General features: G+C 37.2%; 3 protein-coding genes across 8 annotated transcripts; 1 reads left to right on the top strand and 2 right to left on the bottom strand.

The window, feature by feature from the left end:
- Nucleotides 1–17084: 17084 nt before the first annotated feature.
- Nucleotides 17085–29894, bottom strand: CDO1 (cysteine dioxygenase type 1). The gene is made up of 5 exons (XM_019727833.2): nucleotides 29273–29894; nucleotides 26321–26398; nucleotides 24032–24186; nucleotides 18749–18918; nucleotides 17085–17830 (listed from the first exon to the last, which is right to left on the bottom strand). Exons 1-5 carry the CDS (start codon nucleotides 29440–29442, stop codon nucleotides 17801–17803), a joined length of 603 nt encoding a protein of 200 aa, XP_019583392.1. The 5' UTR covers nucleotides 29443–29894; the 3' UTR covers nucleotides 17085–17800.
- A 2969-nt stretch (nucleotides 29895–32863) lies between these two features.
- ATG12 (autophagy related 12) lies at nucleotides 32864–44410 on the bottom strand. The gene is made up of 4 exons (XM_019727836.2): nucleotides 43968–44410; nucleotides 40410–40546; nucleotides 34686–34748; nucleotides 32864–34014 (listed from the first exon to the last, which is right to left on the bottom strand). Exons 1-4 carry the CDS (start codon nucleotides 44128–44130, stop codon nucleotides 33955–33957), a joined length of 423 nt encoding a protein of 140 aa, XP_019583395.1. The 5' UTR covers nucleotides 44131–44410; the 3' UTR covers nucleotides 32864–33954.
- A 66-nt stretch (nucleotides 44411–44476) lies between these two features.
- AP3S1 (adaptor related protein complex 3 subunit sigma 1) lies at nucleotides 44477–109119 on the top strand. 6 transcript variants are annotated; one of them, XR_002137042.2, is made up of 8 exons: nucleotides 44477–44681; nucleotides 60370–60461; nucleotides 63480–63591; nucleotides 83629–83700; nucleotides 99353–99460; nucleotides 102763–102803; nucleotides 107199–107246; nucleotides 108487–108549. XR_002137042.2 is itself a non-coding variant. In XM_074328587.1 (7 exons), the coding sequence occupies exons 1-7, from the start codon at nucleotides 44613–44615 to the stop codon at nucleotides 108613–108615; spliced, it is 630 nt and encodes a 209-aa protein (XP_074184688.1). In that variant the 5' UTR covers nucleotides 44477–44612; the 3' UTR covers nucleotides 108616–109119. The 6 variants fall into 6 exon arrangements, 5 of the variants coding, with proteins under 5 accessions (XP_074184688.1, XP_019583394.1, XP_019583393.1 ...); XM_074328587.1 differs by lacking the exon at nucleotides 102763–102803 and having other exon boundaries at nucleotides 108487–109119; XM_019727835.2 differs by lacking the exon at nucleotides 107199–107246 and having other exon boundaries at nucleotides 108487–109119.
- The last annotated feature ends 7233 nt before the right edge of the window (nucleotides 109120–116352 follow it).

The raw sequence follows: 116352 nt of genomic DNA, 5'->3' as shown, positions 1-116352 counted from the left end.
AAGGAAAGTAATAGCATTCTAAAGCTCTCGTTTATAAAGTGAGGAAACAAAACCATAGTGAGGGTGAGTACACAGACAATAGTACCCCTTAGTATTTTGCTTTTATATAACAGTAGGAAAATACCCTTTTTTATGAAACATAGGAGAAATTAGAAAATAACCTCCAATGAAATGGAAAATTAAATAAGAACTTCTAAAATAAGGGCCATTAGCCAGGGGAATTTGGAAAGAGTCTCAGTTTTATGCCCAAGGGCTCAGTTTGCTGGTTCTCAGCATCTGAACAGCTCAGCCTGAAACTAGGATACGTATCTGCCTCCTGCTCAAGTGTGAGAGAAACCTCCTGGAGACTGAGAACAGCAGCAAGCATGGAACACAAACTTTGGAGTCAGACAGAACTTGGTCCCACTCAGAAGTCTGCCACTTTGCAACTTGCTCTGAGCCTTTGATATCTTTATTGTAAAACGAGGATAAAAAACACCCTCACAAAGTTGTTGTTAAATAATATGTGACTGTGCAAAGCCATGCCTGGCATAAGTAGCTGTGCTACCATAGTGAATTTCACTTTTTTAGTGTTCTTATTATTTGGGGGATTACCCCAGCCTGGGCTCAGCTGGTTAGCCAGGGGCTGCTCTTTCAACTCTCTGACTTCTGTTTAAGCTCTTCTCTATGCGACTTTGCTCAGTAACTGCAAAACCACTCTCTTATGCAGAGACCCAGAACTTTCCTCTCTGTGGACCTCTGTTTACTTGAATCTGTAAAATATCTTTAGATGAATTTGTTCATCAGTTTCTTTACATTTGGTGAACTGAGGATAGGATAAAGGAAGAAAAAAGTGACCATTTTATGACTATTCTGAAAAAATACATACAAATTATAGAGTAGATGAGTTCTGTTTCCAACCATTTTGGATTTTAGTTTAAAAAATTGAATTTGGGGCTGACCTTTCCAGACGAAAAGTGAAACCTTTAAATTAAAAGAAAATTATTTTTTCTCAGTTAAGGACATTACAAATTCCTGCTGGTATTTGGTATGGATAAAGAAAGAATGCATCAGACTCAAAAGTAGATTAATTGCATTCATCTTAAAATATTGTAGGTGAATAAAAAAAACTTGATATGCTTGCAAACAAGAGCTAACTTAACATATGCAGACAAGTTTATATCTTGGAGAAAATAAAGCATAGCAAAATAAGTAGAACTAGATTTTCATGCACCATTCAAACCACCTTTAATGATTTGCATGGAAGATTTTTTTCTGAAAGAAACAAATGTCACAATTCTTTCCATCATGTGCCTGAGAATCGGAGTCTGTTATATTTACATCATAACAATCTATTTACCCAGGTAAATTAAGTGAATCTGCTCATATGAAGAATCAAAAAAAAAAAAGTCAAATTCATAGAAACAGAGAGCAAGATGGTAGTTGCAAGGGGTTGGAGTATGGGGGGAAATAGAGAGAGGCTGACAAGCCGAACAGGCTACTTAGGGGCTGCCTATAATGTTATATTTCCTAATGGCCAGGAAATGATTAGAGCGGCTGTGGGGACAAGTCAGAGCAGGGTTAGGTAAGTGCTTGTGGCTACCAGGCTGTGTTTTGTAGAGACGGTATTCGATGCGATGCAGAGGACAGAGATTTCCCAGCAGATGATAACGCTTGCAAACTTAGGCAGGTTCCATGTGTATATTCCAATATATCCAGAGATAGGAGGTATTTCTTTGTACTGCACTTTCCTTATTTATTATATACAAGAATGGAAAGAATGCCTCCCGATTCATTTAATGGAAGTCATTTATCCTTTCAGTGCCTCAGTCCCTCTGGCCAAAGGAAGAACTTTGTTTGCGCCTGCCAAGTTGCAGGTTCCTCACCCTTTCTTGTTAGCCAATGACCATGGCTGAACATGGCCACCACTGCCCAACCTGGGATGTCTCCCTTGGTTGCTGCTCAGTCCAAGGGCCTGCTTGCTGAGGTAATAGCCCGTCATCCTTGAACAGAGAGAAAGAACTCAGGGGTTATTTTATCTTGTCTTGAGATGATCTGATGACTCTCTGAGTGGAACTGTACCTTTTAAAATGTTCTGGACGTTCTCTGCACAGTCTGTTGTTTCTGGCAGATAGTTTATCAGGGATGTTGCTGTGAGGGGCTAAATGGAGGGGAATTAGTAACTCTGGTGGAAACTGAACAGAGGTGAACAGGGCCTTGTCCTTCTCTGATAATTAGGCTTAAATGACTCTTGAGTAGATCCTTGTGTGTGTGACTCTTGACATATTGTCACACACTCATGTCACCCACTCACATCTCTGGCTCTTAATACGACATGCTTCCCAGAGGTGAAACCTTTCCCCCAGCTGAATAAAACTGGCCACTACAGACTGGGCATGGGAAGGGGCAGAAAACTTCACAAAGAAGGAGTCTGTGCCAGGGATTCCATCTAGAATTTCTGGAATCAGACACTAGAGATCAAAGGGACTCTTTAAAGACCTCTTAAAATCCTGTGGATGAAACAAACAAACAAAAATCAACACGAGGTCTCTCCCCTGCCCAAACAAAACTATTAAAGGAATTCCAACATATAAAGTAAAATTTCAAAGCCAAGCTGGATTGGTTCCTGGAGGAGTTTGGGAGGTCTTAATCCCAGATTACTTAGTCTATCCTTCACCCCTCATGAAATTTTTGAGTCTGAGGACATCCAGGAATCTTAGGGGTCTATGGAATTCAGTACAAAAAAAATCATTTAATTGGACGATGAGGAAAGCAAGGTCCCCAAAAGTTAGAAGCCCCGTACCACAGAACAAGCTAGTAACAAAGCAAGGTCAGAAGCCAGGACTCTTGGTTGAGTGTTCGATCTGTTCCTCCTATGCCGATCTGTGTTTGGCATAGGATGGAAAACAAAGTCAAAGGTGAAAGAGACTAAAATTCAGAAGAGTTACTAAGAAATAGTTTAGGCATATGTTTTATAGCAGAAGGTTTCAGTAATAATAATAAGAGTGCTGTTTCTTCAACTATGTACTGTAGACCTCCTGCATCAGAATGCCTTGGGTTTCTGGGGAAAGTTATTAAAAGTGTAGATTTCTCGTCCTTATTCCAGACCTGAAGAATTGGATTCTCCAGGGGTGGGTCCAGGAGACTACACTTTTAAACAAGTTTCCCAGCTGATTCTTGACTATTACATAATCCATCCTTCCCACAGCGGCCTTCACACCAAGGTGGGAGCGTAGCACATAACGGACAACTATATACCACCTCTTGTAGCAGCTGCTACTTGGTTTCTGACTTGTAAAAGTATCTATGGTAATTTTGAAGAGAGGCACAGTGGCCCCCAATTTCAAAGGTAATTTCCTGTTTTCACAGTTGCTTCAGCTGGACAAGCTTCCATAACTGTTTCTGCTCTTTCTTTGACAGTGTCCTCCAAGAAACAGCTATCTAACCTTCAGGTGGGTAGGCCTTTCTTAGTAAAGAAAGGTCAGTAGTATAAGAGGGCATTTTCCTGCTCCTGCTGACACTGCTTCTTACTTCTGTGCCCCAGCTCACTTCCAGAGCTCACCCTCTTTTCCTTTTTTGAAGGTGGAGTTTTGGAGAAGTAGTCGTAATGAGTCAGTGTAGTGCAGAAGAACCAAAATGACATTCCGGTCTGCGGCCTCAGGGTGAAAGGTGATGTTTTTCTCTTTCAAATTTACATTTAAATCACATATGGAAACAGTCCTAAGAGACCACTATAAGCAACCAAGACCACTCTAACCAACACCCTGCTATTGTTCCATGAATACACCAAATTCTCCTCAGTGGGCTTTGGGAGCGAGGACAGGAAGAGGGGAGAAAGAAGGAAATAGGGCAGCAGCTCTTGTCATCAAGGTTGAGGAGAGCACATATAAGACAAAACAAACAAACAAACTAAAAAAACAAAAACAAACAAACAAAAAAACCATCTCAAAGTCTCATAGAATGACATTAGGAAATGCACTAAGGTTCAGAATCTAGAACAGTATAGAATCATTCAGAATCATGACCACAATGCTGGAATTATTAGAAGAATTAGGAGACTCCATTATTATGTCATCTGATTTCTAGTTCTTGCTTCATGAATCTTCTACCATTTTACCTAAGGATGTATACTGTTGAAAAAAATAGTAAAATAGAATCTCTAATTTTTTATTTAAGATTAATTTTCATGTCTCAGGTCTGCCTTTGAGCAAACATTAAACTACATATCTGCCTGAGTTGGTGCTAACTCATTTTGTGAGATGACCAGCGTTAACTTTTCATAGCATCATTTCCCCAAGTGTGATATACATCCACTAATATACGGGAAATTATTTTAAATTATACAATTTTTAATAGTTGAGTACTTATTTCAATGTATACTGAAAATATAGATATAATTAGCAAATCAAACTCTTATTTCATGGGAATTTTTGCTTGGGACAAGGCTAAAGTAGAAAAAAATTAAAGTAATATAATGAACAATTCATAATATGGTGAGAGGTATGACATTCATGTTTCTGTGTGGAAGTTGCTTAGCTTCACTGATACCATTGGTGTCTTTCCCCACCTGTTCTTCTGCCTGGAGGAGGAGGGAGTGATCTGGAAAAGAAGTAGGGCACTTAGCCCCTTCCTCATTTTAGAGACTGTTCCCTGCCTTGCAGCAAGGGTCTTTCTCCTGAGGAAAGGTGCGTGATGCAAAGGGGGTTGAGGAGGAGGGCTGAAGTCATCTAACTGGGCCAGTGAGATATTACTGAGGCATGAGATATTATCAAACCCGCTAGGCCATGGTTCAGAAGCCATATTTACCCATCAACATTATCAGTAACAAAGTTGATATTTTCAACTTTATATGTCTGTCTCCTAACAATGTCTCTCAATTTGTTCCAAGCTCAGGCTCCTCTGAAACTCTCACAGTATGTGCAGCTATGAAAGAAATCTCAGAAATAGGAGAGTGTAACTTCTGTGAAGACAGTAAACATGGATTCAGTTGATATCTGTATCTACAATCTCCCAGCATGTTCCAGTTATTATGACTAGGTAATAAATTACCCCAAAATGTAATGGTGTAAAGAAAACATTTGTTAAGTTCATGATAATGAGAGTCATGAATTCAAACAGGGCACAGAGGGGATGGTTTTTCTTTGCTCTGTGATATCTGGAATTATCTGAAGGCTCATTCACTCACATGGCTGGCAGTTTATGCTGGCTGTTGGCTGGGGGGGGGGCTCAATTTCTGCTCCCATGGGCTTCTCCATGTGGTCTCTCTGCTTAGGCTGGTTTGGACTTCCTTGAAGCGTGGTGGCTGGGTTCCAAGAGTGAAGAGTAAGCATGCTGATTAGGGAGAGAGATAAAGAGGTTGAGAGCGGGCAGAAAATGGTAGTCTAGCCTTGGAAATCACAAAGCATTATCTCTGCCACATTCTACTAATTGAGAATATTACAAACCCACCCAGGTTTTGGGAGGGAAAATAGGCATAGGTTCTGGAAGAGCACGTGGGTCCAGAAATACTGCTCTAGCCATTTTGGAAAATATAATCTGCCACACAGAATTGCAGGGTATAAAAGAAATGGTTTCCCTCTTAACCAATTTGCATAATTACCACTGTAAGAATATGCTACAATTAAGTGACTACTTAATGATATTGTGGTTCTATATAACCATTCCTGTCAGTCTACTCTGGAGTGTTAATGAACTCTGAAGGTCTGTCCTTCAGTATGAAAATGAGGAAGGGGTGAGGGGTGGGCACCAAGGTCGAAACTAGAATAAAGAAAGAATAAGGCATTTAGGACACCACTGTTGTGAGAATATGATAGCATGTGACCCATGGGGACAGACTGGAGAGTAGAAAAAAGGAATTCAGATGGTATGTCAGTGCACTGCAGTAAAATTGTTGTAGAATCTAGATCTGCACATTGAAAAACTTCATATTATCTATACTGTTTTTTTAATAATGTATTTTTGCCAATATTTTATTATGAAAAATTACAAATACATAGCCTAAAATAATTCAGCCCATTTTTAATAAATTAGAATTCAACATTTGTTTATAGAACTTTTTTGAGGTAAAATTTAAAATTCATTTATTTTAGTATGCGTTAACATTTTTAGTGTTGAGATAACACCATGCTCAAAAGATTTGGGGAGTTTAGCTTTATCCTTGCTTTGGCCAAAATATTGAAGAGGGCGCGGCATTCTCTGGGGCCAGGCTGGATGGTTGCAGCCAGAATTGGAGTGGAAGAGTGTTTTGAAAAAGTGGGACTTGGGGTACAGAATGAGAGCTATGTGGCCTGGTGGCCTGCCGTCTCACTTGGAGATGCTTCCCAAGTAGTAAGTCCAAATAACTTCTCACCAGCCTGCAACTGTAACCTAAGATACCATATTTCTATTAAATATCCTCATGATGAAGCTTCCAGACCACACCAGTATGATTTTGACCTTGCAAAGCAACTCCTAGGTATTTTTAAGAACATGCAGGAGGCTGTTTCATGTGGGTGCAACAAGTCCCCTTGGCTCTTCCTTCCTGCTTAGCCTAATGCCACTGCCAATGGTTCCTGGAGATTACTGATCCTTGGGCCCATCACTGCATCCCCAAACCTGGTCTCAGGGAGAGGATCCCACCGCCACTTTGCAGGTCCAACCCAAACCTTCCCTTGATCTCTCACAGCCCCCCAGAGACTAAGCTGAGATTAACAAAGTATCACTGAAGGTTTGGGCACAATGAAATGGACTATATATAGTACAGAGTCTCATAGTATGGCTAGATGTAGCTTCTCTGAGACCCCAAACTCAGACCCGTTCTGAGGTCCCTTAAAAGGCTGCCTCTTGCCTCCTCAACTTGGAGGAAGCAGCCCTGCCCCCTTTCAAAAATGATCAGACTTGCTGCATATTTTACAGCTTTCTGCTGAGGCAGAAGAAGGAATTTTCACCCCCCTTTAATCTGTGGCTCATCTAGTCTTTCGCTCAGCCAGAATCTGTCTCTTCCCAGAATGGCTGAGAAGAAACAGACCCTCCCCATTCAGGGAAAGTCTGCCCCACACCCTCCCTTCCTATCTCTGGAGGTGATCTGGCCCTCTGGCTCCAGCAGAACACTTACAAAGAAAACAGTCCAACTGTTCCTACCTTGCCAAAGTTGGGCACATTCTGTCTTGAACAACACTGAGAGAGGGACTCCTGCAGAGTCACTCCAAGCCAGGCGATCTCCTTTACACCATTTCTTCTGCAGGGGGAGGTAACTGTGAGGCTGTCTTGCCTCACCTCTAGGTCTCTGCAACTAGCTTGACCATACACATTGTCTCTACAGAGAAAAGATCCATTTATTCCAAAGTAACAACGAAGTCTGCAGAGACATAAGTCCAATTCATATGATCACCCAGAGCATTTAGGTTATTTATCTCAACGATCGTTATTGAGATAAATGATAGCATCCCAGTTTCCCCAAAAGCAAAGGGTTAGGGCCCCTTGATTCCTTGAGTGTTACTGATGTTAATAAAAGACTGTCTGAAAATATTTTCCATGAACAAAGAGTCTTTCACGTAAGTGAATTCCCAAAGTACTTGCAGTTTTTAAATCATATTATTTTCCCAATTTTTAAATGTCACTGAAGTTTCTAAAAACACCAAGTCATCCCATAACACTTATTCATGTCCGACCTAATGAAGATTTAAAGGCTTCTATGGTTCACACATGTTTATAGGAGGCATTTAACTACTGTATTTGTTATTGATGATGTACATTTTGAATCTCTGATAAGTGTCTGTTGCTTGTCAGGGACCAAGAATGACTATTTTATAAGCTGCCATAATGCAGAAGTGCACATTTTCAGAAGGAGGCAAGACAAAGCGCATCTCTCAGCTCATAGCCTGTAGGTGGTCACCTGATCCCTGGATGACATCACCTCTGTTCTTACACTATTTGTGCTCTTCTACTCATGACTTGGACCTTTTCTGCATTATAAATCCAGGTGTTCCTAGCAGACCCTGGCCCTGGGGCCAGTGGAGTACAAGTCTATGAATCTGAACTAAGCTTGGAAAGCCCTTTTGATTCAGCATTCAGTTCCCAGCAGCCAGGATCTTATCCTACATTAGAAGATATGTTATTTTATTTTTCTGTGAACCAAAGTAATCCCAACTCTTAGCCAATATCTTATAAGGCTGACAGGAAACTCAATTTTGGTTTTTATTGGAGCGAGTTCCGACCCCCTATCAGGATTACACAAGAATTCAAGAAGCTTATGTGATGCTGAGAATGTAAATGCCTCTATACTTCAGTTCACCTTGTTATCACAGATAGGCTTATTGCTTAAATCCTCATGGTCCTTGGAAAAATCCTGCTTTGTGCTAAGGCTGGAGGTACTAGTTCTCAGAGTCCAACCTTTGTAGGTGTACCATAAATCAACTCTTCAAAATACTTCCAGGGAATGGGGCACAGGTCCTACTAAAAGAAATCACGTCCTTTTCCATTAGCTACCATCCACAAAGGCTTCTAGGAGCCTGCCTCTACACCCTACCTGCCCCTTGAACACCCACCGTAATCTCTTCCATCAGTTTAAGCTTTTGAATAAAAAAGTGGGGGAGAAGAGAGGCTGTCCTGAAGCCACTTCTTTAGTCCCTGAAATGAGGGAGGGAAATACAATTAAAAAAAACAAAACTCAATGGCCAGTATTCTTTCTGATTTCTCTAAAGTAGCAAAACAAGACAAAATTAGTATTCTTTAAAAAAAAATTGTTTTGCAATAAGAATTAGCTATGGCCTGCTGAATGGACGCCATCTCTGGGGCTGCTCAGTGACTGAGGTATGTTATCTGGTATTCCTGTAACCTAGAGCGAATGTGGCAAGTGCTCCAAGAAAGTTAAAATGAAATTCTATGGAAGCCCAAAGATAAAGAGATTCCCTCCGATTGGGGAAATTTCTCAAAGAATTGATGTTTGAGCTGGGCCTGAGAGAGGAGTTGCTATTATCCTCAGAAATCAGGTACAGGGCAGATTGTATTTTAGGCAGGAGACAGAAGAACAAAGCCAGTGAAGTAGGAGAGTGTTATTTGGCCAAAGCACAGGGAATTCTAAGATCTGAATGGAAAATCTGGCTCAGTTGGGGAGGAGAAGGGAGAAATTAGAGTGGATGGTGGGGGTGGGCAGCAGACATCAGTATGGTCATAGCAGGAGCTGGCGTGTGGTCCTAACAGACTTAACACAGTCATCTGGATTTAGGAATGAACATTAGGAAAAGGATTTGAGTAACTCACAATGGCAATGCAGACTCCAACTCCTCAGCCTTATTTTATACAGAGTGGGGAGTGTTGATGGGCTAGGGTTGCTGCTAGGACAACAGGTCTACCAGCTCCTAGTGAACCCTGAAGGGAAATACCTTACTCCAACCTCTTTGTCGTGCGGGGCGTCTGGCGAGGTCTCTGCCCCCGTTCCCCACAAGAGAACGCAGGATATGGTGAGGCCAAAAAGGAACACCCACGGAGCCATAAGTAGGGGAGTCATATCACCATATTCTCTCTGGCGGAATCTGCCTCTCTGCAATCCGCTCTTGCTAGCTCAGCCACCATCTCCTTGCTAGCCCCCATTTTCTGCTAGCGTAGCCACAGCAGTTATATTAGTGGCCAATGGCTCACTGGTTACAGCTGACGGCCAACTAGCCACAGCTGATGCCCATCCAATCACAGTTGATGGCCATTTACTACTTGAGCCAGCATCTTTCTATGTGAGGCTGAGAGCCTGGAAACTGCTTTCTGGGGTTCTGTCCCCACACTCTTAGTGACTGATCTCTTTAGAATATGATGGGTATTTGACACCTTTTATTTTCAACCTTAGAATTTAGCTAGAGTCTGGGACAATGCGAAAAGCCCACTTGCCTCCTATTACACAGAGCTGTAAGTCTGGTGGAAGAATTTTGATGTGGGTTAGGACTGATAGAGGATATTTAGATACTAGTGGTTTCCTTGGGGCATCCCCATGAGTCTGTCTGTAAAGTCCTCTGTTTGGGGAGTGATGGGGTATTTTATAAATTTCACCAGCAAGAGAAAGAATAACAACTACTCTTGAATTGTTTGAATTAGTGTCATCAGGAGTAAAAAGGTGATGGTGATTTAGTTGCTATGATCTTTGATCATTTCTTCATCCATAATTCAACAATTATCTATTGAGCTCCTATGTAGTAGAAGAAATCTGTTGATTTTGTCTGCCTAGCATCTAGTCTTCCCTTTCCCCTTTCTTCTCCTAAGAGAATCCTGATTTTCTTTGATGATCCTACTCCCCACACCTATTTATTTGATTTGGGGAACTGGTTCTACCCGACTCCAGAGGTAAACACACGATTCAAGTCAGCGCCGAGGTCATACCTTGCTGGTCACCATGCATGTGATACCATCAGAACCCGTACAGCTAAATTCCTTAACTGCTGTGGAAAGACTGCCAAAATTAAAACTGAGGTTGTAAGCTGGGAGATACTGGGAATCTTCTTACTACCACACACATAGACTTTAGAGTCAAGAAAGGTGGAGAGCAAGATAGAGTCCTAAAAGGTGTTTGAACCCCTCGATCCACCCTTGCCTGAGTATCCCCTGAACTTTGCAGTTACATGAGCTTGTTTTGTTCAAGTCAGTTTGGGTGACATGTTGTCACTTGCAAATGAGTGAGTCCTAACCAAAACATACTGGTCTGGTGCCATGGGGTAGAACTTGTAAACATCGTCTCAAAGTTTGTAACTTGTGCCCTGTCAATGAAGTAGGAATAAAAGCCTAGTTCCAACCTCTGCTATGACAGAATAATTAATTGGATCCACGCAGGAAAAATAAAATTCTTCATTCTCCCATCCAGCCTGAGTACCTCATGAGTTTTTTGTTTGTTTTTTTAACTATGAAGTCAGGAACCAGTTGACAGATTTCAGACAGGAAAGCCAGAGAGTCACCATGGCGTTGGTCACGTTGTTGACTTTCTGTCTCTGCTTAATAGTTTTTCTCTTTTGCCAAAGGTACAATGTGTCCTGAGCAGAACCAACATCTATTTTGGTTTTTCCATTACCTACTTGTGTGTCTTTGGGTAAAATAGTTCATCTCCACGTGCCTAAGTGTCCTCATCTCTGAAATGAGGCAAGGAGTGATAGTATCTCTCTTACCTTAAAGGATTTCTCTGAAGTGACAATAACATATATCTACATATGCAAAAAATGATTAAAAAATTTAGAAGTCCAATAAAAATTAAAGGATAGAAATGTATATTTAAATAGTCCAGGCAAATCTTGTCTTTACCATATTTTGCTGTGTATAATACACTCCCGTATATAATGCGTACCCACGTTTTTGGCCCAAACTTAGAGGGGGGAAAAAATCTTTCGTCTTAATTTTTTTAATTCAAATTTGTATTTGTTTATATGTAGGAACTTGTTTTTTTTTTGTATTATAAAGGAATTTTAGCATTTATTTTTTAACATATTATAGTAGAAAAAATTTTATGTAAGAAATAATTACAAAACAGAAGAACAGATACAAGGTATGAGAAATTTTATGTACAGGTAACAAACTTACAATAATTACACATCATAGAAGGCCAAGAACTCTTTGTCCTTGCAAGTTTGTGGTAAGTTCAACAAAACCCATTATCGTATTCCAGGGTATTATTTTCCATACGATATTGTTATTGGTTTCTAGAGTTACACTTTTAACTCATAAGCATAAATAAAAGAATTAACAATATTTATATAGATATGGAATTAGTACTACCCATGTATAATGCTCATCCTTATTTTTCCCTCAGACATTTGGGCAAAAAAATGCTCATTATACATGGCAAAATATGGTATTTTGAATTGGTTGAATGGCCTTAGCTACGATGGTACACTGGCAGGTGTGTAACAAGACTCTCTGGGGAAGAGATCTACCCTGATTTGTAGCACTGACAGATTTCCACAGTGTACATACTCCCAACCACAGACAATTTTAACCTACCAATCAGCTTGCAGAATTCCCGTGGGGCTGTATGAACCTGCACGAGTACAACATTGCTCAGGTATGTTGGTTACCCTTAACCTCACCTGCCTCAGTTTCTTCATTTATCCAAAGACTTGTTTGGCTAAGTACTCACTCAAGTACGTTTCATCTTTATGATTCCATGATATCATTATTTTATATTTATCAGTTAGACGAATCCAACATAAACTCATTATGATCATACAGCTTTCGCTGAAAGGTGTATTGCAGTGATCTGTTCTGGTAATGACACTGTTTATTCTTGCTGTGACATGCCTAGGAGGGCTTTTGGCATCGAAGGCTAATCCATCTTCAGTCGCATTAGATCACTCTGTAGTTCCGTATTTCTACTCCTTACGTGCAAGGAATTTTTCTGGTTGTACTTTTAGGTAAACATTATACATATCGCTATAGTATATGGATATCGAGATGCAAATATTTTAAGCAGAGATGACCATGTCCTTGAGCTTGTGTTAGGAAGTCTCACAGTCTGCTGACAGGTTTAAATCAGTGCTAAAACCCATAGCCAGCAGATGTCAGTGTCTCAGTTTCTTTATGTCTCTTTGTGAATTACTTACAAACAAAATGCCCCTCATTAAGCAACCCGTGAGGCATGTTTTCAAATAGAACCTAGGGTTATCACATCTTCTCCAACCACTCAAAAAGCCTAGTGATAAAAACAAACAAAAATAAACGTCAGAAATGAAGCAACTCTCCTAGGCAGAATTCTAAACTGACTATGACCAGATCATTAGTTTTCTCATAAACATGTGGGCTTTCTTGTTTGTAATAAGTCATCTCTCAGAATGTCAGGCTTCCAGTGAACAAACGTGACAAATGCACAGACTGAAATGGCTGCATTGAAGAGCAATGATGTCAGGTGACAGATTCTAAACAGAAGGGATACTCTTCAGCCAGGGCCGCTTGCCATGACCTTTTCCTGTTATCTCACTTCCTGGGGCTCAGTTATCTTAGTTGTTTTGTAATAAAGAAACAATCAACTGATGTTTGTGAAATGACATTATATACATGGTTATTCATTACAGAATTGTTTGCAGTTGTAAAAGGTTGGAAATTGCATCAAAGTCTATCAATAGAGGACTGGTAAACTAAACTATGGTACATTCACACAGCAGAATACCACGTAGCCAGCAGTACAAAAGCATGAGGAATGGTTTGTATTCTGATATGGAAAGGTCTCCTTATAAATGTACAACATGTGCCTAACTAAATGGACTTTAGGGTGCTATCCTGTGCATAAACCATGGAAAAAAATTAATGAGGAAACACAAGAGACTGGTAATATAGGTTACCTCTAGAGAGGGAAACTGAGAGCCTGGGGAGAGGGATGAAAAGGAAACTTTTCACTGCATGCCTTTCATAGTGTTTGCATTTGCTACGGCAGTATGTCTTACCAACACACACAGACACAGACACAGACACACACACACACACACACACACACACACACACACACACTGGCGCATTTTTCCCCACATATGCTTTTTTTAGAAATAACTTTTTATGATGGGAAAATATGCATAAATAATATTTATCATTTTAACCATTCATAAACATACAATTCAGTGGCATCAAATGTATTCATACTGCTGTGGACCCATCACCACTATCTACGCCCAAATAATTTTCATCATCCCTCCAAGAAACTGTACCCATTAAACAATAACTCTCCTTCCCCACTCCGCTCAGCCCCTGGTAACCTTTGTTCTACTTTCTGTCTTTATGAATTGACCTATTCTAGGTACCTCATATAAGTGGAATCGGACAATGTTTATCCTTCTGTGTCTGGCTTATTTCACTATCCCACATATACTTTTTCAAGAAAGCATCTACCAACTGGATAAAGCTGTGAAACTTTTTTTTATCCTTTTGTGATGTCTTTGCAAAGAAAGAAAACAGATCTTGTGAAATGTGTGGATATGCCTTGGACAAAGTATCATCAGCCTCTGGTGTTTCCTAGAAACCCTGTTGTGATTTTTCAAAGGTTAACTTGTCACCGAGTTTGCTAATATCCTCCTATCACAGAAAATAACTACCACTTCCCACACTTCTGGACTCACATATGACAGGGTTCTTTAACTGGGGCCCCTAATGGTCTTCAGTGGGTCCAGGAATCTTTTCTGAAATTGTATGCATATTTGTTGTGTGCTGGCCTTTCTGGAGAGAAATTCTTTAGCATTCAGAGATTTTCAAAGTGGTCTGTGAATCAGAAAATAAATAAATAAATAAATAAATAAATAAAAAAGGCTAAGCACCATTGATTGCTAAATGGGGGTAATTAATGCTGTCCCTGTCCATGAAAGCCCTTCATTCATTAACTAGTTTGTCTAAGTATATGATTTAGTGAGCCCACATCAAAAGATAAGCCTCTGACATGGGCCTTACGAAAGAAGAATGTGGCTTAAAAAAATAATCCTTACAATTTCCATTCTTAATAAAAATAACACGGCACCCCTGATTTGGTGGCACATAGAAGACAGCACAGCATCAAGGGTTTGTTAATACAATTCTTATGTAAGGAGATTGAGGGTTTTTCCATTCATTTCATAAATATTTATCGAATACCTCCTGTGAGCCAAGGATGGTCTACGTGCTCAGGATACGGCAGTAAATGCAACACCGTCTCTACCCCATGGGGCTTGCATCCTATTAGTAGGATGTAAATGATAAAGGAGTGGAAAAAATAACGACACTTTTCAGATAACCGTAAGTGCGTCAGTGAAATTGGATGGAGAACGCCTGGAGATTTTACTTTTAGATAGGGTGGCTGGGGAATTCCTTTCTTAGGAGATGGCATTTGAGCTGACATCTGAAGGGCAAAAGGAGCCAGCCATGGAAAGAGCTTGGACAAAAGCATTCCAGGCAGAGGGAAGAGCAACTGCAGAAGCTCGAGCTGTAGGGAAGGGAGGGATGGAGGACTAAGGTGGGGTGTGGGCCCACCACCAGACCCACCTCTCACTGTCTCCTCATGCAAAGGGCGCGTTCCTCCCGTCTGTACTCAGGTCCTTACCGGCTTCTTCTTTTACATCCCATTCACCTTTAGCAACCAGCAAGATTCCAGCCCTCATGTTCTTTCTCCCTCCTACATAAAAGGCCTTTGAGCCCTTGATGGCTTCACTGCCCTGCCATTCGGGCATCCACCTCATCAACCCAAGTGAGCGCTGAGCTCCTGGAGAAGCATGGCTGCTTCTCCGTGAACTCTGTCGTGGGCGGTAGAGATCAGAGGCGGTCACAGAGGTCAGGGTGGGCAGGACGGCCCGGACAACCAGAGCGTCCCTTTAGGTTGGGCCTCACATGCACAGGGATCCTCAAATTCAAATTTGGCCGTTATTTGTCACACGTAGGGTATTACCCCATCCGTTGTGTTACAATTTATTTATCAAACATATAAATATACCATAACTTTGTTGTTTAAAAAGAGGAAACACAAAAATTGGAAGTGGCCCAGGTTTCTCTTACCCTGAAAGGCTTGACTATAAAGAGAATGGGTTTTAAAGGAAGGTTGCTTGGAATCAAATCCTGGCTCTAATTTCCTGGCTGGTTAACTTTTGGTAAGTTTCTAAACTATGCTTAACAGGTTTCCCTATGGGAAAGAATTGTGTCCCAGGATGGCTAACACCACCTTACCATACCTAATTTAAAGAATTTGGAACTTGAGTTGATGAGATTTAGATAAGATTTTTGGAAGTTCAGTTGGCATTGTGATGGAATGAGACTTTGGGGATCTTGGGATGGGGTGAAGCTACTTTACACGTGGGATAGACATGGCTCATTGGGAGCAAGAGGGCAAACTGTGGTAGGCAGGACCCCACGGAGATCCACATCCTGTCCCAGGACCTGTGAATATGTTAGCTTACATGGCTAAAGAGACTTCACAGATATAAATAAGGGTACAACCTAGAGATGGAGATGTTATCTAGTCACTTGAGTCCTTCAAAGTCCAAGAGAAGGAGAGTAGGTCAGTGCTAAGATATAAAAGGACTAAGCCAGCCACTGTTCGCCTTGAAGATGGAGGAAGGAGATACCAAGCCACAAAATGCTGGCCATCTCTAGAAGAAACAAACCAGTAAAATAGATCCTACCCAGAACTTACAGAAAGAAATGCAGCCCTGCTGACCTCTTGATTTTAGTGCTGTGAAACTGTTTGATTTCTGACCTATGGAGCCAAAGGAAAATAAAATTTGTGTTGCTTTAAGCCACTAAGTTTGGGATAATGTGTTACAGCAGCAGAAAACCAACACAGTGCCTAATTCATTAGGAATTATACTAACAAAATTAAGTTACTACACATAAACAACTTACAACAATACCTCGTACATAGTAAGCACTCAATAAATGCTAACATCCTTCTCAAAGATGAGAGGAAGCAAAGATATACATAATTCTGAGACGGTATAAATGCAGCCAGACCTATGTAGAAATGTCTTCAAAGAACTTTACTTTGTAATTAAGTTCCTAAGAAATTGCCTGAAGTAGGGACAGCAAACTCAAGGGATACAGGCAAGTTGGAGGCTGCCACAGATTGGAAGCATCCCTCATCTAAGGGACAGACCCTAGCCTAGATAACTAATGTCAATGAAAATGCAATGCAGGTGCAGTGTTGCTAGGTACTTCAAATTTTTAAGAAGCAGAAATCTGCACTTTATTTTCCCATGAAATCTCGTTTTTAAATGTTGGGAAATAATTCACATTAAAACACAAACAGGCATACCTCGGAGATATTGCAGGTTCAGTTCCAGACTACCACGATAAAGCTAGCTGTAATCTTTTTGCTGGTGGAAACTCTTGCCTTCAATTTGTAAAAATCGCAACATCTGTGAAGTGCAATAAGGCGAAGCACAATAAAACGAGGTCTGCCTGTTCAGACCCACACAAAATTTTCAGGCAAAATTGGTTATGTCTACATTCAGCCACACAGGTTAGTATCTCCAGGCAGTTAGTGAACACAAGTAATGCCACAAAGGGTACGTGGCTTTTGAATGCACTTTTTGGCCCTCTCATATTCTTACATCATAAAAATCATACTTTGCTGTGCTTTTGGTAGTCTACTGAAATCTAAGAAACTATGAATTTTATAAAATTCTTATCAGCTTAAACAGAAAGACAACTTCAAATTGTGTTCAAATCCAGTTTTATTAAAATTATTTGGGAATTTGGGTAGCATCACAAAGTTTTTGACTATGACCACTGGACACACTAGACATGAGTTTATGTTTTTGGTTTGTTGTGGGTTTGGGTACATGTACTTTTCTAAATCATCTGTCCTTCATTTCGTTACCAAATGTCAAGGTACCTTACATTTCTCTATTTATAAGATCCTATTAATAGAACAGGAATTTGTAACATAAGACTGAAAAAAAACAAAATTCATAGGTTCAAAAAAATTCCCTTCAAACATTAAGAACATACAAAGTATACTAAAGACATCTACATTTAGTAATCCAAGTAACAAGGCAGGCATTTGATGGCTGTGGTGTCTTGTTTTTATTTATTGCTAATTACAGTTCAGAGACCAAAGTGTTTCCAAAAGCTATAAAAACCTTCACTGACATTTCCAGGATGGTTCAATGGATTTAGAGGATAAAACCAGGAGAGCACTTGGTTTGGCCTTTATAATCACAAGCCTTTTTCTTTTCTTTAGTGGGATTTTTCTTCTGCAGTAGCTCAGGGCACTATTTGCTTACTTCATGCCTTATAATTACCATCTGGCTTACAGGAGATCTAAGTATTGGCTTTGTAAAGTGTACTGTTGAACAGCAAATGGTGGGAGGCCTTCCCGTCCAAGGCAAAACTTTCAGCAGACCTTAAAGTAAAAGCTCCTTGATTCTCCTTAGTTGTTCTCCAGTGATCCTGAAGTTGTCTGTAAGAAAGAAAAAAAAAGAAAGCTGTATAAGCATCTTCACACCAGACATTTCAGCTTGTTCTACTTAAGCAGTCCTGCTTTCTTATCAGACTATGAAAACTCAGCTATGGCAATGGAGCCCTGTTGTTTTGTTCCTGCGATAAGAGTCGCTCTTGGGGATCAAAATGCAGAAAACAAAGCGGGGCAAACACTTGAGAAAATTCTGCCCTCGCTTTTCGCTCCAAGGCTGTACTTTCATAAGACTCATGAGAGTTGTTTACAGTCTTAACAGTTCCCTAAATGGCCAATTTATTTCACGAGAGGTAGGAGATTGCTATTCCATATGACTGCTGGTTTCCTTATTATTTTTTAGGTGGAAGCACTTGTTCCTCTAGAGGGAACATGTTATTAGATAGTCTGTTCTCATTTGTGGTCTGAATAGCATCTCTACTCAAAGAAAAAGCAACTTGGCAATCAAAATAGGCAAGTTTCTTTATTTGTACCATCAGAATAGGGCCTGAAACTTTTCAAAGATTAACTATGTAAGTTATTTGTGTGTTGTCCCAGCAAATTAGACGTAAGAATATTAAGTCACAGCAGAAGTTATATGAAATAATACAGGTTTCAGTTTATTATTCCAATAAATGAAAACATTTTCTTTAGGAATGAGCATTCATTTTGAACTTGCTCAATAAATAATTCTTTGCATCTAATTTAAGGCATTTTTAAAAATAAATGGAAAATATAGTCTTCAAAATTAAAGAAAAGAATTAGGATATAATGGGGCTTTCTCCTAAGTTAAGGTTCATCTAAACTTCAATTAAAGAATACTTAAAACAAAATATTCAAATAATATATAAAACAAAAAAGCGATGCATAGTGTAACGTTGCCAACCCACAAAGTAGTTAAACCTAAGAGAAAGAAATTATACTTACAAATGGAGTCCTGATTCCAAATTTGCTATGGAATGTCATGGTGACTTTGTTTTTATGTCCTGTTCTTTGATCAAAGGCATGGCATGAATCAAAAGGTGGACTGTACAAATGAAGGCTCACGGCAGGTTCCGTATGGCTAACATTCTCTACCCGATGTAAGCCAATGGAATCTAAACAATATCCAAAAAGAATAGATGAAGGATTTTAGATGATAGCTGTAGGTAAAAATTTTGTCACTCACCTAAGATTGTAAATAAACTGGATACATACGGAATTAATAGAACTTGGTTAGAATTGAACTTCCGGTTAAAGATAATGAGACACATGTACTTTGTTCTTTCCTGAAAACCCCCTACAGCTGCAGTAAAATAAAAAAGATCCACAAAGGTAATAGGAAAAAACATAAAAACTTAAAAGGCTGAAAGTACAATTGACTCTTGAAACGCAACATTAGAGGCACCAACTCCCACCCCCTGCAGTCAGAAGTCTGCGTGTAACTTTTGACTCCCCCAAAACTTAAGTTGTCCCTTAGTATCCATGGGGGAAATTGGTTCCAGGACCTCCCTGTGGATACAAAAATCCACAGATGCTCAAGTCCCCTGTATAAAATGGCGTACACATCAATGCATACAGTTGGCACTTGGCATCTGCGGACTCAGATGGAAAACTGTACAGGTACTTATTGAAAAAAAATGTGTAAGTGGACCTGCACAGTTCAAACCCGTTGTTCAAGGGTTAACTGTAGATGGATAGCTTTGCAGAAGAGAGAAAGCTAAATCCTCAGCTATGCAGGAGGATAGCCAAGAAATAACCTGATTTATATCTTGAAACTCCGAAACGGCTCAGGAATTGGCGGCATGGGCATTTCTGGAAATGAGGATGAAGGCAGGGCTAACAATATAAGAAATGGTTGAAAGCCTATTTAAATAGTCTCAAATCCCTTCCACCACTTCTCCCTCTCCTTCCCTCTGGTTCTAGCCTGAGAGCTACTCTAGAGGACAAGTATAGTAGATGAACTCAGGACAGGTGAAAAACAGGTGACTGAAGTCAATTTACATATTGAATGGAAAGATCTCCTTTCTTCACCACCTAGTTGTCAGAATGATGCCAGACAAGGAATTTTTTCTCCAGCAGGAGTTGGAAAGCACCTTCTCAGGAAATCTGGTTATGCAAGAACAAATCCCTAAAGATATTGCCATTGGTTCTTCTTCAAGGAAAAAGCTCTGCCAGACTATCCCAGAGTGAAGTCCAGTGTTCAGAGCTACTAATTCACTTTTTCTGTCTCTGGTTTTTAAATATTAGCACGCAGCCAAGGCCACCAGAAATTTGAGCAAGACCTCTATTACGAAACACAGGCCAGAGCAACCTGAAAAAAAGCAACTAGAAACAGAAACTATTTAAGAGAAGACTTAAAAAAACCACATACAAAAAACACCTTATCATTAAGATCCTCAGAGATAAAACATTATAAAAAGGACCAGAGAATAATAAAAAGAGCTTTAAGAAACAAAAAGTGATAGCAGAAACAAAAACCCGAGTAGAAGGTTGGAACCAAAACTGAGCAAAACTCAAAGAACAAAGACAGAAAATAGAAAGATAAAAGAAATCAGAGGAATAGTTCAGGACGTTTAATATCTGAGCAGTGAGAATTTGAGAAACAGCAAAAAAAAAAAAGTCAAAGAAATTAACTTGAGAATATTTTCTTAATGTAAGGACATGAATTTCCAGATTGAAAGAACCCAGTAAGAACCCAGCACAATGAATGAGTCATGAAACAAGGTACATCACTATAATAGTGGGGACAGAGAAAAGATATCAGAAAGAGATCTCCAAAGTTTCTAGAACGAAAAAACAGGTTTCACAGAGAGATTCAAGAATCAGAATTGCACCAGGCTTTCGAGAAGAAGACTGGAAACCAAAAGACAAGGATTACCTTCATAGTTCTGAGGGAAGATGGCTGCTGTTATCATTCGTGTTACAAGGGTTGAATAGAGATTTTTAAATATAAGACGTCTCAAAAAATTTCTTCCCACGAATCCTTTTTCACAGAGCCACTGGAGGGTATGCTCCACCAAAACAAGGGCATGGACCAAGAATGAGGCAGACATGAGATCAGGAAACAAGGGGATCAGCAAAGAAGACAGCAAAGGGAAAGCTTGGATAATGTGAGGGGACCCCAGCATGACAGCTGAGCCCTGGCCTGGAGATGACCTAATTCACACTGAAGCAGGTCCACAGGCCCTGGAGATGTCTTCAAGAAGATTAAAATAAGAAATGACAAGATACACAATTGCAAAAAAATATGCTGGGAAGAAATTTATAGTTAGGAGAGAGTTTGAGAATTAATCAAGGAAAGAATTCAGTGAAATTAGTGTAGAAATATAGGCACCTAATTTGGCTTTATGCTTCATGATCTAGGTCCATGAGCTTGCATGGTAAAGAAGAGCTAAGCTTAGAAGCAGAAGACTTAGGTTCTACTCCCAGCTGGACTATCTAGCTGGATTACCTTTAAATAGTTCACAACTTCTAGAATCTTCAGTTTTCCTCACTTCTAAAAACACGTAGGTCCTAACTCTCAGATCTAGAAACTCCTTGATTCCGAGGCTTACTGCTTTCATAATATACTGGCTTAAACACAATTTTGAACAAAAGTTCAACATTCTTAAGAACTGACTGCGCTAATACAAGTCAATTATTTGTTTCTCCAGTTGCAAGTACATATACCACTCAATGCACGCTGGACAATTCTGCAAGACTCTGCAAAAACTAGTCAGCTATCCTTTAGAGAAGCACATGAAGCTCATATCTGACCCCAGTTGTTAATCCCAGCATTATTATTATTTTTGGTCTTTGCCTCCTTTCCTTTATCCCCATGGTATACCCTCTGTCACTGTAATGTAGAACTTGGTGATACTTACGGATGCCAGTTTGGTCCTGGCTATGTCTATCTTTTGCCTATTACAACAGGTAATTTGGTCTCCTTGCCCCAATTCTCCCTGTTCTCCACCCTATGGTGTATACTGGTACCAAAACTGATCAAAATACTCGCAGATAATATTCTGCTGACCAAAGCAAGCTGTTACTTTAGGCTGGTCTTGGAGGGCCAGGCCCTGACATCACTTTACTCTTCCTCTACTCCTGTCTAAACCCATTCTTCTTTGTTCCCTTTATTTTATTTTTATTATTTGCAACAATTGTGCCTTCACTCATGTTTTCCCCTGTATTTGAAACATCCTTCCCATTGATCACTATCTGCAGTCCTACGCCTACATCTGTAAAAATCAAAGGCTGTAAATTTGTGACTTTTGATCATATGGATAATTAGTCTATAGAAATATTTAGCTATCCCACCCAGTATTTTACCGATTGGCAAAATTTCCCACAAAAATTGGAATTTCCCACTTCTATGGAAAAAGAAATCAGAATGATCTTGCTGGAGCTGGTTGCCCATTGGTGCCCCCTGGCTTGCACACGTCAGTTTCTACAGCCTATTCCCAGCCTGCATGGCTCATTTACCTTATCTGCTTGGCTCCAATAGTCTTTTGTATTGAAGACTCTTGAAAAAAGTACCTATTCTTTAAGACCTAATCTAGTTTCATAAAGACTCTGACTAGCTGAAAGTAATTACTCTGAATGGCTTTTCGCTTTATTCTGAGTTATATGGGCAACAAACTTGTTCTTGAAAGTTTGGTATGCCTCATTCATACACACACACACACACACACACACACCTGACACAAAAGATATCAGAAAGAGATCTCCAAAGTTTCTAGAACGAAAAAATAGGTTTCACAGAGAGATTCAAGAATGAGAATTGCAGCAGGCTTTCGAGAAGAAGCCTGGAAACCAAAAGACAAGGATTACCTTCATAGTTCTGAGGGAAGATGGCTGCTGTTATCATATAGTAACTCTCAAATAAGAGTTTCCTGCTACATAAGAAATACCTTGTGTTATGTGAATGGAGGGAAAAAACGTCCTACACAGTAGCCCCTCCTTATCTGCAGTTTTAGTTACCTGCAGCCAACCAAAGTCTAAAAATAGTAAATGAAAAGTTTCAGAAATAATTCATATGTTTTAAATTTTGCGCTGTTCTGAGTAGCATAAAATCTCCTGCTGCATCCCGCCCAGACGTGAATCATCCCTTGTCCAGCCTGCTGTATCGGCTACCTGCCCGTTAGTCACTTAGTAGTTATCTCAGTTATTAAGATCAGTTATCAGATATTTTGAGACAGAAAGAGGAGACCACATTTACATAGCTTTTCTTACTGTGCTTAATTTATAAATTAAACTTTATCATAGGTATTTTTATGTATAAGAAAAAGCAGTACATATAGGGTTCAGTACTACCTGCGGTTTCAGGCATCCACTGGGGTCTTGGAATGTACCTCCCGCAGATAAGGGTGGACTACTGTACAATCTGACCTTTCTAAGTGGCTTGCATTCTTAAACTAATTAACATATTTAGGCCAAGTATCAAGGCTAGTACTGGTCTTTAAAGAAAGAACCTACTTTGCCAGAAAAATCTCGGTACTATTTTATTTTATGTAAGTGGGATAGCATCCCAATTAAGAGTGTGGCCTTTGGAGTCAAATTGCTTGAGTTCAACGCCTGACTGCTACTTACATGTTGAGTGACTTGGACAAGTTATTTAATCTTCCTATGTGTTGTAATATCATCTATAAATGGGAATAACATCTCATATAAGTTTTAATGAGCTTTTGGGAAGGTTACTACCTGCTTTAAGAATACAAATGTTAATCGCTGCCTCGCCTAAAAAGCACTTGGCTCTCCCATATCACATTTCGGGGAAAGACTGAATTCTTGGTAAGAGATCTACAAACCACTGCTAAATAATGTGCTTTGTAAAGTTTCCCTTGAGAATATTCTTTTAAGTATGTTGTATGCATTTTAGAAAACCAGGGACTAGTTAGCATTCTTAACCACTTCCAGAACTTTTCTTTACATTTTCTATCACAGACTAATATTTCCAACGTGGCCTTACTCCTTTATTAAAAGATTCTACATATGTAAATTCATTATTTGATTCTAACTGTCCTAAGATTTGGCAGGTAAATGACTTTTTGGTGTGCACTAATTTACATGCATGTGTTTCTAATAGTGATTCCAATTCAGATGCAAAACTTTAAAAAAGATCATTTCCCAAGTATTTGAAATCATGACTCCACAATCCAAGTTATACTGCACATATATAAGTAACCCATATTTCAGATGGGAGTCCCAAGTTTTTCCCACTTGCCCTTAGAGAAAGATATTGGCTGTTACCATTGATGTAGGCACACTGGTTTTCCCCCAAGGTTCTTTCTGACTTCTTGGTCATCTCATTGGACTTTTTGTCAGGCCAGGCAAATAATGTCTCCTTTAGATTTCCTTGCAGCATCTTCAAAAAGCAGTGGGAGTTGGTGTGATCATGGATACTGCTATATATACACAAAACAACAATTGAACTCAGTAGATGGTCCAGTACCCAGACCTGCAGTAACAGTCAGCCCAGAGCTCACAGCTGCACACTGTCCAGTAGGACAGCTCCCAGGACAAAATCCATTTCAGCTGGATTTTCAAATGTCATCAATTTGTAATTCAACATTGTTCAGGGCAAGATAATAAAATGTTTTCCACATCAATGCGCAGAAAGGGTACAGTTTTCATGAATAACCTCTACTAAAGAACAGTTAATTTTTAGAAATCTTGTTTTAATACTACTTTGATAAAAGAAACACAAAATCAGCAGACTTTTATCTTCTACAAACTATAGCTTTTAATAACTCAGCTAAGCTGGGCTAAAGCTTGATTATAAAACTACACTGGAGAAATTACAGAAAAGACAAAAATAATCATCTATAATAATTGCATCACACTTTGAAGATCACTTAACATTTAATATTTTTTTCTCAGGCCTTTTTTCTCCTTCCTTTGGGGGACAAAAGGTATGTGTGTGCATTACCACCCTAAAATTATAGACCTAAAGTTTAGGTATATAATTTTATACCTAAAATTATACCACCCTAAAATTATAACATAATGTATACATAATGTTAATGCTTTGCAGATTTAGAGTATGCTACTTGTAATTAGTATGTCCCAATATTGCTGGGAGATAGAAAGTAAATTGGATTTGGGGAAAGAATTTATTCATACAATGTTAGAGTACATAGTATTTAAGTGTAGGTAGGATTAGTTGTAAAGTTGATTAAAGTATATGAACTTATATACATTTTTGGTATTTACTTCATACGTTGAATTCTATTAACCCATATTTGTACCATAAGAACTTTTTCCTAAATCCAGAGCCTAGTCCTACTCTTGACATATAATTGGCTTTAAAAAAATACTGAGAAAGTAAGTGAAAACAACTTCACCCCATATGAGTACATAAATGTACCGTATTTTGCTGTGTATAATGTGCACTTTTTTGCCCAAATTTGGGAGAGAAAAATAAGGATGCGTATTGTACATGGGTAGTACTAATTCCATATCTATATGAATGTTTTTTATTATTTTACTTATGCTTATGAATTAAAAGTGTAACTCTAGAAACCAGTAACAACATCTGTATGCAAAATAATACCCTGGAATACGATCATTGATTTTGTTAAATGCATGAGGAAATTGCAACAACAAAGAGTTCTTGGCCTTCTATGAAGGGTAAATATTGTAAATTTGTTACCAGTACATAAAATTTCTTGTTACCTTGTATCTATTCTTGTGCTTTATAATTGTTTGTTACACAAAATTTCTTATACTGTAATATATTAAAAAATGCTAAAATTCCTTTATAATACAAAAAACAAGTACCTAAATGTAAACAAATAAAAATTTGAATTAAAAAACTAAAAAGATTTTTTCCCTGAAAGTTTGGGCCAGAAACATGGGTGTGCATTATACATGGAAGTGTATTATACACAGCAAAATACAGTACTCTATAGACCAAACTTTCCAAGACTTGTAAATTCACGTTTCCTTTCTCCCATCAAAAATGAGTCTGGATTATTGGTTTCACCATTCTCAAGACTGAGAAGGATTGGCTGAAAGAGATAACAATACTCAATTGGTAATAACGCTAGCAAATATTTAAACTAAGGACAATTTAAAAAGCAAGTTTCAAAGAATTGACATTAGTTTAACTTGCCTTACCCTCTACATAAAAAAAGTAAGCAATTCATTTTAAAAACGAAAAACATTTTTTGAATTTGTGACTTGCTTTTCTAGCTCCAAATCTGGACACTTGGTCTTTGGTCCCCCAATTGTTTACACACTTTAAAACAAAGGCCAAGTTTTAGTACAATTCCATAAAAGTTTGGAGAGAGATAAACTGGTTACTACCTCTTTTTATTTATTATTCATTTTGGGGGCTGGTTTTGATGTGCATGGTATATGACTAAACCCCTCATGCTAATTCCCATGAGATTTTTTTTTTTTTGAGATTAGTGGATATTATGAATAATTACAAAATGATACTTGTTAGTGCTCTCACGACTTGTGGCCAGCCTGGCTCTGTACATCTCATAGGCTGAAATACTCTCATAAATATCTGTGAATGAATAGTTGTCTTACCTGCCATGTCCTTCACCCCAACATAGAATCATTAGATTAAATTTTCCGTTTCCTTGATCCACAAGATTTCGGGTGTACCTAAAAAGAATGTATTCAGAAGTTTGAATTTGGTTGATGAAACAAGCACTGGGAAAAATAAGTGTGTCACAAAGTACCATTCATTTACAGATGTTACTATTTTTGCCTCTAAGTAACTTTCTTATGAGAAATCCAGCACAAATGAAAAATATTTTTTCACAGTTCATTTTGGACTTTTTTTTTTGTATTCTGCATCACCACATTTACAGCTTCTCAGTTTTAATTAATGGCATGGAAAAGTTAACAGGAAAAAAAGCAAATTCCTCGATTCTCCGTTGACTGCCTCAAACTGATAAAAAAGAATCCAAGTTTCTCTCAGAAGGTATTTGCAAAGTGTATTAGTGCTCTAGGCAAGAATGAGCTATTGTTTTGCTTTGTCTCTCCTCCCTCCTCCCCTAGCTCAACCAGAACTTGAGAAACAAGGTTTTATTAAATGGCTGTTACAGAATTCTCCTTAGTTTTCCGATAGCCTAGACACAAACCACATTCAAAAGTACCGCTAATGAAAAGTCCTCCACAAATAGGGTGGGGGTTGACCTAAGTACCAGAACATAGGAAGTAACTGAATCTTTTACAATGATGAGAAAACAGTAATTAGTCAAAGTAAATCCTGAACCAAAACAACCACACCATCAGAGAAAAAAAAAAAAAAACTTTAAATTTTCTGTTGGTCCAAGAGGTACTACTGACATCATCTAATTAGAAAGTTTGATAATTATGACATTCATTTAGAACATCACTTTTAAGGAAAGCAATCTTTACCCAATTTTTAGGATACTGTTTGTTCACATGCCCCTTCCCTTCCCTCTCCTCCCCCAGGCTGCAGGCCAGGTGTTGCCTAAGCAGGTTCATTGATGGAGTTGATTAGTAAAAGCTTTTTAGATGTCAATCATCCTCACTTAGTAGCCCCTTATGACTTAGCAAGGAGCCGTGCTCACTGCCTCTAATTCCTAGTAAATGCCTTTAATTCCCAGTAAATTCGGTTCCTGTACCAGGATCCTACTTCTCCCTCCACCATCCCTCTTGCTTCTCTGGAGCTTCTTCCAGAGAATTCACTGTTTGGCCCACACTGGAACATTTTCTGTCTTGGTTCTTCTGCACTGGCCTTCCCAAGGTCAGCGATCAGAATCTTTCACAGTGCTAGGACACCTATTATATACAAATCAAATTGATTTCTGCTCTCTTCTCCCTCCCTCTTTCCTCCCCCAACTGCCCACCCAGCACTGCATCTATTATCTTAATTAGCTGCACCTCACATACTTGTGGAATAGATCAATCCAAGTGGTAGCATTTCAAATGGTTCAGAGCTTGTCAATCAAGATGAATTCAAGGCCTCTGAAAACGCTCTCGTTCTAAAGATTAAGAGCCCTTACAGCTTATTCCAGTTAATTAATTTCACTTGGTCAATAGTATATCTAGGCAGAAGAAAACTATTATGCACCATATGTCTGCAAGAAGTTTGGTAGTGGTTTTGAATGTGGGCTCTGGAACAATGCTAATTTGCATACTGGAGCCACTACGTGACAGAAGCATGACCTTGTGCAGGTAATCCAACCTTTTTATTGCCTGCCATTCATTCCTCATCTGTAACACGGGGATAAGAATGATGGTACCTATGTCATAGGGTTATGGTGAGGTCATGAGTGACTGGGACAGTATCTGACTCATAACAATCCCTCAGTTATCTGGAACTGATGGCACAATTAAAAACTAGACGCTGGTAGCTTTATTAGCGGCCACAGAAGGACCTCACCATGAACTGAGTTCATAGGAGACGAGAGAATATCCTAGAGCTACTTGCAAGTGAAAAATGGGACCCTAAGTAGGCTTCACTTTATTTCAAATCGTAAGCAGCAGCCCTTGCCAACAACTTTACCAAACACGCCAGGTATGTTTAGTGAAGTGATCAACAAAAACTGCTCCCACGGAAAACTTAAATCTTTCGTTGTTCGTCTCTTTCAACTACCTTCAACCCTACTAACCTGAGACTGAGGCTCTAGCTTTTCCCTTCGGGAGATGAACCCGTCACCCTTCACGGTGATTCAATTTTACTTCTGGCCCCAGCGGATTGGTAGATTCATTTTTACTTAATCAGCAAGCTGGGGCTGCAAAGGACCCGGCCTCCCAGGGCATCTCACTCCAGCGTAGCTGGGAAACAGCGCTCGTCAATTCACATTGCAGATCCTCAGAACTAAGGATAAGAAGTAATACTGCTTAGGGCAGAAAGATAGGCATTCGTTTAATCTGCGAGCCTGACAGTGGGTTGAAATAAAACCTCAGTCTGAGAAGTTAAATTGGTTTGGGAGAGGGGGCACCACAGATTGAAAAAGAGCAACTGACAACCTCAAGATACAAAAAATGCCTGTTGGCAGGTGCCCGGTCGTAGGCGACCCAGGGCGAAGTGATGGAGAATTGGCGTCTGGGAACTGTGTCCTGTATCGTTACCCCTTTCTCCAGACGGCTGACGTAGTTCTCTCTGGGGAACACCCTCCGTTAGTCCAGCCAGCCGGTTCCCTAGGGCGGCAGGCGGCTAGAGCCTGAGGGCATTGATCCCGAGGCCGGGAGCAGGAGGAGTGGCGGTTTGGAAGCGGAGGTGGAGGCGTGAGAATAGAAAACTAGCTGCGCCGTGGCCTCCCCTCGGGACAGCGAGCCCCGCAGCCCACGGAGGCGGCGCAGCACCGGCGCGCGGCAAAGACCCTTGGGCGCTGGGAGCGTGGGCGCGGCGGGCGCTGCGCCGCCCGAGCTCTCCCGGAGCAAGCCCCCTCCCCCACCCCACCCCTCACGCCCGCTCCTCCGCGGACTCGGCGAGTCGGCGCCCTGGGCTTTGAGGCCCGCGCCGGGGGTCCTCGGCGGGCACCGCTGCAGCGCGCTCACCTGTACTGGTCGTATTTGGCGTACACGGCCCACTCGTCGGGGTCGCTCTCGTAGGCTTCCATGACGGCCTGCACCTCCTCCACATTGACCTCCTCGCCGGCGAAGAGCTGGTGCAGGATGCGGATCAGATCGGCCAGGGTCCGGGGCTTTAGCACCTCGGTCTGCTCCATCCCTCGCGGAGGTGGCGGCGCGCCCTTCTCACTGCTGGGCTTCGGAGGGGTGCTGGGCAAGCCGAGGAACCGAGGACGAGGGACCCTAGCTGCCAGCTAGACACACAAAACCCCCAAACGCTCGAAGACCACAGCTGAAAGAATCCCTGGCCAAGATATAAAGAGACCCCCCCCAACCCCCCAGGGCAGCGTGGCGGGCCTGGGCTTGCAGAAGACGCGCAGAGAACACAAATCAGGACCAAATCTGCTGGGTTTAGCCTCGCGGGCCCTTTTTAAGCTCTTAGAGTCAGCGGGAATGTACCAATGGCCCTCGGAGGGTGGGGAAAAGCGGGTGCGACCTGAAGAAGGTGGTGGAGGAGGCGAGAGCATGCGGGCAAGGCCCACGCACTTGGCGCCAACCCTCTGAGCACTCCAGCGCACGCAGGAGCCCTTCCCTCCCGAGTCCTGGTACTCGGAGTGGGCTTCGCGCAACCTGTCCCCCACCTTAACAGGACGCATTTTGGCAGCCCATCCCAACCTCTCTCGCCGCGCCCCCCGCCGTCGCTCCCGTTGGCTCCTTTGGACCGCAGGGGCTCGCGACGCAGGGACGCAGACCGCAGCGGTCGGGAGAAGACAGCTGGGGTTGGATGATGAGGAAGAAAGGGGACCCTGCCTCTCAAACAGAGCTGAGGAATTGTGAAGAGCTTGGGAGATTGCGGACGGATTCCTCTCCCAAGATGGAGAGTTACTGTTTTTGTCTATAGAAACTGTAGATAATGCGCTCCAGGCTAGGTGAACATAAGCGTCTTCCTTTAAAAAAACCTTGAATGTACTGTACTGAAAGTACATTTTGACAAAGGAGACTCAGATCTCAAGCAAGACTAGTGAAACGATGGAAAGCTGTGTCCCTCTTTGATTTTAAAATCAAACACTTCCTAAAAAGATATTCAGTGCAAAGACCTGATGTTTCAATTTATGGTGAAAAAAAATACTGACTTTATGTCTCCCAATGCAGAAATTTAAAGGGTTCTAATTAGGCTATTTAAATCCTTCAATTCTAGGCATGTGCTTGAAGGAGCCTACTGTTAACACACGTAAAGAAACACATTTCTATGTTGTGCATAGTACTTAGCACGCTTGGAGAACAATGCAAATTAAGTATGAATGAAAAGTAAGAAAAAATGTGAGGTACAGAAGAAATGCAAGTATAGATTCCTTCCTCTTCATAAATGGACCCAGGGAATAATTTGGATTAAGGTTACTAAAGGTCTAGATTTCAGGAAGACTGCTTTTTCTAGACTGCTTCAATATATACCGGAGGTGCCAAAAAAGTATACACGACTTGTATTCATCTTTTGTTATTGGTATGTATTACAATTTTAATATTTTCCTTTCTTAAAATGTGCAACACATTTTTTTGGCACCCTCTGTATTTCTGTGTATAATGTATTTACATTTACTTGTGCCACGTGAAGTCTTTCAAACATCCCTGGTTAAACCGAAGTATTCTAACAACGCTATTAGGAAGTAAAAATGACAGCTCAGTCATCATTGTTCATAAAAGGCTTTGGGTAGAAAAGCAGGCCAGAAGCCAACCTTTTGTGTTGTGTTGCAAGGAGAGGCTCTATTAGAATACCTAGATCTAAAGAGGTTGTAGTTCTGCATTGCCCAGGGTGATGGTTTACACACTTTTAAGACATTGATATCCAGGGTCTTCACCTCACCCGTGCTGAACCTCCGGGCTGCGGGGTGATTGGGTGCAAGGCAGATCCTGCTTTTGCTTTGATGTGGGATGGTATCATCATATAGGCATTGTAACATCTCACATTACAAGAGAACATATATTTTGAGACAACACTCATGTAACTTTTATTACAGTAGTTATAACTTTTTTGTTTTATTAAATCTTACTGTACCTAATTTACATATTCAACATTATCATAGGTACGCATGTACAGGAAAAAACAGTATCTATAGGGTTCAGTACTATCCAGTTTCAGGGATGCACTGGGGGGAGGTCTTAGAACATATCTCCCATGGATATGTGGTCTGTAGCTGATTTCCCTGGCACCCAGTATATTATAGTCCTTGGAAAATGAAGCAGAAGCTGCATGCAAAACGATTTTCATTTTCATAGCCCCTGAAAACTGCAGACTTTCCCAATTTGGATTACACACAACTAAACTGGCTGGCTAATGCTCTATAACTGAAAGCATAGTCTGTACTTCTCTTTCAATTTTCTAGTCTGACATTTAGGTGATATTTAAGATCCCTTCAGGGTTAAAACTTAAAGAAAATCAGATTCCAGGAAGTATTCAATCTTAGTTTGATTACAGATAAACATTCTTAGCTTACCTTATACCCTAAATATGGGGAACTGATTATGAAGTCCTTGGCTTGGATACCTTCAAAGATGGAAGCACAATATTCTAATCATCATATGTACGCCGTATGTTGTGGGTCATTTTTGCACAGTAAGATAAAGCATCACACTACTGACATTGATTTTCTCATAAACATGGAAAACAAAATATAACCTGAGGGTTCAGGCCCCGCCCCCCCATCCCAAGTTCAATTACAATTAACACAGTTTAAACCAGACATCTGCAAAAATGTTTGTGAATTGTATTTTAGGTTTTAGTCACCCAATAACTCATGGGATCCAGGCGTACAAGTAAATGTTGCGGCAAAATTAGCATAAAATAACTAATTCTTTGGGTAAGGTTTAAGAAATAATACTGTAAATATGGTCTGAAAGAGTATAAAGCCCTATATATTCTTCAAAGTTATTAGGGAAAAAAAACAAGTAAGGTATACATATTTAGCTAACCTTTGGTTTAATAAAGTAGTAAGTTCTTTAGCTCAAAATAGAACAATTAAATTGATGTCACAAATTTGAACTCATTGAGGTAGTAAATATTCTATCAACTGAAACCTGAACAGCAAATATAAGTTAAACACATTTTTGCTATTTGTTAAATATATATACAAATAAATATATTCACATCCTTCAGTAAACTACAAATGGACAAAGCTAGAGAACAGATCTTTTCCATATCCAACCTATTTGACTTGAAAATACACTTCCCAGTTTTCAACACAGATACAAATTTCTTACCTAGTTTACAAGATAAATTTGCACAATTCAATCTGTATTATTCCAGGGCTAACTACTAGCTGTATTAATTTATTCATAGGAACACTGATATAAGAGGACGTAAGAGTTCATTCTTGGACAGAAAATGAGAACTGAAAAGAGATTTCATTACCGTAAACTGAATTGTTCCTTAGCATCCCCCTGTGCTAATGTATGGCAGATCATTAACCACATAGTACATTCTGGGATTTAAGGGACATAAGTATAGTTCAAAGTCCTTTGACAAAGTCATACCATTCCCATCACCTTTGGAAAAAAACATAGAATTCTTGTACACACCTTAGATCCTGTTTGGACATTCCACTCAATTTATTGGAATGCTTTCTTTTAAATGCTACATTACAAATATAATACAGAATGAAGAAAAAAGTTAAATCTCACTTCAAGCAATTACCAGTATATTAGCATTAGTAAAAACGTACTTTTAGTCATGGCATGAAATACATATAAAATCTAAGGCTATTTTTCAATTATTCTGTAAGCATTTTCAAGTTGAAAAATGCATTACAAAGAACTGAAAGATGTTGCTACGTTTACTCAAGGGCTTTTGACTTTGTAAAAATAAGAGACAGAGTTACCACCACAACTATAACCACTGGGACTCAAGAATCATCAAATGACAGGACTGAAAAGAGCTGTATGACTCATTTGTTCAAAATTTGTAAAATTCCTTCTACTTCCTAATAAAATAATTAAAACTAAACTATGCATATTCTAAAGCAGTCTTCCAGTGTATCAACACACATGCTCTCTTGGCTAGACGTTTGCTAGAATGAGCAGGAACAGCGTTTTTCCTCCATTATCATCCAGCCAAGATGTAAAACTAAACTCCTTCTTTCTGCCAGCTGGGCTGCCCTCTACTGGACGATATAAGGTATAAAGAGAGCAGGTCAATGAAACTTTGTTTCATAACATACCGTAGTAGGTGACAATGAAAATGAGAAAAGGCATATTCCATTAACTCAAACAAATTGAACTTCCCGGAAATAAGCACAAAGAATCCTTTAGTAAACTACACTGACTTTTACAGTGGGAAAAAAATCAGCAGAGTGCTAATTCTACAAGTAAACAGTTTCAGTCATTTAGAGAATTGGTAATAAAGCTTTGTACAGTCTTAGTCTCTATCTGGAGCAAGCTGTAGTAATAGATATGCTGTAATGTCAATCTTTCATGATGATTTCTGTATTAATGCAAATCGATTTTTTTGTGAGTCCATCTCTTTATAGATTTTTTTAAATGCATAAACATGGGTCATAGTAGATAATACGCTGAGTAGATCATATCCACAAGTCTCTTGCCACAAGTATCAAAACTTTTCAGAGCTGTTTCCTTTGTGAAGATTTATTTATAGTTAGCAAGATCTTTTTCTCTGTAGTTCATCCCCATGCCTGAGATTTGCAGTAATGCAGGACCAGTTTACCATCACTGCCAAAACACTACAAAAAGAAAAAGGCAATACATTTGTTATTCTTAGATAAAACTAAGAAAAAAAGTTACATGCATCATAAATATCCTCATACAAGTACATGTAAGTTATCTATAAAGCTATTTCTTTCAAGAGATCAAGTTGCTATCAGACATGTATCAGCAATCATAAATGTTTAATAAATCCTGTCCTTTAAGAATTGTAGGCATGCATGGGCTTACGTATTTTACTTTTGTTCATTCTCTACATCTTGACTATAATGTACATAACTGTTTTGTATACTATTTTGTAGTAGTGATGCTAGTGTGCATTCTATAGTGATTACTGCCATGAAAATGTAAGAATGTTGAATAAAGTCATTCTTATGTAGTTTCCTTTTAAATTTCTTGGAGGCAAATCTGGATTACTGACTATATAAACAATGTAGAAGAAACAGGTAATAAAGGAGACCTCACTTTCTGGGCATACTTCAAAGTCATCTTCATTCCCTAATTTTTCAATCACTGTATAATTCATTGAGATCTAGCCACATTCAAGGTGTTAAGAGATATAACAGAGAATAGAAAGTAATCTCTTTTTTCCTGATAGGCAATTAAGAATGGCATCTCTTTAAATAATGATGTGAATTAATAATCACAGATGTGCATACACTATTAAGAAAATAAAGCAGTAATGTTTTACCTCATAGAGAGTTCCAACTTCCTGGTCAGGGGAAGGGGCAAAGGACTGATTCACATAAATAAACTGCAAGAAAAAAAAATATGGCAATTCACTTTTAATAGTATACTGATTAATCCATACCTATCTGGATTCCAATCTGCCAGCTATTTCAAATTCTTTGTCTTCAGAATTGAAGAAAGCTTCCATAAACTTCCTTTCCTAATTTTCATAAATTAGTCAACTAATGAGATTTTTATGAAGATCATATCTTTCCTCTGGAAGAATAGAAACAACATATTTGCTCCAAGAACAGTGGTTACCAACTTATAACTAAGAAACTTTTAAATATTGTTTTTATAAGTATCTTTAGAAGGTGTATTCAAGAAATTATCTAACGTATTAATTTTCCCATTTACTCATAATTAAAGACAGAATTTTTCCTAACAAGATTTCACTCACATAGCCCAAAGTCAAATATTTGAGATCGTCTGTACCTTTTTCTTGGGTAAATGACCTACATGGTTGGATTTTTTTGACCTTTGCCACTTTTGACAACTCTGAAAGGTACTGAACTCCAGGCCAGGTGCCACTACTGTAGTCACTTGTAGCCAAATAAGACAGAAAAATAATGTAACATAATTGAAACCTAATGTCCTTTGTTCTTTAAAGGATTTATTATTCAATGTTTTAGTCTGGTTTTACTATTAGGTTGGTGCAAAAATAACTGCGGTTTTTGCCATTAAAATAATGGCAAAAACCACAATTACTTTTGCATCAACCTAATAAAACATTTTTAGTACAGGTATCCTTGGTTTTTCAAAAGTTCGTGTTAAGAAAGACCTACATTAGTCCTGTTTTCACTAAAGAGGACTCTTGCTTTTATGAAGGTGCAAAGTGAAAATAATGTTCAGCATATGTTTTGCAGTGAGCCATTATATTCATAGAAGCAGCTCACACCCCAGCAGTGAGTGGCTCTGCCAAGCTCTTTCCCTGGAAACTACACCCAGCACCTCAGCATCAATCCACCGTAGCTTTGAACGGTGTCTGTGAGCATCTGTGCTTTATCTTGATTTATTTTGTGCATCTATTAGCAAGATGTATCCAAAGGTATCAGAAAGCCGAAGAAAGCTCAGCATAAAACCGGATATAATTAAGTGTATTTAGTACAATTTGATAGGTTACTTTTTGGAGTCTGGAAATGCTCAAAAGCCTTCCCTTATAAAGTAATGGTAATTGCTTCTTTGTTTTATGCCATTTTGGCTTAGGAAAGGTTTGAAAGGAATGGTCTCTCTACTTTCGGATAGTGAGGAAAACCTGTACTTAAGGAAAAGATTCCTTAAGATACTGAAACAAAAAGTCACAGTGTAAAAGTAGCTTTTGATAATTTTCTTTTTAGAAAACAAAACTTTATTTGCAGGCAACATATTCAATTTTCTTTCATCTATAGGCAAATTCTAAGACTAAAATTTCCCGGGGTTTAAATAGTCTTTAAAACCCAACAATATCAGAATAGTTGGTTAATAGAGACTATTTGGGTCACCAGCTATAACAAGAGTAAATATTGCTTACAATTCTCCCTTAGGCCATACAGTACATTAATTAAGAATAGAGGTTCTAGGTTTAAATTCTGGCTCTAAATACAAATAACTTTTCTCAGCCTGTTTGCTTACTTATGAATACGGAATATAATAGTAACTATAATAGTACTTGTGGCTGCTGGGAAAGATAAAATAAGATAGTATCAGTGCTTGGTATATGTTCTAATCATGAAATTATTTAGAAATAGTTCTTTGTAAATATCAATTAGTGGTTAACGTTGAGTAACGTTCTAATACTAAAAATTTCAGAAACTTAACAGAGAGCAGTGTGCATTTAAATGTGAATTTCTGTAATACAGATATAATTTGTCTTTAGCTCCTGGCAGTTTAATTATTAATGAACATAGATTTTCTCTTGGGTACATTTTAAATTAGGAGGGCCCTTGATAACAGTTTATTTCAGCAAACATTCACAGAGTGTCTATTATGTGGCAGGAATTACAAAAGGTGTGGAACGGTGAAGATTAATATGATATAGCCCCTACTGAGGGGCTCCTGTAGTTTTCAATCTACAGGAGAGGCAGACACATAAACAGATAACATAGACAAGAAAAGTGCATCTGACAAGGTGTTTAGTACACAGAGATGTGGCCTTAGTTTAGCTCAGCAAAAAGGTCAGGGAAAGCCTCCTGGAAGGAATAGGATTTAACTAGGTGAAGAGAATTAGGACTTTGTAGGCAAAAGGGGCAAAAGTAAGATGGTTTGAGTGTTGAGGGGACAGTAAACACAGTAGAAAACTACGGGAACTCAATGTGATTTGTAACAGGAGTCTGCAACTAAAAGTGATTTCAACAACAACAACAATAATAATAATAATAAACCAATTAAGCTAGTTTAAAATTCTACGTTAGTGAAAACTTCAAAATGCATTCTTTTGCTATATGCTAGACCTTGGGTATATAAAATTATTTTAAAGAATAAAGATTTTGTTTTTAAATCATCAGTCTTTATGGAAATAGTATTCCTTCAGTTCTCCTTTTTCCCCTAGATGTCCAAAGAATTTCTTTCTTATTTCAAGTCTAGCAATTTTACCAGAATGTGTCTTGGTGCTCACTATTCTTGGATATTTCGTATATTTTTTTACTATGTAGTTTCAAATCTTTTTAAAGAAATTTCCCTTGAATTATAGTTTTAAGTATTTGTTTTGTCCCTTTGCTTTGGTTTCCTTCTTCAGGACTCTTGTTTTCCATGTTCACTCTCCTTTGTTCATACTCAATACGTATCACTTTTTCTCAAATCCTTTTTACCTTTCGTTTTTGATTTACAAAAAATTTTTCTTTTTTGCCTTCTATTTTTAAAGGTTTATTAAAAAATGGTTTATGTGTTCTTGTCCATTCTACTTTAGTCTCCATGTCTGAAATAACTTTTATTTATAATTCTTTTCCTGAGTGGTGTCACTTCATTTGAGTTTTCCTAATGCCGATTTATGTTGTTCTTTCATGTCTTGCACAATTTTCTTAATGTCTTTGAGTTTGTTTTGAAATATTTAGGGAGCTGGAGCATTAAGGGTTAAGAAAATGTAACTTCAAGCAGAGTTTGGGAGGATCGCTAAGGGGAACTCTGATAAGCATAAAGAACAAACAGACACCAGCTGTTCTGGGGATGAGGAATTATCAAAAAGGTAAAGACAGTCAGGGTCAAACTTTGAAAAAACATAACTAATCTGTACTTGCTGCCTCAGCCGCTCTATGTAAACCTTGTTTCTGTGTGTATAAAAGAAAGCTGGAAAATAAAACAGGTGCAGCAGTCTAGTCAGAACTGCTCGCCCTCCCGATCCCATCTTTGTCTCTTGTCTATTTTTTTCTCAATCCTCACTCCCCACTTCAGGGACCGTTCGTCTCATCGGCAGGCTCTGACAGAAATAGTAAGTTATAGTCATTGACCTGTCTTGTAGGCACATTTTTCTGGCACGCTTTTATTGTCTTTAGTGATGTTATTCTTTTTTTTCAATAACATTGCATGGGATTTGACCTTGATACTTCTGTTACTTGTTTTTACATGAAATTAATTTTCCTTAACTTTTACCAAGAGGTCAGTGTAGTTTCTCTAACTCCAGAAAGTTCCCTCTTCTGTTTTTTTTTTTTTTTGTATAGTCCTCAACAGCGTGGAAGCCTGCTTTCTGAGCATCCAGGTTCTGTTCCCCTCCACTTTGACCTTGTTCTTCTGTTTCTGTCCTCTCTGTTCCTGCCTTGATCAATTTCACTTTTTTTTTCCTTGGAAGCTCCTCCACAGTGTGGGGTCTTGTCCTGGAAGGGAGCCTTACTGCATCTGTTTTGAGAGCTCTCAGGGGCTAGACTGTTCCAACCCCTTCAGTCCTCCTCAGTTTAGATATATGGTAATCACCTGCTTTGGAGAGAAAACCCTCTGAGTTTCAGCTACTATTCTTAAACTGGTCCACTGTACTCCCCAGTGAATATTCGTTAGCTGTATCCAGGTTCTCCTTTCTCAATGTTGTCAGATGACAATCCTGTTGCTTGCCTGCTTCTTTCAGCACATGTGCTGATGCCATGTGGATCCTGTGGTTGGCGGTTTGTCCCAACCAACTTGTGTTTTAAGGTTACTGAGGATACTTTGCCATTTAGTTTTGTTATAAATACTGATCGGGGTTTTTGGTTTTGCTATCTAGTTGACGGTTTTTGTGGGAATTTGGAGATTCAACTACGCTTTCAGACACCTCTGCTATCTTCCCCAAATCCTATCATTATTTTTTTAAACATCTATTTTGCTAAAATAACGTGGGGTACAACTAGATCAAAGCCAGAAGATATAAATGTTAGTTTAATCTAGAAAAGTGACAAAATGATTCTACTTTTGTTTGTTTCCGATTGCTTAAATGGGAAGGGATAATCAGATTCACTACAGAAGTTAAAGGTTGAACCATATGAAACTGTTGTTTTTCTAGTTTAAAATGGTTGATTAATGACAATTTTACATGGTTCAACCTAATACATGTTGATATTAATCATGTCCTTTCAGATTACTGGATATAGACATGCAAAATGTAAAGACTCTAACATTAACATAGAACATAGCATCATTTCATCTTTTATCTATAAATTTCTGAAAGTAATTCTTTAATTACTTGGTACTCTCCTGGTTTCCTCTCTCTCCAACTCTTCATGCTGCACCCTTAGTAGAGATATAGTCTCTCAAGTGTATGTCTTCATTCCTTTGACTTTTCCATTTAGACTCAGACTCTAGGCAATGTCCTCTGCTCCTGAGGTTTTAGCTACCATATGCATGTGGATGACACTATCAACTTCTTGACCATCTCTGACATTTAATTAAATTCTATATGGCACTTAAAATACACATATTTTTCTCACTCTGACTGATCACAAAGGGAGATGTTCACCTGCAAATCTCAAATATTCCCAACACTTTTCCTAAACAACTTCCTTTGGAGGAATCACTGGCTCTATGCTATTGTCACCTCAAAAAATTCTAGTGATTGACCTGTCTTATACGTTGCACCTATGTTCCTTTTGTAAGAACCACTTACAGCCAAACTCTTAGATAAGTATTAATATTGACAGTATTAAAATTGTGATCGGCAGATGTAAGTTTCTGATATATTAATATAACATGCAACAACATTCCTAATACACGTAGACATCTAAATTTTTGTAGTCGAATACCAAGTTAAAAAACAGTGGCCAGTGGCATTTAAATATTAATCCTTACACCTGCTACCATTAAGTGCTTAACATATACTATAATATGAAATAAGTATATATATCTTAGTTCTTCCACCGCATAGGGAAAAGATATATTGCTTACCTCAAGAGGAATGGGAAGGAAGCAACATTGAGAGCAAAACAAATTTTAAAACCCAGAACTTTCCATGTTAATGTTCTATGATTGATCTTTCTGCACAGGCATTCAGTGACTTTTTGAGGGGAAAAAACCAATAACATTAGAGGAAAAAAATCAGTTCACACTGTAAAAGCAAAATAAAAATTCAATTCCTTTCAGGGTTACCCAGAGAATCCTTCAATAAAGTACATAAATTCCACCAACAAAAGAAATAAAAATAACTGAAAGTAACATGTGGATCCATATGCATTTCTACATACAACAATTATTCATTGTTGCCTAGGAACTATTGTGAATTTTTGTAGGGAAATATTCACCATTGGTTTCATACCAACTGTTCTGAAGCCAAAAGTTTAAGGAACTTTTTGATGAAGTCAATGAGTCCTTGGATGGTTCGGGTTCGCTCTACAGCCCACTTCTTTGTTTTCATTATAGGGGTGTCTCCCACAGCCTTTAGCAGGATGTCAACTGTAAAAGGAAAAAAAATTCACAATTATACTGAAACATCAAAAGTGAATGTGATATAAAGGAGTTTATAAAACTTAAACCTTTAATCTACATTTTATGTATTTATGATACTGGAGGTATGTCCAAGATGTACAAATGGTAGGTAAGATTCTTTTTTGTAATGTTTTTGTTTTTTTTGCCCTTGATTTCACAGTCCCACAAAGGTTTCCCCATGAAATGAATTTTAAAAATTCATTTGAACATAACTATTCCAAAAAGAAATATAAATAGTCAACAAAGGTATGAAAAAAAAACATAAAATGTTATGGCCTTTTTCATCTACCAAATTAGTAAACATTAGAATAATAATACTGTAGATGATACTACTGTTGGGAATATAAAATGGCACACCCTTTCTGGAGAACAGTATGACAATACGTTACCAAATACTTAGAGATATGCTTTGACTCAATAATACTCAATAATAATCTTAGGAATCTAGTCTAAGAAAATATGAGATGTAAAATGATTCACTTAGAAGGATTTCACCTTTGTTGAAATATTTACTTTTTATAGAAAAAAACTGGTAAACCTAAATATCCAACAGGATATTTAGAGGGGATTGGTAAATAAAGAATATTATATTCTATGATAGAATGTATGTAATGCAGCAAAGAACATACCCTCTAAACTCCCTGGGTTCAAAATCCTGGCTCTGGCACTTGCTAGGTACATATATCTAGATAAGCTCTTTAATCTTTCTGTGCCAGTTTCTCCATTTATAAAATGAGGATAATAGCACCTACTTCATAAGGTTGTTTTGAGAATTAAATGAGTTAATACATGTAAAGTGTTTAGAACAGTATCAGCTTATAACTCAGTTACTGAACCTTAAGATTATTAAGTTGCCATTAAAGAACACATATTATAAAAGTATATTTAACAGTATGAAAAAATTATTAAAATATACTAAATATAAAACAAAACAGCATGTATAACTTCAATTTCATTAAAACCACACAAGCACATATTCATATAAATGGGGACTATGCACCAAAATGTTATTTCTCAGTAGCAACACTATAGGTGATTATTATTTGGTTTTATTTGTGCTTTTAGTAACCACCAAGTTTTCTATATAACCTCTTTAATAAACAAAAATTTTTAGAAAGAAAATACAACAACTAGGGGCCAAAGTTTTCAGTTAGAGAAATGAAAGGTTTCAATAATCCAAAATACAAAGACACAAACCCAAACTATGAATGTCACCTGAAGTTACTTTGCTTAGGGGAAAAAATAAAATAAAATCAAAAGCAACCATGAAAGCAACATAGTGTTTTGCTGCCCCCTAAAGTTAATTCTATTCTATTACATCTCTCTTGTCCCATTCCTTATTAAAAATTGGGACCCAACAGGGTCCCAATTGATCATTGAGATCAATTTATTCAAGTTTACCTTGGAATGAAAAGCATGTAGAACACACGATGCACATAGTCATTCTTTCTGCTAATCTTTCTTCCTCCACATAATAATTCTAGCTTCAGTTACCTAGGGCATAGTGGTGAATTGGAAGATAACTGAGGAGATTTTGAGTAACTCTTCTTCTGTGCTCCCTAAATCTGCTGGGGCTATCAATAATTTAGTTGCAATGGAGCATTTCAAGAAAATGAAGCAGAAAATATAAATTATGAGTTGTACTACTGAAGGAAGAAAATTGGGAAGACAAGCTAGAGAAGGAAACATATTTACTGTAATATAACTGTACTATTTTTTTAAAAAATTCTGAACATGATTTGCTTGTAGTTCTCAACCCTGGCTATGCATTAGACTTAACTGTGGGAACATTTACAAGAATACCAGTGTTCACATGAATTAACACGTTGCGTACCGCGGGGTTTAAATCCCTCGTGAAGATTCTCGTGATCCGTTCGCAACGTGTTAAATCAGAATCTTTTGGAAATTAGGGCCTTGGCACTGGTATGTACAAAAGCTTCCCCAGGTGATCCTAATGTGAGGCCAGGACCAACAACCTCCATCTGTAGATTAAACCAGAAGTGGAGCATACGAAATAGTAATAGTTAAGCTTCTTTCATCAGAAGAGGTCCTCAAAAAAGAATGACAATTTCAGGGTAGAAATTCAATAGCTAGAAACTAAGTTTTATACCAGAGAGGCAAACGCAAATGCTCAGGGGAGCCAGAAAACAAAAACCTACATTTTTAAATGATGGTTTTAAAAACACATACTGTGCAGATCGAAGAAAACACGCTATATCCCAGTAGTGGCTCATTATTTTTTAGCCATTGTTTTACAAAGCTATCTTCAGGGTCAAGTAATGACCTTTTAATTAAGACCGTCAGAACCTACAACAAACAAACCTTTTGAAAGTCTGTTCCTAGTTATAAAAAGCAACAAAAACCTGTAAAATTCATAGAATTCTTCTGAAGAAAGATTCTAATGGTTACATATAAAAATAATCAAAGGTTTCTGTTTCTCTGCTAGTGCATCATACGAAACGACAGAACAGATTTCCCCTAAACGTAGTGGCAGTCTGACTTAAAAGGAGGACAGTGCTGAGAGACAATTATCCTCCATAGCAGGAGAAACTGAAGTTCGACCAAAGACCGCGAGATCACTGAGCAGAAAACAAGCCATACCCACACCAAGACTCTGTACTGAGAAAACCTGTCTCTGGCTCAGGGTCATTCTCTTCGAATTGCAGACGTTGATTTGCTGCTTTTCTCAGAGGTAATTCTACACAGAATGCTCCAGGACAAGTAAATTTAGGAATTTCTGTATTTTACAACGGCGAACTAATTCTCAAGCAATAAAGGGTTGATGACAGCTAGTTCAAATGCAATGATTCGCTTCTAAAGGTTCCAAAATAGTTTTTAAAAAAATCGATGCTTATGCCTTTAGTTTCCCCCTAACATTCTTCGTACGGGATAAAATTTCAGTTGTTTGGTTCAAGGAGTGAATTCACATGCAATTGAGCGATAAAAAAGCGAATTAGTAGGAAGGCGTGGATTCTAATCCAGAATTACCACCGACCACCTCTATCACCTTATATCATTAAATCATTTTTCAAATAATTAGCTACCATGTTAAACACTTGAAGCTATCGAGATCCCTCCCACTCAGCTCCCACCTTCAAAGAGCTCGCGCGGTCTAACCAACTCAAAAGAAGCTTCGAGTGCAGTGTCTTAGGTACCGCAGCCAAGTACCGGATACCACACTGCGAAGATGCGTCCAGAGACCGCTTTCTTGGGAGGCAATCAAAGGTCTTGAAAGCCAAAAAATACACTTCCTCTCTCCTGACTGGTCAAATACCACGTCTGGGACAGGCCTTCCTCTAAATTTTTCTTCTTTATTGGCCGCTATCACTAGTGAGAAACAACCTAAACCTCCCGCCTCTGTCCAGAAAGAAAATGCTCTCAAAATTACTTTTTTTCTTGGTGTCGCCGGCAGGTTCCTCTGTTCCCGGGGAGACTGAGGCGGAAGAAGGGGGCTCCGGAGTGGCTGTTCCTGGGGAGCTCTCCGTAGGTCCTTCACCGTCAGCTGCCGTTGAAGGAGCGAGCGGCAGAACTGACTCCGACTCCTCAGCCATCTTGCTCCGTGGGAGGCGAGAGCGGAAGTGGGGGCTCAGCGCGTGCAGTGGGCGGGCTTTGCGCCGGGGCAAGTCGCTAAGGAGGAGCCAGAGTAGATGGATCCAATCCAACAGTGAGAGTTGGAGATGCCCGCTAGTCTTCTACGTCGAATCTGTTGCAGACCCTTGACCATTAATATCGCTACTGTTTTCCCATAGCAACGAGCCTTGGAACGGAGACTAAGGGCAAAGTCGCCGCACGCACCCTAATGCGCAGGCGCCCCTCTGGCAAGTGGGCTGCGGCCTGGAGTGTTTCCGCTTCCCTCCGCACCAGCCCCGCCCAGGCCCCGCCCTGCCCAGGGCCCGCCCCGCGGCTCGGGGGCGCGCGCGCGCGTGCGAGAGGGGGCGGGTGGGGAAGGATCGCCGGTGAGATCCCGAGGCAAGGCTAGCGCGCCCGCCCCCGCCCTGGCCCCCAGCGCCCACCCGGTCAGCCCGGCTCAGCCATGATCAAGGCGATCCTCATCTTCAACAACCACGGGAAGCCGCGGCTCTCCAAGTTCTACCAGCCTTATGTGAGTATCCCGCCGCCGCGGATCCGGGAGAGGGGGACTCGTTGGCAGCTGGCAGCGCCCTCAGGGCGACCCCCTGAGGCGCGCCGCGGCCCGTCTCGTGCCTCGCCGGTCTCGCGCTCCGGGGCTTTCAGCCTCCCAGTGGGTGTGAGCAAGGTGCCCACCTCCCGCCGCGCTCCCATCCTCCGACGTGGCTCTGCCTAGGCGGCTCCTCCGCTCGTCTGTTGCCTGGGTGGTTTCCCTGCTGCGCGGGCGAGGCCCTGGAGACTTTCCGGTGCGGAGCCCTTGCCTGTCGGGCAGCCGCAGCCCACCTGCGCCCGCGAGCCCACCCGCGCTCACGCCTTCCTGCCGCCCGCAGCAGCTGTTATCCTCTGAGGAAGACAGAGCGGAGCTAGTTGGTCTCGCAGCCCCACCTCCCTGACTCTCCGTCTTTTCCTGTTGGACTTCTTTCTCTTCTGCAATGGACAGATGGGCTTCTGTTTTTCTGGATAATCCTCTCATCGCGCAGGAACTTTGGCTTCCTGCGGTTTGATAATAACTGCACGCTCTGCACAGTCTTTCCTGTATGTTGAGATACGCGATCGACTGTCCAGTTTGACTTTCAGGTGTCTCCTTATTAAAGAAAAAGATAAGTGAGGACCTAACATTTTTATCGGGCTTTTTTACCTTAGTGGCTGTAAATTATTTACTCCTGCAATACCTGGAGACATTTGTAGTTGACCGGTTAGAACTGTGATGCTCTGTACTTGAAAGTTATGATTTCAGCTGCTGGTTTTGCATTTTTCTACATAAGGGAATTTGCCCTAATTTACAGTTTTTCTTCTTATGAAGAATAGTAATATTTGTAAACTTTTGGAAGTGTAAATGATGCTTTAAAATGCAGAAGATTTTAAGGTAGTAAAGATAAGTAATTTATTGACCAAGGGAGGGTTATAGACATAGGTGCCTATCTGAGGGTAAAATTCATTAGGTAAAACAAACTGGGCTCTCATTGCTAGGATCATTGTAGAGATAATAACTATTGCATAGTGTTGGGACATTTTGTTTATAGCCAGAAATGAACTTTCAATTAAATATTGAAATTGTGCCAAGACTAGCACTTTTATGGAGATTAATCCCACATAGAAATCATTCCTGCCATTAAAAATTAAATGTGAATATGTCACTGTGCCTAAAATGATAATGCAGTCTGTAGAGGTGTTAGTTGAAATGAGAAATCTTGAGCTGATTCCTCATGTTCTTAAGTAGTTTTATTTTTCCTAGCGTTAAAGAATATAGTGTAATTTAAATGCTTATGCTCTATTTAAAAATTTTGCATCATTCCTTAATCCAGGATAAAGTTTCCACTTGATCCTGAGTGAAAAAAAAGTCCTTAACTTTACATTGTTACCTATTTGCATAAAATATAGTAGACTATCCTTTATTGAAGGAACTTTCTCTTAACCATTTTGCCTGTGCCATCAATTTTCAGTATAGAAAAGTATGATCCAATAATGAAACAGAATTCAAAAATTTGTTTTTCCATATGTACGCTTAATAATTAGACAATCTTAAAACTAGTATGTTTCTTGGCTAATCTAGAATTTAACCATCTACAGAAGAATGAATTTCATCTGGAATACATCTTTTTCTTGTCTAACAGTGGGGACAGAATATATTTTACCTTTACTCAGTAGGTAGCAGTGAAGGTTAATGTGGGAAGAGAGGCAATTATGGAAGCAGTGGCAGCTCTGGTGTCATTTTTGGCCATTGCGTAAGTGACAGTGTTATTGGAGGCAGGAAGGTAAGAGGCATAGAAAGAAGAATCTAGTGGTTACTAGCTGTGTAGAAGTGGGGATGCCAGAAGCTGTTTCTGTGTATTAATCTTTTATAAATTGGGTTTTGCCAGCTGTGTATTTATTTTTGTCATTCAAGAATAATTCAAGATTACACGTACACACACACACACACACACACACACACACACACACACGCTTCCTCTACTAGACCATAACCTCTTTGAGGGTAGAAATCTTTTTCACTCATTTGTTGCATCAATCAGTTTGTCAGCAAATACTTATTTCATGCCTACCCTGTGCAGGCAGTGTTTTAAAATCTGAAGATGAACAGATAACCTCTGCTCTTTTGGTAGGGGGATATGCAAAGCTGCTAAGAAGTAGAATATACAGCATGTCAGATAGTAATAAGTGCTGTGGGAAAATAAAACAGGCACAGGAGATAGGGAGTGCAAGGGAAGTTTTTGCTGAGAAGGTGACATTTGAATAAAGACTTGAAGGAGTTAAGAAAACCAGCCTTGCATATATCTGGGGGAGGGATGCAAAGGCCCTGAGGAAGAAATGCCTGTTTGAAGAACACCAAGAAAAGTGACATAGCAAGAGGAGAATATGTGTTTGTATAGGGAGTCAGTTTATTCTATTCTCACTGCTTGGAATGTCCTTTCTTTCATTTTGCCAAATGTCTAAATTTGAACCCTTGTTCCAGGCCTAACTCAAACATTTTTCAAGCATTCCCTGAAGCCTTTTAGCTTGCTGAAGAACTCCTCTTGGTTCTTAGGATTTTATTTTTACCTTTATTATGGTATAATATTCTGTTTCACAGCCTGTAATTCCTTTGGGACATCCTATAGGTTCCTTGAGGGAAAGGTATCAGGTTTTAGATTTATTTGTGTCACCCCTAGCAATCAACATTGAGTTTGGAATATAGAAAACTCTCAGTAAATCTTTGCTATATATATTTATTAGTCTCTCCTAGCTTGGGACAGAATTTGGGCTAGAAGTGACCTAAGATTCCTTTTACCTCTTAAAATTTAGTCCTTCATTAACTAGAGGTTTTAAGAATCTATGCCTTTAGGACAGAAATTATGATGGAATAATTGTTACTTCAACTGCTTCTGTTTTAAGTTGAAAGAAATCTCTAAGAAGTATATATCCAATAAAATTTACAGTTTTGAGTATAATTTATTAAGCAATATTTAGGGATGTGGTTGGGTTAATAGTTTCATATCCTCATAGAATGCCAAGTCCAATAATAATAGTTTAACACTAAGCATTTTGAAAAGTGCTTAACCGTTTGCCAACCAGCTTCCCCTACTGCATTGGATTTCCATTCCTCTTTCATTTATCCTCCCTCACATAACAATTTATATGTTCATCTTTACCATTTAATAGTGCAGATTTCCATTTCCTGCTGTAATAGATTTTAAAATTTGTGCCTCCAAGTTGCTGTTAGGTGTGAGACATGAAGTCATAGACCTATTTTGCTAAACTGAAGTTTTTGGTTCATTCTGCTAGACTCAGACATTAAGAATTCAAAGATGAACTAAGAATGCATCCTTTTTTGTTTAGCCTTTTATATCCTTGAGCTGTGACTGCACAAATTCAAATGTTTTTCTTCTTTTGTCTCTTCAAATTGATGCTTAGCCACAGCAGCTTGATAGCAATAAACTTTAGTTTTTTAGTATTTGCCTGGCTAATATTATGTGGCTTACTATAATATAAATGACTAATGAGACTTATATTTTTTAAATCAAATATATTTTTACATAGCCATCAAACGAGAAAATAAAAACAAAACCTTGGGTTATGATTCCTGTGTTATTAGTGAACCATTGCATATCCTTTGGTAAATAACTTTAATAAAGTAAAAAATGTTTTTGTTGTATATGAATTATCTTAGTTGTTTCTACAGCTTTGAAAGATTGTGTGTATACTTGTGGGCAAGCTCACACACAAACACAAATGAAAACAGAAGTTTTCAAACTGTTACATTTACTCTTTTCTTATAAACTGTATGTGATTTATTAAGTTGTTTCTCAACCACATGCAAGTCCTAGAAGGAACCCTAAGATTGTGCTTTTCTTTTTTTGAATTTGTTATATAAAGTATTGAAACTCTGTAGAACTTTTGTTTTCCTTTTAAAAAAATCTTTAAGAAAGACTCATCCATGTTTATTAATGTCTTTTTTTAGTGACTGTTAAGACAGTGTGGCAGATGGCATAGTTAAACTTAAGATCAAGATAGAATTGTCAGCAGTTCTAAGTATTAATTAAGGTGTTAACACATAATATTAACACAGTATTTGAGCTGTTCTTTGTTGAGAAGATAATTCTAAGTGATTTGTTTTCTTTCCACAAAGAAAAGGATGCTTTTGGCTACATAAATTGGGTTTTATGTAGCCTGATTCAAATTAAAAAAACCCCACAAACTGTTAGGATATGTAACCTGTTTCCCCGAAAATAAGACCTAGCTGGACAATCAGCTCTAGTGCATCTTTTGGAGCAAAAATTAATATAAAACACGGTCTTATACTATATAATTTTATTAATTTTTGCTCCAAAAGACACATTAGAGCTGATTGTCTGGCCAGGTCTTATTTTCGGGGAAACACGGTAATAAGCAGTGCAGAGTAATAGATAGATTCCAAAATTATTTGATTCAGCAAATCAATAACTTCATCATAGGTTCAATTTCTTTCTCTTCCTCTGCCTTGCTCTTCACAAAGTTGATATCCAAAGGCTGAATTCCTCCTTGAAATCAGTGGTAATCAATTAAATCCATAAGGAGAGAGTGATCTATTCCTGCATTCCTGGAATATGCCTTTCCCTTCAGTCTGGTTAGTCCTACCCGAAAGTAATAATAGCTTGCACTAACTAACTAGGATCTACCCTTGGAGCTGAGGATGAGGATGGAAATATGAATAAAATTGGTATTCTATTTGAAAGGTGGAAAAGAGGAGCGGATGTTGGGTAGGCAAACAGGTGTGCAATATTCTCTATTAGCTCATGTTATTTCTTTTGAATAGATACTAATTTTTCTCTCTAATTTTAGGATGCTTATGAAGTTGGTAATATTAGGAATGGTTCCTGGAAATATGTGGTTCTGAACACGTCACACAAAAGATCTTAGTTCAACGCATTCCTAACATCAAAGAATCATTGAAAAATTCCACTTTAATATGATCACAATTATTGTAGGTAGTATGCTTGAAGACTTGCTTTTCAAGAATTAAGATTAAACCTGTTGAAAGTTAAAGGAGGAAATGAAATGTTTAATTACAGTGATTTTTGGTTTTAGGGGAAAGGTTATAAATTGTGCTTTGTTATAGGTCTTTCCTCCACCTTTTTAAAATAAGTTTCTTTTTGTGATTATGTGGAAAATACTTAAATATTAAAATCAGTAAAGTCATCCTTGATTTCACTATCCACAGATAACTGTTAACATTTAGTAGTACTTCCTCCAGCCTTTATTTTTCCTTTCAGATGTCTCAATGAAGAGTATACACCATTTAGGCATTAGTAACACAAAATGAATGCATTGGAACTGTTGGTAGATTTATTGAACATTTGTGGCTTTAATATAACCAAATATGTTAATGTCTGGCTGCTCTATTGTTAAAATGTTTAAAAATACATTAATATATGTTAATAGGACTCTAATAACTTGCATGTATTTTTTCTCCGTTTATGTCTTTCTTTTTGTTACAAAATTAAACTTTATGTAACGTGAGTGTATCAGGGCCTTTCCCTTTTCTGATCCCAAAAGGAAATCTTTGCTATTTTTTGTTGGAAAGTCAGAATTTATTCTTGTCGTTAGCACTTGTAGTCTTTGTACTTGTGGATTATGGATTTCTTCACTGCTGCTGCTAAGCCCAGGTGATTCTGAGTTGTAGACCACCTAGAGGAGCCAGTCCCCTTCCAGCCTCTTGTTATCTAAAACTCGCTTCCTCGCCCACCCCGCCAGCCTTCTTACCAAATCCTTTGAACTGCAATGTAGATAAACAGCTTTCTTTACTGAAGGATCAGGCAACTCTCAGGATATTGCAGAGGAGGAATAAAGGCTGTCATTCTAGCTAACAGGTGTTAAGTTCTTGACACTCCAAAGGAAGGTACTTCTAGACAGTCCTTTGAGAGGAGTGGCCTTTTGGGATATTACCTGACCTGTCCATTACACTCTCCTTTCTCTCTTTCCCTGTCCATATTCCTTCAACAAATACTTATTTGTGTTTGTGAGGCCCTGTTTTAAGCACTGGTAATATTGCAATGAGGATGATAGATATTACCCCTGTCCTATGAGTTTATATTCTAATGATAGGAGACAGGCAGTAAACTAGCTAAGGTTGTGATTAGTATATGAAGAAGAATGAAACGGTGTAAGGAGATAGAGAGTGATTGAGGAGAGGCTGTATTAGATAAGATCATCAGGAAAAGCCTCTTTGAGGACCTGACATTTGAGAAAAGAACTGAATGAGGCAATGGAGTGTATGAAAACAGCTGAGGAAAGAATGTTTCAGGCAGAAAGAGATGCAAGATCCCTTAAATGGGACCAAACTTGGTGTGTTGAAGAATAGCAAGAAGGCAAGTGAATGACTAGAAAGAGTGGCAAGAGATGAGGTTGGAGAGAAAGACAGGACCAGATCAGGCCCGCAAATCATGCAGCCCTTTCTTCAAATCTTTCAGTTTGATGACATCATCTCCAAAATTCTCATCACAAGAAGAGATATTTCTCCTTCAATCCTATTTGTGTTTTGCACAATTCAACAATGCCTCTGGCCTCGGCGGGAGAGGCAGTGATGATCTCTTCTGCTCAATTACTTTCTTTCCCACCTAATTATCTTAGGCTCTGGAAGGGTAGGAAGCTGGCCCAGTGAATAGCGGTAGGAGTGCTCCCATTCTGCACAGCCTCTGTACTAAGGAGACCAGTCATCAAGCTGGGTCGGTTTCCTCAGTCACCTGGGAAATAATACAACTCAGGAAGAAAAGCATTTCTTTTTTTCAGACATCTCACAGGCTTAGTTATAGGGGGGCAAAGTTTATGGGAAGCCCGCTGGACCACCTCTCACTGTGTGGAGAAGCATTTACATTTTTCCTTCCTTGCTTGAAACCTGGTGTAATTACAAGAATCACTAGCTGTCAGTCATTATTCTCTCTGTTGCCCAGGAGGAAAGGGCTCTTTGTCAACGTGCCAGATCCATTGATTATTTTGATTCATTCCTGTGTGCTGTCTAAATGGGGAAGATTGCCAGTTCGTCCCATCATCTAGATACACCTTGCTGTCATTCATATATCTTAGTATGGTTGTTGAAGATAATTTTTACAGTGATAAAATATACATAACATAAAAAATACCATTTTTTAAGTGTACAGTTCTGTGATACTAAATACATCCACATTGTGTGTGACATCTCCATCATCCATTTCCAGAACCGTTTTATTTTCTCCAGTTGAAAATTGGGAAGATTATATAGCTAAGGAACTGTGGAACATTTCAGAGGTTGTTCTCAGCTACTCTTTATATTTCCTCAACATGAATTGTCTCTTTTGTTTTTATTTTCAAAGACTCCAGTGTTTAAATTATGTAAGCCGTGTTTGGGAATGAACTTCTTTCTTATTGCAAGTTACAGTGTCCTCCAATATTCTTCCTGAGACTATTTCCATAAGGAAATATTGTAGCTATAGAACTTGCTGCAGCTTTTCTTTTTTTTAAGGGTTGCCTAAACCATAAAAAAATCTTTATTAACATATCATTCACATACTATAAAATCTACCCACTGAAAATATGTAATTCAATGGTTTTCATTGTATTTACAGTTGAGCAACCATTACAATAATCTAAGTTTAGAACATTTCAAACCAAATGAAATCTAGTACCCATTAACAGTTATTCCCCAATCCTACCCCCAGCTCCTGGCAGCCACTAATTTGTTTTCTGTGTCTATAGATTTGCCTATTCTAGACATTGCATATAAATGGAATCATGAAATATGTAATCTTTTGAGACTTGCATTTAGCATGATACTTTCAGGATTTATCCCTGTTGTGGCATGTATCCATACTTCATTCCTTTTACAGCCAAATGATATTCCATTATATAGATATACCACATTTGATTATCCCTCTGTTAACTTGATGGATGTTTGGGTTGTTTCCACTTTTTGGCTATTATGAATAATGCCACTGTGAACATTTATGTGAATTCATATGAAGTTTTTGTGTAAATACTTGTTTTCATTTCTTGGGTATGTATCTAGTAGGAGTGGAATTGCTATGTCTTATGGTAACTCTGTGTTTAAGTGTTTGAAAAACTGCCAAGACGGTTTTCCAAAGCGAAACTACCATTTTACCTTCCCATCTGTGATGTATGAAGATTCCAATTTTTCTGTATTCTCATTAACTCTTGCTATTGTCTGTCTTTTTTATTCTGGCCATCCTGGTGGATGTGAAATATTATGCTGTGAGTTTGATTTGTATTTTCTTAGTGACAAATGATGTTGAGCATCTTTTCATGTGATTATTGGCTATTTGCATATCTTCTTTGAAGAAAAGTCTATTCAAATCCATTGCTCATTTTTAAGTTGGGATTTTTGTCTTTTTATTATTGAGTTGTAAGAGTTCTTTATATATTCTGGATACAAATCCCTTATCAGATATATGATTTGCAAATATTTTCTCCCCTTCTGTGGGTTGTTTTCACTTCGTGTTGATATCATTTTGCAGCACAAAGGTTTTAAATTTTGACAGTATCTATTTTTTCTTTGCTTGTACTTTTGGTGTTACATCTAATAAAGCTTTGTCTAATCCAAGGTCATAAAGATTAATACATACATTTCCTTCCAAGAGTTTTGTTATTTTCGAGCAGGGGTGTCCAAACTTTTTTCAACGGTTTTCACCAAGGGCCACATGTGGTGAAATACACAAATAGCCGGGCCACTCACTCGAGGTGAAGTATGTATTGCCTCACCTGGTTTATTTAAGTAAACTAAATATATTTTTGGAATTTGCTGCGGGCCAATTAAAAATAGATGGCAGGCCGCAGTTGGCCCATGGGCCGCAGTTTGGACACCCCTGTTTTAGAGGTTACATTTAGGTCTATGATCCATTTTGAATTCGTTTTATGTATGGTGTGAGGTAGGGCTCTAACTTCATTCTTTTGCAAATGGACGTCCAGTTTTCCCAGAAGCATTTGTTGAAAAGACTATTCTTTCCGCCACTGAATTGTCTTGGAACCTTACTCCAACTTTTGTTCCCTAAAATTTACCTTTTTTTGTTTTGAGTTCTCAGATCTTTTCAGTTGCTACCATGGTTCAAATTCTCTCTTTAAATAGTTCAAACTCAGTCTATCACTTTCTCGGCTGTTTGTTATTTAAATAAAATAATAAGATCTTTGTCCCTGAAACTGGGAAACATCTTACTATGGTAGGTGGATTAACACTCTGGTGTTAATAGCTGCCATTTATTGAGTGCCTTCTTTGTTGTGCTAAGCAGTTTAAATACATTTTTATACACTGTGAGGGACATAGCAGAGGGTTCTTTAAAGAAATATAATGAAATTGCTAGGCAAGTGTTAATACAATTTCTGTTGTAGGTGCCCTTTTTCCTCCTTGTTTGGGATTTAAGGGTAGCCTCATCCTGACCGCTTGTTCTTCATGCCCTGAGGCTGAAGTGAAACCTACCCACATATACCAAATCTCGCCAGACTTCCTACTTGGGAGAGGTCTGGCAAGAAAATCACACTCGTGGAGTTTTCTTTGCTGGGGCCTTCTCTTTTTCATGATTCCTAAATGTTGCAATGCTTTGAGGCTTAGTCCTCAGATTTCTCTTCCATTTAATGCAAAAAAGAACTAATTATTCCTCATATGCTCCTCGTTTTCCTGATTTCATGCTTTTGCCCTTATTTTTCCTTCTTTTGCCTCAAATGTCATGCAAATTTACCCTCTATTCTCTGTATTTCTGAATTCTACCTATTCTGTGGACCTTTCTAGATGTCTGTCACTTTTCTTTGAAGATAATAATCTTGCTGCTGGAAATCATTATTCCCCTTTACTTCTTATACTACATTATTTGTAGTATTCTTATGTTATGGATTGCGCTCGAATTTTGGTTATAAATACAGCTATTTCTTTTTTGGAATATAAAAGACAAGATACAGAACACTAAATAGAAGTTTAAAGTAGTTGTGTTCATATTTTGTTTCTTGTGTGAAGCTCTGAGGAAGGCTCTGTTTCTCTTTTATCTTGGTAATCCTCGGTATTCTAACATCTAGCAGAGTGAATGAATGCATCTTAAAAAAATTCTCCTCTGAATGTGTGTGGGAGGGAGGAATGAGGATAAGGACATATTTACTGTTGGATTAGAGGGGAGTTTGCATTTTAAAGTTGCCTTTTATGACATGTATACATAAGTACAGGAAAAGAACATAGGAAAAGAGAAAGTTTTATTAGTGGGTTACTAAATTTTTTTAAATTTATTTTTTATTAATGCATTAACAGGTATTTAAAATAATGCAAATTGTTGCCTTTTATAACTACCGTGTTTCCCCCAAAATAAGACCTAGCCAGACAATCAGCCCTAATATGTCTTTTGGAGCAAAAATTAATGTAAGACCCGCTCTTATTTTACTATAAGACCGGGTCTTATATTAATTTTTGCTCCAAATGACATGTTAGGGCTAATTGTCTGGCTAGGTCTTATTTTGGGGAAATCACGGTAGTTGTCTTCAGACTGATGTAATCTGGTAGTTATGACCAACTGAAATGTATCTTTTTTGACTTCAGTTATGAAACAGTGGTGTTAGGAAATCTGATCAGTCTGAATTTTGATCCTCAGTTTTGATGTCATTGCTCCATTACCTTTTAGTTTCCAGTATTGCTGTCAAAAAGCCTGTAGCAGTTCTGACTATTCTTTCATATGATCTGTTTTCATTGTCCAGAAAGTATGTAGACTCTTGTTTGTCTGCAGTTTCTGAAGTTTCCCAGACAGACCCTTGCTATGAGTTTGTTTTCCTTAATTGTGCTGGGTACTTGATGGGCCCTTTTATTCTGAAAACTCTTGTCCTCTCTGATTGAAAAATTTCTGTTTTTTGTGTTCTCTTTTTGAATCTTTTATTCGGTATTCCTCTACTTTTCTTGTCCTTTCTCTTCTACTTTTCTTGTCTTTTCTATTTCCTATCTTTTTTGCCCTTTGGGTCTATTTTCTCAACTTTATTTTTCAGTCTTTCTCCTGAGTTTTAAATTTTCTCCTTTTATTTTTAATTTTCACGAGCTTTGTAATTTCTGAATGTTACTGTTTTATAGTATGCTGTTCTTGTTTTGTAGTTGCATATCTTTCTTACCTCTCTGCTAGTAACGGTATGTATTTTTAAATTTTTTCTCCCTACTTTGTTTGTTTTCTCTGAGTTGCTTTTCCCCCCCAATTCTGGCTTTAGCTTTTATGTTAGATGTCCAATAATCCTTGGTTGACTGCTCCCGCCTAAAGGCAGGATACGAAAGGCTAACTGAAAGCCCAGAATCCATGGGTAGAGGTTGTCTATCTGAGCTTTACTTGAGATGGTCAGGCCCGGCAGTTTAGCTAGTGTAAGAATTGCAGTTACTGTAACAACAATCTCTTAAATCTTAGTGGCTTAACACAAGTTTATTTCTCACTCTCATAAAGTCCTGTATTGGTGTTCCTCATCAGCTAGAGAAGGGACCAAAGGGACTTCTGTTAGCGTCTAGCTAACATGGAAGATTGTGCAGGAATTTTTATGGGTGAGGCTTGGGTGGTATATTTTTAACAACTGGCTCAACTGGGAAGAAAGAGCTCTAATTTGCAGTGCCTGCTACATGGTGTAAGTACCCCCATCATGGTCATGTCAGGCTGCCTACGTGATGGCACTGGATGCACAATTGGCTTCCAGTGGTGCCAACTCTGGCATACCACCAGTCATGTTCCGTGGGTCAGAACTGAGTTGTATGGCTCCCCCTAAATTCAAGGGAGAATGGAAAATACTGTTGAATTGTGTGCCTGGAAAGTAAGGAACTAGGTTTTGGTGAACAGATAACAGTTTCGGCTGTAACTGGAACCTCCAATGTCATTATCTTTAGATCTAGGTAGAGTTCCCAGGAGACGTTTGTTCCAGGCTCCTGTCTGGAAGGTGAAGAAGGTCATACATTTTTGTGCGTTCAGAGTCTGACATGGGTTTTTCTGGGCTAAAATCAAGGTATCAGTAGAGCTGCATCTCTTCCTGGGGCGCTAAGAGAGAATCCATTTCCTCGCCTTTTCTAGCTCCTAGAGGCCAAGCACTGTCCTTGGCTGATGACCCCCTTTCTCCATCTTCATAGCATTTCTGACTTTTCTAGTCATAGCTCCCTCTAACCAGGAGCCATTTCATTAGATTAAGCCCAGTCAGATAACATGGGGTAATCTCCCCATTTCAAGGTCGTTAATGTTATCACATCTAAAAACTCCTTTTGTCATGAAAAGATTTATTCACAGGTTCCAGGGATTAGGGTATTGTCACTTTGGTGGGCTACTCTGCCTACCATAGTATCCCATGCTCTCCAAAGACCCTCTGTTTTATTGACTGGGAATCAGTTTACAGATTTTTCTTGGGGGCTGTGGAGGGAATTTAGTGGTCTTTCTAATTCTTAAACCGCCCTCCTATTTTTCACTCCTCTCTTCGTTTTCGCTTCCAGAACGTAAAAGCACCAATTCCTGAGCCTTTGGATTTTGTGATACAAATTGGGTTCGTTCTTGGGTGTCCCTGTTACCAATTTAGGGTTACATTTTCTGAGGTTTACTTAATACTTTACCATTTCCAAATTTTGTTGCCCATGACTTCCTTTACCACTTACCTCATCCTTGTGAGTTTATGCCTTTAAAAAAAAGAAGGAAAAAAACCAACCCTTTATTGTTGTTTTAACTGGGTGAGAAGGCAGCAAATGTAAGATGTGTGTTCAGTCTATCACGTTAATTAGAACAGGGCTCATACTTTTCACTACTACACCGTACTGCTTTACTTCATTGCCTCTTTTATGGTGTGGGAAGATAACCTAGGTTTTTAATAATATAAAGGGATGTGGATCCCATCTTTTAGATTACAATTCATTTATTCAGTACACTTTTATTGGCTATTATATGCCAACCACTTGTTGAGAATTTCAGATTCAAAGACTATCTGGAGGAGCTCAGAGTCTGGTGGAATTCAGGTGTCTACAAAGGAAATTTAAGCACATTGTTATAAGTGTATAATAGGAATAGAAACAGTACCAAGGAAGCACTGAAGAAGAAGGAACTAATTTTTCCTGGGAGAGTAAAACAAGACCTCACAGAAGTTACCATGTTTGAACTGAGTCTTAAAAGGGTTCTGCTAGAGAATGGGGTGAGGAAGTAGGAAAATATGGAGTAAATAGTGAGAAGTTCACTGTGGTTGAAGCAGATTGTATAGGGGAGAAGGAACAGATGATGAAACTTCAAACATAGGTTTTGGAGGGTGTTTTATGGCATGGTAGGGAGTTTGCATTTTATTTTAGGTCAGATGGAAACTGGAGGGCTTTAAGAAAAAATAGAGATTTTTTTTTAGGAAGTAACTGGTGACACCTGTGGTATGGAATAGAGAGACAGATGGCAGAGTGAACATTTGGTTGGTTCTTACAGTATTCTGGGTAAGAATAAGAATCTGAGTTGAGGTCATGTCTTCAAATCCAGTTATACTGTTTCTGAAAAAGTAACAGGACTGAATGGACATGGGAAGTGAAAGAAAAGGAATCATCAAGGTTTTTGGCTTAAGAGTCTGGTGAATGGTGATGCTATTAACCGAGATTAGAATATAGTAAGAAAAATAGGTTTTAGGAAAAAATGGGATGTTTTTAGTCTTCAACATATTTAAGTTTTAATATAACTTTATTGGCTACAAGTGGAGATGCATATTGGAAGCTGGAAATATCTATCACCAACTCAGAAAAGAAGGTAGACTTCTTTTAGGCACTAGGCATGTGGGCAAATTAAAAATTAGGGAGCTAATAACATGGTTGAAGCCACAAGAGTAGGTAAGGCCACCCAGGGACACTATTTAGCTCTAGATGAAGCCTAGAATGAGATGGTAGAGAGACAATCAAGCAAACATGAGGGAAAAATAGGGCCCTGTCTTATACAGTGCTTTTCCCCCTCCCTTCCTCCCTCCCTCCTTTTCAGTTTTTTAATGAAATATTGATTTGATAAAAAAGAACATATCAAACATCTATAAGATAAAAGAAATAATGTCCTAATTACAATGTATTCACCACCCTTTTTAAGAGAAATTACCAGTATCTTTTGAAGTCTTTCTGTACCTGTCTTGTATTTCATCCTATTTCCTCTCTGTTCTATAACTACCATCTTGAATTTTTAAAAATAATTTTTATTTTTGGTTTGCCACATATTTTTTGTCCTTAAACAAGTTATTGTTTAGTTTTACATGTTTTTGAATTTAAAAACATACAATCATAGTGTTTATAGTCTTCTGTGACTTGATTAAAAAAACTCAACATTTCTAAGATCATCATTGGCATTACAGCTGTTGTAGTCATTCATTTTCATTGCTGTGTAATATTCCATGCAGGAATAAACCACAACTTATCTCTGTATTCTAGTGTTGATGGATGTTCATCATACATTGTAGTTTTTTTTTTTTTTTTGGCTGTTACAAATGGTGCTGCTGTAAGCATTCTTGCAAACATCTTTTTTAATTTTTCTAGGGTATAACTAGGGGTTGAATAGCATAATAGCGTTCTCCTAGTGTACTCACGTGTTCAGCTTTACTAGGTAATGCTAATCTGTTTTCAGAAGTACTTGTACCAATTTACAGTTCTTCTAGTATTGTATAAGTGCTTTGTTCCACATTCTTGCCAATATTTGATATTATTAGACATATTTATATGTCTTCATCAATAGTATGGACACAATAGGGCGGACCCTATTGTAGTGTTCATACTAATGTTGTCATTGTAATTTTAATTAGCAGCATTTTTGTTTTTCATTTTTTCATTTATTAAATTTATTGGGGTGACATTAATAAAATTATATAGGTTTCAAGTGTATATTTCTGTAATACATCATCTGTATATTGCATTGTGTGTTCACCACCCAGAGTCAGTTCTCTTTCCATCACCATTTGACCCCGTGTTCCCTCTTCTGCCAACCCCACTTCCCCCTTATCCTCTGGTAACCACTAGACTGTTGTCTGTGTCTATGAGTTTTTGTTTCTTTGTTTATCTGTCTTGTTCGTTTGTTGCTTTCAGTTTTATATCCCACATATGAGTGAAGTTACATGGTTCTTGACTTTTTCTGTCTGATTTATTTCACTTAGCCTAATAATCTCAAGATCCATCCATGTTGTTGCATTTTTTTTTTCTTTTTTTCCTGTGCAGACTTCAGCATCTTTCATAGTTTATTCACCATTCTGGTTTCCATTTCTGATAACATATAAAGATAAGTAAGATGGATTGACTCTTATCTCAATTTGCATTTAGTTAAACTTGCTTAATTGGAAGCTCCAAACTTTCTTTCATTAAAATATATTAGATTAGCTACATCAATTAGTTATAACTAATTCTGTTTCAGTTTACTCATTTGAAAAACAATAGGCTTTAACTAGTTAATATCTAGTGTCTCTTTTACTAGTGTCTGTAATTCATCTGATAGTTTTCTTGTTGGTTTTTGAACTTAGAAATAAATTAGTTATATTGTAGTGGTAACCTATAAAGTGTTGATTCTTGTTTTGTTTTTTGTTTTTCATAAAAAAATGTTGGGTTTTGTTTCTGTAAGATGTGATATGTTAGTTTTCCAAGGAACTCTCTTTTAGATGAATTTCCTAGACAGATACTACTTTTATTTTTTAAATTCTTAAAATGCTATTAAAACGATAAGTTCGAGTCTAACATATGAATTACTCTTTTTCAGAGTGAAGATACACAACAGCAAATCATCAGGGAGACATTCCATTTGGTATCTAAGAGAGATGAAAATGTTTGTAATTTCCTAGAAGGAGGATTGTAAGTAAAGCATTCCATAGACATTTTTAATCTTTGACTGTATGATTAAAATGTATACTGTTTAATCAGTTTATGTTAAAAGGTTCCTAATTTTAATTAATTGGATGAGATGAATTTATTGCCACTTATGCTAGCTATAAATCTAACTTAAAGATGTTTTTAAGATATGTAATCATTTTTTTTCTTTTTAAGAATTTTATAAAGGTATTTTAAATAAAGATAATACATTCACATGGCAAAAATTCACATTGCAAGGAAGTATAAAATGTAAACTGTCTCCCTCTCCGAACTTTAGTCCTTCTTCCCAGTTTTTTGTGTATCCTAGAAAATTAATTTTGCATTGACTAACATGTAAAAGTATGACCTTAAAACGTTTTATTTATGTGATCAAACCATGTATGCTAGTTTGCATGTTGCTTGTTTTCAATCAATATTTTGAAAAGCTTTGTGTGTAAACACATCCAGACCTACCTTCTTCTCTTTAATGACTACAGAGTACTCCTTAGGGTGAATAGATCTGTTCATAAAATTTTAGATTACATCCTTTATTTTATTATTACAAACAAGACTGAAGTCTGCTTTTCAACTATATATTTCTGTATGTGTGTACATGTATGTATAGGCATGTCTGTAGATATATAAATTACAGCTAATATATTTTTCTATTTTAAATGAATAAATGTTACTTATAATTAAATTGCCAACGATTAAAATAAATACTTTTAAATTACTAGGTTCCATAAATACAATTTGCTATCAAATAATTTTGTAAATGTTCCCCCCATGTTTATGTAATTTCTTAATAAGATACTTCCTCATTGACCATTCAAAAACTAAACTTTAACTGAGCTCCATTATGAATAATCACAAGTTAGTCAGCGTAACCTACACTTTGTATCTTAAGGTACGTATTATAAAAAATAGGATAGTAGTAATTCTTATCTGACCATAAATTACTTTTTATCATGTAGAAATTTTACTGTCTTTTCATAACATTTTATATTATGCTGTGCTTAAATTTACAAATACACACTTAAAATTTGTAAATTTTGCTGTTAATTCAAGACTTCCAATTTAATAGTTGAGACAGGTACACCTGCTTTCTGTTTTTGTATTTTAATTGTACTTTACTTGGTTCCTTTAAACTTCTGTAGTTTAGTTGTCTTTGCCATTACCAGGACTTCCCTCATCTCAGCCTCTTAATCTCTTATCTCATAGGAAACTTACCACCCAGCACAGTGCACTGCATGTGATAGACGAGCAAGAAACTGGTTGATCTAACCAGGGCACTGTTTGAACTAGAAATTATGTGATTATTCCTTTCCAACCTTATAAAAAGTAGAAAGCAAATGTTGCATCAAAGATGAGGCTACACGTCGGTTGGTTCTAGTTTTGTCATTAACACACTGATTTTCTCGGCCAGGTAACTTAAATTCTTAGACCTCAGTTTTCACCTCTGTAAAATGAGGTATTTGGACTAAGGATTTCTAAACTTCTGTGGTTTTATATGATGTATTGCATTCCATACAAGAATTTGTATCAGTATTTATTTTCAGTATTGTACTATAGTTTAAAGATGAAATTATGTTTTTAAAGGCAAAATATATACTTGCCACATTAATTTCTTTGCTTTCTTTTACTAACATTTATAGCCATTTTGAAACTTAAAGGTTGGGTCATCTTTTAATGCAGAGCCAAACAAGAGTGTAAGATAACTCACTGCTACATTGCTGATTCAGGATGAAACAAAGCCTGCTGTTTGCGCTTTTTGTCTCTTTCAAGGAACAATCGCAGTCATAACCTTTAAAAATAATCGCAGAGAATTTTTAAAGTTCACATATTTTTAAATTGAATATCTTTTCTAGAAATGTATCTAGCATGGTAGAAATTTTTTTTGTAAACGATTATTTCCCCTTTTTCTATTAGAGAACATAAAGATAGTGTATAGAGAATTTGTTTCTACAGGGCTTGTAAATTCAGTGTTACCATTATTAAGTTAGTTATAGATGTTATTTTCCCATATCTTGTTTGATTATTCAATTAGCTTTGTTTACATGTAGTCCTGCTAATAAGTTAGTGCTAGAGGGCCTTTTGAGAGGGTGAACCAGTTATTGTAAACTTAACTATGAAATAGCTAAACTCTATTTAGAAAAATGTTAGATGTTTGGAATGATTTCTAAATTATTTTTAAAATTCTGTAATTCTAGTCAATATAAAAACAGTTGATGATAGAATTGAATATCTCTTAGCTCTTTTTTCTTTCTTTGCATTTATATTCCAAAAAATGTATTTTTGGAGATCTTGATGGGAAGTCCATCCAAATTTAAGAAGAAATGTCATTCTTTTTATTTTCTAGTTGTTAATCAGTCTTAAGCTGTGTAACTTACTGTGACCTATGGAGTTAAATCTATTAAACACTTACAAATGCCCTGTGATATGATTTCTGTCTACTTCTCTGACCTCATTGTTTACTAATCTTTCTTTGTCTTCAAGCTTTGTTTCTCTTCCCTGAACATCCAGATTTCGTTCTTGGTGAAATAGCCTTTTTATTAGTTGTTCCCTTTGCCTGAAATGCTCTTCTCTAGTTTTTTTCACAACTGGCTCATTATCTAGATCTCAGCCTAAATATCAGTCTTAACATCCAACCTGAAATAATGAATCCATCAATATGGTGTCATCCTATTTTGATTGCCTATGTACAGTAGTACTCTCCACTCTGATAATTTTTTCTTATTTATTTGTTTGTTTATTGTTTTTTACCCACTGTCAGTGCCTGGCACATAGTAGTTACTCAGGAGAGAATTGAATGAATTAATTAATTAAAATTAAGCACCAGCATCTTTCACTTGACATTTTTGTAGAAAACAACCATCTTAATTTAGTCTCTAATACAAATTCACTTGAATGCTTTGCTATTAAATAAAAGGTTTTTAAGCAAATTGTCAGTTTGCTTGAGCTAATGAAAATGTTTTTCATTTTGTTCCTATAACATTGCAATTGTTTTGTTTTGTCATTTAGATTAATTGGAGGATCTGACAACAAACTGATTTATAGACATTATGCAACGTTATATTTTGTCTTTTGTGTGGATTCTTCAGAGAGTGAACTTGGCATTTTAGATCTAATTCAAGTAAGTTAACCCTTGCCTCTAACTGTCTTAAATAACAATTTTGGCATTTATAGTTTTAAAAACTTGTATGTTCTAAATTTTCTAAACTAATGTTTTGTTTGGTAAGAAATGAAGTGTTCCATAGTAGATATTGGGTGGATAAAAGAGGGATGAGGGATGTAGAAACATGTAGACTATCTTAATCTGATTAATACTAATCCCAGCTAATTTCATCACGCCCCTCTTTTCCTGTTCGTGTAAGTCACCGCAAGAGCCCAAGACTCATGATTCTCTTACTATATGTATCCAGATCTGACCCCAAAACCCACTGTCCCTGTCTCGTGAAAATCTTTTATTAAGTTTCTGGAGCTTAAGGTCAGTTATCAGCAAATTCCTCTTAATCTTCAACCTGTTCTGTTAATACTACCTTCACCTCTTTGCTCTAAGTTAAATCTAGTTTCTCTGATGACATTACCTGCAACCCTTTCCAGTGGTAGCAGTTTTCTCTCATGCTTTCTTCATACCATGGAGTCTGGAGGTATTCTCTTTGCTTCTCATTGCTTTTTCCAGACGATTCTCGCTTCTAAAACATCTCCAACTTTATCTCATGTTATCAAACTGTACCTGTACCACCTTATACCCGTTCCGTGGCAGTAATCTTTCATCCCTACTTCCCATTCATTGGAGATTTTGTCAAAAACTTTCAAGGGTCTGAGATTTTACCTCACTTGCAAGCTAACAGGGTAACTGCTACAGTTTCATCGATGCTGGCAGAAGACAAGAGATTTCTGTGCCAGAAACCAAGGACTATTACTAATAGCAAAAGCAGGAGCCAAAGTAACAGCATTTGCTTACATTGGTTCCTCAAGTCCCAGTTCCCAAAGTGTGTCTTGAAGAGGGCCACATGATACCTGCGCACACAGTGGGCTGAGCTGTAGGAGAGGAACCCCAAGCTTAGGGAACTGGAATCTTTTATAATGGACACTAATGCACGTCTGCCCTTGACACGGAGGAAGAAAATATCTGCTAATAGTATAGGTAAACCTACCCTTTGCTTCAGAGGGAGACAGTCTCTGTTTTCCAAGGCTTTTTGCTATATAAGCTTGCTTGAAAAGATAGTCCACAATAAAGGCAGTCAGAAACTCTGTTCCCATTATGTGCAGAAACGGGAGACCCATGGAGAATTGTTCCCTGCATTCACTCCTGTCCTACTTGTGTTAATAATTCTTTGTGATTTCAGTGTTCGTGGATAAGTCTTCCACTACGCTGGTATCTTCAAATGTAAAATTCCTTTTCTTTAATGAATTTTGCCCTCTACCCCACCTCACTACTCATTTCATTCCTCCATCATCTCAATTTCACAGTTTCCACACTCTACCACCTCTTATCTTTCATATCGCAACTTCTATTACTCCAACAATTCTTTAAGACTGTTGGGATCTTCAGTCTTTTAAATCTATCATTTTTTCACTGTCCTTGAACTTCTTGATGTCTTACATTCCTTATCCAGCTTAAACTCTATGGTCAGTCATGATAATCACACCCTTATATACTCATATACTCAGCTCCTTCCCTGTGCCTATACATCTGAACATATCAGAGAAAAAACAAAACAAAAACATAACCATACTTATTGGCCTCACTTTAAATTCATGATCCCTAACCTCATTGAGGCCTTAAAGCTTCCCAGAAATCGTACTGTAGTTCCCTGGTCCATTCACTGTCCCATACTCCTAGACAACTACTTACACATTCTTCTTTTTCCTTAAACCTCTAGCACTTCTAGCATCTTGGAAGCAATCATAAGAGAATTTCCACAGAACGCCTACATCCGTGTCCGTGTACTCTCTCTACTCTCTTCTGTGAGAGATGAACTCACTGTCCTCCTAAGCTAAGGCCAGTTTCCTCCTCCTCATTGCTGTAGCAATTCTCCCTTTTTCTTTTGTGTTACTTTTTCGCTCTTATATCATTCCCACTAGCCTACAATATGTTCTCCCATCTTAAACCAAAAAAAAAAAGCCCTGTCTTTACTTCCTTCTCCAGCCACTGCCTCGTATCTTTTCTTCTCTTTACAGCAAAAAACACTTTTAAAAAGTTGTCTGTTTACAGTGTCTCAAGTTCTTCTTCTCCCATTCTGTCTTGAACGCACTCCAATGAGGTTTTTAGCTCTATAATTGCTGAGCCAAAGGTTTTCATCAGTCCTCCTTTATTTGGTTAAGATTGTCACTCTCTCTTCATGAAATGTCTTCTTCACTTGGCTTCTAGGACACCTTACTGGCCTGATTTTCCTCCTCCTTCTGCAGTTGCTTCATTTCAGTTTCCTGAGCTCTCCAACCTCTTTTTCTTTGGCAAACCCTCTTGGATACACAGAATCTGACAACTTATTCCTCTCTGCACTGCCACAGCCTTGATCCAAGCCGCCATCAGGTCTTGCTTGGGTTATTACAGTAGTTTTCTGACTGGCCTCCCTGCTTCCACTGTCTTTTCCCTTTGGTCTTGTCTCAGTATAACAGAGTGATACTACTAAAATATGTTGTATCTTACACTCTTCCATTCTGAACTCTTCAGTGACTTCCCTTCTCACTCAGAGTAAAGGCCAAATGCCTTACAAATGACCCATGAAGCCCCTATGTGCTTTGACTCCTCTCCCCACATCCTGCTACTTTGTCGTCGTCTCCTTTTCCTTTTGCTCTACCCACACTGGCCTCTTTGCTGTTCCTCAAATATACAAGGCATGCGTCCACCTCAGAGTATTTCAACTTGCTGGTCTTTCTACGTGATTGTTCTTCCATTTGCTATCCCTGTGGCTAGCACCATCGTTCTTTCAGATCTTGATCCAGGTGTCACCTTCTTAATGGTAATCCTTGGCCCTTCTCTTTGGTAGTTTCTAACCCCTTTCCTGCTTTATTATTCTTTTCCTTAGTACCTATTACCACTTAGAATACCAAACATTTGACTTACTATATCTTGTTTATTGTCATTTAACCTTATAAGATTGAATATAAGCTCTGTGAAGACCAGGATTTTTGTTTATTTTGTTCACTGATTTATCCCCATTGTGTAGAAAGGTCCTGACACATAGTAGGTCCTCAACAGATAACTGTTGAATGAATGAATGTATTTAATGCTAAGTTTTTTGTACTTTCTGTTTGTGATATTCCATTAAAATTTAAAAATTAACTGACAAAAAATGTGGTTGCTACAAATAATTGTATTGCATTATGATTATCATGAGGGAATGTTCTGAATTTATATTTTCTTTTCCTTTCTTGACTTGGGACAGTGCAAAAACATAGGGACAGGTAGGTAAGTTGTAGATTAGAAGAAGCTGCATGTCAAAAGGAAGTTTTATTTGCCAAACAAGTTTCATGTTTTTGAAATCAACAAGGAGGCATGGTTTGAGATCTAATTAGTTATAAAGTAAATGAGAAATTAATCAAAGCAGAAAATTATGGTAATACTTATGAGTACTAAAGCTTAAAAATATTAGAAGTAGGTAGTATCAAATATTGGCTTTCAGTATCAAATATTGTTAAAAGAAAGAAAAGACACATGATAAGTAAAGGTTAATATGCTAGATTACTCGTAAATCCATAATTCTTAAAGTGGGTTTTGAGGAAGAACTAGATTAGATATTTGAGTTCTATGAAACCACAAAGAAATCATGATAAACGTTCTTGGTATGTTGTTTTTTTTTTAATTGGTGGCGAGGAAATGACACTTTTAATGTAAACATGTATATATCAAGATAAATAAACGTGTATATTATGAGGTAGAATAGAAATTTTATGTAATATTTAAAAGCTTTAAGAGGAGACTTTTGAGCTTGAGGTGGATATTCCTGAAGACCTTGGATATATATTTACTTTTTTCCTGGGATTACTTGAGCAGCACTGCTAAATTTTGTTGTGTTTTATTTTCCCAAAGGCTTTTCTAGTGACGAAAGAGAAGCCAACTTTTCCATATTCATGTATTGGTAACAGTTCAGGGTTGATCAGAACTCTATACTGCATTGCCTTTTAACTTTGTTAATTATTACTTTTGTTGATTTATCTTATATAATAAGTAGTAGTTAATTCATTATACCATTATTTCAAAGAAACTTTGTATTTTTTAAAACATGGTTTTTTAATCTGAAACTGTACTTATATTTCTCTCTCAATTATCCATGGCTGAAGAGAGTGATAGAGATACACACTATATTCCAAAACACTGCTTTTTTATTGTCTTGACATAGCTACTAGTGTTATAAGAGGAAAAACAGAAAAATAATCCATTTCAAATTCATTCTATTTTGTTGAAGAGAAATATTGCAATTATGAAAGACTAAAACAAATACAAATTTTCCCAGAGGCAAATCAGAAGTATTTTACACTTGTGTCCTGAGATTTAAGAATTATCATTGATAATTATTTTCATGCTGTGGTTCATCTTAATGGTGATGACAGCATAGTTGTTATACTTCAGAAGGGAGTTATACGGGAACTTGTCAAAGAACAAATATTCTTTATCATATCTGAAGTAATTCTATTATGTGTTTGTGGAAAGTGGAAACTATGTCTTATGTTTTGCAAAATTTTATAGCCATTACTGTTGAAATGTTGATTCTTGATATTTCAAATTTGTCTTGATTTTATATAAGACATAGATAAGAGAATTTCAGGAGAATTGTGTTATCTTCCCATTACTAATGTAGGCTAGAACTGGTTTTGCAAGGTCCTATTGAGTTATCACATGTTGAACTAGCATGTCACAAAAGAAGAATCACAAAAGAAGAAAAGTTCTGTAATGTACCTTACAGGGTCTAATTCTGTCACTACTATGAAACGGAAGTTCTGTAGTTGATGTCTTTCCCCTGTTATTACCACAGATCATTCAATACTTAAGAGGGAGTGCTGAACATGTATGAGTCAGTCACTTTTAAAAACATTGGTTGAGTGAACAAAGATGGAAAAGCTTACTGTTTCTGCTTCTGTTTCGTGAAACAGCTATTCAGAGCTTATTTAGAACTGATTTTCTTATTTTGTCCATCCTCTAGTTTTGAGACAGGCATATGTAATGTAAAAAGTAAACATGGAAAATTATAAGCTAAGAATTTAGATCAAAACCTCTTGATTTTGCATATTCTTTAGAGAATGGAGCAAGAAAACATAAACATCAATATATAATTACTAAGCATATGCTTAATTTTGGTATTTTGAATGTTAAAAATGATACCATTTAAATTATCATGGAAGCATATTATTTTTATGCAAAAATTTTGTGTAAATGCATATGTCATCCCAGATTTGACATTATGTCTTGTATAAAATCTAGGAGAAGTCATTGTTAGTAAATTCCTCATCATCAAATTGAATAATCAGCTTATGTTGTCTTTTGTTTCTTTTTTTAAATTCTTTATAAGTTGGAAAAAAAGACGATCCTTTTTTGTTTCTGATATTTTACTGTGATATTGACTGCCATATAAGCAAATTTAAGAGTTGACAGCTAGCTTTTTTTAGTCCTTTCTGTTGTAGCATATCTTCTTTGGGAATGTTAAAATATTTACACAGTGAGAATAGAAGTTCATTAAATATTAATGTCGAATGTTTGAGTTATTTATGAGCAGTCATATTGTCCTCAATTTATTATCCCAAGCTGATAATGGAGGCATAAAAGTTCAGTAGGTAATTCCAAATTTTGTTGTTTTCCGTACCACATATTGTAATTATATCAGCATCAGTCTTGTTCAGATGTAGTTAGGGAAAAATTGAGAACTAATAGCTAAACTTTTCTTTAGGTATAGAAAGGTGTGTTTTGACCATTGTTTTAGAATATGCATATGAACTTGTGCTCCATGTATAGCATTTTCATTACTATGGTACTGAGCATTAGACTAGCTTTTGTGAAATTATTTTGTTTATGGCTGCTAATGCTAATTTAGTATGAGATTGAGTATGTCATTTAATCTTTATACACCTTGAATTTTTTCATCTATAAAGTATGCTTCTTTCAGTGTGCTGCCTACAGACCTTGCGAAAGGTGTTGTGAATTAAAGCAAACTAGTAGTGGCTAAAACCATTCAAGCTGTGCTTTGTACTGGCTGTATAACTTTGGGCAAGTTATTTAAACTCTTTGACCCGAATTTTCCTCAAAATGGGGGTAATAACAATAATACCAACTCATAGAATAGGTACAGGTATTGAAAACAAGATATTGTACATGAAGCTCATGGCTAAAAGAATGACAGGGAGCAGTCAGTAGTTTTTAACTAATGTTATCATTAAAGCATGTATTTACAAAGAAGACATAATAAAGTATTATTTCATTAGTATACAAACTGAATTGGATAAAGAATTCCTTTTAGCGTTTTTTCATTTTTACATGAATTTGTGAATATTTTGTATGTGTGTAATGGCTTAGGATGAATTCTACTCTATGGTAATAGAGTTATGTGGTAAGAAATGGGCTTAATTGGGGAAACTTGTAAGCCAAGAATAGTGAGGTAAGGGAAGATCCCCTAATCTTTCCACTGTCACATAGGTATTTATGCCGAGGTGGGTGCTGCCTGACAGAATGGCGAGCCCGTGGAAGCCTCGCCCCGACCTGCATCATTCTCTTCTATTACATAGGCAGGCGTGAAAGCACCCTTGTCAGTGGGGTGACGTACACATAGACTAAAGCTTTAGGCTACGTAGGTTTAGGCTCTGTAGGCTACGTATGTTTTGGAGAATTATCTGGGAAACTCAGCTGATTAGCATTTGGGGACTATGAGAGGTTGCAGCTCCCTTATTGGGAGGGAGGCAAGGGAATAAACCCCTGATCCCCTGGGAAGATGTGTTCTGGTTCAGTTCGTCCTGCTGGAGAAAGAGGGAGTCCTGGCCCTGCTGGCTTATTTTCCAGGCAATCCAGAGTGAGTGCCCAGGGTCATTTTAGGAAAATTCTGCCTGCTACACCGTACTGTATTACCAGAGTGTTAGAACTTTCGTTTTCAATAACTTTTTTTCTTCAATATATGTGGGAAAGCAAAAAATATTTCTGTAAACAATTTGAATTAGATACTGTTAGAAAGTGAGATTCCTAAGATTCTTTCCTATCTTATTTTCTTTTTGAGAAGTCTAATTTCCAATAATTGGAAATATAAAATTTACTTTTCAGTTATGTACATTGCTACTTCTTCATGATAAATCTTGCTAACAAATTTGGTGATACTTACTGTTCTGATTTGCATGTTTTGTTATCTCAGCAGTTCTCTCAGGAGGCGTGATAGTGTCAGATTGGCATTTGGAGACTGATGGCACGGGTTTGAATACTGGCTCTGTCATCCAGCAGTTATATAGCTTTGAGCAAATGACATAGCCTTATCCATCCCCAATTTTCTTGTCCGTAGGTACTGATGTTCGTACCTTCCTTGCCAGCATTGTTGTAAGATTTGGAGCTAATGTATATAAAGCAGTCGGCATAGAGCCTAGAATGTAGTAGATGTTGTTATTATTTACTTAGTAATGGTGAAGGAAGTATTTTTGAACTCAGGTACTTAAAGTCAGAATTTTGGAGCTGGAAGCAACTTAAAATTAAATTGTTTCCCTTCAAAGTAGGTTTGAGAGAGAGAAAACAACTCAGTTTATGGTGTTTTCCTTTAATTTAAGGTGTCTTCTTTATTTTCCAGTGTAGAATGGTAGGTTTTCAGGGAGGAATTGGGGCTAGAGGAGGAGAGCACCCTTTGAGCTTGGTTTTTCAAATTGTTTTATTCTTTAGAAATTTTTAAAACACTTCTCATGTTGAAATGATTTCAGACTTACAAACGAATGGCAAATATAGTACAAAGAATTCTTCCCTACACTCTCTTCACCCAGATTCCCCAAATTTAAAATCTTGGCATATAACCACGGAACAACGATTAAAATCAGGAAATTAACATTGATACAGTACTACTGTTTAATCTTCAGACCTTATACAGAATTTACTGATTGTTCCATTAATATCATTTCTTTTCCTTCAGAGTTCAATTCAGGTCACATACCGCATTTAGTTTTCATGTCTCCCAAGTCTCCTTTACTCTATGATAGTTCTTCATTTTTATCTTTTGTTTATGTCTTTCATACCTTGATCTTTTGAAAAGTACTGGCCAGTTATTTTGTAGAATATTCCTCATTTTGGGTTTGTTTGATGGGTTTCTTAATGATTAAGTTCAGGTTATGTATTTTTGGCAAGAATACCACAGAAGCCATGTTATGTCCTTTTCAATGCATCATATTAGGAGGTACAGGATGTCATTTTGTTCCATTTCTTGTGATATTTATTCTGATTCCTTGGTTAAGGTGGTGCCTGCCAGGTTTACTATAAACTTCCATTTTCCCTTTTTGCTTAAAAGTAAAAAGGAATAATTTTGAAACTGTAAATATCCTTTTTCTAGTCATATGTTTGGTCATTAATTTTTAACATATATTGATGATTCTTGCCTGAAAGCATTATTACTGTGGTATTTGCCAAATGGTGATTTTGTTTTTCCGTCATGACTTCTGTATTTCTTGGTTGAAATTCTGTAAGGAAAAGCTTTCTAAGATTTTTATTCATTTTATTTTGGTTTAAAATTAGTGCTCTAAATAGCAATTGTACCATGTTCAGTTGTAGGTAGAATATCTTTCAAGGCCAAATACCATTTATTTTTATATTTTTTATTTTACAGCCTTTTAGTCATGCTATATCTTCAAAATCCAGCATGTATTATACACTAACAACATTTCTTCTCCATTTGGACTGGCTACATTTTACACGGTCATTGGTATCTTATAGGACAGGCAGGTTTAGACTTTTTAAAATGAATTCGTTTTGACATTCAGTATTAGTTTATATTAATTTCAGGTGTACAGCATAGTGGTTAGACATTTATATAATTTAACAAGTGATACCTCTGACCCACCTGGCACTATGCATAGTTATTACCATATTATTGACTATATTTTTTATGCTTTATTTTACATCCCCATGACTGTTTTGTAACTTCTTAATCCCTTCACCTTTTTTACTCTGCCCTCCAACCCCCTCCCATCTATCATTCCGATAATCTAGTACCCATCTGACACCACATCTAGTTATTATTGACTGTATTCCTTATGCTATACGCTACATGCCCATGACTACTCTGTAGCAACCAATTTGTATTTCTTAATCCCTTCCCCTTTTTCACTTACCCCTAAACCCCCTCCCATCTGGCAACCATCAAAATGTTCTCTGTATCTATGAGTGTTTCTGTTTTGTGTGTTTGTTTATTTCATTCTTTAAATTCCACATATAAGCGAAATCACATTGCGTCTGTCTTTCTCTGTCTGACATACTCCCCTCAGCACAGTACCCTCCAGGTCTATCCATGCCACCACAGATGGCAAGAACCCATTCCCTTCCATGGCCGAGAAATATTCTACTCTATATATGTACCACCTCCTCTTTATCCATTCATCCATCGATGGACACCCAGGCTGCCTCGACATATTGGCCAGTGTAAACAATGCTGCAATGAACATATGGATGTACATGTCCCCTTAAAGCAGTGTTTTGAGTTTTTTTGGATAATTATCCAGAAGTGGGATTACTGGGTCCTTCTTTGTCTCTTGTTGCAGCCTTTGTTTTAAAGTCTATTTTGTGTGGTGTAAGTATTGCTATCCCAGCTTTTTTTTTTTTTTCATCTCTGTTTTCATGAAATATAGTTCTCCCATTCTTTCACTTTCAGTCTGTATGTGCCTTTCGATCTGAAGTGAGTCTCTTATAGGCAGCATATGTAAGGGTTTTGTTTTCTTATTCATTCAGCCACTCCATATTTTGCTTGGAGCATTTAATCCATTACATTTAAAATAATTGTTGATACGGAGTTATTACCATTGTATTATTCATATTTTTTATCTTTTTTTCTTTTTCATCTTAAGTCCCTCTAATCTTCCTTGTAGTACTGGTTTGGTGGTGATGATGAACTCTTAGCTTTTTCTTGTCTGGGAAGCTCTTTATCTGTCCTTCAATTCTAAATGATAGCCTTTGCTAGGTACTCTTGGTTGTAGGTCCTTGCTTTTCATCACTGAATATTCTTATTCTGTACCAATCCCTTCTGGCCTGCAAAGTTTCTGTTGAGAAATCAGCTGATAGGCTTCTGGGAGCTCCCTTGTAGCTAACTAACTGCTTTTGCTGCTTTAAAGATTCTCTCATTGTCATTAACCTTCGATATTTGAATTATGATGTGTCTTGGTGTGGGCCTCTTTGAGTTCATCTTGTTTGGAACTCTGCACTTCCTGGGCTTGTATGTCTATTTCTTTAACCAGGTGAGGCAATTTTCCCATCATCATTCCTTCAAATAGGTTCTCAATCCCCTGCTCTCTCTCTTCTCCTCTGGTTCCGTACCTATGATGGGAATGTTGATATGCTTGATGTTGTCCCAGAGGCCTGTTAAACTATCCTCGTTTTTTTTTAATTCTTTTTTCTTTTTGCTGTTCTGATTGTGTGTTTTTTGTTACCTTATCTTCTAGATCACTGATTTGATCCTCTGCTTCATCTAATCTGTTGATTCCCTTTAATGTATTCTTCATTTCAGTTATTGTATTCTTTATTTCTGATTGGTTCTTTTTTATGTTTTCTATCTTCATTTTTATGTTTCCTATTGCTTTGTTGAAGTTCTCCCTGAGATCATTGAGCATCCTTATGTGTTTGGAGCTCTGCATCTGGTAGATTGCTTGTCTCCATTTTGTTCTTTTTCTAGAGCTTTGTTCTGTTCTTTTATTTGGGACATGTTTCTTTGTCTCCCCATTTTGGCTGCCTCCTGTGTTTGTTTCTATGTATTAGGTAGGGCTGCTAAGCTTCCTGGTCTTAGTAGAGTGGCCTTATCTAGTAGGTGCCCCGTGGGACCCAGTGGAGCAGTCTCCCTGGTCACCAGAACTGGGTGCTCTTGATGTGTCCATTGGGTGTGTTGTGTGTGCCCTGCTGTTGTAATTGAGCCTTGGTTGCTGTTTGCATGTCAGTGGGAGGGACTAACCTTCAGGCTGATTGGTTGTGAGGACTGGCCGTGACTACAGTGGAGGAGCTGTGGTGTAAAGCCTCACCCTACAGAGCAGGGTTCGCTTTAGTGGAGCTCTGGTGCCTGCCCAGTCTGCCCTTTGGGTGTGTTGTCCTTGGAGTTGGCTGGATGATGCTCCAGGTTGGTCTGAACCTGGCCATCAGGTTTGCCAGCCCTGAGGCCTTCTGGGAGGGTACCCACTGCAGGCCAAGTTTAGCCATCACCTGTGCCCAGCCCAGGGCCACCTGGCATGAGCCACAAAGCAATCTGCAGATGGCCACCACCTGCCCTGTGCGTGGAGGTGACTCAAGAGGCCAAGCCTCAAATGAGGACACCTGTCGCTAGTGCCGGGCTTAGGGCTGCTCAGCCAGAGGTACGGGACACGCTGAAGCCACATGCTGTTTGTTTGGGTTTTGTGAACCTTTGAGAGATTTTAGGAAAGTCTGCAGCATGAGCTAAGATAGCATTTTTGTACAGTACAGCCACTGGAAGCTGCCTGGGTGTGCCCAAAAGTTTGGTGGGGCAGGGTGTCAGGCAATCACTAAAGCAGGGAGATGAAAGGTGATAGCCAGTTTGATGGAGACTCAGATATGGCTTCTCCACGTAGGGAGGAGGAGGGCTCAACAAAGAAACAATGGCTACTGCTGGCTTCTCCATCTGGGAAAAAGCTGCCCCTCCAACCCTTACCCTGAAGCTAGATATTTCAGTTCCTCCCCGTATGTTCCTGGTGCCACTGAAGCTGCTGTCCCAGTGCTGGAGCTCAGAGCGAGTGAGTCCATTAGCGGTCCCTTTAAGAGGAGTGCCTGGGATTGCAGCCTCCCTCTGTCTCACTCAGCCACAATCTTTGCTGGTTTTCACAGCCAGAAGATATGGGAACTTCTCTTCCCAGCACTGGAACCCTGGGCTGGGGAGCCTGGTATAGGTCTGGGGACCCTTGCTTCTCGTTGGTGGACCTCCAAGGCCAAGATATCCCTTCTGATTTTTAATGGTCACACATGGGTGTGGAACTAGGGTGTGGGACCAGCCTGTTCTGTGTCTCTGCCCGTCCTACCAGTCTCAAGGTGGCTTCTTCTGTATGTCCTTAGTTGAAGGGCTTCGTTTCAGCTAGACTTTAGGCCATTCTTAGTGATGGTTGTTCTGTGGTTTAGTTGTAATTGAAGCGGTCCTGAGAAGATATGAGCACAGTGTTTACTTACTCTGCCATCTTGACTAGAAAATTCCAGCCAAATACCATTTTTAAAATCAACTTTTGTTTGGAACTTTAAATATAGTTCTAACAATTTAAGTCAGTGTACATTTTTAAAAAAAATGTTTCCATGAGTAGCTTGTGTGCTGAGAAAGAAATAATCAGAGGCTACTTTCATTTTTAAAATTAATATTTGTTGTATTAGCCTGACAAATTCAAAACTCTGTTTCTTCCTTAGACTTCTAAATTCAACATATAAATCATATATAAGTCACTTTAATGGAGGGGCAACAATGTAAATAAATTTCCCATAGTACAAGCAGTCTTTGTTTTGCACTATAGTATGTTAATGTGGGTGGTAGTATGGAAAGTTAAAATTGTGCTTTATGCTTTTCTGTATTTTCCAAATTATTTAAATAATCACTTTTACTACATTAAAAATAAAGTCCTATTTTTTATTCTTGTTGGAGGGATTATTCCTAGTGAATAAGAATGTAGATTCTGCAATGAGACTTTGTGGATTTTAATCAGGACTCTACTACCTGTGTTAGTAGTTAGTTAACTTTTTGCTTTAGATTACTCTTCTGCAAATGGTTGATAATAAAAATACCTGCCTTGTGGGATTACTGTGAAGGATTAAATAAAATAATCTATTTAAAGCACTTGGAACAATAGCAGTGCCTTAATAGTACATACTGTATAAATGGTAGCCATTATCATATTTACCTTTTGTAAGAGAAGTAAATCAGTTATTTCTGATTTATTTCTATTTCTGTTTCTGAGAAAAACAGTTATTGATGTGATCCTTTTCAGAATCATTGCGACATGAGTATAGAAGACAGTCCTCTCATCAACCCTTCATTTCTTCATATTTAAATTGAGAGTTTAGTATCTGAAAGTGCCTGTAATAATGCTCAATAAATGTCTCTGTTTTTACTAACATTGTCATCATTGTCACATTAGTGTCCAAGTCAGGTTTAGTGGAAACCTAGTCCAGAATCTAGTCATATGCTGAGTCGAGTGCCACACGTCAACACAAACACAGCTGTGAGACACTGATATACCAAGGTTATGAAACCTCACCGAGCTGTGTGTACAGCGCTACCAGTGTAAGCACACGGTGGCAAGTTCGCGAACGTAATTGTCAGACCTCGTACACACCTTAAACACCATACCTTAAAGATTCTGAATATTATGTGCAATGGTACATATTGGAAAGGGTACCTAGGCTGCATTCAGAGTTTGTCTTCAGAGGTAATTGATCTGATTTTAAGTTCAGTCTGTCTTCCCTAGCTTATTGGTACATTTTTAGCAGTATACTTTGATTCTTGGTTTGAGCTAAACCAGTTTCTGTAGAACATTTTGCTGCTGACTAAGAAAATAAATTCTTTTAGATCTCTTGGCATTTTATTAGTATTCTTAAATGTATGCCTCCAATTCTTGAGCTTAAGACTTTATCTTATAACATGTCAGTTTCACATTTATATACTTCATTTAATATTATAGGTTACAAATAGTAGGATCAGTTCATCTTAAAATTTAACAGAAGTCACCAAACCCAGAAAGAAATTATTATTTAACGTAGAAACTCTAAAAGGGAGGTGGGGGTGTGTGCTAAATAAGTGATATTGCTTAAGGATATTTTGTGGCATCTATTTTTATTTTATCTAGTGTACATTTTTATTTTTCTGTATGTGTGTAGCATTATAGTACTAGCTAACATATATTGAATATTATTTTTGGTGCGACACTGTTCTAAGCCCTTTATATTTATTCATTTTTATCACTGAAACAACCCTATGGTGTAGGTGCTGTCTTTATGCCCAAGTGAAGGAACTGAGGCTTAGAGTTAAATAAGATTTAACTAGATTTCATAGTTAGAGGCTGCACTGGAACTTTAATAGAGACATGCTGAAGCTTGTGCTCTTAAGTGCTCTTAAGTACTCTTAATTGCTAAGCTGCCTCATAATAGATTCCTGTTGTCCTTTGTGGCCTGGACATAATATATTTGTAATTAAAGATAAAGGAAACAGAAGGAAGTTCTGTTGATAGAAGAGCATGGGGAAGGGAAACTTTATATGTGGATGTGGCATTTTTCTGAGTATCTCTAGCTTTTATATTTATTTTTGAAAAACTAGGTAATTATTAAAATGAAGGAAAATTTAAAATATGGTTCTCTTAGTAAATTAAAAGTAACTTTTCTCCCATTAGCCTTTGAATTCCTTGAGGCCAGAGATTAATGAATAGCTATTTAGTAGATAACTGTTATATTGAAATTGACTTTAAACTTTATTTTATTTTAAAAATGAAACACAAGAGGGTGCTATTTACCATTCATGACTAGTTTTTGGTTTTAAAATAAATCTTTCTCCTTGTGAAATATAGTGCAACAGCAACTTTATTATTTTTTGTTGTTGGTCTGGCTAGAACTCCCATGGCTCATTAATTTGTTTTTCTTAATGTCTTTACTTCAGTTTGTAGATTAATAGTTTTTTATTGGCCTTGTCCTTGTAACACATCAGCAGTGGGTATCTATTATACCTTGGGGCTTTAGATTTCTAGTTATATTAAGTAATATAATTTTCCTAAATTAAAAAGAAAATTAATGGAAAGTTTTTTGAAGAGGGTTTTGATTTTTTTAACCAAACTTACCATTTGAATGCATTAAATTTTAGGAATTCTTTTCCTAAATTAAGAACTTGTAGTTATAATGACATTTTGCTGCAGGGTACTTTTTAAAAAATATTCACATTTTTCATAGGTGGTATGGTTCTGGTTTAAATATTGACAGCCTTTTTTCCTTTTAAGTTAACAAGCAAATCACAAAGTGTTCACAGCCTCAGCATATAGTTACCTTGCTTTTATATCAGTATTTATTAGCAGAATTAGAATTTTCTATTTCTATTTTAATTTTATAGTAGCATGTATTGAGCAACAGATAAACAACACTGACTTCCATTTATTAAATGTTTTGGGCACTGTGCTGAGTGAGTACTTTATCTAAATCATTTAACTAAATCTTTAAGATCATGCAGAACAGTAAGTAGTTTTATCACCATTTCATAGTTCTGATATTTGGAGTTAAGTCATGCTCGAGCTCACGTAGGTAGGTGGCGACATAGCAAGAATTTGAAGGCAGGTCTCTCTGGTTTCCTCACCACTATACCACACTGCCTCTGTAGGCGGCCCATATTTTTTGCCACTCCATAGTTCACAAGTGGCACTAAGACATTTTTTTTTAATTTTGTTCAACATAATCTGCACATTCACTGGTTCCACTGATCTTTCATAGGGAAATGAAGGGAAACTATTTAGGCAGTATTTTCACCAAGATAGTCAACTCTTAATGGTTAAAAAAGGATGTCTTTTGTATATGGGTATTCAAACCACTGGAACTGAAAAAAGTAAGCATGAAAAAATAAAGTCTAATAATAATTTTATATTTACGAGGTCCACCTCACACTGTACACAAAAATAAATTCCAGATAGATTCAGTCCAAATATGAAAAATAAAACAATAAAGCTTTTGTTCTCTTCTGGGAGAATATATTCTTGACATTGTTGTAGGTAAAGATTTCTTAAATTGGATATAAATTAACCATAAAAGAAAATAAGCTGATAAATTGGACACTATTGAAATTTAAAACTTCTGTTCTTCTAAGAATACTGTTAGGAGAATGAAAAGGCAAACCACAGAGTGGGAGAAGATATCTGCAATAGGTACATATGACAGGACTGCATCTAGAATATGGAAGGATTACAGTGGTACCTAGGTTTTCAAACATAATCCATTCTGGAAGACCGTTCGAGTTCTGAAACGTTTGAGAACTGAGGCATGGTTTCCACATAGAAAGTAATGCAAAATGGATCAATCCGTTCCAGACCTTTAAAATTAACCCCTAAAACTGCAAATTTAGCATGAATTTTACTATCTAATGATACCATAGATCCATAAAATGTTCGTCAATGGAGACGTTCGAAAACCGAGGTACCACTGTATCTATATTATCAAGAATATACAAATCAATAGATAAATGAGCAGAAGTCCTGAACAGACATCATGAAAAAAATATATCTAAATGGCTGATACGTATGTAATGGTGTTCAACCTAATTAGCTATCAGGGAAATACAAATTAATATCACAATGACATACTACCATAGAGCCAGAAGAATGGCTAAAATTAAAAGAATGACAACATAAAGTGCCAACAAGAATGTAGAACTGTGGGAACTCTCATATATTACTATTTTGAGTGTAAATTTATATAATTATTTTGTAATCTATTTGGCAGTCTACAAAGCTGAATATATGGTACTCTGTGACCCAGCAATTCTACTCTAGGTATACATTCAGTAGATATGTGTACGAGGGTTCTTAGCAATACTAATTGTAATGGCCCCATACTGGAAACAACCCAAATTTCTGTAAATAATGGAATGAATAAATACATTGTGGTATAGTAATACAATGGTATACTGTACAAGAATGAATGAGCTGTTGTATTATGTACTAACAAATGAATCTCACAAAAATAATAATGAAGGAGCCAGTCACAAAAGGTTGCATACTGTATGATCCCATTTAAATATAGTTCAGAAATCGGCAAAATATTATCTATAGTGTTAGGAAGCTGGGGTAGTGTTACCTTTGATGAAGAGGGAGCTTCTGTGGAGCTGGTAATATTGTAACACTTGATTTGGGTGTTGGTTACACAGATACGTTTACTTTGTGAAAATTCATGTTATACATTATTATGATTTGTATATTTTTCTATATGTAATACTTCGGTAAAAATATTACTGAAGTGGGATGGAACTTAAATGGCTTTATTTCCCATAACTTATTTAACTGTGATTTTATGAATTGGTATTCAGGCCATTTCCAAGCTAAACTCTCTGAAAAGTAAATATTTTCTTCTTTTTCAATGGGAAGTTTTCTTTTTTTCACTCTGATTCTTTCTTTCCCCAAGAAGTTAATGTTTGTTAAGGCTTACTCTGTGTTTGAACAGCATTATCTCATTCAATCCTCATAACAAGAATCTGTTATAAGAAGAAGTAAAATGAACCTGAATTAGTTAGAAATAGAATGAAGAAAGTCATTCCAGGGGCCATGTCACTAAGGCCTTGAGGAGAAATAAGTGTTTGTAGTTTGGGTGGATCCTCAGTGATACTTATTTTCTACCTACCACAAAATTGAAATAAACTAGAAACTCATTTGAGGCTGACTCGTGTATGTCCCACATTTGGTCATCCTACTAACTTGACTTCTCATAAATAAAATTATGAATAAAACTGTATACTCTTGGTTACAGACCTCTTATTTCTCTTAGTGACTCTAAGTCAAGGGTCAACAAACTATAGCCTGCAGATCAAATCCAGCCTGCCACCTGTTTTTGTAAATAGTTTTATTGGAACAGAGCCATGCTCATTTGTTTAGGTATTGCTTTTATGCTATACTGTATGGCCCACAAAGCCTAAAATATTTACTCTCTGGCACTTTGCAGAGAAGTTTGCCTACCCCTGGTCTAAGACAATGTTGATTATAGCCATCTAGTTACATATCTACATTGTTTCACCTGTCTTACCTGTCTTCATTGATGCCAGGAAGTAACCTTGGATCATGGATCTGTGTAAATTGGCCTGAGGTCAGAGCAGTTATATCAAGAAGCCTACTATTTAGATTTTACTCTTTGTCTCGTAAGATCACCTATGAATAGGGTGACCACACATGTCAATTTGCTTGGAGAAGTCCTGGTGTACATCTGTTGTTCCAGGCTGTCATTATATTATGATAACATTACATACTATTATTATTGTAATAATTAATAGCTGCTCTCTGTTAATAGCCCCCAGTTTGGATGACAAATTGTCCGTAATTGTATGTAATTCTATCTGTGAAAGTTACCATTGAGAAGGCTAGTGGGGATAGAAATAGAATAGATATTGACAACTATGCAAGGTGGAATTTAAGAGATTAATTTTTTTTTTTTTTAAGATTTTATTGGGGAAGGGGAACAGGACTTTATTGGGGAACAGTGTGTACTTCCAGGACTTTTTTTTTCCAAGTCAAGTTGTTGTCCTTTCAATCTTAGTTGTGGAGGGTGCTGTTCAGCTTCAAGTTGTTTTCCTTTCAGTCTTAGTTGTGGAGGGCGCAGCTCAGTTCCAGGTCCAGTTGCCTGTTGCTAGTTGCAGGGAGTGCAGCCCCCCATCCCTTGCAGGAGTTGAACCGGAAACCTTGTGGTTGAGAGGAGGCGCTCCAACCAACTGAGCCATCTGGGAGCTCAGCTGCAGCTCAGCTCAAGGTGCCGTGTTCAATCTTAGTTGCAGGAGGTGGAGCCCACCATCCCTTGTGGGAGTCAAGGAGTTGAACTGGCAACCTTGTGGTTGAGAGCCCAGTGGCCCATGTGGGAATCGAAGCGGCAGCCTTCGGAATTAGGAGCACGGAGCTCCAACCGCCTGAGCCACTGGGCCCGGAGATTAATTTTTGATACTTTGTATCAGAGGTCCCCAGGACCATCTGAATGATTTGCTAGGATTCACAGGACTCAGAAGTTGCTATGCTCGTGGTGAGAGTTTATTACAGTGAAATAATACAGAGTAAAATCAAAGGCACATGAGGGCAAGTGTGGAGGAAACCATGTGCAAACTTCGAGGTGTCCCTTCTCATTGGAGTCACACGGATCCCCAAAATGATGTATGATGACATGTGCAAAGTGTTCCCAACCAGGGAAGCTCACCTTAGCCTGTGTGTCCAGGACTTTGATTGGGGGTCAGTCACATAGGCAGGAAGAACCTGTGTGACTGACCTTGGTTACTTAAGCTCCAGAACCTCAGAGATGATCACCATAAATCACATTGGTAGCAGAAGCTGTTTGCTCAGACTGGTACAGTGTAGCCCAAGGTCTAAGGCATATAAAACACTCTTATCAGACAGAGCTTTCCAAGGGCTCAGTTCCCAGGAGCTAGCCAAGGGCTGGTCTGACAACAGGCCGCTTTGGGCAATGTGTGGGGTTTGAGCAACCCAGGCCTGCTGAGTTACTACTTTTCCACACTAGGTCATGCAAGTTATTCGAACCAGAGTCTGAACCTAGGTAACTCTGATTCCAAAGTCTGTGTTCTTTCCATAATTAATTTTTAGTGATCTTTTATACTGATTTGCTGATTAGAAATTACTGGCTAATTAGATGTGGTGGAGACTTGGATTGTGCCTGTCTATCTTGATAACCGTGTTTCCCCAAAAATAAGACCTAGCCAGACAATCAGCTCTAATGCATCTTTTGGAGCAAAAATTAATATAAGACCCAGTATTATATTATGTTTTGTTACGTTATGTTTATATTAGGTTTATGTTTATGTTATGTTATTTGTTATGTTATGTTATATTATATAAGACCGGGTCTTACAGTAAAATAAGACTGGGTCTTATATTAATTTTTGCTCCAAATGATGCATGAGAGCTGATTGTCCGGCTAGGTCTTATTTTCGGGGAAACGTGTAAATACTTCTAATAAGCTTTATTTTTTTCTCACATGAGGATAGGGAGCTTGATTTGAGTATATTTCAATGCTTTTAAAGTAATGATGCTAAGAATCTCTAATTCTTCATTATTTTCAGCAAAGTTTAGTTTGTTTTGTATATTAATGCATTAAAAAGTAGTTTAAGTGAAGAGTAGTTTGTAATTACTCCTTTTGTACTTAACTACAATTTTGTAATTTAAAAAAAGAAATGTGATAATAGACTTAGAAAAGTTTTAGTTCACAATTAAGAATTGCCTGCCTTATAGATAATAGATTTAAGTAAACTTACATAGTCCTCAAAATTTTTTAACCTTTTTCTCTTTCCTTTTTCTTTAGGTATTTGTGGAAACATTAGACAAGTGTTTTGAAAATGTCTGTGAACTGGATTTAATTTTCCATGTAGACAAGGTACTATTTCTGTATTGTCAAATCTAAACTTTTGATCAGGAACAATCTTAATTTGTATTTGTCAAAGTAAAAATGGATTTAACGAATAATACTTTATTTATTTATTTATTTATTTATTTATTTATTTATTATGTATTATTCAGTTCATAAATTGTTTTTACTATGAGCCAGGCATTGTGCCTAGTAAAGAAGATTCAGGCCCTGTCCTAGAGGAATTCTCATCTAGAGAAAGAAACAGTGGCATTAACAAGTAACAGTATGTTTAGAGTGTTAATGGGCACACAACTGAACCACCTACCTCTGCTGAAAGTGTGTAAAATGGAAGAAATTAATTTAAACTGAATTTTTAAGGATTAGTAGATGTTTCACAGACAGAAAAGGAGAGGATGTTTCTATAGGCAGAGATATAAAATACAGGCTTCTTGTGGAGGGGAGGGATTGTTATCGGTCGAGAGACCTAATTTTGAAGTGCCTTTAGTGCCGTGGATTATGGACTTCATTCGGAAGCAGTTTAATCTTTTTTAAACAAGCTTTTATTGGCATTTTTATTTCTTTGTACATTTTGGGGGCAAGATTTTTTTCTGCTTTTCATAGGTCAGGTTGGTAGGTGGGAGATTAAAGACAGGGAAATCAATTAGGAGTCTGTTGCAGTAGTCCAGAAAGAAATGAACTAAGGCAGTAGGGATAAAAGAAAGTAGACTTGACAGGCCCCGATAGCCTATTGAAAGGTGGAGATGAGAGAAAGGAAGAATGATTCAGTCTTCTATCCAGTATTACTGGGTATTGGTGATACAGAATTTAGAAGGAAGAGATTTCACTTTTACTATGAACAGAATTTTTTCTGTATTAAGTTAAGTAATGTAACAGATTGTTTTGAATAATTAAGCCATTGAATAAAAGAGTCTGAAAATAAGCTGCCAAAAATTTTAGCAAAAAATTTTAAAAATCGGCTTTATGGAGGTATAATTTATATGCATTAAAATTGAGAGTTTTAAGCAGTATACAGTTAACTAAATTTTGGCAAATGTACAACGTGTGATTAAACAATACGGTGAATATTTAAATAAAAAAATTTATTACAGTAAAAGACACCCTCAGTCCCCCTCAAAATACTCTCTCTCTTTGAACACACTTATCCCATTGTTCTTGCCACTTTCTAAAGCAGTTCTCGAAGTCCTCTTTTGTGACTGTCTTTAGTTGCACTGTTGTGGCTGCTTAGATGTTCTGAGTTGATTCAAAACATTTACCTTTCATGGTCATTTTGACTTTGCGGAAAAGCCAGCAGTCTCACGGTGCCAGATCTGGTGATAAGGTGGATGAGGACACATGGTCATGTTTTTGTTTGACAGAAGTTGCCCTACCAGACACATATGTGTGACATGGAGCCTTTCTGTTGTGATAAAAAAAAAAGAAACGATGAATGCTGCTGCCGAGTGCCATCCAACTGAAAGGCCAGGGTCTTCAATATGGGAAGTGGCGCATCGAACCTTAGCAACAGTATGTGACAAGTTTCAATTTGTTTCGTGCAGTCAGTTGGGTGTGAGCTACGGTTGAGAGGCGGTGTGTTTTAAAGTGTGCCGTAAATCATCCTCCATCATGACAATGCTCCGTGTTACACACAGCTTCTGATATATGGCAATTTCTGTCAAATAAAAACATTACAGTGTGTCCTCATCCACCTTATTCATGGGATCTGACACGGTAGGACTTCTGGCTCTTCCCCAAAGTCAAAATGATTCAGGACATTGAGGCAGCCATGACAGCACAACTAAAGACATTCACGAAAGAGGACTTCCAGAACTACTTCAGAAAGTGGCAAGAACGATGGGATAAGTGTGTTCAAAGTGAGGGGGGGTATTTTGAGGGGGATTAATGTCAATGTGCCTTTTACTGTAATAAACTATTTATTTAAACATTCACTGTATTATTTGATCACACTTTGTACTACGTAACCACTACCAAAGCTAGAGCACAAGGAATGCATTTTATTTGTGAACATCAAAAGGATGCGTTTGTCATTGGTCAATCCTCTAGATCATATTTCTCATTTACTAAGTAATTTGATATCATGTATTAACTCATCTTGGACAGAGAACTTAAACTTCATATTTTAAAGAGTATTTTTAGTTTTCTACTTCTTTTCTCTAATATAGCTTATGCTTTTTCACACTTACAAGGACTTTTGTTAATTTTAGGCATTAGTGTTCACAACATTCAAAATTGTGTTTTGGTACACGATTAAAATGATTTAAAAAGGTATTTTTAAAATGACTGCTTAAAGATCATTAACTTATATAATACATCTAGCAATTTTTAAGAAAATTGATGATTCTGTTGTAAAATGTTGCTGTAAGAATAAAGTTTTCACATTTGTACTAAAGAATAGAAGTTTTCTTCAATAGGGAAATTAAGGTCTATTCATATATAACTTCCATACATGACATGCAGTGTTTTTAAAACTTCTATTTTGTATTAACATACATTCATTTTAGATAAAATTAGAAAATACAGAGAAGAGGAAAGTAAATAGAAGCCATCTCAATTTCAGAGATTGCCTATTGTTAAAAAGATAAACTGAGGCATATTAAAAATTTTAAGTTTATTTGAACAAAAATTGACTTTACTTGGGCAGTGCCAAACCAGAAGTCGTTAGGAGTACTCTACTGACAGGAGCCGGGGAAAGACTTTTATAGCAAAGAGGCAGAAGCAAAGCAAGGATTATCTGATTGGCTCCAGCTTAAGCAGTTATATTATTTGGGAAAGTGAAGTGGCTGTTTCTGATTGGTTGTCCTTAGGTTTTGATTTCTTAATGTAAGCACTTACAGGCTTAGGTTTTGGTTTGCTTACATAGGCTGCTGAGGTATTAGAACCACCTCAGTCTGATGGCCTCCTTGTTTAACACTAGCACTAACACTTCAGGGTATGTATATTTCTAGATTTTTGTGTACAGATAAGTACAGAAATATGTCTTTAAAAGAACAAAAATGTAATCATACAATATGTAGTGTGTATAGCCTGTTCATTTCACACAATAATGTGTCACTATTTTAGAACCTGCCAAAATTAGCTATGTCTCTTCTTTGTGGCTAACCTGTTGCTTTAATTTTTTTTTCAGTGCAGTGAGACAAAAAGCTTCAGGTTACTAAGAGTCAGAGACCAGTGAAGTAGACACTCCCTCTTTCTACATTCTCTGTCTAAAACAATGCTAGCCTTATTTTCAGCCCTTCTACCCTGTTTCCCCCAAAATAAGACCTAGCCGGACAGTCAGCTTTAATGTGTCTTTTGGAGCAAAAATTAATATAAGACCCGGTCTTATTGTAAAATAAGACCGGGTCTTATAGTAATATAAGACCGGATCTTATTTTACTATAATATAAGGCCGGGTCTTATATAATATAAGACCAGGTCTTATATAAATTTTTGCTCCAAGAGACGCATTAGAGCTGATTGTCCGGCTAGGTCTTATTTCAGGGAAGCATGGTATGAAAGTAGGACTATTTTCAACTTTCAAGCAGCCCTGGACCTTCCAACAGGCAGGAATCTTCTGTGGCTCGGCTCATATTTTCTTAGGGGCAGGTACAGAAAGTTTTGCACACAACCCTCAGCCTGCCTTTGGACCATAACTAGGTAGATGAAAGGAGGAGGCTGTAAAGAATATCCCTTTTGTTATCAATCAGGACGGCCTAGTTTATGCTGCAGTAACAAATATCAAAATATTTCTCGTTCAAGCATTATGTTGATTACATTTCACATACTGTTACTGTGAGATCCATGGTGACAAAGCTGCCACTATGTGGACCATCGCCAGTTTCTATGTCAGAGAGAAAAGAGTTTTCATGGGTAAATTTATCTGCTTTCCTGGGTATCACAGTTGATAGTTTTACCAAATGTTTTGCCACTACAAACATGGACCACTAACTTTGTAGCTTCTAGTACACATTTCCATGTGGCCTACTGCCCAACCCCTAAGCCAGTATCTTTTCCTTTTTGTGATTGTTACCAATTTCTCATTACAAATCTGTAAGTCACATTTTTGTATCAGTCACATAAGCTAATATTGTAGTCACCTTGAAGGAGTGGGATAGCCCCGAATTGATTTGGATGTAAAGACTGAAGATGCCACACATACACCAGGAGGATCTGATCTGAGAAGTTTATTATTCCTATAATAAGGGTTTCTGGCGAGAGCAAGGAAAGCAGCTTGGCTTGGGGTTGTATGTGGTTAGGGGTTGGGGCTGGGATGAGGGTTTCCACACGTGAGCCAGGTCTTACATGGTTTGAAAAGGAACCTTGCAAAGGAAGGAGCACTTGGACTTTCTTATCAACTTGCCCAGATCTGGGAAAGGAGGAAAGGAGAGTGGTGGGGCTTGAAAACTGTCAACAGTCAAACTCCAAAAATAGAGCCAGACACAGCGAACATCTGCTGTGGTGATAACTCATAAAATATGAGTAACTTGGTTTATTTCTTAACACTACATGTCCACTGTGGGTTTGCTGGGAAGGTCTGCTTATTTGCTCAACTTGGTTACCTGCCCATTTCCTGAACATTGTGGCTTTAATTGGGCGGCCCCAGGTTGTTGCCAGTACTGCAACACAGCACCAAATCCCAGGGCAAAGATGAGAGAGCTGAAGAGTCTACGAAGAGCTTGCTTTCGAGGATGTATGACTTTGACAGCTGTGAATGGCTCTGACCACCCCTCCCTGCATTCCCTCCCTGCCTTCCCCAATGATCAAGATGAGGGAGATTGATCTCATTGGAGGCCTAAATGTCTTTCCTACCCTTCAGGCTAGAAGAATGGAAAATTAAGAGCAGAGTGATTTCCTGCAGACCAGTCCCTCTTCAGGAGTTTGACCACCTATCCTTAAACCGCAGTCCACAGAATGAGAGGCTCCTTTTCTTTTCACTAACTAAAAATGTCTAGCCATTAAGAATATTTCAGCAACGAGACCTAAATACCAGTAAGTCAATGGAGAAAAAGAATGCCACTTCAAGAGGAGACAGGAACACTAGGAACAATCAGAACATATGCTCCATGAAAAAGAACTACTAGAGGAGATACCCGGTTTCCCCGAAAATAAGACCTAGCCAGGCAGTGAGCTCTAATGCGCCTTTTGGAGCAAAAATTAATATAAGACCCGGTCTTATAGTAAATATAGTATATATTATAGGTCTTATATAAGCCCGGGTCTTACATTAATTTTTGCTCCAAAAGACGCATTATAGCTGATTGTCTGGCTAGGTCTTATTTTTGGGGAAACATGGTGGGTAAACACTTAAAATTTAAAAATGATAAAAAGTACTTGAGGTATAATTTGGAAAAGTCTTTCTGGGGCTTAAAAACAATCTCCCTCATCTTGCTCATTGGGGAAGGCAGGGAGGGAATGCAGGGAGGGGTGGTCAGAGCCATTCACAGCTGTCAAAGTCATACATCCTATTGAGTTTAAAAGAAGAGGATGGTGATAGGTTGAGGCTTGAATTATAGGTAAAAATAAGTGCAGGAAATAACCTTAAAGCCTAGGACTGAAAGATTAAGAGAGAGAAAACATGAAGGAAAAGATAAGAGACTTTGAAGGGTACATTTAACATGTATTATAAAAGTATTTTGATTATCTTATTCAACTGGGGGAAAGGAGAAAGAATAGGGTATGATAAGAACATTTAAGTAGGAAAAGAAGGCAACTCAGTGATAGAAAGACTTGATATTTGTTTTACAAATACTAACAGTGTTTGATTAAAAGAGCAAGGAGAAAGATAATAATCATTAATGGAAATTATAAACAGTAGAATCTCTGGTTTAAAAGAGGGGGAATAATATAAAGTTTGATTAACCAACACTGGGAGGGGGAAAGGGGGGTGGGGGGTGGGGGGTGGGAGATGAAGGTAAGGGGGATCAAATATATGGTGATGGAAGGAGAAATGACTCTGGGTGATGAACACACAATGGGATTTATAGATGATGTAATACAGAATTGTACACCTGAAATCTATGTAATTTTACTAACAATTGTCACCCCAATAAATTTAATAAAATAAAATTTTAAAAAAAATAATAAAATAAAATAGATAACGTTATTCAGTACACTAAATGTGAACTGAATGAAATAATCCATTCAAAGAAAGAGATGATGGGTTTAAAAGGCATAGTTTACATATGAAAGGCACGATAAATTCTAGAGCATTTTCCTTTATTTACTAGTTTTCACAACAGTTTGATTCACTAATACCCACCAAAAATGATAGTTGAATTTTTTCAGTATCTTTGTGACACTTGAATTTTAAAATAATCGATTTATTTATTTATTTATTTTTTAAAGATTTTATTGGGGAAGGGGAACAGGACTTTATTGGAAAACAGTGTGTACTTCTAGGCCTTCCTTCCTAGTCAAGTTGCTGTCCCCTCAATCCCAGTCGTGGAGGGTGCTGTTCAGCTTCAAGTTGTTGTCCTTTCAGTCTCAGTTGTGGAGGGCGCAGCTCAGCTCCTGGTCCAGCTGCCATTTCTAGTTGCAGGGGGGCGCAGCCCACTAGCCCCTGGGGAGTCAAACCGGCAACCTTGTGGTTGAGAGGACGCGCTCCAACCAACTGAGCTATCCGGGAACTCAGAGGCAGCTCAGCTCAAGGTGCCGTGTTCAAAAATAATAATAATCGATTTATTTTAACTACAGATATTATTCTTTTTGATGCTCAAATTGTACCATCTTTGGCCAATGGGAATCTTTTCAGGTTGTCTTTTGTGTCCTTTTGACATGATCTTTTCCCCCATGCACTTTGATATCTGTTTTGTATTCTGGTACAAGATGTTTCAGACTCATTTTGTTCATTTCCTGCTCAAGACATGTTATCAGCCATTCCTTTTCAGAGCTGATTCCTTTTAGTGGGAAATGGTATATAGAAACCACAGTCTGGAGGTGCTTATAATTATGAGGCTGATCATTGTTTCCAGGCCTTTTCTGTGGACAACATCTTGAACGAGTATATTTTCTGCCCAGCCCTCGAGTCAGCTATTTCTCCAAGCAACCCTGGTTCCTTTTAGTGGGCAGTGATGTTTAGAAATGACACTCTTAGCACCAGTATGTATACTCATTGCTAAAGGGGTGATATTACTCCTGGTTCTCTGTGAGCCACGCTAGGAAATAGGTGTATGTACACACCCATACACACACACCCCTATTTCTATATCATTATATATATTAAAAATCATTGAGTTTTTCTTAATACCTTAGAGTCTAGTGCAACATTATAGAAATTATTCTAGCCTTCTCCTTTTTCATATTTGCAATTTGCTTCTCTGACCATGAGAGATTATTTTTATTCTCGTTCCTATTATTCCCATTGTTCCTGATGCATTTACTTGTTTGCTCAAACCCTTCCTTTGTATAACCAAACTCCTGGCTGGGTAATTCAAAAGCTAATTCCCAGACATGCCAGGTGCCACCCTCTCCTGTCAGCACTAGTCAAAAGTGTGGCACCCCTACCCCATCTACTCAGCAAGTTCTTAAGTCAATATGGATAAAAATTGCACTGAGTATTTAAAAAAACAAACAAACAAAAAAACAACAACCCATGTGATTTGAAAAAGCACTTAATGGAATTTCTAGAAGAGGAAAAAAATGTGAAAATTAAAATTTTCAGTGGATGGGTTTAAAAGTAGATTAGACATATCTGAGTAAATGAAAAGATAGAACACATTGCCCATAATGCAACATAAAAATACAAGAAAGATTGAAAATACAATAGTTTACAGATCAGGGAGGATAGAGTGAGAAAGGTTTAATAAACATTTATTCTTAGTTTCAGAAGAAGAAGAGAGAAAGAATGAGGCATGTTCAATATCTGTTGGCTGAGAATTTTCCAGAATTAATGTAAGATACAAATCTACAGATAAAAGAATCACAAGTGGAATAAATAAAAAGAAATCTACATCTAGACTAATGATACTAAAATTGAATAGGAGCTCTTAAAATCATCCAGAAATAAAAGACACATTACCAGGAACAGTGGTTAAATTGGAAACTGATTTCTCAACAGCACCCACGGAAGTTAGAAGACAATGTGTTGAAAGAAAATAACTGCCAAACTGTAATTCTAAATCAGCAAAAATATCTTTCAAGAATATGGGTGAAATAAAGGCATTGTCAGAAAAACGAATGTTGAGAGAATTTGCCATCAGCAAGCCTTCACTAAAGGAAACTCTAAAGAGGGTACTTAAACAGAAGGAAGTCAGAGATGTAAGAAGGAATGAGGTAAAGAAGGAAGAAGAGCAAAGGTAGTAAATTTGTGGGTGAGGATAAGAGAACATTAACTATTAAAGTATATGTAGGATTAAAAGGAAAAAAATTTTTATTAAAGAGGCCCTTTACCTCTTCCACCATGTGAAGACCCAGCAGAAGGTACCATCTAGGCACCAGAAAGTGGACCTTCACCAAACACTGAATCTTCTGGCACCTTGATCTTTGACTTCCCAGCTTCCAAATTGTGAGAAATAAATTTTTTATTGTTTATAAGGAAAAAACACAGTTATTCCTGTATAGTCAGCCCCAGAATACAGAATACTAGAATGTAGAACAGCTTTCTAACTTTTCAGTTAGACTTGAATGTTTTGAATTTTCAGATTTTGAGACATTGATATTCTGTGTAAATATTAAATGCATTGTGTACCAAAACAATTTCTCTTATCTGTTACTTGGAATTACTGTACCCCTGTTGCTGTCCATTAGTCAGCAATTAACAAATCTTTTAATTATTAATATATTAATTATATATTTTCCCTTCCTATTTTTATCTTGAAAATTTTACCAAAATTTTGATAGGCTAACAAAATATACTCCCAGTTCCTTTCAAAATTATTTTCAAAATTGTCATACTTCAAAATTTTCTTTCATAATATAATACTAAAAAACCCAGGACTTTGTGGGTAGACTGTACTTTTTAGCAGCAGAGACAGTTCAACTGAATCAATCTTAAGATAATATTAACCAAATTACTGTAGAACTGACTATTTTCTTAGCAGGCACCTTTTAAAATTAATAACATTATCAAGTGAAAATTTTGAGTTGTAGAACACTTTAGAAACAGGAAGGTTCTTCTTACCTGTTCTTCCTCTCCTAGCCACTCATCCCCACCCCACACTGCTTCCCTGAAGTAAGTTCTCTCAATTGTTTGGCTAGGTAGGCTTCCAGACATTTTTTTTCTACATATTTTCGAAGGTAGGCATGGATCTGTTGGTTCAGTAGGTGATTAGGTTTGTTTTTATTTCACATAATGTTCTGTGTCTTGCTTTATTGACTTCATCTATCTTTAGATTCCTCCACACCAATATATACATATCAGTTTTATTCTTAAGTGAAGTATTGAGTAGAATAGATATGCCATATTTTACTTGACTACTCCTATAGTCAGGTATTAATATAGTCAAATTTTAAAATGTTTGGTGCAAAGGACCTCATTTCTAGCATAAACTGTAGCAAAGTAGCTTTTATGCCCTGAAAACACACGCCAGTCCGTAGAAGGGAATCTACCTAATCTGACCTCCTTTCCTTTATCCTTTTTCAGATGCTTGGTTCAGCCTGGTAAGAGGGCTTATAACTGTTAAAAAGTGAAATATGTTTGACTTAATCTTCATTCTACTCTGCAGTGATGTTACAGGCTTTACTCAACTCAGGATGCTGCCATCTGTGAGCACCATCTGTGAGCACTATATATATAAATATTAAATATAGTTTGCTGATGGGGCAATGAAAACTGTTACATACAATAAATAAATGCCTTGTTCTTTAACTTTTGAATTTTAAGATAACTGAGATAAACTATTTGAAAAGAGACCCACATGTACATTATAATATTTTATAAACAATAAAATAGAGACCATTTAATATGAAATATGTTAGAGTAATTTTAAGCAAAAGTCTCCATGTTCTGCATTGACACATATATGATAGAATTCTTACTATTTTTAAACGTATGTAAAAAGTGGCATGCTTGTGTTTCCTTATCACTGACAAATATTCAGCAACTTTGTGCTACCTGTTAACTAACTTAAACATGTGCATGGCCACTGCCCTTATTATTGTTCCTCTGAATTATAGCACGGTCGGTTTCTTATTTTTAGTAGGCAAAGTAACATAAACATGTGTTAAAAGTTTCAAAACAAGAAAAAAACTATAAAATGAAAGATAAGTCTCCATTTTTCCTCAGTCTGCCAGTTCTATTTCTTTAGGTAACTACTATCTATTAAAAAACATTTGCAGCAAATTAGAGCAATAATAAGATACTACTACATAACTATTAGAATGGCCCAAATCGGGAGCACTGACACCACCACATGCTGGTGAGGATGTGAAGCAACAGGAACTCTAACTCATTTTGTGGGAATGCAAAATGGTACAACTACTTTGGAAGACAGTTTGGTGGTTTATTATAAAACTAAACATACTCTTATCACATATCACACAGTCCTGCAGTCACACTCCTTGTCATTTACCCAAAGGAATTAAAAACTCATGTCCACACAAAAACCTGCACACGGATGTTTATAGCATCTTTTTTCATAATTGCCGAAACTTGAAAGCAACCAAGATGTCCTTCAGTAGGCGACTGGGTAAACAAACTGTGTTACATCCAGACAATGGAAAATTATTCAGCACTAAAAAAAATGAAGTATCAAGCCATGAAAAGACATTGAGGAACCTTAAAATGCATATTACCGAGTGAATGAAGCAAATCTGATAAGGCTACGTACTATATGATTCCAACTATTCTGGAAAAGGCAAAACTGTGGAGTCAGTAAAAAGTTTAGTGGTTGCCAGGGATTGGGAAGTCAGGGGAGATAGATGAATAGGTAGAGCACAGAATTTTTAGGGCAGTGAAAATACCCCATATAATACCATACTGATGGATACATGTCCATACATATTTGTCCAAACTCATGGAATGTACAGCACCAAGAAGGAACCTTGAGGTAAACTGAACTTTGAGAGATTATAATGTGTCAATGTAGATTTATCAGTTGTAACAAAATACCACTCTGGTGGGGGATTTTGGTAATGGGGGAAGATGTGTGTGTTGGGCAAGGGGCTGTATGTATGGGAAGTCTCTGTACCTTTCTGTCAATTTTACTGTGAACCTAAAACTGCTCTAAAAAAATAGTATTTTTGAAGTATTTGAATGTTTTTCAGAAAGTTTCTGGGTATATCCAAGTACTGCATGTGTAAAAGTTTTTCTTGTAAGTTTCAGTGGGACCATGTTACAGATATAATTCTATCCCACTCATTTTTTCATTTAATAACCTATCTATATTTCTGAGCGATCTGTAGATTTTTCTCATTTTTAGCTGTGTAATAATAGTGTGACTAATAAAATAGTCACCATTTTACAGTTTTGTATTTTTGTGTCTGTTTTTAACGAACAAATTATCGTTGATTATCCTTGTACGTGTATCTGGCACCGGTATCTTTTATCATTTTCTTAATTCACATCTTTATTCTTTCCTGCCTCTAACTTTTAACACGTTTTTCATTTTCTTGCAGAATTATAAAATATAATGTATATAATGTGATTTCATTTATGTAAATTAGATATACATATAGACACATCTAATAAGTTTGTGCATAACAAGTTTTCTGGAAGGATATATAAGATACATATAAGATATATAAGATACATATAAGATATATAAGATACAGCTGTGATTATCTTTGATAGAGGAAACTAATAACAGATACAAAGGTGGTAGACACTATTATTCTTACGTAAGTTTCTGTATGGCTTAAACTTTTAATCATTTGCCTATATTGTGATTTAAAAAAATGAAATTTAGAAGTTATGGTCTATGCCCAGAAGCAGCTTTGGGGTTGGATAAATGTTGCGTCCTGTGCAACGAGGGTTTTGGGGAGCAAGGAGGGAGCAAGGAGGGCGTCACAGGGTTAAGAAAGACAGTAGCCAAGAATAATATGCAAGCGGGGCCAAGGGAATGCAGCCTCAAGGACTGAGCCCCGAATGGGGCCTACGCATAGCTTGTATTAGTCAGGTGGGGAAGTAAAGGAGATAAAGCTTGTCAATCTCAAGATCAGTGAATCCCATACATTATAACAGGAAACTGATTCAAGCCAGTCACCCTTGCCTGCAGGCAGTTGAACCATAAACCTCAGAATGTACGTACTTCCCCAATGGACAAAACCTATATGCATATGAATAGATGGAGAGCACATCATTGTATCACTTCCCCTGCAGGTTTTGGGAAGGAATGCAGCCACAGAGGCAGAGGCTCTCCTTAGCCGGGGGGAAAGTGGGGGGCTGTGCCCATCTCTATCAACCCCGTGGGTTCTCCTGTTGGTCCCCACTTGGCTATGTCTGGCTTGAGTTGTCTCCCCCCCCCCCCCATGGGGAATCTTACTCGTCATTGGCTGACAGCCATCTTTCTGGGGCCAAACAGGGAGACATAAGGTGCAAGTACAAAGGCGAAGCAAAGTCCCTGAAAGGATCCGTCTCAGAGACTCTCCTTTCTTTAGGGGAGGTACGAGGAGACAGACGGTTAGGCTGCTGCGTGGCAACAGATAAATAAAGCATGCATGTTTTAAAAAAAATAGAAAAATACATTGTATTTGCTACTTTTTAAAAATACTTAAATACCTATAAAAATTCAAATAAGAAGGTAAAAACTCACTGAACTCTTATTTTAGGTGAATCAAAGAGTTTAGTAGATTAGTTATAGTACGGACATATTGTCACCCTTTTATTTCCATAAAAACCTGTTTTAAGTAAAATTTATAAAACAAAATAATGGAATATGTTAATCATATGAGTTGGCTACACTAAAAGCAGAGCTTTCATCATCCTCTTTCTTTTATTTTTTCCCCTTCCACTTCTCCCCCCCACTCCGGTTGTTTCTCAGTTTCGTTGTATAGGACACAGCTCCCTGGCCCATGCTGGTATTATGAGCCTTGCGGGGCCTGCCCCCCCCCCCCCGAGGCAGTTGGTTGCCAGTTGTTGGTCTGGTTGGCAGCTCAGGGCAGCTCTCGCCGGCTGCCTGCCACTCACACTAGCTACCATTATCATCCTTGTTCTCATATTAATTCTGCCAAAAATTCTTCCCAATTCTTGAAACATAAATTTTCCCGTCACTGGACATACTATGTTCAGCCTCTAAATTTCCCCTCCTTATGTGACATACTTTACTTTGGATACCACAATCTTGATAATATTGGAGTAGCCTTCCAATTAGTAATTCTCATTCCCATACTGTTTATCTCCTTGAATTTCTGCATAATGTCTAGTGTCTCACCAAGAATGGTTTTTAGGCATTTATTTATAATAAATGAGATTATGTTTCTTTCTTTTTTATTTTTAATTGGGGAATATTGGGGAACAGTGTGTTTCCCCGGGCCCATCAGCTCCAAGTCTTTGTCCTTCAATCTAGTAGTGGAGGGCACAGCTCAGCTCCAAGTCCAGTCGCTGGTTTGTTTTTTTTTCAATCTTAGTTGCAGGGGTCACACCCCACCATCCCATGTGGGAATTGAACCAGCAACTTTGTTAAGAGCTCATGCTGGAATCAAATGAGCCATCTGGCTGCCCCTCTGGCAGCTCAGCGGCAGCTGGTTGTTTTCAATCTAGTTGTAGAGGGCACAGCCCACTGGCCCATGTGGGAATTGAACCAGCAACCCTGTTGTTCAGAGCTCACTCTCTAACCAACTGAGCCATCTGGCCGCCCTGAGATTATGTTTCTTTAAGGATTTAGCTCACAGGCCCTTCATTTGTGTTTTCTGTCTCTTCTAGATTTCCAAATTTGCTTTCATAGCAGTTATTTTTACTCTGAGGACAAATGTGCATACTAGTTCTTATCTTACTTAAATTGATATACATTGCTAGAATTTCTTGGGTATGACCCACATTTGCAGGCTTATATTTTGATACCTCTAAACTTAGTAGATATTTCCTTAATACTGAAATTTATGGTTTCCACTACTTTAGTGCTTGTGTTCTGAGGTGTTTCTAGAAAGACAGTAAGTAATACAATGTATAAAAGGATGAACCCACAAGAGAGCCTGAGCAAAGTGGGATGGTGGAGTTGCTACACTTTTATCAATATTACAAATTGTGCTTTTCTCATGAGAATTTGTTTTAAAAAGAAGACATGAAGTTCCACTGCTGAAAAAGAAGTTTTAATGAATGCAGTACCTATTAGCTATTATAAAGTCATTTTATTACCTAATCACCTTCTTGACCTTTAATTGAATTTTCATAGATTGTGACTAAAAATTAATTAGCTGTGTCCGTTTCATTTGTTGTTAACAGAAGAAAGCAAGGAATTGGATTTAGATTTAGGTTTGAATTGTTAGTTTGCCACATATTAGTAAGCTGGTTTATTCTGAGCTTTAACAAAAGTTAATATGAGAATTAAATCAGATACTATAAACACAGCATCAAAATACAGCTTTAATAATGATATCTAGTAACAGAAAAGATAGAAGTAGAAGTGATGGTATTTAGCACTAGTTTTTAAAAACAATTGTGGCTTCTGGTTTTGTGTTGTTTGCTAGGAAAAGTAATTTCTATAATTCTTTATTCAATATTTGTAGGTGAGATGTCCATCTTGCCATCATGAAAAATTAGTAAATAATGATAGGATATTTTTAAAACCATGAGTACATTTGCACGAAATCTTATAAAGAAATGAAAATCAAATAATGTAATTATATACTTAACCAAAAAGAATTTTTGTTTAAAAAGTACTACTTACACGTACTGTGCTAAGCATGTTACATGAATTATTCTTATGATAATCCTATGCCTATACTATTTCTATCTCTATTTTACAGATATGGTGACAGACTCAGAGAGGTCATGTAACTGCTGAAGGGCATATCATTAATAAATGGTAGAATCAGTATTTACATCTATTGAATTTCAAAGTCTCCGTTCTTAATGCCACCACATTATTTTTAAAAAATTATAGCAGAGTATACTATTCTGTGAAATTTAATTCAGATTTGAATTGGTGATTTTTGACCCAATAAACACCTTATGAAAAAAACACTTGAGTTATATTTTTTTTCCCCAATGACACTATTTTTAGTCAGAAGATGTATTTGATGATTAAAAAATATCAGTATTTCATACAGAGAGGGCTTTGGGGTAAAAGCATCATTAAAGTACCTAAAATAAAAAACAGTATTTCACTTGTTTTCAATTTAGAGCTTATAGTGATGCCATATAGCTTCATTAAGTACCTTGAGCATAAAACAACTTCATAGTTATTAGCTAAAAATCTAGTATAAAAGGCCCTTGTAGATCTTTTTTTTTTTTTTTTTTTTAACATTAAACTTGATAATAATGGTAGCTGATGTTTATTGATCATTTACTTTGTTTTGGGCACTTCCATGAATGACTTCATTTAACCTTTCAGCAATCAATCTATGAAGAAGGTACTAGTATCTCTGTTTTACAGCCCATTAAACTAAGACTTAAAGAGGTTATGTAACTGCCGAAGGCTTAACAGTAGTGACAAAAGTGAATTATGAACCGTTACTCCAAATTATTGTATTTTACAGCTCATACGTATAAAATAAATACAGTGGTATTTGGAACAAAAACTACTGAAATTATGAAATGTTTTTGTAGTGAGTTTTCTTTATAGGTGTGTATTATTTTTTCCTTTAGGTTCACAATATTCTTGCAGAAATGGTGATGGGGGGAATGGTATTGGAGACCAACATGAATGAGATTGTTACACAAATTGATGCACAAAATAAACTGGAGAAATCTGAGGTAAGAATGGAAAGTGCTCTAGTTAATAAGGGTAGTAAGCATGATCATAAATTGTGCTTGATTTGTAGCTTTCACTGTTTGTCCTTCAGTATCACCCTTTAGGTACTGCAGGTATGCTTATTCAGTTTTTAAAAATGGAATATACAAATTTTAGTATGCTAAATGTTCAGTGACTACTATCCACCAGATAGTTTTGTGCATTCTTCTCTTAGCCACAGTCATAACTGCCTTGGGTAAATTAACACAATTCCAAGTTCTTATTGCTTAAAAAAGAAAGTATTTATTTGAAAAATGAAATCAATACTGTGGTGCCACAAAAATGTATGCAAGTGGACACTTTGGTCAAGCAGTAGTTCGCCATAGTCAGAAGTGTCTGGACGCTGCTGGTAACCACTTTGAGCACCTCTTGTAATTGCAGAAGTCAAACGTGACTTGTGTTCATCCTTTGTTATCCGTATATATTGAGTATTACAATTTTAATACAGTTTTCCTTTCTTAAAATGTGTGTACATTTTTTTGGCACCTTCTGTATTTGCTTTGTAAAACATTAGTCAGTAATTATCAAGGAAATCTTAAAATTGATACTTTAAAGGTACATAAATTTACAAAAGGAAAGGAAAGACAATGGCTTAACAAGCCTGAGTACATATTGAAAAAAGAAATTCAGTGCCTTATTCTTTTAATTCTAGATCCTTCTCAAAGGTCACTGACAAGTTTGTTAAGTCACATTTATATTCAATGATACATGTATTCATGGCTTTTATTGCAGTCTATAAGAGAAAGATTTGGTTAGTTATACAACATGGTTAACTGTGCTGTTAGATTGGGTGAATGAGGACCATCCAGCACTATTAGCATTGTATAAAACCCTATTTTAGAATTTTAGTGACTTTTCTCTCATGTATTAGGCTGAATATCAGTAACAGGTGCTGTAGCTGACCTACTCAAGTTCACATTATTTTGGTTGTTTACTGTAGCAGACGTTTTGAAAGATGAATAGTCTCAATATCTCATTCAACACTGTACTTGTTTGAGGATACTCTTATCTTTGTTATTTATAGTCATCATTCAGATTAGTAAAATATATTTTATTTATAATTATTAGTACAAGTTCAGGTGTTTGGTTGATATAAAGTAAATATTACTATAAAAGCAGCAAGGTATTAAAATATGCTAGCAAAAATTTACAACAGGTGAGTTCTGAAGAATTATTATCTTGTTTGCACTGTCGAGGGTCAGTTTAACACAATGCTGTGCTCACTGAAATTGAATAAAACACATGGGATGATGGATAAATCTGAAATCGGAGGGTTAGAAGCAGGTGAAGCTATGTATAAAAACATTTCCCAATCTTTTATTTAAAAGTAAAATAGTCCTGCATTTCTCCTCATCTGAATTTACCATCCCTATTGGTTTCCCAAATGAGAGACTTGTAATAGTGAAAGCTTAAAATTATGACTTTTAAGTAATTGGGTATCTTTTGTGTGTGTTCTATAGCCAATTTTTAAAATACTGGTTTTTGAAAAGGGAAAACATAAACTAGATTAATAGAGAAAATTTTGTTTTAGGACAAGGACTCAGAATATTATTTAGTGTGGTTGGTTTTCAATCTTACATACTAAAAGATTTACTATAAACTCTAAGCTATAGTTTTTAAAGTCTTAAAATGATAATTTGAAAATTATGTAATCTGTTAAACTTTGTATTACAAAACTGTATGGATATAGATTTTAAATGCCAGGAGATAGACAGTGACACAAGCCATTAATAATCAGTCTAAAGTGAATGGATACATGGTAATTTGTAAATTCTTTGTAATCTTCTTTAAAAATGTATTGATTTCTAGTCTGGAATTTTCACATTTCCAGGTAGTTAATTGCTTTCCACTAGTGGTGTCCTGTTTTTTTTCTTTTTCTCCTTAGTTTGCTATATATGATATTGACAAAACTTTTAAAGGACCTATAATAATTGGACAATGAATATTTGCATTTTAATTGTCCAGTAAAACTTTGTTAATGAACATTTTTTCATCTCTTAAGAGCATTTTAAATACAGAATTTACATTTTTATGGAATGTATAGTTACAAGAATACTATAACAGAAATCCTTTTACAGAAGCAGTGCTTTTTAAAATGGTTTTGAATATTAGTGAATACTTACATTTTTCATCCACTGATCATCTTTTAACATATAGTCAGTTGTTATCCGCTACCAGATTAGTTTCTCCTTTACAAGAAAGTATGTTTTAAATCTGATTAAGGATAAACCACATCATTATATATTTATCAAGTGTTTCTCTATATGTGATGTCTGCTAATATCTTAATTATAAAATAGGATTTGGGGTCGAAGTGACGCCATTTAGTCCTGATCGTATTTTAAGAAATTGTGTTGAAAAATAATGTTGATTTTGGGTGATTTTTCAATAATTTTCATATAGTGTAAGTATGTTTGGAAGGCTACTGGCTTTATTCCAGACAAACTTAAAGGTCAAAAAATTTCATATAGGTTCAATTTCCATGTTACTTAAATTGGTTCTATCTACCAAACATGACTGCAGAATAATCCAAAATTACTTGAGAGCAATCTATAAGCTTTTATTAATCTGAGTCGTTCTAAATTTTAGTTAAAATTTATTATGTAAGCAAAAACTTACCAAAAGACTTAATTAAAATCCAGAGTATCATTATTGATGACAAGACCTGGTTATCATATTTTTGAAATTAATTTAATAATATTTAGAATAGCATTTATCTTTTAAAAATCAGCTTGGGTATAGTTAAGATACAGCTTTTAAAATACAACATGGATCTATCTAGGTCCTTTTACTTTGTCAGAAATAGAAGATATTATTTTGGCTTAAAGGTAGTATATTTTCAGTGACAGTCAAAAGTGAGCCAGTTTAATTCCCAATACCTAGACAGGTAGAAGCAAAGATCACCCAGATCTTTAAAGAGGGAAAAAGAAAAGGTGTACTCTAAGTGTATTTATGTCCATCCTTCTTTGATAGAGAAACCGTTTACTGTAATAGTGGGATCTTGGAAAAGGGGGGTTTAAGCTGGGAGGTGGGTGGAGTTTGGGAGAAGTGTGAGGCATCCAGGAATCTGCCTAGGAATGAAGGGATTCCCTGGGGGGGTGGAGGTAGAGGGGTGGGGTTGGGGAGACTTGTTAGTTTTTATGCATTTCATGTTATTTTTAAGATGAAAAAATGGGTCTGAATTTAGTCACTACTTTTTGAAAGTCAGTCCTCTTTTTTCCGAACATCCTGATCTTTCTAGCTCTTTCCATTCTTCTCTCTTACAGACCTTTATCTTTCAATCTCCCAGACAGGACAGGTAGACAAGGTATTGCTGACTTTGAGAAAAATATACTTTAACAAAGGGAAAGCAAAATGATGTCAAAGGCAATTAATTATTTAGGCCAGACTCAAAAATTCTTTGTGTTAATGAACCCATATAGTCCCTGTAGCCTATTTTCCATTCTAGTTTCTCCTTGTAGTTTCTTCATCTTTTATTGGACTTAGTGTATTTTACTAGTATATCATTGATGTCATGTTCTGTTTTGTCTGCCTGCATTGTAAAAGGAAAGTTTAAATTTTTTGTTTTTTTTAAACATTGTCATTTAACTGACAAATTCCATTTTGTAGAAATGACAATTTACTTTGTATATAAAATTTGAGTTTATTTTGAGCATCATATGGCAGAACCAATCTTAATTTAACTCTCACAGATTTTTTTTTCCATCTTCCTAAATTAGGATTCTGACATAAAATTGCCTGCTAGGCTTTGGAAGCTGTGAATTTAAAAACCAAAAGCTAAATCTTCAGAGTTTTGCAAAGTGGGAAGCAGGGAAGGCTTACAATAATGACTGTTAAATACTACTTCCCTCCCCCTCCACCCCAAAATGGTTTTCAGTTCCAAAGTCTTAACAGAATTGCTTAACAGAATTGACTAGTTTTGACTAACAGGTACATACTAAAAGTGACCAACAAAAAGCAAGATCAGAATCTTCTAAAATTGAATTAAATGCTCTAAAAAAATATAACATATTGACCAAAATAAAATGGATTTCCACTGTAGCAACCTTCTGACATCCATACATACATGTCATAAGATTCAATAAACTATTGTAAACCTTGAATATTTTTGTGAAGCATATTGGCAAATATTACAAACATTTTTAATAGATTCCTAGCTTTACAAAATTGAAGTTTCTCTGATATTTCCTGTGCATTTTTTTCACACCATAAGGTAACTGAGTGAATTACTTTTTTAATATTTCCATGTACGTGGTGATCAACAACTTTTTTATACAAAGCCATTTCAGGAAAAATGAAAATGTTTTTAGGCCCCCATTTAAAAATTTAAAAATGAAAATACTTTATTAAGTACCATGGAGGAAAAAAATCTGTAAACTTAACAAACTAGATTACCTACCTTACTAATTAGGAAAATGTCACTGAGTATTTGGCATAGCTTTTTGGCCACTAAGTGATTACTTTCTGGATGTGTTTGAGAAGTTGCGACAGACAGGTGGCTTTATAATTTCTTATCCTGTGATCATGGGCTATATCATGAAGCTGGGGGTACCACTTTTGGTCCCTCAATCCATAGGACTTTATCCCTGGAATACAAAATACATAATGGTCTCAGTCACTTCCCCCTCCCCCACCTTTCTTTCTTTTTAAATCAAGTATCTGTTTTCAAAGTGTGTAAAATAAGAAAAGTGGGCCTGAGAAACATGTTGGAGTCAGCTTGTGAGTTAGTTCCACCCCGCTATGTTGACATGCACAGTTATTCTGTTCTACAGTAGAACAGAGGTCACTTGTAGTGGGCAAAACTAGTACATTAAATCCATGAATGGTGTTAGTCTGCTATATTTATTTTACTCAGGCAAATCCTGTGCTAGAAATTAAAATGATAAAATGAAGATTATATAAAATGACTAGTAATTTGGAAGGCTTTACAATTTTTAAATATTCTAATTTTGATAAAAAAAATTTTAAATACCATGTTCTTGCTCATTAGAGTATTGGCATCAGCATTTCTAGTCTCTTTTGTTTAAAATTGCAGTATTAAAACACTGCCTTTAAAGCAAAGAGCAAGTCTATTAGAACCCAGATTAAAATTTATTCTACTTTATATTCAGAAATTAAAATATTGACATTTTCTATTTTGTTCAAAACATGTTTCAAGATCTGCCATTATTTTGTTAATGATTTTGAGTCTGAAACCATTTAATACTGTTTATTATGTTGATGTTCTTTCACTTCGCTATTAGGTCAAAATTGTGAATGTGCAAATAGCAACTTCCAGCCGGGAGGGTGTGTAAAGGTTTTAGTATGTACAAATTGTTCCAACTACCATCTTATGCTATATTTCAAGCTTGAAAAAATATTTTAAGATGGTAGAATGGTATTTTATGTCTTAGATGAAATAAATATTTAGATTCTTTCCTTTTTCCTTTGAGAAAGTAAATTGCTTATTGCATGAGGAAAAGGAAACTTTCAGATTTTTTGAAATACATTTTACTAGTAGCTGCTTTTTTTCAGTTTTGCTTGCACATATTTTGTTTATTTTTGGGTCTGGCAATTTAAAAACAAAATCGAAAACAAACCATATCCATCCATTACTATCTTTGTGATTCAGTGCTTGAAATTTCCGAGAGTTATGTCTGTATAAGTCTTCTATCTGTTTGGCCTCATTTTGGTATACTTGCAGACTTCATTTTGTTTTCTTTCTCTTAATTCTGTTTATTTAATCTCATGGGAGAAAAAACATGACCATTCTTTTATATACTGTACTTCATTCTTTCATCCAATTCATACTCTTAACTGCTTTGGATTCACATATTTGTTTTTGTTAGTGGAGTTGCTGCAGTTTACCTGCCATGGTGGTGCTCGAGAAAATAATATAGATGGAAACAAGTTATTTCTCCAGTAGGGTTTCATTCTTTTTATTTCTGCTTGTGTCAACTGTAAAATATTAAATCTTTAAGAACTATGTTGTACTGTCAGAAATATCTTCTTTTTATATTTTAAACTTTTTATATTTTAAATTGTATATACTACTAACAAGTCAGGTAAACTTAATTTCTGTAAATTTTAGTGTTGAAAAATTTGAGTGTTAGTAAAAGTTATCTTGTTGCTTTGAGTGTATCTTACTGAAAAAAATTTTAACTAAGATGAAAATTACACCTCTGTGTTGGAAACTGATTTACTAATGGTAAATTACCTATTTTACATTTTATTCTTTAATAAACATGTTTCAGACTTCACTTTCTGGAAGTCTGAAAAATGAAGTTGATTTTATAGCAGTTTGGGTGTTGACTACCTGGTGACATGAAGTTTTTTTTTTTTTAAGCCTTAAGTTTTTTTATATAAACATTGATAGCTCATTTAAGCATCTATTTAATGATCAACTGTCCTTCTATTCTATAGAATCTGATTTCTTAAAATGCTAGTTTAATTAAAACCCAATTTATATACACATTACAATTTTTAAATTTCATACCATTTAAATTCTTGACATTCTACAGGAAAGTATTGAACATGCTTGAGAAATAATTTGATTCTCTTAATTCATTTGCGTGTTCTGAATAGTTACCATCCTTTGCATGTCTATGGCTTGCTGCTTATGTTTAGAAGGATTGTAGTTTGTTGTACTTAGAAACTTCTTTTGGTTTTACATAATAAGAACTTGGCACATATATGCTATTTAAATCAATTGCTATATTGACTTGATGTATTCTTATTAGCAGCCAACAATCGACACCATCTTTGGTCAAAGAAACGACTTAATCTAATGAAATTTAACAGGATGACTTTTTATTCTCATTTTCTTTGCTTTAGTTTAGCTGTTCATGGTACAGGATATTCTGGTAAAGAAGGCTTCTTGACAATTATATTTGATTTGATACTGAAAAATATTATCTTAACTATAAAATATAAAGCATAGCATCCAGTAAAATACACACACACACACACACACACACACACACCCCTACCTTTTCTCTCTGTTATAAAATCCTTTAATAATAATTCATGCTTTTAAATAATATTTATATTCAAATATCTTATCAGTACCTTTTCTGTAGTCTATATATCATTGGTATCCTATATAGAAATTTCAAAGTAAAAATAGTGGTAAATCGGTTTGTTATTTAGAAAAATTACAAAATCCTTCTACCTGGAAAAATGATACTAACTCCAGGATGTTTATAAGTTTGTAAAATAATTTTTGTTCCTTTGGCAGATAACATACTTCCTGGTAAAAGGAAGAGAGCCTACAACATAGTAAAGTTATTTGAACTGAATACTTCTTTGGTCCTATACCATTCTAAATTTTTGCAGCTAGACATTGAACCTGAAATGATCCCTTTGAATATGATTCATGGTGCCCTAAGTAATATTCATTTGTATCTCCATTTTGGGGGACAGTGGGAGGAAAGTGTGGGTGTAACAAAAACTGTATTACTTCAGGTAGGTATAAATGTAGCGGTCAAACTTTTAGTTATACATCAAAAACAACCCCTATTAAATGAGAAAAATTGAATTCCCAGCCCTACTCAATCTTTAATTGGGTATGGAATGTTTTATCCATATCGACCTTATCATTGCCTATGTGGACCATATCTATTATTAATATTATTTTACTGATTTTTTCTATTATTTCCAATTCTGACTTGATAATCCATGGCTTTTATTTCATTGCTTAACAATGTTTGTATCCTTTATTCAGCAAATAGTTTACACTGGCCTATTTTGTATCAGTCAAGATTTTTCTCAGGTAACAGCTTTATTATTATTATTTTTTAATTAACAAAACAGGTAGGATTACATAAGAGAAAAAACAAAAATTACAAAAAGGGACTTTAAAATTAGTGTATCTAATTACACAAGCATTGTCTGTTATATACGTAATCTAAGCAAAGTGGAAGATTTGTTTTTGTTAATTGTCTGCTTTTGTGCAAGACGATGTATGCCACTGAACTGAGATGTGTTATTATATAGCCTGAATAAAAATTGATGAACTCTAATGGTATATATATAAATTAAACCAAACCTTAAAAATGTGAAGACTTTGATGTAGCTAATGGAGAAAAATGATGTATATTCATTTTTCTTTTTTAAGCATATTTTCTTTCAAAATTACTTCATAAAATTATAAATTTTCCTACTAAGATGAAAGCCAAATACTGTACATTAATAGTACTAGGAATTTTAAAGTTTACATACATATATACTATCTTTTATATTTATGCTATTCTTTACATTTATATTTTGTAAACTAAACATGTTGAATCTACTTGATATGACAAAATATTTGTAATCATTATATTTACTAATGCATCAAAGGTTGGACTGATCCCCATGTTGGTGTTTCGTTTTTAGGCAGAACTGTTTTCTTTGGATTGAGACTTATTTTAAAAGACTGATTTTTAATATTCTGGACTTCCCTAGAAAATTTAAATTCCCTCCACAATTTAAAAAATAATTTTAAAATATTTTTATTGTTTTGAAATGTTTTAAGGGGTTAGCCCTAAGTAAAGAAACTTATAAATAAGCATGACCTATTACTTTTAGTTTTTATTTCACAGCATATATTTATAAAAATGCCATTTTAAAATCAGAAAAACCCAAAATATATCACAATTGTTGCAAGAGATGTTTAATAAGGAAACTAATCTAAAATATGCTTCATACTTATGTGTCTGTTAATATAGTTGAAGATCTAGCTTTTGTCATTTGAATATTATGTGTAATATCTAAGTAGTACAGTTTAATTTGTATTTAAATCTTTACATTGTTATCATTGCATGTGTTCACTGTATTTTTTTAATGTGTCAACTGTTTTCTCTTTATAGATTAGTATTTCAAAGTAACCATCCCATACCAATTCAAACTACCATCTTGTCTCTAAGCTTGTTATATGAAAACCTTTTATCATTGTCCTCCATTTTTAGTGCTTTGATGAGCTACATCTGAGTTGTACATTTTCTTTTTCTTTTATTTGCTTCTGTATACAGGCTGGCTTAGCGGGAGCTCCAGCCCGTGCTGTATCAGCTGTAAAGAATATGAATCTTCCTGAGATCCCAAGAAATATTAACATTGGTGACATCAGTATAAAAGTGCCAAACCTGCCCTCTTTTAAATAAAAAATTTTAAAGGCCACTCCCAGGTAAAATCCAGGGGGAAAAGTCATCTAAGTTTACCATGCAGTTGTTTACCAAAAATAGAGGAGGAGAGTCTTAACTTTTGCTCTTGGATTTAAGTCAAGGTACTGTATAGAAGTTGTGTAAAATCAGTATGGCGGTTCAATGTTGCTTTTCTTGCTCAGTGATTTTGAAGAAATTGAGTAGTTCCGGTGTGATTTTGTTTCTTTTTTTTTTTTTTCTTAATTGCATTCCTATGCCCACTAAGGCATGCCTCTCTATGTATTGGCTACAACAGTATTTCAAAAAGTGTTTGAGACATTTCTTTAAATTATGTATAATCCATAATGTTGCTGTTTTGTATGGATCACAGGTGCAGCATTCCTTAATTATTTCTGTTATTTGTCACGATTGTTATTTAAAGAACCAAGTATGTATTGCATGAAAACATTATGACCTTTTTCTCTTAGTTTAAATAAACTCCAAGGTAACTGGACTTCTAAAGCACCTTTCTGTTTGCCTGATATCTACTTTAGCAATAATTTTTTTTACGACCCTCTGACTCAACAAAGTAAATAAAACTATATTTTATCACTGTTAAGAAGCTGTTAATGTTGATTTTTTAAAATTTATATTTACGTTTTTACTATTCAGAAACTCACTGAATTATTGTAAAGCTCAGTTATTTCACAATCGAGTAGTGTACTGTGGTACCTCGGTTTTCGAACATGATCTGTTCCCGAAGACCATTCAAGTTCTGAAACGTTCGAAAACAGGTGCGGTTTCCTCATAGAAAGTAATGGGAAATGGATTAATCCATTCCAAACCTTTAAAATCAACCCCTAAAACCGCAAACTTAGCATGAATGTTACTATCTAATGATACCATAGATCCATGAAATTTACAGCGTTTGTAAACCGAAATATTCGTCAACGGAGACATTCGAAAACTGAGGTACCACTGTATCTCATAGCACGTTGTGTAGGATGAGATCTAGAGTGAGAGATGACAAATCTTTTTCTAAAAATTGCAAAATCTGTTTTATACATATAAGTTTAAACCTTGCATCTGAGCCCTTCTTGCTCAGAAAATGAAAAGCTAAATTATTTTCTTAAGTCCTAACACTCTCATATTGTGATTTCTCATAATTGGCCCACATTTTCTTATTTGGTCTTGTATATCTTGTGAACCATGAGTGGGGTCCCTCTTCTAGCTAGACTAAGATTTTCCTACGGTTCTAGTCCTCCCTCCTCAAATGTTCTCTTGGAAACATTTCCTTAGATTTGTGGTATGTATGAATTTTACTCCAAGCTCTGGAATGTAAGAAAAATCACTTTATTTTTTCTTAAATAAAATTAATCTGACTCTAAGCCTCATCTTGTTAAGGCAACAGAAAATTCAGTCTGTGATTATTGGGATTTCTGTCAGTTCACAGAAAACAAGTGATCCCCCTGTCTAGTCAAGTACCCACCTGACACTATACATAGTTATTACCATATTCTTGACTATATTCGGTATGCTTTACATCCCCATGACTATTTTGTAACTACCAATTTGTAATTATTAACCCCTTTACCTTTTTCAGCCTGCCCCCAACACTCCTCCCATCTATCACTCGAATAAATCTAGTACACACCTGACACCATACATAGTTATTATAATATTGACTATATTCCTTATGCTGTACCCTACATCCCGATAACTACTTTTTAACAACCAATTTGTACTTCTTAATCCCTTTCCCTTTTTCACCTATCCCCCAACCCTCCTCCCATTAAACCATTAAAATAGTCTCTGTGTCTTTGAATTTGTTTCTGTTTTGTTTGTTTGTTTCTTTTGTTCTTTAGATTCCACATAAAAGCGAAGTGACGTAGCATCTGGCTTTCTTTTTCTGGCACTCCACTCAGCACAGCACCCTCCAGGTCCATCCATGCCGCCACAGATGGCAAGAACCCATTCCCTTCCATTGCTGATCAATATTCCACTGTATATATGTACCACCTCCTCTTTACTCATTTATCCATTGACAGACACCAAGGCTGCCTCCACATTTTGGCCATTGTAAACAATGCTGCAGTGAACACATGGATGCATGGATCCCCTCAAAGTAGCGTTTTGGGTTTCTTCAGATAAATACCCGGAAGTGGAATTACTGGGTCCTTGTTTGTCTCTTGTTGTAGCCTTTGTTTTAGAGTCTCTCTTGTCTGGTATAAATATTGCCACCCAAGCATTTTTGTTTATTTTCATTTTCATAAAATATATTTTCCAGACCTTTACTTTCTCTGTGTGTCTTTCAATCTGAAGTGAGTCCCTTGTAGGCGGCATATGTAAGGGTTTTGTTTTCTTATCCATTCAGCCTTTCCATGTCTTTTGATTGGAACACTTAATCTATTTACATTGAAAGTAACTTTTGATAGATATGTAGTTATTGTCATTTTATTCATATTTTTTGTTTCTTTTTTTTGGTCTTAAAGCAGTCCCTCTAAGATTCCTTGTAATACTGATGGTATTACCTTGATGGTGAGGAACTCCTTTAGCTTTTTCTTGTCTAGGAAGCTCTTTATCTCTCCATCAATTCTAAGTGATAGTTTTGCTGGATAGAGTATCTAGGTTGTAGGTCCTTGCTTTTCATCACAATGAATATCTCTTACCAGTCCCTTTTGGCCTGCAGAGTTTCTGTTGAGAAATCAGCTGACAATCTTATCAGAGCTCACTTGTAAGTAATTAGTTCCCTTTTCTCTCACTGCTTTTAAGATTCTCACTTCATCTTTAACCTTTGCTGTTTTAATTTTGATGTGTTGAAGTGTGAGCCTGTTTGATTCCATGTTATTTGGGACTCTCTGTACTTCCTGGGCTTGTATAGTGTTTCCCCAAAAATAAGACCTAGCCAGATAATCAGCTCTAATGTGTTGGAGCAAAAATTAATATAACACCCAGTCTTCTTTTACTATACTATAAGACCGGATATAATATAATATAATATAATATAATATAATATAATAATATAATATACTACTGGGTCTTATCGTAATTTTTGGAGCATTAATATTAATGCTCCAAAAGATTCATTAGAGCTGATTGTCTGGCTAGGTCTTATATTTGGGGTAACACGGTATGTCTATTTCCTTCACCAGGTTAGGGAAGTTTTCAGTCATTTCTTCAAATAGGTTCTCAATGCCTTGCTTTCTCTCTTCTCCTGGTATCCCTATGATGCAAATGTTGTCACGCTTGATGTTTTCCCAGAGGTCTCTTAAACTTTCCTCATTTAAATTTTTTTTTTATCTTTTTACTGTTTCAGTTGGGTGTTTTCTGCTACCCTGTCTTCCAAATTGCTGATTCGATCCTCTGCTTTATTTAGTCTGCTGGTGATTCCTAGTGCATTCTTCATTTCAGTTATTATATTATTCATTTCTTACTGGTTCTTTTTTATAGTTTCTGTGTCCTTTTTTATGCTTGCTATCTCCTTGTTGAGGTTCTCACTAAGTTCCTGAGCATCATTATACCCATTGTTTTGAACTCTGTACCTGGTAGGTTGCTCATCTCCTTTTCATTTAGTTCTTTTTTGGAGTTTTCTCCTGCTTTTTCATTTGGGATGTACTTCTTTGTTTCCTCATTTTGGCTGCCTCTCTGTGTTTGTTTCTATGTATTTGGTAGATCTGCTACATCTCCCAGTCTTGGTTGGATGGTCTTACATAGGTGCCCTGTGGGGCCCAGTGGTTCAGTCTTCCTGGTCACCTGTGACGTGTATTCCAGGAGTGTCCCCTTTGTGGGTTGTGTGCCCTCCCTCCTGTTACAGTCAAGCCTTGATTGCTATTTGCACATCAGTGGCTGGGAATGACCTGACCCTCAGGCTGACTGGCTATGGGGTTTCGCCATGTCCACAGCTTATGGGCTGCTGTGCAGTAGGCTTACCCCTTGGAGTGGGATTCTCCCCAGTGGGCTCTGGTGCCTGTTGAGACCGTACTTTGGGTGTGCTGCTTGTGGGTCTAATTGGGTGGTACTCTGCTGTGTTCTGAAGCCATTCCCCAAGTATGCTATTTCTGGGTCTTTTTGGCAGGGGCTCTGTTGCATGCCCAGGTCATCCATTGCTTGTGACTGGCCAGGGACAACCTACCTGGTAGGAGCTACAAAACAATTGGTGGTTGGTCACTGGCTGTACTAAACCTGGAGGCCTATCAGAGAGGCCACGCTGTGAACCAGGGATGGCTGCCACCAGTACTGGGCCTGAAGTAGCTCTGCAAAAGCCAGGACACTCCGAGGCCTGCTGCCACCTGCCCACTCCTGTAAGTTTCAGCCACTTTTAAAGCCTCATGCGGTACACAAATTGGGTGATGCGGGGTCTCGGAGTCACTAGAATGATCACCAGCTTACTGTGGGTTCTGGTTTGGTGCCAGTGCTGAACCTGGAGCTACTCAGCAAAAGTCTCGGAGCACACTGAGGTCAGCCACTGCCCTCCTGGGGCCCATGGACCCCTGATAGTTGTCCAAGAAAGAGTGCAATGCAGGCAGGGCTGGCTGCAAATGAGGAAGTGCCTCAGACCAATTTAGATTCAGATTGGCCATGGGCATGGGGAGAGGGCTCCACACAGGAAAGATGGCACCCTCCTGCCAGCTGCGTAGGAGGAGGACTCCACACAGGGAAATGGCAAGTGTTCCTCCAGTCCTCGCCTCGAAGCCGCACAACTCAGTCTCTCCCCATATGTCTTCAATGCCCTCCGAGTCACTGACCCTCCACCAGAGCCCAGGGTGAGTCCTGCAAGCCAATGAGTAAGTGTGTGGACCCTTTAAAAGGACATCTCAGTTTCCTGCAGCCTTCTGTCCCACCTGGATGGTTGGAATCCCCACTGTTTTACATAGCCAAATGTGGGAGCTCCTCTTCCTGGTACCAGTATTCCAGGCTGTGGGGCTGGTGTCCTTGCTCCTCTGGGGGGAACCTCCATAGCCAAGATATCCCTACAGATTTTCAACCACCACGTGGAGGTTTGGGGCCAGCCTATTCTGCATTTCCACCCCTACCGGTCTTGATGTGGATACTTCTTTATACACTTAGTTATAGGACTTCTGTTCAACTAAATTTGAGATGGTTCTCCAGGTTGATCTGTGATTTAGTTGTAATTTTGATGTGTTCACGGAGGAGGCGAGCACAGTGTTTAAATACAACTCCATCTTGGATCGCTTTGTTGCCTGACTGTCTTTGAACTGGGACATTGGCTTTTTCCTGCCTTTGGACGTGAGCTGAAACATTGACTCATCCTCGGTCTCAAGCCTGCCTACTTTCAGACTGGAACTATATCATGGGTTCTGGTTCTCAGGCTTTTGGACTCAGACTGGTTCTCCATCTTAGGTTCTCCTGGGTCTCCAGCTTGCCAACTCACCCTGGAGATCTTAGGACTTGTCAGCCTCCATAATCACATGGGCCAATTCTTAGTAATAAATTTCTTTAAATAAAATAAAATCATGGTATTGGTGAAATTTTTTGAAGAAATAAAAGATTTATTATAAAAGTCGGTTTGAGTTTGAAGGCTGGAAAAACCTGATATTCTAGTTCAAAGGCAGTCAGGCAGGAGGAATTCTCTTACTTGGCTGAGGGTCAGCCTGTTTAGTCTATTCAGAACTTCAACTCATTGGAGGAAGCCCACCCCCATGGAGGGCATTCTGCTTTATTAGGTCCACTGATTTAAGTATGAATCTCATCCAAAATCACCCTCATAGCCACACCCAGAGTGTTTGACCAGATGTCTGATCATGGCACAGTCAAGTTGACACAAAATTATCGCAGTATGCTACCAGTTAAGAAAAAGGGAGAGAGAGTATTTCTGTTTATATTTTTAAATAGAAGTATAAACCATATATATTTTTAAAAATACACCTATCGTGAGAAGGATAGAAGCTAGACTTCTTAGAATGTATCTTGTTTTTGACCCATGTAAAGATTTTACACTATTAGTAATTGAAATTAAAAAAAAAAAAAAAAAAAACTCCTAAAAATTGAAAGCAAAGCAAATGAATAATAGCTGGTGGCATAATCACCCAGAGAGGAACTATTTCACATGACTTTAAAACACTTGACTAAAGACAAAAAGACTTGTCCTCCCCAAAATTAAATTATTTTCTGTAATCCTGGTTTGGTGACATGTTAAAATTATGAGGCTGTGTGTGTGGTTTGTGGGTAAAGGAGAAAGTGTCCTGGGGCTTGTAGTGGATACTCTGGGCCACTCATTCCCTCAGCTCCCAGCAGTGTTGGTGGCTGAGAACACTCAGCTTAGTTGCTCTCCAAGAACTGCCTCAACTGAAAAGAGCTACTTCATCCAAAAATCATGATTCTTCTCCAAAGATGTCCTACATCCAGCCTCCTTGGCTAAAGCAGGACAAGTCTGAAAGGCCATCCCTACTAAAGAGCAGCTACCTGTGGGATCAGCCAAGGCCTTCGTCGTGACTGCATTACAATTTAACTTGGCCCTACATTTCATTCTACTTCCTTCAGACCACACAGGCTTTGATCCCAATGGCATACCACAGTGAGCATCTTGCATGCAAATCTTTCTCTCAGTCTGTTTTCCCAGGAAGCCCATCTACGACAATTATAGTCAAGAATGGTCTGAAGAAGCAGATTCTAAAATGAGATTTTGGAGCTGGTAACCCCGTGGCAGGCTGGCAATGGAGCGGGCAGGTGGAGCCTGGGTCACCAGTAGCATGCCATAGCAATGTAATTGTGGAAACTTTCACTGGTAGTGAACTAGGATGGGATACTAGGAATACCCTGATAGGGACAACGTCTCAGGCATTTGAGAAGTTCTAGAGAGGTGGTAACTGTAAAGAGTGTGGAATTAGATGGCTGTTGTTGGGGTCAATCAATGCATTAGAGAAATGCTGAGGATGATTAATCACCAGGTAAAAGCTATGTGTGAAATCCAGAGGGCATCCTTGACAGTATATAAAGACTCTCATCTCCTGCAGCTGGAGGAGAGAAAAAGCAGAGGCTCAGGCCCAGGACTTAACTGTAAGATTGGCAGAGCTCTAGAGAAGGTTGGATTCCAGCCCTATCATGTCTGCTAAGCCATGGTCAGGGACATGATTGCAAAAAGAATAGGACGGTGAGACGGAATGAAGACACCTAGGTTACGCACACTAAAACCTTGGATATGGACCTAGAGAAGTAGCCCACTTCTTCCTGTTAGGCTCCCACTCACTCCCTTCCTCCCCTTGCTTGAAGAGGATGCAGAAGCTTCTACCTTGCAGGATATCATGCCCCCTCTTCACCTTCTCTCACCACCAAGCCAATAACTAGGGTCAAGACATAACCTAATTGGGCCAGGGAAGTGCTGGGCCTGCCAAAATTGCTACAGAACCTTGCCAAAATAAGCCTGGAGGAGCTGAAAGAAAATATATAAGCCTGGATCATGAGGGTTCTGGGTCAAGGGAGAAGGAACATAAAGTTGAGTGAGGGAAAGTTTGTTTATATGTAAGCACTCTCCAATGATAAAAGATTTAACACTCTGGCAGGGATTTGGAGAGACAGTGCTGATACACAGCTGGAAAATGCCTGAGCCACTTAGCTTGGCCCAGTTAAAAGAAGTGTAACAGAACTTCCAAGGCAGACAAGGGGAAGAAGGAATCAAAAACTTCAGAGAAGTGTGCGTGCTAGAGTGAATACACTGTGTAAGGCAAGAAAGCCCAGAGGTTCTTCCTTTTATCAAAGCTATAAGGATGTGCTGTTTAAAGGGACACCAGCATCGTTTAC

This window comes from Rhinolophus sinicus, linkage group LG03 (assembly GCF_036562045.2).
Source record: "Rhinolophus sinicus isolate RSC01 linkage group LG03, ASM3656204v1, whole genome shotgun sequence".
Taxonomy (NCBI): domain Eukaryota; kingdom Metazoa; phylum Chordata; class Mammalia; order Chiroptera; family Rhinolophidae; genus Rhinolophus; species Rhinolophus sinicus.
Note: the sequence above shows the minus strand (reverse complement) of the source record. Positions and strands in the feature narration are given on the sequence as shown.

Bases quoted from the DNA above. Each gene is read 5' to 3' on its own strand.
- CDO1 (XM_019727833.2), bottom strand. From the start codon at position 29,442: ATGGAGCAGACCGAGGTGCTAAAGCCCCGGACCCTGGCCGATCTGATC. The intron at 24,187-26,320 runs GTAAGACAACTA...GTGTATATATAG, and splicing joins TGGGGTGAAGGACATGGCAG to CAGTATCCATGATCACACCA. The intron at 17,831-18,748 runs GTAAGTATAATT...TCTTTCTTACAG, and splicing joins TTGGAATCAGGACTCCATTT to ACAACTTCAGGATCACTGGA.
- ATG12 (XM_019727836.2), bottom strand. From the start codon at position 44,130: ATGGCTGAGGAGTCGGAGTCAGTTCTGCCGCTCGCTCCTTCAACGGCA. The intron at 34,749-40,409 runs GTATGAAACCAA...TTTTTCTTGCAG, and splicing joins TTTTGGCTTCAGAACAGTTG to TTTATTTATGTGAATCAGTC. The intron at 34,015-34,685 runs GTAAAACATTAC...TTCTTTTTGTAG, and splicing joins AAGTTGGAACTCTCTATGAG to TGTTTTGGCAGTGATGGTAA.
- AP3S1 (XM_074328587.1), top strand. From the start codon at position 44,613: ATGATCAAGGCGATCCTCATCTTCAACAACCACGGGAAGCCGCGGCTC. The intron at 44,682-60,369 runs GTGAGTATCCCG...ACTCTTTTTCAG, and splicing joins CCAAGTTCTACCAGCCTTAT to AGTGAAGATACACAACAGCA. The intron at 107,247-108,486 runs GTAACAGCTTTA...TTCTGTATACAG, and splicing joins TCAGTCAAGATTTTTCTCAG to GCTGGCTTAGCGGGAGCTCC.